The sequence below is a fragment of the Hyperolius riggenbachi genome, chromosome 10 (genome assembly GCF_040937935.1).
Source record: "Hyperolius riggenbachi isolate aHypRig1 chromosome 10, aHypRig1.pri, whole genome shotgun sequence".
NCBI lineage: Eukaryota > Metazoa > Chordata > Amphibia > Anura > Hyperoliidae > Hyperolius > Hyperolius riggenbachi.
In genome coordinates this window covers 229,195,558-229,339,736 of record NC_090655.1, presented here as the reverse complement: position 1 = coordinate 229,339,736, position 144,179 = coordinate 229,195,558, and the positions used below count along the sequence as shown (strand labels likewise).

The window sequence follows — 144,179 nt, the reverse complement described above, 5'->3', positions numbered from 1 at the left end:
CTCCAGGCAGAGGCGGCCTTTGGGGGTGGCAAGTGGGGCGATCGCCCCAGGCCCCGCACATGAAGAAGGCCCCGCATGTCATGCCCACCATACCATGCTCATTTTGGTGGTGGTGAAGGAAAGGTCTACAGAAGTCTAGCTGTTTGTGTTCTGAGCAGTGTGTCATTTACAAATACTCAGATTTTCCTATTTTGTTTTACACACCTTATATTTTGCACCAACCCCCTCTTTATTGCTCAGATTTTTCTCTTCAGCAAGCTGTACTGTACTATGCCGTTTGCATTTTTGTAATGACATGAAGCTTGCCAAATGTCAGATTAAGGTAACGTGCAAGAGCCTCAGCCTGAGGGCCCCAGGGGCATTTAGGTTAGTCAAGCATGGACTGGAGCTAGAGGGGGCTCAGGCTGGAGCTTCCAGACTGGCTGGGGATTAGTACTAGGTTTCCTGGGGAGCTAGGGATAGGTAAAGGCTTGCTGGGGAGCTAGGGGTAGGAACAGTTTGATTACATTACGCATTGTAATTGTTCCTATATTGGTTGGCTTAGTTTTTAAACAATAATAAGGCATACTGCTTTAGAGGTAGGACAAGCCCGTGACTGTGGTGGTACGGTACATGGCCTTCACTTATGGCTCTTGGCCCCGCATATGACACTCGCCCCAGGCCCCGCATACTCTAAGGCCGCCTCTGCCTCCAGGACTTCTCAAGAGCCACTCCAACACTATGGAACGCCCTACCTCCACCCATTAGGGCAGCCCCCTCCTTCAACACCTTCAAGAAGGTAGAGTGACCAGATTTTTGTAGGCTCAACCTGGGACGGGGTGAATTGGGGGGGGGGGAAATAAAATTTGTTGTCTGCAGCGCGCGCGAAAAATGGGCGTGGTCATGACATTCTATGGGCGGAGCTAACAGAATGATGCAACAGCGAGGCATAAGAAAGCAGTGTTTACGCCGTGATGTGGTCAAACGTGGATTCACATCATAGGTGTGCAGAAACTGTGTGATGCTATTTAATAGTATGCCATAACCCCAAAGCAGCAAACACAGCCAACTATGACCATTAAATAATAAATGCAGCAACAGTTACCCCAGACACCACAAAATAAACGCAATGGGCAACATTTCAGCACAAAATAATCGCATTGCGGGCAACATGTCAACATAAAATAAACGCAATGGGGGCAAACATGTCAGTACAAAATGAACGCACTGCGGGCAAACATGTCAGTACAAAATAAACGCACTGCAGGCAAACATGTCAGTACAAAATAAACACACTGCGGGCAAACATGTCAGTACAAGATAAACGCACTGCGGGCAAACATGTCAGTACAAGATAAACGCACTGCGGGCAAACATGTCAGTACAAGATAAACGCACTGCGGGCAAACATGTCAGTACAAGATAAACGCACTGCGGGCAAACATGTCAGTACAAAATACACGCAATGCGGCCAAACATGTCAGTACAAGATAAACGCACTGCGGGCAAACATGTCAGTACAAAATACACGCAATGCGGCCAAACATGTCAGTACAAGATAAACGCACTGCGGGCAAACATGTCAGTACAAAATACACGCAATGCGGCCAAACATGTCAGTACAAGATAAACGCACTGCGGGCAAACATGTCAGTACAAAATAAACGCACTGCGGGCAAACATGTCAGTACAAGATAAACGCACTGCGGGCCAACATGTCAGTACAAGATAAACGCACTGCGGGCAAACATGTCAGTACAAAATACACGCAATGCGGCCAAACACTTCACCTGCAAGAAAAGGCATTTACTCACCTGGCAGAAGACGTCCCCTCACGCAGCCGGCCTCTGGTGTGTGCAGATCCCCCTGGCCTGGACGATCTTCTTCAATCTCCCGCTCAGCCTCTCACAGGCAGAGCAGGGCTACGGCAAGATGGCGTCTGGAGGCGGAGCCCTGTACTGGAGACAAATAGTCTCCAATACAGGGCTCCGCCTCCAGACGCCATCTTCCCGTAGCCCTGCTCTGCCTGTGCCTGCCGGAGGAGAACATTGCAGGCTGGAGCGGGGCTGCGGGGAATGAACTAGCGCAGCGTCTAGTAGACGCTGCGGCCAGTTCATTGTACGGTGGCCAGAGTCCCGAGGCCGGGACGTCCCGCTGCTAAATGCGGGACGTTTCCCGGGACCTCATGCAGCCTGGGACAGCGCCCCCCGAAGGCGGGACGCGTCCCGGGTAAAGCGGGACGTATGGTCACCGTAAAGAAGGCCCTCAATACTCACCTTTTCACTCTGGCCTACCACCCCTCACAATTGCTCTAAACCCACAGCTGAACTCTGGTCCCCTACCCCTCGTGTCCCTACCTCTCCCTCTAGATTGTAAGCCTTTGGGCAGAGTCCTCCTCCTTTTGTGTCCTACCTGATCATGCACCCCCATTACTGTAAACTCATGCTATGCATTTGAGTGAACCTAACTTGCCTAATCTCCATGCTCCATCCAGTGACTGACTAAGCATTAACTTGTACTCATACTGTGCTGCGTGATCTGGTTTTCTTGTATTCCTGTATTGTCATATTGCTGTATGTCACCCCTAAATATTGTCTGTAACCTAAATTAATGTCCAGCGCTGCGTTATATGTTGGCGCTTTATAAATACAATAAATAATAATAATAATAATAATAATGCAGAGAGCAGGGTGAGTAATCTCTCATTTATACTCTGCTCAGCACTCTGCATAGGGAAGAGGGAGAAAGGTACTCGTGTACATGTGTAGGGGAGTGAGCCGCCTTTCCATCATCAGGCGCCTGTAGGCATGTGCCTACAGTGCCTTATGGTAAATCCAGCCCTGCATGCTAGTTTCTGGTGTGATTCAGACACTACTGCTGCCAAATAAACTAGCAGGGCTGCCAGGCAACTGGTAATATTTAGAAGGAAATAAATATGGCAGCCTCCATATCCCTCTCACTACAGTTGTCCTTTAAAGATAGCTTTAATGTAATATATTTCCATTTGGGGCTGTTTTGAAAGCAGGTCTGATAGTGACCACAAGATGGCGCTTCCGGTTTCCAGTTTCCACAAGATTGCGATCTGCTCTCTTATGAGTCTGGAACGCACAGGTTATAAGAGGTGGAACGCACAAACCGGATGCTGTATGAACTGTAGCAGGAGGAAGAGAAGAGACGTTAGCTGGGAATTGTGGTTGCGGTAAGATTTATTTTTTTTACCCCTTATTTTTTGAGTTTCAGCTGCAGATATTTGTGCTGGTGAGATAGTTTCATGCTGGCTGGATACAAATATAAGGGACTCTAGACAAGCATTAAGTCCATGAAGTACTCGTCCGAGAATTGTATATGCTCACTTAATGTTCGTTCAGAGTAACATATATTCAGGCAGCATTACTTTAGTCAGTTGATTTGCATAATATGATTATTTGGGTGGGTTTTATTTAATTCGTGGATTTGCATCTGCATGTATATAAAGGTTGCAGCCACTGCCGTCTCCTCCGTCTCCTGCCCATCTCTGCACCATCATGTACTCTGTCTGCCTTGCTCTGCTCCCAATCCTATCTGTCCTGTAGCACTTGATCATGCTCTCAGTCTCTAACATGCCTAATGCAACTGGTACCTGATCCATTGATCTGCAGACAGACAGGGAGGAGCCAGGAGGTGAGCCTGGGTTAGAGATGGCTCTGTGTATGCTCTGCTCCCCGCTCTACACTGTGCACCATCCTATAACTAGGCTAGCCTGCTGTCTGAGCCCTGTGTCCCCTGACACTCAATGCTTCACCCATCTAATTCCCAATCCCTTCTCACCTGCACAGGACTAGGCAGTACACAAGCAGGTGGGAGATGGGATGAGGGAGAGGCTGTGAGCAGATACAACCATAGAAGAATCTACTACACCTTGGAATAATACTGGAATACCTATTAATACATGTACATACAGTAGTAAAATGAATTCACAACATCTATAGCCTGTCCTGCGATCATAGACAATATCCAAAGGAGCCATTTTTAATTTCAACCATAACAAGAGGCCCAACAGCACTAGTCCTTTTTGGATCTCAAAGGACCCTTTGTTAAGCACTTGTACATCATTTAGGTGGGGAACAGTGGCCAGAAAGTGGGGAGCAAGAGGACTGGATAAAGTCCTCTATGCCATGTCCTCTTGCCCACCATTTCCTTACTTTGTATCTGGCCACTTTCTAGACTCAATTGTTATACAAGTGATTGAGAAAGGGACCTTAAGGAATCTGAAATCGACTAGTCCCATTTCATCTATTGCTCTAGTTGGATTTAAGTGCTTCCTTTGGATATTTCTGGTTATCATATAATAGGCTATAGATGTTGCAAGTATGATGCACCGTTACATAGAATAATCAAATAAGCATTTCCATACTCCTCCATAGTGTACCAGATTCTTCTAGGGTTTACTTTATTGGATGAGGAGTGAAAGGGTAAGTGCTTTGGCCAAGCAGCACCTGACTGGCTACAGGAAAGGCTTCACAGAAAACATACTGTGCTATAACTTCTGCAGCGCAAATACATTTAGGGGCCAGTTCACAAGGGCACTTGGCGGGTGTTTACAGTCAGCGTCCAGGACTTGTCGTTAAATGCTCCCATTCTGGTGAATGGTAGTGTTTGCATCGGGCGGCATGTAATGTTTAAAGGCGTTTGTGCGAATGTAGCGTTCCGATCCTGATTTTCCCCATCATTCCTGGGGACCCCTGGACGCTACATGCGATGTCCAGGGTCGATTACCACCATGTCTTCGCGTCCCCCTGTGGGGACGAAAAACGCTGACGCAACAAGAAGCTGCCGAAAGCCTGCGAAAGCTGCCGAATGGGTTGTTGCCAAACGGGACGCTGGGCAGAAGCCCATATGAACAGGCCCTTACTTGGCATGTTACTCACTAAAGATATGTACAGCTGTACAGATATGTATAGCTTGAAATCTACGCCCTGTTTGGAAGCTGTTATTCCTGCCAGGGCATAGATTTCAACTTTCCTGCCCCTACCGCTATAGTTCACTCCCCCTGCTGTCGGTATGACTGCAGAACTGCGTGAGCTGGTCAGGAGCCAATTTAATTCCTGACCCTGTGATCACTGTGAGCCTATCTCGGGCTCTGTTTTTGGTACCAGTGGTCTCTGGTCCTTAAAGGGCCAGAGACCGTTGGTACCAAAGTGGTTAATTAATGTGGATAGTTACTGTGTGTGCTTTAACTGTATTTGTATCTTAAATGGGATTGTGGGCTAAGTGTGCTGAGCTCACTAACCATACAGTATGTACTCATAAAGTATATTAACTGATTTGAGCATAAAATTAATCTATTGCACCACCAGTGTAGTCACTGAGCAGCAAAATGCTTCACTGCTCACTCTGCCCTGGCCCAACTACACAACTAGATTTGAAATAGTTTATACAGGATGTGATAGCTCAGAGAAAGACTGACTCTTAAGAAACAGTTAGGGTAAATGTGCTCAACATGGCATTCTGTGTCTGTGGGTTTAGTGTGAAGAGATGGATATAAAAGTTAAAGTAGAAGAAGAAGAGACGTATGTGAGGAGTGATCAGCAGTCTATGGAGGAAGGTGACATAATGAGGACAATTAAAGAGGAAGACAAGATGTATGTGAGACGTGATCAGCCGACTACGGAGGAGGGTGACATGATGAAGACCATAAAAGAGGAAGGAGAGACATCTGTGAAGGGTGATCCACAGTGTACAGAGAACAGTTACAACACAGTGACTATAAAAATGGAAAAAGAAGAGACAGATGAGGGTGAAGAGATGAGAATTGTTAAAATAGAAGAATCTTCTTTAGATATCAGTGCAGGTAAGTGAAGTGATGAAGCAGAAATGCTGGACACATTTATTTGTCTTCTATGAATGAGAGGTGTGTAGAATGAGCAGAGTTTCGGCATTTGTGGCGGTTGATGGTGAATGTGTAGCCGGAGATCGTCTCTGATCACCCCTAAATACCATGCACAGGCTGTGTATCAGCGGGCTGATGGACTAAACTGCTGTAAAACTGGCATGTGTAGGTGGCGCACAACAATTTTACATGTACTACCAGCAGGGGGCAGCACGTGTTACCCTGTTAGCTCAGCGTGCGGTACCTAGCTTACACATACATTGTTATTGTAACACACTCGTGGCATAGAGTTACCATGGCAACGTGCACGTAACCCCAGTAAAGCACAGTGCGCTAATAGGGTAGCACTGCCCCCTGCTGTTAGTACTGGTAAAGTTGGCGTTCGCTATGTGCACACGACAGTTTTACTACAGTTGGGTGCATCAGGCCACACGTCTGAAACAAGATTTGTAGTGGCAGGTAAAAGGTTAAATGCCTGCCTTGGTGAATGTGCACACTCCCCTTCAATAGCAACGCTCACGTGTACGATCATGGTCTCCCGTGCACTTGCACACGCATGATAATCTATGTCACATGTGCACACATCCTCTGCTACAATCATAAGACATTGGGCAGGATTGCACACACATAGGAGACGCAGCAGGTGGTAGAGTGTCCTGCTGGCCCAATAGATGGGTAAAATCACCCACACTAAAGAGAGCCTCCAGGTGCCCCAAGTCCTTTCTTCTTTGTATAAGCTCCAAGCTTGGGTTAGTCTGCTCTGATTCACTAAACAAAATAGCGCGAGTAACCTCCTGTTACTCGCGCTATTTGCACAGCGTGCCTTAAATGTAATTGGCTGCATGCTATGCACATGTAATCACAGGAGCACACACTATGTTGTGGGTAGTGCAGCATAGTGAGCGCTAGAAACTTACACCGACTCCTTGCAAATAACGAGCGCTCCACTCGTCTCGCCCTGAGCCCCTTCTGGTCCTAGTTACTTTAAAGCAGGGGTCCCCAACCTTTTTTGGCCCGGGGACCACTTTCCTGTCCAAACACTTGTCCAAAAACCACTGGGCCTCAAACACAATCTCACACAGGCACAGATGTTCCACCAGTATTAGGTAGCCCCCTCCCCTGTTTAAATGGTTAGATTTGCCCCCAGTGTTATGTAGTCCCCTCCCATTCTCACACAGGCACAGATGTTCCACCAGTATTGGGTAGCCCCCCCCCCCTCCCCGGTTTAGATGGCTAGATTTGCCCCCAGTGCTATGTAGTCCCCTCCCAAGTATTGACAGTTAAATTTACCTCCAGTGTTCTGTAGCCCCCTCTCCCTAATTAGCTAGATGTATCCCCAGGGTTCTGTATCCCCCCTCCCAGGTTAGCTAGCTAGATGTGCCTCCAGTGATCTGTAGCCCCCCCACTCAGGTTAGGCAGCTAGATGTGCCCCCAGTGATCTTCATCCCCCCCTTAGGGTAGGAAGCTAGATGTGTCCCCAGTGTTCTGTAGCCCTCCTCCCAGGTTAGGCAGCTAGATGTGCCCCCAGCGTTCTGTAGCCCCCCCCCCTTAGGTTAGGAAGCTAGATGTGCCCCCAGGGATCTGTAGCCCCCCCCTTAGGTTAGGAAGCTAGATGTGCCTCCAGCGTTCTGTAGCCCCCCTTTCAGGTTAGGCAGCTAAATGTGCCCCCAGTGATCTGTAGCCCCCCTTAGGGTAGGAAGCTAGATGTGCCCCTAGCATTCTGTAGCCCCCCCCTCCCAGGTTAGGTAGCTAGATGTGCCCCCCCCCCCCCCCAGTCAGCCTTACCACCGTGGGTCTGGCATCTTCTATTTCCTTTCAGTTGAGCAGCATGCAGCAGAGAGTTTTTCAGCATCGAGCTGTTCAGAGGAAGCACAGCTGATGTTGTAATGAGAACAGCGCCACCTACTGACACTCTGATGCATGCTGTCCTGCTGGGAAAAAAAAAAAAAGAGTACAGTCTGACCCGCTGGGGTTGGGGACCCCTGCTTTAAAGGACGTGATCCCTGCACTTTGATTGGCCCAATGGGCAGCCTGTCACTTGACAAGCAACCTATTGGGCCAATCAAAGTGCAGGGATCAAGTCCTTTAATGTTACTGGACCCAAAGGGGTTTAGGGTGGGAGGAGAGGAGTGCTTGTTATTTGCAGGTAGGTGGCGTAATTTAGTAGCGCTCGCTATGCTGCACTACACGCAGCATAGTGTGCGCTCCTGTGATTACGCGTGCTACGCGGCTACTAGCGCGCATAGCGTTCAGCCAATTACATTTAAAGCACACTGTGGAAATAGCGCAAGTAACAGGCGATTACTCACGCTGTTTTGATTAGTGAATCTACCCCATTGTAAGCTGGTTCTCAGGACTCCTCTTATGTGCCAGAGCCTTTCCTCTTTATGAAGCAATGAGGATGCCCAGCTAACCGCCTAGTGCAGTATTTCTCAAACCTGTCGTCCTGACTCCCCAATGGTGCATGTTTTGCAAGCAACCTCCCCTATGCCCAGGTGGGGTAATTAGTGTCTCAGCTACATGGAATCCACCTAGCGGAGACACTAATTACCCCACCTGTGCATAGGTGAGGTTACTTGCAGAACATGCACCATTGGGGAGTGACTAGGACAGGTTTGAGAAACACTGGCCTAGTACAATATATCCTATACCTCATTACTCCACTGCTGTCCACAATGACATGAGAAGGTGGAGAAGGCAACCTGCCAGGAAAGGGATCCAGAAGCACAGACTTCAGGCATGACTCATGGGACACAGGTTGCATTGTAAGGGATCTATGGGGTCTGAGCTTGCAGGCCACAGTGATAATTGCTTTCTAGTTAGGAAATAAACCCATGAATCTGACTCCTGGCCTTGCTGCAAAAATCACTGTCATTTATTCCTTTAAAAATTGTAGCTGTGACACAAGAATTCAGTGATCAAGAGCATAAGTACAAAACATGCATACCATTAACCGGGGAGAGGGTACAGTGGATGCGGGCACTGTGTCATTTCTGGGTACATCTAAATATTTTTGTGGCTACTCTGTTGGCCCCAAATCCCTTAAAATGGTTAAGTGGACTTTTTCTTGAATAATAAAAGCTGATACCAAAGTAGTAGTTTGCTTTGCTCATTTGCACAGGTCTTTTGTGTTCCATGATATTATTTTTCCATCCTTCAAAAGAATACCCTGTTCCTAACAAATGTGGATATTTGTACAGCAAATGAAAGGCCTATCTCCATTCCTCAGTATAACATCATAGTACCAAGAAATGAGGAGGAGATACTGTACACCATATGAAAGGTCCATCTCCATTCCCTAGTATAACATCATAGCACCAACAAATGAGGAGGAGATACTGTACACCATATGAAAGGTCCATCTCCATTCCTCAGTATAACATCATAGCACCAACAAATGAGGAGGAGATACTGTACACCATATGGAAGGTTCATCTCCATTCCTCAGTATAACATCATAGTACCAACAAATGAGGAGGAGATACTGTACACCATTTGAACGGTCCATCTCCATTCCTCAGTATAACATCATAGTACCAACAAATGAGGAGGAGCTACTGTACTCCATATGAAAGGCCCATCTCCATTCCTCAGTATAACATCATAGCACCAACAAATGAGGAGGAGATACTGTACACCATATGAAAGGCCCATCTCCATTCCTCAGTATAACAACATAGTACCAACAAATGAGGAGGAGGTGCTGTACACCATATGAAAGGCCCATCTCCATTCCTCAGTATAACATCATAGTACCAACAAATGAAGAGGAGATACTGTACTCCATATGAAAGGCCCATCTCCATTCCTCAGTATAACATCATAGCACCAACAAATGAGGAGGAGACACTGTACACCATATGAAAGGTCCATCTCCATTCCTCAGTATAACAACATAGTACCAACAAATGAGGAGGAGATACTGTACACCATATGAAAGGTCCATCTCCATTCCTCAGTATAACATCAGAGTACCAACAAATGAGGAGGAGGTGCTGTACACCATATGAAAGGCCCGTCTCTATTCCTCAGTATAACATCATAGTACCAAGAAATGAGGAGGAGATGCTCTACACCATATGAAAGACCCATCTCCATTCCTCAGTATAACATCATAGTACCAACAAATGAGGAGGGGATACTGTACACCATATGAAAGGCCCATCTCCATTCCTCTGTATAACATCATAGTACCAACAACTGAGGAGGAGATACTGTACACCATATGAAAGGCCCATCTCCATTCCTCAGTATAACAACATAGTACCAACAAATGAGGAGGGAATACTGTACACCATATGAAAGGTCCATCTCCATTCCTCAGTATAACATCATAGTACCAACAAATGAGGAGGGGATACTGTACACCATATGAAAGGCCCATCTCCATTCCTCTGTATAACATCATAGTACCAACAAATGAGGAGGGGATACTGTACACCATATGAAAGGCCCATCTCCATTCCTCTGTATAACATCATAGTACCAACAACTGAGGAGGAGATACTGTACACCATATGAAAGGTCCATCTCCATTCCTCAGTATAACATCATAGTACCAACAAATGAGGAGGGGATACTGTACACCATATGAAAGGTCCATCTCCATTCCTCAGTATAACATCATAGTACCAACAACTGAGGAGGAGATACTGTACACCATATGAAAGGCCCATCTCCATTCCTCAGTATAACATCATAGTACCAACACATGAGGAGATACTTGTCACCATATGAAAGGCCCATCTCCATTCCTCAGTATAACATCATAGCACCAACAAATGAGGAGGAGATACTGTACACCATATGAAAGGCCCATCTCCATTCCTCAGTATAACATCATAGTACCAACAAATGAGGAGGAGATACTGTACTCTATATGAAAGTCCCATCTCCATTCCTTTGCATAACATCATAAGAATACCATACATGACATGAGACTGCAAAATTACTGATTCGATGAATTTTTAATAATTTTTTCTCCCAACAGATGGACACGGTTTTGGGAACATGTCAGAGGGACACCTTCTGGTACCTCCACCTTATAATGGAGAAGATAATGGCGTCACACAGACTCCTCCAGGAATGAATATGCTTGACCCAGCAGAGAGCTCACTATATCTTGCTGATCCTGAGGAATCTTCTGTTAGATCACCTCCTGTTACCCCAAATATCCACCCAAGACTTTTCAGCGCTAACAGGTCACATGACTGGTGTAAGGCTCAGGCTCCTCCCTCTCATACTATAAGAGACGGAGGTGATAAACTATTTCCATGTTCAGATTGCGATAAATGTTTTACAACTTATAATGACCTCCTTGGGCACCAGAAAAGTCACACAGGAGTATGTCCTTTTTCATGTTCAGGGTGTGGGAAAGGATTTAAATCTAATGCTAAACTTCTTAATCACTTGAAGCATCACACAGGTGAACATCCTTTTTCATGTTCAGAGTGTGGGAAAAGTTTTGCTGAGAGAGAAAAATTTGTTAGGCACCAGAGAAGTCACACAGTAGGGCGTCCAATTTCATGTTCAGAGTGTGGGAAGGGATTTACATGTAACACTAATCTTGTTAATCACATGAGGTGTCACACAGGTGAGCGTCCTTTTTCATGTTCAGAGTGTGGGAAAAGTTTTGCTGAGAAAGGATCATTTGTTAGACATCAGAGAAGTCACACGGGGGAGCGCCCTTTTTCATGCTTAGAGTGTGGGAAAAGTTTTGCTGTTGGAAGTGATCTTGTTAAACACCAGATAAGGCACACAGGTGTGTACCCCCACCCTTGTTCAGAGTGTGGGAAAGGTTTCATTTTGAAAGGAGATCTTGTTAAGCACCAGAGAGTGCACACAGGTGAACGCCCTTATCCATGTTCTGTTTGTAGAAAATCTTTCATTGATAAAAGAAGACTAGTTAAACACCAGGAGAGCCATATAGATCAGTACTCATGTTTAGGGTCAGAGGGTGGGGACATTATGGTAAAAGAAGGATTTGTCAGTCAAACAAACTTTGCAGGCAAGCCATCTTTTTCATGTTCAAAGTGTGGGATGGCGTTCCGTCGGAAAGGGAAACTTCGCGCTCACCAGAAAAGTCACAGAAATGATCCCCGTATTCCATGTTCTGAGTGTGAGAAAGTTTTCATTTGGAGGGGAGGCGTTCCCAAACATCACTGTAGGCACACAGAAGAATATCAGTTTCATTGTTCAGAGTGTGGAAAGGGATTTACACGTAAGATTTATCTTGTTCTACACTCGAGAATTCATTCAGGTGAGCGGCCATTTTCATGCTCAGAGTGTGGGAAAAGCTTTGTACAAAAAGGAAACTTAGTTAGACACCAGAAAAGTCACACAGGAGAGCGGCCTTTTGCTTGCACTGAGTGTGGGAAATGTTTTGCTTTAAAGAAAGATCTACTTGATCACCAGATAAAACACACAGGAGTGTACCCCTATGTTTGTACAGAATGTGGGAAAGGTTTTACCCATATGAGAAATTTTGTTAGACACCAGAGAAGTCACACAGGAGAGCGTCCTTTTTCATGCTCTGAGTGTAGGAAATGTTTTGCTCTAAAAAGAGAGCTGCTTCGACACCAGATACAGCACACAGGAGAATACCCCTTTTCCTGCTCAGAGTGTGGGAAAGCCTTTATTTATAAAAATTCTCTTCTAATACACCAGAAAACCCACACACGTGAACCACGTAAACAGTCCTTTTCATGTTCAGTATGTGGGAAAATTTTTGTCTCTAAAAAGCCCTTTCTTAAGCACCAGAAAACTCACACACTTGAGTAGCCATTGTCATGTTCAGAGTGCGGAAGAAACTTACGTTATAGTAAGGCTTTCCATACATCAGAAAATTCACACAGAGGAGCATCAGTATTCTTGTTCAGAGTGTGGGAAATGTTTTATTTAGATGCATGATTGTCTTGTGCATCAGAAAACACACACACTGGTGAGTGGCCTTTTTCAAGCTCAGAGTGTGAGAAAACTTTTGCTTAGATAGGAAATTTCATTGTATACCAGAGAGGTCACACAGGAGAGCGTCCTTGTTCATGCTTAGGCCACATACACACATCAGACCATAGTCTTTTGAAAATGAAAGATCACAGACCAATCATACCACCCTTCATGTAGTATGAGAGCCATACTCTACACAGTCTTTTCTATGGAGCTGAACTCCACATCAGAAAAAAATCTTTGCAAGATACTGCACACACAGATGCTGTACAGACACAACAGATCAGTATCTGCAAAAGATCTGTTCCTGCCAAAAATCCATTCCTGAAAATTGCAATGATAGTCTATGAGATCTGCAGATCATCATACACACATGATTTAACTGACATTCATCTGCAGATCAGATCCACCAGGATGGATTTTTAGATCTGCGGATCTGCAGATGAATGTCAGTTAAATCATGTGTGTATGATGATCTGCAGATCTCATAGACTATCATATGAGCCTGTCCTCTCCTCTCCTGTTGCCCGCGGTGCTGCGCTGTCCCCGGGAGCAGTGTTTGACTAAAGTGGTCAAATACTGCACTTTCCGCCGGCGAAGGTGACTTCGGAAAGTCTTCGGGGGCCCGAGTCCTCCCGAAGACGGGCCGCTCCATACTGCGCAGGCGCAAGCGCCCTCTATCGCACAGGTGCAGTATGGATCCGCCTGTCTTCGGGAGGACTTGGCTCCCAAAGACTTCCGAAGTTCCCCGCAGCGGGGGATTTTAACGAGGGAGCCAGCGCTGCACCGAGGGCATCGGGAGAGGAGAGTGAAAGCTCATTCGGACCCAGAGCCTTCCCTCTCCTTAGGTAAGTATCTGCTTTCTTTATAAAAAAAGTGGATCCCAATGACTTTCATTCTACGATTACGTAGATTAAGACTATTTGGAAATAGGTACTACTTTTCCAATACAATCCTGACTTTGTTTTATGGTTTAAAGCGGACCCAAACCAACATTTTTTTAAATTCAAAATATTTAGTTGCACCCCTCTGACACATACAAAGATAAATAAACACATCTTCAAGCCTATGAGCATTTCAGTGCATGCTTTTCACCCTCCTCTTTGCATAACTAGGGTTATACAGGTGGCAGCCCTTAGCAATTCCTCCTTTGCTGGACACCATCTACTCCACCAGTTTGCCGGATTATTTGCTGGCAATATGAAAGGAAGGGAGGGGTTTCTCCAATAAATGTAAAATATTTTATATTTGTCATCATGCAGCTGAAAAAATGCTGCTATTATTATAATTTAGAAACTAGATTTTATTTCTGAAATCTTGTATTTTTAGTTTGGGTCCACTTTAAGTTAGCAATGATGCATCAAAATGTAGATTCTTCTTTACTGTATTTGTTTTGTATTGATTGACTTGACACTATTTGGGGTTGACATTAAGCTGCGCTGCTTTAGCATAGCAGCTTAATGAATCAAACCCTTTGTACCTTGAAGTAGATTTGATTGTACGTGTTATGACTTTTTCACTGAAACTTCTGCAACACTTTTTAAGTACAATTTTCAGTATGCAACAATAAACATATTAATAAATGAAATATACTTGCAGGGGCATTTCTCAGGCTGAATAGGGTGCTTTTTGCTAACCTGAAAGTGACTCCGCATCAAAAACTTGCCTTGGTAAAGGAATAGGTAAGCTTTCAGGAGATCAAACTCAGGGCTGTGGAGTCGGTCCAAAAATCCACCGACTCCGACTCCTCAGTTTAGGATTCCACCGACTCCGACTCCTCTAATTTGCATATTACAATTTTGTTGATTAAAAGTATGTAACATGAAATTCGTCTCTTAACTGCCAACGCTTAGGAATTTTACAAGACAACTGAAGTGAGAAGGATATGTAGACTACTATATTTATTCCCTTTAGACTAAAACTAGTCCTTGGTAAGAGTACTTGTAAAAGGTACAAACCGGAACAAAGAACATCTATCAGGCCCTAGGCAATGTAAGTGTGGGTACATGTAAGAATGATGTGCAGGTACTCTGCAGGGGAATGAGGAGATTGTAAACAGACAACACCTCTGTGTTCAATGTGCACAGCATTCTCAGTGGATTCCCTGAAGCTCTGTGGGGAGTACATATGTAGAGTATACTACTACTGTGTAACAAAGTAAACCTGAGACAGATGAAATTAAAGTTTTATACATACCTGGGGCTTCCTCCAGCCGCCTTCAGGATAATCAGTTCCTCGTTGTCCTCCTCCGCCACCTGGATCTTCTGCTATGAGTCCAGGTACTTGAGCCAGTCAGGCGTAGTGCGCATGCACACACTCCGCCGCCAGGAGCATACTACACCTGTGCAGCACTATTGCGCAGGTGCAGAATGTTCCTGGCTGTGGGAGCGGCATGCGGCCGGACAGCGCTGACTGGCTGAATTACCAGGACTCATAGCAGAAGATCCGGGTGGTGGAGGAGGACAGCGAGGGACTGATTAGCCTGAAGGGGGCTGGAGGAAGCTTTACTTTTCATCCGTCTCAGTTACCCTTTAATTTGTAGTCACCAAACCAAATTTTAACAACATATCAAATTATTTTATTTTATCAGCAAAGGGAGTGCATACATTTGCATAAATCAGCATCAATGCAGAATTATTTCCATCTCGTTGACCATCTCTATTAGTGACACAGCTACACATCAGGCTTTATTCTTCAGCATAGATGTTATTTAGTATATATGTTACGGTCAGAACCCGAAGTGTGGCCACTTCGCGTTCTGGCGAGCCACTTCGGGTTCTGGCCGGCCAATGTGCGAAGTGGCCGCAGCGCAGCGGCCAATGTTAGAAATGGCATGATGACATATAAGTTACAATGTATTTTATGGCCGTCACGCTGCGGCCAAATGTATTAGAAGTCTCGCACTGCCTCCCCTCCTCCTCCCCCCGCCTCTCTCATCTCCCTGCCTCTATACAATATACGGAGCAGCCGGCGGGGACACGCGTATCCCCGAGAGTCGTTCGTCGCGGCAGGGGAATCCTGCCATTCCTGCAGAGCGGGTGCTGGCAGAAGCAATGTCTGCAGCCACCCCGCTCTGCTTTCCCTGCTGCAACGAACGACTCTCCGGGACAAGCGTGTCCCCGCTGGCTGCTCCGTATGTGGTATAGGAGGCAGGGAGAGAGGAAATTGACCAACTTCCGCGTGTGTCCCCGCCGGCTGCTCCGTATGTGGTATAGGAGGCAGGGAGAAGAGAGAGGCGGGGGGAGGAGGAGAGGAGGCAGTGCGAGACTTCTAATACATTTGGCCGCAGCGAGACGGCCATAAAATACATTGTAACTTATGTGTCATCATGCCATTTCTAACAGTGGCCGCTGCGCTGCGGCCACTTCGCACATTGGCCGGCCAGAACCCGAAGTGGCTGGCCAGAACGCGAAGTGGCCACACTTCGGGTTCTGGCCGTAACATATGTAAGAGATTCCTGTGTACACATCATATATACAGTCACAATCAGATATGTATATCTGTCCTTAAAAATACGGGGACTGCTTTTTTTGAAGCAGCACAAGTAACTAATTTTGATTGGTTTATTTCATTTTTGTGGACTAAGCACAGCTATTACTGTATATATACTGTATATATACATTATTTTTAATGACTATTATCTGAGAAATAGAACATTTTATCATATTTTCTATTTTAATTACAGTTACAAATTCATTAGGAGTCGGAGTCGGTGCATTTTTTCCCGACTCCGACTCCAGGCACCCAAAATTGCCCGACTCCACGACTCCGACTCCACAGCCCTGATCAAACTACTGAAATGTGGCTTCCGGGTAGCTGAATGATTTGCACAAGCATTTCCAGAGTTGCATTCATGCTCTGCAGAAACTTGACCTCTCTTGGAAGCTAAACATTCCTACTTCTCCTCACTTATCTCCTCACAAATCACAATCCTAAACTGCTTTTGTCTACCTCCAACTCCCTTTCCATGCCTCCACACCCTCCTCCCACTCTCACATGTCGGACACAATTTGTGACATTAGAAACAGCTGCACTCAGCAACCTAGTCCTTACATGCAGACCACAAACCTCACCCCTTAGTTATTACTCTGCTTCCAAGTAACTGAACACAACCTCTTCTTTCTCATCTATCAATCATGTTTCACCTCCTGCTCCTTTCATCCTATCCTTTCTCACCTCATTACTCACCTGTCCTATCCAGTGTTCAACCTTAAAGTGGACCTGAACTCTTGCACAGGACAGAAGAAAAACAGAGAGAAATGCACCCTGTATGTATTTAGAGAGTTTAGCCTGGTTAATGCGCCCTCATCTGTGTCTAATCACAAATTGTAATTTGATCTCTCCCCTGTGTCACATGACTGCCATGGCAGATAAGCTCATTTGAAAGCACTGGCTGTTAACAATATATCTGCTTCCATGAATCAGGAAGTAGAAAAAGTGCAGATTTATTTTAGGATTTGTATGAGCTGTAACAAAGAAATGATTTTGTTTAAAGATTATGATGCTGTTACTTATCTTTTAGAGCAGAGAGGAAATTCTGAGTTCAGATCCGCTTTAACCTCTCAGCTGGTATTTTCCCATTCACTATCACATTAGCCCTTGTAAAAATCATACAAGCGATCCCCTATTCACAAACAAGTTCTGTTCCAGGCATGACTTGTACAGTCATGATAAATTACATACACATTACTATTAACCCTCTGCACTCAAAACGCTCTGAACAAGCTGGAACTCTAGTACAAACAACTACGTTACAAAATTGAACTCAGTTGCAAAAATGGAGGATATTAGTTTCCAAATGGATTGCATGTAACAAGATTCTGTACTGTAAGGGTACCTACTCTGCCTATACCAGTCAGCAAGCAAGCACACATTTCATGTTCATGAACCTGAGATTCACACCGAGGCCTGTCCAGTTCTACCTTTGAAGGGAACACGTACATGCACATAAATCAGTCTCAAATCTCCAGGGAGCAGCAAACTGCACGAAGTATTTATACCATTAAAGTATACCCGGGGCTTCCTCTAGCCCCTTTCAGGCTGCTAAGTCCCTTGGCGTCCTCCTTCGCCTCCTGGATACCCCACAATTCAGTTTGGTAATCCGGTTAGTCTGCTCCAGTCGGCGCAGTCTGGCCACACGCCCTCCTCCATCGCATTCCTGTGGCTGGGAGCGTTCTGCACCTGTGCAGTATTGAATTCCATAGTAATACCGCATTCATTACTACTGCACAGGCACAGAGGGTTCCCGGCCCCGAGAGCGCAACAGGGCGTGCGAATGTGCGGTATGCGCCGACTGAACGGATTACCGAACTGAATTGCGGGGAATCCAGGAGGTGGAGGACAACACCAGGGATGTAGCAGCCTGATAGGGGCTGGAGGAAGCCCCAGATATGTATAAAACTTTTGCCTTTGCTTGTCTCAGATTTACTCCAAATAAATGTGTTTATGTAAAAAATTAGGATACCCCATTAAATATTCAGTTCTTTATTCAGAAAATACTCCTCCATTGATCAACATCTTTCGCAGTGCTGTACAGAACATATTGGTTTGGAATACCGGTGTGTGTGAACATTTCTTTTTGCTGGGTAATGCAGTTTGATAGACATCTCTCGTTTGTATGTGCCTTAACTCTCCACTACAAAGCACTTTACTAGACTGCTCTTCCCTACTTAAAGGGGCACTATAGCAAAATGTAGTAAGAAGAAAGTGATGTCCTCCTCTGTCCAGTTAGGCTGTGCTAATAGCTGATATCTCTCCTCTTCATGCTTTGAGGACAAAGCATGTTCTGTAATGCAGGCTCAATCAGCAGCAAGTACTAATAGGTGATGTGTGTCACCCATCGGAGATCAGGACCCAATCCCCTTGGGCGACATCGCTGTGCTGGCCAGTACAGATTTATAGCTGAAGACACATACTGTTGCTATGTGGGGATGGTGGAGGGAGGACGGAGCACCCCATGCGTGACATCACTCAGTGGGTGGGCGAGCGGCTTATTTAGAGAAGCTGTCCGTCTCTGTGGAGGGAGTTGATCTGGTGGGTGGATCGCTCGCAGGTTGGAGAGCTGGCGTAAATATACTTGATTATCAGCTGAGGAAGTCATTAAGTGGACTCAGCGGACTTCAAGCCTCTGTGTGAGCCTTTAGATAAATAAACAGGCAGCTTCCTCTTTATTTACCTAAGATAACAGAACTTGCTGCTGACTGAACCTGCATTACCAGAAATCTGCTTTGTCCTCACAGTGAGTAGAGAAATCAGCTTATAGTACAGCCTAACTGAGCATAGGAGGGAGGACGTGACTTTTCTCTGACTGACACCGGGATCTGTACATGTGCTATAAATTATCCTAGCCATCCGACCTTTGTAAACAAAAACAATACCTAATATGTGTTGCTCTTCCTATTAGAAACATGCTACTAGGTAGTGGCGTAGCTAAGGATCTGTGTGCCCCCTATGCAAATTTTACACTGGGGCTCCCCATGCACTCTATACATAATTGATACTGAAACCTGACTATGACAACTACAGTGTCAGAGGGGCAAGAAGGGGATGGGAAACAGTTTGTTAATGATTACCACTATTTAAAGTATCTATTGAAGTGATTATTATGAGCACAGGACCAATAGAGAGCTAATACTGCAGTTGAGGGAAGGCCCCTCTGGCCCAAGGGCCCCGATGCGGTCGCTACCTCTGCACCCCCTATTGCTACGCCCCTGTTACTAGGGTTATCCCGGTAGCCTAAATTTTGCTATAACGCCCCTTTAAAGTGCACCTGAACTCTTGCACAGGACAGAAGGAAAACATGAAGAAATGCACCCTGTATGTATTTACAGAGTTTAGCCTGTCTAATTAACCCTCATCTGTGACTAATCACAAGTTGTAATTTGATTTCTCCCCTGTGTCACATGACTGCCAATGGCAGATAAGTCCATCTGAAAGCACAGGGTGTTAACAATATGTTTGCCTCCGTGAATCAGAAAGTAGAAACGGTGCAGATCTATAGATCTATTTTAGGATAAGTATCCACTGTAACAAATGCATGTTTTTTGTTTAAAGGTTATTAGGCTGCTGCGTATCTTTTAGAGCAGAGAGGAAGTTCTGAGTTCAGGTCTGCTTTAACAAGACTTTTCTTCAGATACTGTCCTGCATGTAATCTCCACTCTACTAACAAAATTCTCCTCTCCTCCTCTCTAGTTATCTCTGCTCATTCTCACATAAAATAGTCCTCTTGAATTTCTTCTCTGGAACTTCCTTCCACAATGTGTTTGTCGCTTACCTACACTAACTATCTTTAGGCACAACCTGAAAACTCACCTTTTTATCGAGAGATTATTTGGTGACCCCCACCCCTCGCTTGACCTCCTCCACAACTCCAGACTGCGCTCCGGAGCTTATTGATTGCCAGCAATTCACCACACCCTGGTCACCACTTCTTCAGTCAGTAGTTTGCACAAAGAGGAGTCACATATTTTTGCCTGCAAAGAGAAATAGTGCATACAGGCGTGCATGAAATAAAGACACAAGGAAAAAAGGGCATGGGTGAATAACAAAATCATAATAAACGATAAAGATCATTTTCAACTGGGCGTAAAATGAAGCCAGAAACATGGAAATGATAAGTGCCGTTGTAAAACAGAGGAGCAATGAAAATGACAAGATATTTACTTTAAACACTGTTTCATTATTCAATAATACAGCTTAACCAAACCTTCTCTTACACAGAACCCTCCGAGATGAAAAACTAACTATAACAAGTAACTTGTCTATATATCTTATCTAAAGTTTAGATAGTTTACACAGCAAATCTAGCTGCAAACAGCTTCAATAGAATATGATTATTTCTTCCTGTGATACAATGACAGCAGCCATGTTGTTTGTAAACATTACACACAGCACTCAGCCTCTGAAAAAAACCTAATCCCCCCCTCCTCCTCCTTCCTCCCTTCTGCCTCTGAAATCTCTGGCTAGTAATACCTCCCCCTCCTCCTGCCCAGACTGAGCCCCCATGAGCCTTTGCTACTGTCTGAAAATGCCAAGGCTCCCTGAAAACCTGTGGGCGAGGCTTGTTAAGTTTATAGGGAATTAGAGTATTAAAACAAAAACAAAAAAAGTATTTGGCTTGAGCAATGCCCTATAAATAATAGGAAAGGAATACAATTATGCAATGAGTAAAAGTTCATCTCGTATCCACTTTAACCCTAAGACCCCCCCTTTCCTGGTGGTGGCTAACCCTACAACGGTAAGACCCCCCCCCCCCCGCGGGATGCTCGGCAAATTCCGCGGAATTGTCAATTCCGATTCCGGCAGTCGGAACGGAATTACTAAACCTCTCAAACGGAATTCCGCTGAATTTTTATTATTTCCGCGGAATTTTCTGGAATAACACCCAAAAAAATCTCTCTCTCTCTCTTCCTCCTCCTCCCATCCATCTGTATCATCCTGTAGGGAATTGCAGTTTTTCAAAACAGCTTATATACCTTAGCCAGGATTTGAACCCAGGTCTCAGTGTGTAGTAGGTATCTGTCTTACCCCCTAAACCACCAACCACACTACATGCTAAAGCTGGCCTAGCATGTACCATTATGATCAATTCAATAGAAAAAGTAGCATGATTAAGGATTTGTACTTTTTTAAAAGCTAGCTTATATACCCTAGCCAGGATTTGAACCCAGGTCTCAGTGTGTTGTAGGTATCTGTCTTACCCCCTAGACCACCAACCACACTACTTGCTAAAGCTGGCCTAGCATGTACCATTATGATCAATTCAATAGAAAAAGTAGCATGATTAAGGATTTGTACTTTTTTAAAAGCTAGCTTATATACCCTAGCTAGGATTTGAACCCAGGTCTCAGTGTGTAGTAGGTATCTGTCTTACCCCCTAGACCACCAACCACACTACATGCTAAAGCTGGCCTAGCATGTACCATTATGATCAATTCAATAGAAAAAGTAGCATGATTAAGGATTTGTACTTTTTAAAAGCTAGCTTAAATACCTTAGCCAGGATTTGAACCCAGGTCTCAGTGTGGAGTAGGTATCTGTCTTACCCCCTAGACCACCAACCACACTACATGCAAAAGCTGGCCTAGCATGTACCATTATGACCAATCAAATAGAAAAAGTAGCATGAATGGACACTTTGCTAAGAGGTCGGTAAAGTCAGCTGTTTTGAGCATTACTGCATGCGGGAATGCTTTATGAATAGAGGCCAATGGGCTCAATTCACAGCTAAATTAGTTAGCAAGCCTAAAAGCTTTGGGCATGCTAACTACAGTGCTAAGTAGTTAGCACAGCCAAAGGTTTTAGTTAGCGTGCACAAAGTTTAGCGGTGCACGGTGCGCCAATAAGGTTGCACCAGGGGCAACATTATAGGCACACCCAATGTGACGTTTTAGACACATTCGGTGCGACATTATCTTACTTAGCAGTTAGCACGCGAAGTTTAGCGCACCATAAGTTACTATGGGCTTTTAGGGCGTGCTAATTAAGTTAGCACTGCTTTGTGAATTGAGCCCATTGCATGTTTTGCGGGCTTGCGGCAAACAGCAAAACACAGTTATACAGGCTATTAAAGTAAATACCCTTGCAGGGGAAATGTGTGCTTTGCGTTCATGTTTTTTTTGCAATTTACAAACTACTTTTTCTATTGAATTGATCATAATGGTACATGCTAGGCCAGCTTTAGCATGTAGTGTGGTTGGTGGTCTAGGGGGTAAGACAGATACCTACTACACACTGAGACCTGGGTTCAAATCCTGGCTAAGGTATATAAGCTGTTTTGAAAAACTCCAATTCCCCTCAGGATGATAGAGGGGGAGAGAGCGATTTAAAAATTTTTTCGACGGAATGCGGAATTCCGCGGAACAGCACCGGAATGAAAAGGAAGCGGAATTTCGGATCGGCGGGATGCGGAATTACCGCGGAACGGGAAATTGCAATTCCGAGCATGCCTAGTGGCTAACACTAAGACTCACCCCTGGGGGTGCCTAACCCTAAGACCCCCCCCCCGGTGGTGCCTAACCCTAAGACCCCCCCCCCCCCTGGTGGTGCCTAACCCTAAGACCCCCCCAGTGGTGGCTAACCCTAAAAACCCCCCTGGTGGTGCCTGACCCTAAGACTCCCCTCTGGGGGTGCCTAACCCTAAGACTCCCCTCTGGGGGTGCCTAGCCCCAAGACCCCCCCCCCCCCCCTTGGTGGTGCCTAACCCTAACACCCCCCCCCTTTCCCCTGGTGGTGCCTAACCCTAAGACCCCCCCCCCCCTTGTGGTTATTGTCCTTGCTTCATTTTTAAACCCAAACTGTAAAAACACTTGAAAATGCCACAAGAAAAAACATTTCAGGGGAAGCAGAAATGATTCTCCTGTACGCTGATGAAGACAAATGTGCATGTTCACTTCCTGTTACCAACCTCGGAAATGTGAAACGTTTAACATGAATTCTAAAGCATGTGGCTCACTAGATAAGAAAGCTGGAAGGTCCTATTATCAGTTGTCTTCAACATGTAAGCTGTAAAGGACAAGCTTTCCCTCCAGCTCTGCTGTGCTGTGTAATGTGTCTGTATCTCACACCTCTATGTACAGTCTCTATAGGATTATAGAGGAAGGGAAGTGGCACAGGCACAAAGGACCCAATCACACTAGAAATAGTGTTGGGCGAACATCTAGATGTTCGGGTTCGGGCCGAACAGGCCGAACATGGCCACGATGTTCGGGTGTTCGACCCGAACTCCGAACATAATGGAAGTCAATGGGGACCCGAACTTTTGTGCTTTGTAAAGCCTCCTTACATGCTACATACCCCAAATTTACATGGTATGTGCACCTTGGGAGTGGGTACAAGAGGAAAAAAAAATTTAGCAAAAAGAGCTTATTGTTTTTGAGAAAATCGATTTTAAAGTTTCAAAGGGAAAACTGTCTTTTAAATGCGGGAAATGTCTGTTTTCTTTGCACAGGTAACATGCTTTTTGTCGGCATGCAGTCATAAATGTAATACATATAAGAGGTTCCAGGAAAAGGGACCGGTAACGCTAACCCAGCAGCAGCACACGTGATGGAACAAGAGGAGGGTGGCGCAGGAGGAGAAGGCCACGCTTTGAGACACAACAACCCAGGCCTTGCATGAGGACAAGAAGCGTGCGGATAGCAATTTGCATTTTGTCGCCATGCAGTCATAAATGTAATACAGATGAGAGGTTCAATAAACAGGGACCGGAAACGCTAACCCATCACAGATGTTCATTGTTCATGTTACTTGGTTGGGGTCCGGGAGTGTTGCGTAGTCGTTTCCAATCCAGGATTGATTCATTTTAATTTGAGTCAGACAGTCTGCATTTTCTGTGGAGAGGCGGATACGCCGCCGATCTGTGACGATGCCTCCGGCAGCACTGAAACAGCGTTCCGACATAACGCTGGCTGCCGGGCAAGCCAGCACCTCTATTGCGTACATTGCCAGTTTGTGCCAGGTGTCTAGCTTTGATACCCAATAGTTGAAGGGTGCAGATGGATTGTTCAACACAGCTACGCCATCTGACATGTAGTCCTTGACCATCTTCTCCAGGCGATCGGTGTTGGAGGTGGATCTGCACGCTTGCTGTTCTGTGTGCTGCTGCATGGGTGTCAGAAAATTTTCCCACTCCAAGGACACTGCCGATACCATTCCCTTTTGGGCACTAGCTGCGGCTTGTGTTGTTTGCTGCCCTCCTGGTCGTCCTGGGTTTGCGGAAGTCAGTCTGTCGGTGTACAACTGGCTAGAGGAGGGGGAGGATGTCAATCTCCTCTCTAAAGTCTCCACAAGGGCCTGCTGGTATTCTTCCATTTTGACCTGTCTGGCTCTTTCTTCAAGCAGTTTTGGAACATTGTGTTTGTACCGTGGATCCAGAAGGGTATAAACCCAGTAATTGGTGTTGTCCAGAATGCGCACAATGCGTGGGTCACGTTCAATGCAGTCCTAGGCCGAAGAGGTCATAGCCTAGGGTCACAAAACCTGTTTATTGGGCAATTTCAATGGTGGCGAGTCTGACGTACATAAATCGCAGCAATGGCCGTTAGCAACGTCTGAATCTCATGAAATGTCTCATGCAGGTAGAAGACATATTGTTAGACTTGGGCTCCAAAGATGGGTTCCCTACATCTCTGCAAACCAGAGTTACAGGGCTCCAAATTTGGTAAAATCCCCCATAGGCTTTCATTGGGCCTCCTATTTACAGTTCCAAAATCTCACATCTTTTCAAAGGGCAATTACTCAGCAGTGGCAAATTTTCTAGCATTGTAGGGACCCTTAGGGGGAACATGACTGGTGAGTTTCGGGCCCCTAGGCCAAAGAGGTCATAGCCTAGGGTCACAAAAACCTGTTTATTGGGGCTATTTCAATGGTAGTGATGGTGACGTACATAAATCGCAGCAATGGCCGTTAGCAAAGTCTGAATCTCACGAAATGTCTCATGCAGGTAGAAGACATATTGTTAGACTTGGATTCCAAAGATGGGGTCCCTACATCTCTGCAAACCAGAGTTACAGGGGTCCAAAATTGGTAAAATCCCCCATAGGATTTCATTGGCTCCCTATTTCACTTTCCAAAATCTCACATCTTTTCAAAGGGCAATGGCTCAGCAGTACCAAATTTTCTAGCATTGTAGGGACCCTTAGGGGGAACATGACTGGTGAGTTTCGGGCCCCTAGGCCGAAGAGGTCATAGCCTAGGGTCACAAAAACCTGTTTATTGGGGCTATTTCAATGGTAGTGATGGTGACGTACATAAATCGCAGCAATGGCCGTTAGCAAAGTCTGAATCTCACGAAATGTCTCATGCAGGTAGAAGACATATTGTTAGACTTGGATTCCAAAGATGGGGTCCCTACATCTCTGCAAACCAGAGTTACAGGGGTCCAAAATTGGTAAAATCCCCCATAGGATTTCATTGGCTCCCTATTTCACTTTCCAAAATCTCACATCTTTTCAAAGGGCAATGGCTCAGCAGTACCAAATTTTCTAGCATTGTAGGGACCCTTAGGGGGAACATGACTGGTGAGTTTCGGGCCCCTAGGCCGAAGAGGTCATAGCCTAGGGTCACAAAAACCTGTTTATTGGGGCTATTTCAATGGTAGTGATGGTGACGTACATAAATCGCAGCAATGGCCGTTAGCAAAGTCTGAATCTCACGAAATGTCTCATGCAGGTAGAAGACATATTGTTAGACTTGGATTCCAAAGATGGGGTCCCTACATCTCTGCAAACCAGAGTTACAGGGGTCCAAAATTGGTAAAATCCCCCATAGGATTTCATTGGCTCCCTATTTCACTTTCCAAAATCTCACATCTTTTCAAAGGGCAATGGCTCAGCAGTACCAAATTTTCTAGCATTGTAGGGACCCTTAGGGGGATCATGACTGGTGAGTTTTGCCACTGCTGAGCCATTGCCCTTTGAAATGGTGTGAGATTTTGGAACGGTAAATAGGAGGCCCAATGAAAGCCTATGGGGGATTTTACCAATTTTGGACCCCTGTAACTCTGGTTTGCAGAGATGTAGGGACCCCATCTTTGGAATCTAAGTCTAACAATATGTCTTCTACCTGCATGAGACATTTCGTGAAATTCAGACGTTGCTAACGGCCATGGCTGAGGTTTATGTACGCCACCATCACTACCATTGAAATAGCCCAAATAAACAGGTTTTTGTGACCCTAGGCTATGACCTCTTCGGCCTAGGGGCCCGAAACTCACCAGTCATGTTCCCCCTAAGGGTCCCTACAATGCTAGAAAATTTGGTACTGCTGAGCCATTGCCCTTTGAAAAGATGTGAGATTTTGGAAAGTGAAATAGGGAGCCAATGAAATCCTATGGGGGATTTTACCAATTTTGGACCCCTGTAACTCTGGTTTGCAGAGATGTAGGGACCCCATCTTTGGAATCCAAGTCTAACAATATGTCTTCTACCTGCATGAGACATTTCGTGAGATTCAGACTTTGCTAACGGCCATTGCTGCGATTTATGTACGTCACCATCACTACCATTGAAATAGCCCCAATAAACAGGTTTTTGTGACCCTAGGCTATGACCTCTTCGGCCTAGGGGCCCGAAACTCACCAGTCATGTTCCCCCTAAGGGTCCCTACAATGCTAGAAAATTTGGTACTGCTGAGCCATTGCCCTTTGAAAAGATGTGAGATTTTGGAAAGTGAAATAGGGAGCCAATGAAATCCTATGGGGGTTTTACCAATTTTGGACCCCTGTAACTCTGGTTTGCATAGATGTAGGGACCCCATCTTTGGAATCCAAGTCTAACAATATGTCTTCTACCTGCATGAGACATTTCGTGAGATTCAGACTTTGCTAATGGCCATTGCTGCGATTTATGTACGTCACCATCACTACCATTGAAATAGCCCCAATAAACAGGTTTTTGTGACCCTAGGCTATGACCTCTTCGGCCTAGGGGCCCGAAACTCACCAGTCATGTTCCCCCTAAGGGTCCCTACAATGCTACAAAATTTGGTACTGCTGAGCCATTGCCCTTTGAAAAGATGTGAGATTTTGGAAAGTGAAATAGGGAGCCAATGAAATCCTATGGGGGATTTTACCAATTTTGGACCCCTGTAACTCTGGTTTGCAGAGATGTAGGAACCCCATCTTTGGAATCCAAGTCTAACAATATGTCTTCTACCTGCATGAGACATTTCGTGAGATTCAGACTTTGCTAACGGCCATTGCTGCGATTTATGTACGTCACCATCACTACCATTGAAATAGCCCCAATAAACAGGTTTTTGTGACCCTAGGCTATGACCTCTTTGGTCTAGGGGCCCGAAACTCACCAGTCATGTTCCCCCTAAGGGTCCCTACAATGCTAGAAAATTTGCCACTGCTGAGTAATTGCCCTTTGAAAAGATGTGAAATTTTGGAACTGTAAATAGGAGGCCCAATGAAAGCCTATGGGGGATTTTACCAAATTTGGAGCCCTGTAACTCTGGTTTGCAGAGATGTAGGGAACCCATCTTTGGAGCCCAAGTCTAACAATATGTCTTCTACCTGCATGAGACATTTCGTGAGATTCAGACGTTGCTAACGGCCATTGCTGCGATTTATGTACGTCAGACTCGCCACCATTGAAATTGCCCAATAAACAGGTTTTGTGACCCTAGGCTATGACCTCTTCGGCCTAGGACTGCATTGAACGCGACCCACGCATTGTGCGCATTCTGGACAACACCAATTACTGGGTTTATACCCTTCTGGATCCACGGTACAAACACAATGTTCCAAAACTGCTTGAAGAAAGAGCCAGACAGGTCAAAATGGAAGAATACCAGCAGGCCCTTGTGGAGACTTTAGAGAGGAGATTGACATCCTCCCCCTCCTCTAGCCAGTTGTACGCCGACAGACTGACTTCCGCAAACCCAGGACGACCAGGAGGGCAGCAAACAACACAAGCCGCAGCTAGTGCCCAAAAGGGAATGGTATCGGCAGTGTCCTTGGAGTGGGAAAATTTTCTGACACCCATGCAGCAGCACACAGAACAGCAAGCGTGCAGATCCACCTCCAACACCGATCGCCTGGAGAAGATGGTCAAGGACTACATGTCAGATGGCGTAGCTGTGTTGAACAATCCATCTGCACCCTTCAACTATTGGGTATCGAAGCTAGACACCTGGCACAAACTGGCAATGTACGCAATAGAGGTGCTGGCTTGCCCGGCAGCCAGCGTTATGTCGGAACGCTGTTTCAGTGCTGCCGGAGGCATCGTCACAGATCGGCGGCGTATCCGCCTCTCCACAGAAAATGCAGACCGTCTGACTCAAATTAAAATGAATCAATCCTGGATTGGAAACGACTACGCAACACTCCCGGACCCCAACCAAGTAACATGAACAATGAACATCTGTGATGGGTTAGCGTTTCCGGTCCCTGTTTATTGAACCTCTCATCTGTATTACATTTATGACTGCATGGCGACAAAATGCAAATTGCTATCCGCACGCTTCTTGTCCTCATGCAAGGCCTGGGTTGTTGTGTCTCAAAGCGTGGCCTTCTCCTCCTGCGCCACCCTCCTCTTGTTCCATCACGTGTGCTGGTGCTGGGTTAGCGTTACCGGTCCCTTTTCCTGGAACCTCTTATATGTATTACATTTATGACTGCATGCCGACAAAAAGCATGTTACCTGTGCAAAGAAAACAGACATTTCCCGCATTTAAAAGACAGTTTTCCCTTTGAAACTTTAAAATCGATTTTCTCAAAAACTATAAGCTCTTTTTGCTAAAAATTTTTTTCCTCTTGTACCCACTCCCAAGGTGCACATACCCTGTAAATTTGGGGTATGTAGCATGTAAGGAGGCTTTACAAAGCACGAAAGTTCGGGTCCCCATTGACTTCCATTATGTTCGGAGTTCGGCCATGTTCGGCCCGAACCCGAACATCTAGATGTTCGCCCAACACTACACGTGACCCGTTCGGCCAATCACAGCGCTAGCCGAACGTTCGGGTAACGTTCGGCCATGCACTCTTAGTTCGGCCATATGGCCGAACAGTTTGGCCGAACACCATCAGGTGTTCGGCCGAACCCGAACATCACCCGAACAGGGTGATGTTCTGCAGAACCCGAACAGTGGCGAACACTGTTCGCCCAACACTAACTAGAAATCGCTAAACGCAAATGCAAGCACTGAGATTTTCTGGCAGTTTTTCCTAGTGATTTCCCAGCGATTTTTCACTGTATAGAAAGCGTTTTTCCAGCGATTAGTATTTTGCGATTTCTAGTTCAATTAAGCCTTGCAGAATCGCTCAGAAAACGCTGCAGACAACAAGTTTACGTTTCAGCAAATCGCTTAGATGAGAACACTTCTCCAGACTAGTTCCAAGGTGCTGAGAACACGGCCCTCACACTCAGATTAGGGAACTGTATTATCATCTGTGTTATACTCCAGACTAGTTCCAGGGTGCTGAGAACACAGACCTCACACTCAGATTAGGGAACTGTATTATCATCTGTGTTATACTCCAGACTAGTTCCAGGGTGCTGAGACCACGGACCTCGCACCTAAAGACTAGGGAACTGGTGCAAATCACTTTGTTATACTTCAGACTAGTTCCAGGGTGTAGAGACCAAGGACCTCACACCCAGACTAGGCATTGTTTGATATCTGTTATGACTTATTGCTTTCCTGACTACTCTTCTGTCATCTGATTTGGTACCTCATATATCTGATACTCTGTTGCCAGACCCTGCTAACTTTGGATACCGAATCAGCCTTTCGTCTTTGTACTTTGTCAATGTGTTGCCGACCCGGCGTGCCCGACCTCAAGAGCTATCTCTCCCCTTAAGAGATAGTCTCCATATCAGATAGTGACATCCACCTTTAGGTGTCACTTACTCTTAGGCCCTTCCTGTCTCCAGCCTGACTCCTCCCCTTGGAGAGCCTCAGGCTGCTGGAAGGTTCCTGTGCTCCCGGAGCAGTGTTTCTTTACTGTATATCACCTGCTCAGCAGGTGCATCACTCAAAGTATTACTGTTACACCAAACACTCACATATCTATAGGTGTCCAGAGGTTAGCAATATATCTGATTATCGGTGATACTGCAGATCATCAATAATCGGGTATATATCTGCATTCTTGGTGATACTGCAGATCACCAATGATCAGATTCTCTCTGCGGGCTGACACCAATCGTTACAGAATGGCAGACCAAACTCAAATGGACGCACTCCGCAGCCGTCTCGATGCACTTACCACCTCGGTGGAAGATTTCATCTCGGTGCTGAACGATCATCAGACCCAGATCAACACCTTAAATGGGTCTGCGCAAGCACTACAGACAGCTGTGGGTACAGTGCGATCTCCTCCTAGCACAGACATACGTATGTCCGTACTTGAGTGTTGTCATACTTTGAGTTGAGACCTAGTTCCTCAGGAACTGTAGCCCAGAGAATTACGTTTATCAAGACACTATTATCAGGAGATTCCCAGACTTGGGCAAATAATCTCCAGCCAGATGATAGTGCGTTAGTATCAGTTGAGGCATTTTTTTGACGCTATAGCCATAATTTACGATGATCCAGATATTGCCTCTACCGCTGAGCGGAAGCTCAAGACGTTGCGGCAGGGCAGAGATCCGGTCGAAAATTACGCAGCTGAGTTCAGGAAGTGGGCAGTTTCAGCCAGATAGGGGCTCATTCGTTTATTAGACTGTTTTCTATCAGGGCTGTCAGATGCGGTCTCAGACTTGATGCTGAGTCATCCTGAGCCCAAGTCTCTCGATGAGGCCATTTCATTGGCCATCAGAATTGACCGTCGTGTACGATACCAAAGACAGACCCGGGGTAGGAACAATGTGAGATACTTGTCCTATGCAGCGTCTCCTTCTGCTCCATCTCCACCTGATTCATCTCCACCGGAACCAATGCAGATTGGCCGGTCGAAATTATCTCAGGTAGAACGGAGACGCAGGGAAACAGAGCAGCTCTGTCTTTACTGTGCAGAGGGGGGTCATAAGGTACAGAATTGTCCCAAGAAGTCGGGAAACGCTGCCGCCTAGGTGTAGTCGGAGGTAATACCCTAGGCGAGCAGTCGTTACCTCTCGATGATAAACGTTTTCTTCTCCCTTGCACTATATCTTGGCAAGATAAGACAGAGACTACTGAGGCCTTCATTGATTCTGGCTCAGCAGCTAATTTTATGGATTACGAATTTGCTAAGAAATTGGGGATCCCGATCTCCCCGTTAAAACAGATTCGGGTCACTGCGGTGGATGATTCCCCTCTGCAGAGTAATCACCCTCTTTCCCAGACCCCAGATTTGGGGGTCACAATAGGGGTTTTGCATAAAGAAAGTTTATCATTTTTTGTGTTAGGAATGGCAACCTCCACGATCTTTCTTGGCATGCCATGGTTACAGATTCACTCGCCTCCGATTAATTGGGCCACGGGTCAGCTAACCAGCTGGTCTGCCCACTGCTATCATCACTGTCTTGCGAAAGTAACCTTTGGTAAAACCAAGATTCACATAGAGGGATTGCCAGATCAATATTCAGAATTTGCAGACGTATTCTGCCCCAAGTCAGCAGATAAACTTCCTCCACACCGTCCCTTTCATTGCCCCATTGACCTTAGGTCTGGTTGTATGCCCCCTAGAGGTCATCTCTATAACTTATCTGGGCCAGAGAAATTGGCCATGCAGGAATACATCCGAGACAACTTAGCTAAAGGTTTTATTCGCCCTTCTCGATCCCTGGCCAGGGCAGGGTTCTTTTTTGTAAAAAAGAAGGATGGTGGACTACGCCCTTGCATTGACTATCAGGGCTTAAATAAGATCACAATAAAAAATCGCTATCCTTTGCCGTTAATAGACGATTTGTTTACTCAAGTCACCAATGCTAAGATTTTTTCGAAATTGGATCTGAGGAGTGCTTACAACCTTGTGCGAATCAGGGACGGTGATGAATGGAAGACGGCCTTTAACACACCCGACGGGCATTACGAGTACCTAGTGATGCCTTTCGGGTTGTGTACTGACCCGGTCGTCTTTCAAGAACTGATCAATGAGGTCTTTAGAGAGGTATTGGGCAAATTCTTCTTGGTTTACTTAAACGATATTCTAATTTTCTCGTCCAACCTCTCAGAGCACAGAGACCATGTTAAGTTTGTGTTACGGAAGTTGAGACAAAACATGCTGTTCGCTAAGTTGGAGAAATGCATATTTGAAGTGACTTCTGTCACCTTTCTAGGGTACATAATTTCAACCTCTGGCCTCTCTATGGACCCTGGGAAAGTTTCAGCTGTGTTGGATTGGCCTCAACCTGTGGGATTGAAGGCTCTCCAGAGGTTCCTGGGGTTCGCTAACTATTACAGAAGGTTCATAAAGGGGTACTCTACGGTGATCTCACCTCTCACCAGTCTCACAAAGAAAGGCGCAGATACTCACCACTGGTCCCCTGAGGCCCATGATGCTTTCTCCACTCTAAAGAAATTGTTCTGTACTGCACCCATTTTGAGACATGTTGACACCACCTTCCCCTTTATCGTGGAGGTAGATGCCTCAGAGGTAGGGGTAGGGGCTGTGCTGTCTTAGCGTTCTAGGTTGCAGGGAAAGTTACACCCCTGTGCCTATTTTTCACGTAGGTTTTCACCCGCTGAGAAAAACTACGATATAGGCAATAGGGAACTTCTAGCCATTAAGTTGGCCTTTGAGGAAAGCGACATTGGCTAGAGGGTGCAGAACATACCATTACTGTCTATACAGACCACAAGAATTTGGAGTACATTGAGGGCGCTAAGAGACTTAGCCCCCGACAGGCTCGGTGGTCATTGTTCTTCTCGAGATTCAGATTTGTAATCACGTATACCCCTGGTAGTAAAAACATCAAAGCTGATGCTTTGTCCAGATGTTTTGAGCCCGAGACAGCACAGCCCTCAGACCCAGAAACCATTCTGCCGCAGAAAGTGGTTCTGGCCGCCACTGAGACCTGGAGGAACTGGACTAAGATGTTGAGTCCGTTCCAACAGGATGTACCTGAGGGAAAGCCTGAAGGGGTCATGTTTGTACCACTGCCTTTTCGTCTACAAATACTGCAGTTGTTTCATTCTCACAAGAAAGGCTGGAGCCACCAGAACTCAGGACCTCGTAGTGAGATGTGCCTGGTGGCCTTCATTGGCAACTGACTGCAAAGAGTATGTAAGAGAATGTGCAGTGTGTGCAAGAAGCAAACCCTCCCGTCAGGCACCTGTTAGGACATTACAACCACTGCCAGTCCCGAGGGAACCATGGACCCATCTGTCCATGGATTTTGTGGGCGAACTCCCTAGGTCTGAAGGCATGACAGTCATTTGGGTGGTAGTCGATCGTTTCAGCAAGATGGCCCATTTTGTCCCTCTGAAAGTACTCCCCTCGGCCCAGGAGTTGGCCGAGCTCTTCGTCCAACATATTTTCCGGCTGCATGGTATTCCGGAAAATATAGTGTCAGATCGGGGAGTCCAATTTGTTTCTAAGTTTTGGAGGGCATTCTGCCATCAGTTAGACATGGAGCTATCTTTCTCATCAGGCTACCACCCACAGACCAATGGCCAGACCGAGAGAACCAATCAGTCTCTGGAACAGTTTTTGAGATGTTATATGGCAGATGTTCAAACTGACTGGGTCAAATTCCTGCCATTTGCAGAATTTGCACACAACAACTTGAGGAGCTCCTCCTCAGGTTTTTCTCCATTCCAGGTGGTGACTGGAAGATCACCTAAGTTCACCCCATTGCCAGTGGCTGCCACCCTGTTTCCAGCCCTGGAGGATTGGCAGAGGTCCTTGAAGCAGACGTGGGGAATGGTAGAAAGAAACTTGAGGAGGGCTTTTCAGAGTCAGAAGAAACAGGCTGATAAAAGACATTCCATAGAGTGGGAGTTTCTTCCAGGTGACTTGGTCTGGGTGTCCACACGACATTTGGCTCTGAAGCAACTGTCTCCCAAGTTAGGTCCCAGATCTGTGGGCCCGTTTCCTGTGATAAGGAAAATCAATGATGTCACTTACGCCATTGATCTCCCCGCCAGCATGCGGGGTGTGAGATCTTTCCATGTGTCCTTGCTCAAGCCAGCAGTGCACGTGGATTCCGCTCCCCCCCCCCCCCTGTGTTGATTGATGACCAACCTGAATATGAGATTGAGAAGATTCTTGACTCCCGACTTGTGCAGAACTCCGTGCAGTATTTGGTGCATTGGAAAGGGTATGGCATTGAGGAGAGAACTTGGGTGCCAGAATGTCGCATGCATGCAGAGGAGTTGAAAAGGGAGTTTCATAACTTGCATCCTGAGAAGCCGGGCAGGAGATGTCCGGGGTCCACTCCTCGGGGGGGGGGGGTGTACTATGAGAGATCGCGGAAAAGCCACCACAGGTGTTACTGAGCAGGCGGCTGATTCCGCGTCCAGTGCGGCGGTTTGCACGAGGAAGCGTGTGTCTGGTAGCAGGGCGGAATGCGGAAAAGCCGCCGCATGCAACAACAGTAAGGCGGCTGGTTCCGCGTCCAGCGCGGCGGTTTGCACGCGGCAGCGTGTGTCTGGTGTGGCTGAGTCTGTCAGTGCACATAGGCTTAGGAATACACGCGCGCGCGCTGAGAGGCAGAATTCTTATACTAAGCAGGAAGAGTCAGCTGACCACGCCGATCAGCTGACTCCTGAGCGGGATACTATTGGTTGAGCAATTAGGGGTGGTGCTGGAGAGCACTACTCCATATATAGTTCCTGCCGGTCACTTGCAAATTGTCTGCCATTGCGATCACTACGTGAAAGCTCTCAGACCTAGTCAGATCCTCAGTGTGTTTGAACCAGGTGGACCTGGGAATACACACTTAGCCAGATTATTTGAATTGTACTTTGTTTATGCTTTAGCTAGTTCCAGGGTGTAGAGACCAAGGACCTCACACCCAGCTTAGGGAACTGTGCTATCATCTGTGTTATACTCCAGACTAGTTCCAGGGTGCTGAGACTATGGACCTCGCACTCAGATTAGGGAACTGTGTTACCATCTGTGTTATTCTCCAGACTAGTTCCAAGGTGCTGAGAACACGGCCCTCACACTCAGATTAGGGAACTGTATTATCATCTGTGTTATACTCCAGACTAGTTCCAGGGTGCTGAGAACACAGACCTCACACTCAGATTAGGGAACTGTATTATCATCTGTGTTATACTCCAGACTAGTTCCAGGGTGCTGAGACCACGGACCTCGCACCTAAAGACTAGGGAACTGGTGCAAATCACTTTGTTATACTTCAGACTAGTTCCGGGGTGTAGAGATCAAGGACCTCACACCCAGACTAGGCATTGTTTGATATCTGTTATGACTTATTGCTTTCCTGACTACTCTTCTGTCATCTGATTCGGTACCTCGTATATCTGATACTCTGTTGCCAGACCCTGCTAGCCTTGGATACCGAATCAGCCTTTCGTCTTTGTACTTTATTTGTCAGTGTGTTGCCGACCCGGCGTGCCCGACCTCGAGAGCTATCTCTCCCCTTTAGAGATAGTCTCCAGATCAGATAGTGACATCCACCTTTAGGTGTCACTTACTCTTAGGCCCTTCCTGTCTCCAGCCTGACTCCTCCCCTTAGAGAGCCTCAGGCTGCTGGAAGGTTCCTGTGCTCCCGGAGCAGTGTTTCTTTACTGTATATCACCTGCTCAGCAGGTGCATCACTCAAAGTATTACTGTTACACCAAACACTCACATATCTATAGGTGTCCAGAGGTTAGCAATATATCTGATTATCGGTGATACTGCAGACAGGGCCGGCCTTAGGTTTCACAGCGCCCTGAGCGTAACCAGATTTTGGTGCCCCCCCCCCATATAGTCAGATCCCCTTTAGCGCTCGTTCACACCGGAGGCGCTTTTGGACTTTTTAAACGCTGGCGATTTTTTACAATCGCCCCCGGAAATCGCTTGGGCAATGATTCTCTATGAGACAGTTCGTTTCCAATCTGCTCAGAGAAACGCTGCATGGACCATTTTTGAGGTGGTTCCGCCTCTATGGAAGGTATAGGAAAAAGGCAAAACGCTCACAAAATCGCTTTATGCGGCGATTGTGTTTTTAAGAATAAATACATTGTATTTATTATTTTCCGGATCAAAGACAAATTGCCGGGAAGGGGGAAAAAAAGAGTACAAAAAAAACCCCAACGCAAACGCAATTGTAATCACAAGTTGTAATTTGATCTCACAGATGAGATAATCTCATTTGAAAACACAGGATATTACCATTATTACTGCTTCCATGAAAGCAGGAAGTACACATACTGCAGATTTATTGCAGGATTTGTGTATTAGCTGTAATAAAGAAATGTTTTTCTGTATAGGTGGTTATGCTTTTAGAGCAGAGAGGAAGTTCTGAGTTCAGGTCCGCTTTTAGGCCCGGTTCACACTTGCGGTGGCCCTCCGGAATCGCCGTGCCGGAGCCGCACCGCTTGCAGAACGGACGGAACGGACGCACGGCATAGCAATGAAAGCCTATGCGTCCGTTCACATGCGTCCGTTCTGCCGAACCGGAGCCGGACCGGATCCGGGCCGGATCCGGACTCCGGCCTCCGTTCCAACATGCGCTATTTTTTCATCCGGCTCCTCCGGCAGCCGTATCCGGGGCGGAGCCGGACTGCACCATCCGGCCAATACAAACCAATGGGAACCGGAGAGCGCACAACACACAGGCTGAGAAATCCGGATGTTCTACCCCACTTCCTATGGGGATTGTTGCGGCGATATTGGATGGGGACACATGGGCAAGCATTTTGGAGTGGAGCAGCACAGCTGGATCCGGATCCGGAGATGTTGGCAGCATGTCGGAGGTGGAGGTGAGTGCTAAACAGCAGAGGGCCTGATTCCACAGGTCCCCCTTCTGCTGACCTCCCAGACCCCCAACTTTTTTTTTGTTTTTAACGTTTTTTTGCCAAACGGATCCGGATCGCATCCTGATGGACACCTGATGCAACCTGACCGGATCCGGATCGGATCCGGATCAGAACCGTACGGTTCCGATCCGGATCCGGTCCGGTCATCCGGTCCGTTTGGCAAACAACCGCAAGTGTGAACCGGGCCTTAGGCAGATCTAAAGGCAAAAGCTAGAGAGTGGAGCAGGGAGGAGGAGAGAGCAAGAAAAGAAAGAAAGGATAGAGGGGTGGAAAGGAGAAAGAGTGCTAAAGAGAGGAATAAAGGAGAGAGTGCAAGAGAAGGAAGGGAAGGAGAGAAAGAGAGGGAGATTGTGGGAGGATTGAAAGGAGATGGTAGGCAAATAGAGATGGGAGGAAAGCAGAGAATGTAAAGGGAAGAGTGACTGTGTGGCAGAAAGGCAGAATAGAGAGTGAGGGAGGGAAAGAAAGGAGGAAGTAAACCATGAGATGAAAGAAGATAGAGACACACAGAGCTATGGAAAGGAGAGGACAGGGAAATAGGAAAGAGAAGGGAGGACAAAAAGAGAGAGAAGATTGGGAGAGAGAGGATTGTGGTGGGGAGGCAGGGGAGAGAAATTTAGCAACAGCAACATGAATTTAGTTTTAGTTAGCTGTACTTTGCAGGCACTGCAGGGGCAGCAGGGTCATGTCACACACAGCAGGCAGACAGCCTGCACTAGGGAAAAAAAAACAAGAGGAAGAGGAAGAAGGGAGAGGACAGAGATGGTTACAGCAATCACATGGGGTGTCCGCAGGGCAAGGAGAATCTAGCTGGCTGCAACTGTAGGAAATCAACTTATCTAAATAGGCATCAGGACTCCTGCTGTCACCTTCTCCAAGTATGGGCAGTCATCATCATTATCCGTGACAGGCTGCAATACAGATAGTATGGCTGCAGCAGTCACTGGACATGATGAAATCCGATGCTCTCTGCAGTGTCTGGAGATGACAAACTCTGCAGCAGGTCCCGATGCCTATATAGATAAAAACACTCACCAATCTGTAAACTCACCTTCTAGCAGCCTGACCTGGGAAATCGCAGAATGCTGCTACTTTCTAGTGTTGTCCGGATCATGAACGATTCCGATCTTTGATCCGAATCTCTTTTGTGAGTCGAATCATCCGAATCATCAAAATGAGTGATTTGGATCGCAAAAGGGGCAGGGCCAGGAGCGACACCCCCCCCCCCCCCCCCCCCCGCTCAGCGGGCAGCGGGGTCCTGGAAGCAGAGCAGAGATGGATCGCTCTGTTGGAGGGGAGCCAGGGACAGGTAGATGAGAGAGAGGGGACATGGGTGCCACTGCCAGATATGTGTAGAGCACACATACTGGCTATAATGTGCTGCTCATTATAGGCTGTCTGTTCGGTAGTTGTGCACAGTGAACAAATTGGAAGCTTTTGGCTCAGCTCAGCACAGCTCAGTAACTTTGCAGGCACTGTGATTGCAGGGCCTGCAAAGTTCTAAACATGATCCTCCTGCACTGCTCTAAACAGCTGCACTTCACTTCTGGGAATGCTTTGGGGAATGCTTTCTTTCACTGTGCGATGTTTGCATTCAGAGTATACAGATGAACATATAGGTGAAATATATGTAAAGCATGATTGCAGCATGTGGGTATTGTGTGCAAACAAACATTTCTGCTCTCTGCTCGTCCCTCTTCCCTTCTCTGTCCACTCCCTGCCCTCTGTCCATCTTCTCCCCTTCTCTGTGTGTCCACCCCCCTCCCCTTCTCCTGTCCTGCTAGTCATTTCACCTGCTAGTGTCACAATTCTCTTCCTGGTCTTCGCCCCCATCACCCCCAGCGGCACTAGGGGGTGGAGCTACCATGCGAGAAGGACCCAGCCGGAGCCTGGAGGCTGCAGCCAGCTCCATAATATGCGGCCAGGGCGGCAGGAGCGCCCCCCAGGAAGCCGGCGCCCTGAGCGATCGCTCCGGTCGCTCAGGTCAAAGGCCGGCCCTGACTGCAGATCATCAATAATCTGGTATATATCTGCATTCTTGGTGATACTGCAGATCACCAATGTTCAGATTCTCTCTGCGGGCTGACACCAATCGTTACACAATAGTGCTAAATTCCGTGGTTAATTGTGAAGCCCCCTTACATGCTATCATCACCAAATTTGGCATGTATATTAAGCAGATGAGTAGGAACATGGTAAAAAATAAAAATTTTGTGAAAAGACCTTATAGTTTTTGGATTAAACGATTTTAAAGTTTCATAGGAAAAATGGTTTTTAAACTGTGTAAAATGACACTGCTGCAGTACAGGGTACTGCATTCCGAGTTCTGTATACATATTGTATACATTTCATGAAAACAGACAGCGTGGGGTCCCCCCTCCCAAGCCTCCTTAACCCCTTGTCCCCCATGCAGGCTGGGATAGCCAGAATGCGGAGTCCCGGCCACGTGGGGCTTCGCACCCTGAGCTATACCAGCCCGCATGGTTCATGGTATGGGGGGGCTCTGGAGGTGAGGGGCGGCTAACCTCCCCCTCTCCCCCAGAGCCCTTGTCCAATCTATGGATAAGGGGCTCTTCCCCACCTCCGGTGCCCCAGGAGGAGGTGGGGGCCGCCGACGTACTGGGGGGTTCATGGTGCCATCCGGGGGTCCCCTTTAACAAGCAGACTCCGGAAGCCACCCCCTCCCCAGGAGAAATGAGTATAGGGGTACACAGTACCCCTTACCCATTTCAGCAGAGAGTTAAAAAACAAACAAAAAAAAAACACGACAACGAAAAAAGTCCTTTGTTGCTCTGGATTAACCAGGAATACTTGCCTTGCAATAATCCCACGCCAGTCTCATCAGGAGTGGTCCCACACCAGTATCCTCAGGAGTGGTCCCACGCACCCGCCCAACTCCTGGGGCTGAATGGCTATAGACAGCCTCTGCAATCTGTATTGCATAAGCTAGAAACACAAAAATTGTTTGCTAAAACAAGAATTTTCGGCAAACAGTGTCATAAACAAAATGGCTGCTGGGGAATTCCCGTTCCCCGGAGGCCACCTCAGAGTGTCAGACTGAGCGTTATTTCACATAAATAGGTGGGTCCAGGGGACCAGAGCACCTCCTGCTCTGGTCACCTGGACCCACCTGTCAAGAACCGGCCTGCGGCACGCCTGCGTATACGGTTCCCGACTGCGGGTTTGACCAGATTAAGCGGGGAACAGCCTTATTTAAACTACAAACAAGGCTGGGACCCCTCAAACACTTCCCACTGCCACCACTAGCGTTGCTAGACACGTTCACTCAGCTATCGAGTGCTCAATACGCAATCTGCGTTTTCGTATTTGGGTCAGCTCTGCGCTTAGGCCAAATACGAGAGCGCCACGCACACACACACCGTTGCAATCTTACACTATAGTGAAGCAAAACCACTAACAGTCGTTCCGAACGATACTGTTAGACTTCCCACTCGGCTGTCGAGTGCAGAAGTGCCCCATACACACAATGCAATTACACTCTCATACGGTAGCGTTGCTCAAACGTACAATCCAGCAAGGACTTATACACAGTTACACTTCCGTCTCTTCTAGGCTATGAGTGTTAGTTTAGTACGGCAGAAGTCAAGCTTATTAAATAACGATTTAATATTCCATAGAAAGAAATAGAACAATGCAGAACAGAATATATACAAAAGATTACAAAAAGCAAAAATAAAAAGTTACAAAATTAAAGTTACAAAGATACACACACGGATATTTGCGTAAAAATAAAAACGGGGATTAAAAACGTTACCAACTTGAAGGTCTCAACGTTGTCGGCAGGAGCATGCCGCTTGTTCGACCAGAAGTCGAGATCATCTCTAGCTATGCGCTATCTCCAAGAGAAGATCTTTATTAGGTATCTGCCTCTGCTTTTTATACTCTGAACTACGCCTGGAGGCTGCAACTTCCTTGGGGAGGGGAGGAACTAGGTTTTAATTAAATCTCAGACATATTCCATTTCCAGGTAAAAGTCTATACATCAAAGATTGTGAAGTGAGGCTTTCAACTCCAGGTGAAAACTTGATTAAGGCTTTTTCCTCTCTCTGTTTTTAAAGTCTGCAGAGATTCCAACCCCCTTCCAATAGCTGTAATTTACAGGGTATCGTTTGCACCTCCACTAATAATTTAATTTCCAGTAGCCTGTCATGTACATTTCCAACATTCCTGTGTTAGTCTCCAGACTCTGGTCCTCTTGCTTTGTGTATTGAGACAATGGGCTGTCTCCTGAGTTCAAAAAGCCAGGCAGATAATCCCATTAGCACTCTCAGAGGAACTGCATACAGAAACTCAAAGCACCTCATATGGTCAAGACAATCACCCATTTCCTTGCCCCAAGCAACTCAAGGTAACAGCTCCCTTCTGGCAGACCTACACGGAACACAGGCAGAAAAATGAAAGAATATGTTCCTTTATTCCTAACATCATCAGCAACCCAATATATCACCACACCACCATCTATGTGAAAAATCTCTGGTTTCGCCACTCTAGTGTGGCCTCCAGCGTTTCAGGATTTCCCAGTGGCCATTTTGATCGCATCACTGTTTGCCGAAATTTCTTGTTTCAATGACAACATTTTCGTGTTCATAGCCTCTGCTATACAGATGCAGAGGCTGACTGTGACCTTTCAGTGGCGGGAGTTCGTCGGTGTGGGAGAGTGGTGAGATGTCCTAAGAGGATATTGGCGTGGGACCACTTCTAAGGATACTGGTGTGGGATTTTTCACAAGGTAAGTATCCCTGCTTAATTTAGAACAATAAAGGACTTTTTTTCGTTGTCGTGTTTTTATTTCTTTTTTTAACTCTGCTGAAATGGGTAAGAGGTACCGTGTACCCCTATACTCATTTCTCCTGGGGAGGGGGTGGCTTCCGGGGTCCGCTTGTTAAAGGGGAACCCCGGATGGCACCATGAACCCCCCAGGACGTCGGCGGCCCCCACCTCCTCCTGGGGCACCGGAGGTGGGGAAGAGCCCCTTATCCATGGATTGGACAAGGGCTCTGGGGGAGAGGGGGAGGTTGACCGCCCCTCTCCTCCAGAGCCCCCCCATACCATGGACCATGCGGGCTGGTATAGCTCAGGGTGCGAAGACCCACGTGGCCGGGACTCCTCATTCTGGCTATCCCAGCCTGCATGGGAGACAAGGAGTTAAGGAGGCTTGGAAGGGGGGACCCCACGCTGTCTGTTTTCATGAAATGTACACAATATGTATACAGAACTCGGAATGCAGTAACCTGTACTGCAGCAGTGTCATTTTACACAGTTTAAAAACCATTTTTCCTATGAAACTTTGAAATCTATTTGCTCAAAAACTATAAGGTCTTTTCACAAATTTTTTTTGACCATGTTCCTACTCATCTGCTTATTATACATGCCAAATTTGGTGATGATAGCATGTACAGGGGCTTTACAATTAACCGCAGAAGTTGGCACTATTGACTTCAATAGAAATGCACTCGGAACACGAAAATTCGGAACACGAAATTCGGTTTTCGCATGCGGTACACGAAATTTCGACAAAATCGGAATTCAGCTGTTCCGATCAACCCTAGAAGCGATCACCTGCGCAGAAGCGTATTGCAAAAATACGCTTCCGCGCAATGCATAAAACTTGCGTGGCTTCCGGTCCTCCGCAGGAACCGCGTGAAGACAAACGTATGCAGTCACGTGAGGGATGCAACAAAAACGTCACTTCCGTCACATAAAGCTGCACTGCGTCAGTATAAAAAAAAAACTATGCGGGTGTAGTCCCGTTTTTTTTTTTTTTTTTATGGGACCCATTGGATGGGAGACATCCCTGTTACCAGCGACTCACCTCTCCCCTCACACCCACGTATCTACTTTTTATGACGAGTCAATTGCTATTTATACCCCCATATTTCTGCAGTTTTCACCTTATGGCGAGATATTTAGTTTTACAACCCACACGTAGTTTTACAACCCCCAGGCTACACAGACTCATTAAAGAAGTCTTGATCCTGAATATGTAGCCTAAATCTAATGAAAATTAGAAACGATGGCCCTTAACAGGCAAAACTGGCCAGAGCAATGCACCTGTGACTAATTTGCATAACCCCGCCTCCTCCTGATGCTACCCTTCTGTGGATCTATATCAATACATCATGTTTGTTTTTACATGTTGTGTTGCTTGTCAGGATCTGGACAAATACCGGGGCCTTGATTCACAAAAGAGTGCTAACTGTTAGCACTGCCGTTTTCACGCGAATTTTCACGTGTGTGCGCGATCACGAATTTTCACGCGCAATTAAACGTTTTCACGCACAGCGAAATCGTTATTGTTTTTGCACGCAAACTCGAATTTGTGTGCGAAAACAATAGCGATTTCACGCGAAAATTCGTGTTTGTGCGTGAAAACGTTTGCGCGCAAAAATTCGCGATCGCGTGCAAACGCGAAAAAATTGCGTGAAAACGGCCGTTCAAACAGTTAGCACTCTTTTGTGAATCAAGCCTATGGTGTATATAATCTATATAAAACAATAGCGATTTCACGCGAAAATTCACATTTGCGCTTGAAAATGTTTAATTGCACGTAAAAATTCACGATCGCGTGAAAACGTGAAAATTTGTGCGAAAACGGCCGTGCTAACAGCACTCTTGTGAATCAAGCCCATAGTGTATATAATCTATATATGAATGAAATAATGATGGAGAAGGTACTTTTGTATTACGCATCCAGCAGAGCAGCTGATGTAACTGAGCCTGTTACCGGGGCTCACCGCAGCTGAACGGCAGACTGCGGAAGGACGGTGTGGGACTTAGACGTGTTTATGGGGCGGGAGAAAGCCCCGGGTAAATATCAGAGTTTTAGTATTGTTCGTCTCTGAGTCTCTTTAAAGTCCTTCGACAGGAAGTTGCAAGGTCTCCTGGGATTTGACCTCGAAAAAATGCAATCTCCTTGCCTTTTTTGTATGCAATTTTCTAATGCAGTCACTGCGATTGCAAGTTTCTAAAATCGCATCATACTACTGTGTACAATTCATCACAATTTTCATTATTTTTAAAAAGGCTTTGCAATTGAAAAAAATGCATGATGTTATAAGAACACAGCGCAACGCAGTCTGTTTGTACAGGCCCTAATGCACTAATCCTTAATCTGCACTGACAGCACATGTAAGGCTGGGTTCACATAGGATATAGCGTGAAACGCTGCGTATTATGTCATGTTGTAAGTTAATGTTGTGTGCGGTGTTTGTGCGTTTGTGGTGCGTTTGCAATGCGTTTTCCATGTGTTTTAATGCGTTTGCATATACAAAATGCATATGCGTTTTGTATACGTTTTCCATGCATTGTTAGATTTCCATTCATGCAAATCACTTGGAAGACAGCAGGAAACCAAAATACAGCAAAAAAAATATTTTGGGGGAAAAAACGCATGAAAAACGCATACTATTGCGTTCCCATTGACTTTCATTTTGGGCGTTTTGTGGGTACGCATTCCACACAGGGAGTCAAGAAGCCGCTACTGCCACACATCTAACCGAGCCTTTTCGAGCACGCCAGATTGATGCCAGTCTGAACGTAAATCGATCGGGCTTCCAAAGTGCAGTATTAGTCTCTGGCAAATTCAGGCCAGTTTCACTCTGAATTTTGGCGGAAGCCTGGCGGCTGCACTGCCGACAGCATTCTTCGGGGATTACTGCGTTAGTACGCTTTAACTCCTATCTGGCAGCCGGCAAAGCAGGAAATGACACTAACTTCCTATGGCCGAAGAATCCCCAAGCCCCCAGCAGCCGTCCTGTCCCGCGTCGATCCTCGACGAGCCTCAGTTCTCCCGCCGCCAGCTACTTTCGGATTCGCTGCCGGGCCACTGCGCCTGCGTGGCTCTGGCCAGTGCTATTGCAGAGGGGAACGCAAAGAAAGGATACGCTTGGCAGGGCTGCGCTGGCCCCGACTTACAAGTCGAGGTACGGGACGGAGCGGCAGTGGGGGAACGGAGACTCATGGAGACTAGCCGTGGGACAGGACAACTGCTGCGGGCTTGGGGAAGCCACAGGTAAGTGAAACAATGTGTTTATTTTGTATCTTCAGCTCCGCTTTAAACAATACCAGTTGCCTGGTAGCTCTGCTGCTCTATTTGTCTGCAGTCATGTCTGAATTAGACTAGAAACAAGCATGCAGCTAATCTTTTCAGATCTGACAATAATGTCAGAAACACCTGATCTGCTGCATGCTCGTTCAGAGTATATGGCAAAAAGTAATAGAGGCAGATGGCCAGCAGGGAAGCCAGGCAACTAGTACTGAAGTAAATATGGCAGCCTCCATATCTTTCACTACAGTTGTCCTTTAAAATCCTGAGGCTTCCCCCTCTCCAGGTAAGTAGCCCATAGGGGTTGTTTTTTTTCCTCACAGGTTTACTTTAACAGTAATTGAGAATACACTACATATGCGCATGATGGGACGTAGCAGCAGTGGGGTGGCAAATAATGCCATTAGGGCCCTTTTCCACTAGAGCGATTGTGATTGCTGAATCGCAAAATCGCAGTTAGTTGTTACTTTATCATAGAAATCACGAGAAGTATTTTCCACTACAGTGATTCGATTTGGAAATCGCTAATCGCAAACGCTTGCTGGAGCGATTTTTACAATGATAATGCAATGCAAATGAAAATCACAAATCGCAATCGCATAACAGAATTAATGAAAAATCGCAATCGCAATCGCTGGCGTTTGTGATTTGTGATTGCGATTGCTAGTGGAAAAGGGCCCTACAGAGCCTTCACATCCGCGTTTATGTCCTGTACGCGTTCGAAGTTCGAACAAAGCTCATAATGGGCATGCGTGTGACTTGCAGCTCAATGACGAAGGCAGAAGCTCTAATACTGACCACAAGGTGGTGATCTGTTCACGTATAATAAGTGGAACGCACGGTTAATACGAGGTGGAACGCACAGACCGGAAGCTGTTTAGGCAGAGGCAGGATGTAGAGAAGAGAAGTCGCTGGAGCCTCGGACATCAGAAGCAGAAACCTTTACGGTGCGGTGTCGAGTTATCCTTCTCTGTGAGACGAGCGAATAGTAAGTTGCACTTTTGTTTAAATCCCTGAAGCTCCAGTTGCGGCTTTGAGCTGCAGGTAATTGTGCTGACAGTTTCATGCAAGGCCCGTGCTACAGCTTATGCACACCATGCAGTTTTCACATCAAATTGACCAATCAATAATTTCCACATGTCCAGTCTGCTTTGGATCGAGGAAAAAAATCTACGTTGAACAGTATTGGTTTCAAAATCATTCCCTTTCTTAAACCTCATCTACACAGCAAAATTTTCCATTAGATCGGTTCTATTAGATAATTTCCAACCGGTGCAATCAGATTGTGTTAAATTTTGCAATAGATTTTGGGTACTCATCAAAGCAAAATCGATCGCAAAATTGATATGAAACAATTTGCACGTCTACACACGATGAAATTTTATATTAGAACCATCTAATAGATCCGTCTATCTGATGGAAAATTGTACCGCTTAGATGAGGCTTAAATTGGAAGATCAGGCATGTTAAAAATGTATTAATTGATCAGTTGATGTGTGGTTAAAATGGTGTGTATAAGCCACTAGTGGCACTAATCTAGTTTAGGGGACCCAGTAAAAACCTCATAGGGAAGCGTGATCCAATTACAGCATCCGCTACAGCATAAAGCATTGTGATTGGCTAAACAGTGTGTGCGTAGTTTGGTACAACCTATTGGAAACCTAGCAGTTCAGGAGGGTGTCGTTAGCCAATCACGTTAGCAGAATTTCCCTATGAGGATTCACTCTTTGTCCCCTAAAGTAGTCTACGTTCTTTACACAGTATGCTGATTGCCATCCTTTCCATAGAAGGACATGCTGTATGGCTGTGGCGAAGCAGTGTACCTGTCTTCTGAAAATTGTGAACTTAATGATCACTTAACGGTCTTTCAGATTGAGTCTCTGTGTAACTTGAGTTAGTTGATTTTATTATTTTTATTGGAATGGACTTTTTATTTGCTGGTTCATGCATGGATTTGCATATAGATGTAATGTACAAAGATACCAGTCCCTGCTATCTCTTCGATCTTCTACACCATCATGCACCCCGGCTGACACGCTGTTCTCCACATCTCTCCTGTAGCCCCTAATCATGCTCTGTAAGGGTACATACATATGTCTAATTTTTCTCAACGACTTTTCATTCAAACCGGTCATTTGAACGAAAGTTTGATGTGTGTACGATCGATTGTTAGACTGATAGCAGCATTCTTGACTGATCCGCTTGGCGGATCCATTGGACTACGTACACACGCACTACCGCTGGCAACGACGGGTCCTGTCGACTGAATGTCCGCCCAGCGGGAGGGTCCGGCGGACCCGTTGTTGCCAGCGGTAGTGCGTTTGTACGCACCTTAACTGTCGTTCAAACGACAGCTCCATACATGTGTACAAACGACTGGGAGTCGTTTGTACAAGTAATTGCCATACAAACATAAAGTCTTTTGATCAGTTGTTTAATCTGGTCCATTGTTCTATCCAGTCTATTGACCAGTCAAATGACATGTAAATTAGCATATCAGTTTGTCTGTGCACAAGGTGTCTGAATGACTTTTTGTTTGAATGACAAGTCGTTCATACATTCGGTTTGAACGACAATCAGACGTGTGTACGCACCTTAAAGGACTTACGAGCCCCCCCCCAAAAGTTAAGTACCTGCCTGACATTTGAATGCACGGAGGATGCCATCTGTGCCCTCCATGCAGTTCCGCCGGGTCCCCACAGTTAAATTGTCCCCCCGGGCCGCTCCCGACCCCACAGCCCGGGTCGGGCTCTCCTGCCTCTAGCAAAATGGTCGCCTGAGCTAGCTGCGGCTGCGCATTCCGCACAGACGTGAGTGCGGCTGCGCAGCTCTAGGGCCTCCCCCCGATCCACGCTACAGGAAATAGACGTTTTAACTGCGGGGACCCGTTGGAACTGCATGGAGGGCACATATGGCGTCCCCCGTGCATTCAAATTTCAGGCATGTACTTAACTTTTTTTTTTCTATTTGGGCTCGTAAGTCCTTTAAAGTGGGATTTCACCATAAAAATCAAATTTCCACAGCAACTGGTCTGAGTGTATGAGGTGATAAAGATGCTAATCCTGCACTCAAAACTTTTTCTGCTGTTATGGTTTGGAGTTATGACATATCTTAGGAGCACTGGCCCTTTAATAGCCATTGCCATTCAGTTGCATGTTGGTTTTTTTTTTAATCTATAATATATTCCTCCTTTTCCCTTTATTTCCCTGTCTAACTACCTAGCTGAAACATGATCCTCTGCTCACTTGTGTTTACAAGCAAGGCTGAGGTGACTCAGCAATTGGAGGAGAAAAGAAAAAACAGTTAAGGGAAGAAATTACAACAGGATTTAGCCTCAAACTGTGGGAAAAAGACATGGTTCCCACCAGGAACAGAATTCTCTTCATTTACTATATAAAATTCACTGAAATCAAAATGTAGACAGTACAATACATGTGATATGTAATTAGATTACATTGTGGGCAGCACTGTGGCGTAGTGGTTAGCACTTTCGCCTTGCAGCGCTGGGTTCCTGGTTTGAATCCCAGCCAGGTCAACATCTGCAAGGAGTTTGTATGCTCTCCCTGTGTATGTGTGGGTTTCCTCTGGGCACTCCGGTTTCCTCCCACATCCCAAAAACATACAGATAAATTAAATTGTTTCCCCCTAAAATTGGTCCTAGACTACGATACATACACTGCATGACGCATAGACACATGACTATTGTAGGGATTAGATTGTGAGCCCCTCTGACAGACAGTTACTGACAAGACTATATACGCTGTAAAGAGCTGCGGAAGATGTTGGCGCTATATAAATACTTAATAATAATAATAATAATAGTGTTTGTTTTTCCCTGGCATAGTATGCCTATTCCTCCTGCTTTAACATCCCTGATGCACCTGGTACCTGATCCATCTGCAGACAGACAGGGAGGAGCCAGTAGGTGAGCCTGGGTTAGAGATGGCTCTGTGTATGCTCTGCTCCCCGCTCTACACTGTGCACCGTCCTATAACTAGGCTAGCCTGCTGTCTGAGCCCTGTGTCCCCTGACACTCAGTGCTTCACCCATCTACTTCCCAATCCCTTCTCACCTGCACAGGACTAGGCAGTACACAAGCATGTGGGAGATGGGATCAGGGAGAGGTTGTGTGCGGATAAAATTCATCCTATAAGAAGCTTCTACACCTTGGAGGAGTATAGGAATGCCTGTCAAGCCATGTAATTGTACATCAAAATAGCAAATAGCCTGTCCTGTGCTCAGAAACCATATACAAGGGATCCATTTTTGATTTCCAACAGAACAATGTGTGCACAGCCCAGTCTTTTTTGTTTATTTGTCACTTATCTCCAGTATGCAGTCAGTGATTACTGAGCACCAGGCATCTGATAAGGAGGCACCCTGTGATGGAATTTGGACTGTATTGTGTGTCAGACAGGCAGCTACAGAGTGACTCTGGGTAATCGCCCCCCCTCCCTGTGCTGTGACTGCTCCTCCCCTCTGTAGCTCTGTGCTGCTAGCTGAATTAACCCAATCCCTCCCTTCTGTCCACTGCTGGAGAGGATACACTAAGGACATTATCACAGGTCAGTGAAAAGTCTGATCCTCAGCATGCGGCTCCAGAGCCATGTGTGGCTTTCCAGTACTTGCGTGTGGCCAGGAAAGCTTTGCACTTTAGACCATGAATAAGGTAATGTCCAGCTGTTTGTTATAGCATCATGATTGCACTTCTATGGCACAATCGTATCTGCAGAGCTTTCTTTGTTAACCCTCAACCTTCAGGCAGCCACACATGGCCAGATGAAACATTGGGCTTGATTCACAAAGCTTTTTCACCTGTTTTCCTCTTATGTATGTTACATTTTTAAGCTTCCAAAGAGCAAAATGTATAATATAATTAAGGTAAAAAAAAGTAATATTGAAGTGACGTTAATCAGTAACAACTTACTTTGAGTGATTATTTTGCTTGTAAATGTGCTGAAAGGTTATTTTTATGAATTGGGCGATAAATAAGTAATTTATGAGAAGTATTGTGATTAGAGCCCAATGGATCATCTGATAGATCCCTCTCTGGTTGAATCTGATCAGAAAGAGGGATCTATTACCTGCCACACACTTTAAATGGCAACTGAAGTGAGAAGTCTATGGAGGCTGCCATGTTTATTTCCTGTTAAACAATACCAGTTGCCTGGCAGCCCTGTTGGTCTGTTTTGCTGTGGGAGTTTCAGAATAACACCAGAAGCAAGCATGCAGCTAATCTGTCAGATCTGACAATAATGTCAGAAATCCCTGATCTGCTGCATGCTTGTTCAGGGTCTATGGCTGAAAGTATTAGAGGCAGAGGGTCAGCAGGGCTGCCAGGCAACTGGTATTGCTTAAAAGGAAATAAATATGGCAGCCTCCATATACCTCTCTCTTCAGTTGTCCTTTATAGATTTCAGCATGAAATCTGAGGCGCTGTCTCCGTCTGCCAGCCCCCTAGGTCTCCCCCCAACTATGTGTAGTTTCTTGTCTGTGCACAAAGTTGCCGGTTCACCTATCTGCAGCTACGCCTTATCTTGTGTTCCGGGGTCTTCTCTTCATGGCGGGGGGGGGGGGGGGGGAGTGCCTGTGGTGCGTGTGTGTGACTGTACCCCATGACCTTGCCACATTTCCTGAATTCACATTTATGCAGTTGGTTCACAGGACAGCAATGGGGGAAAGACGATGTACCGGCAGACAGTTGTGAATCAGCGACACACTGCATAGCCTGGGGGTGGGGTACACGATTTGCATGTGGGAGTTCCTCTCCATTGCAATGTGCTCATGTAATACACACAGATGTTCTTCTCTAGAGCAGGATAAGAAAATAAAAATGATCTAGACTGTGGCTGCATTCACAGTGGGACGTTGCGGAACTGCTTTATAAAGTCTTATAACGCAGCTTGCCGCACTGCAATGCTAATCCTCTGGGAGGTTCACAGTGAGACATTAGCGTTGCATTGTAATGTGTAAAGTTATGGTAACGCATTGCTTGCAGTGCTTTACCTCTAAACGCACACGTTACCAGGTACAGGAAGGCATACTTTTCATTGCCTGTATACTTTACTGTACTTACTCCAACAGAAGAAAGGTCCGCACCAATTCACCACGAATCCTCTTTATTGTTAGGACATATCCTGTATTAAAACATGGAATCTCAAACTGACATGTTTCGGACCTACTGGTCCTTAATCATGAGCTATGATTAAGGACCAGTAGGTCCGAAACATGTCAGTTTGAGATTCCATGTTTTAATACAGGATATGTCCTAACAATAAAGAGGATTCGTGGTGAATTGGTGCGGACCTTTCTTCTGTTGGAGTGTTCCTGAGGTTTTGCTAACCCGGTCCAGCACAATTATCCACCGGTGGGGTCGAGCGGTGGTTCCTTCACTCATTACTGTACTTACTGTTGTGATGTAATGCTGCATCGTGACTTTAACATTGCATTACAATGCAACGTCCCACTGTGAATCCAGCCTGAATAAGGATAGCGGTATATTGTATTATTATTAAAGAGAGTCTGAAGCGAGAATAGATCTCGCTTCAGACCTCATAGCTAGCAGGGGCATGCGTGCCCCTGCTAAAACGCCGCTATAGCGCGGCTTAACGGGGGGGGTCCCTGTCCCCCCAAACCCCCTCCGTGCAGCAGGGGAGCGCTTCCTGGTTGGGGCAGGGCTAACCGCCGCAGCCCTGCCCCATGCGCGTCTGTCAGACGCGTATCTCCGCCTCTCCCCCGCCCCTCTGTCTTCCTTCACTGAGAGGGGCGGGGGAGAGGCGGCGATGCGCGTCTGATAGACGCGCTGGGAGGCAGGGCTGCAGCCGTTAGCCCTGCCTCCAGGAAGAGTTTTCCCTACGACCATTTTACGACCAACTTTTGCGGGGGTGGGTTGGGGGTTAAGGGACCCCCGTTAAGCCGCGGGATAGCGGCGTTTTAGCAGGGGCACACGTGCCCCTGCTATATATAAGACCTGAAGCGAGATTTAGTCTCGCTTCAGTGTCTCTTTAAGTATTTATATAGCGCCGACATCTTACGCAGCGCTGTACAGTATGTATGCGCGCACGCACGCACGCACACACACGCACGCACGCACGCACACACACACACACACACACCCCTCAAGGAGCTCACAATCTAATCCCTACCGTTCTCATATGCAGGGGCTTAACTAGGCCCCACCGGGCCCCCCTGTAGATTTTCAGAGCGCCCCCCCCCCCCCTCCCTGGGGCCCGCACAGTGCCGTTTTGTGGGGGGCTGGAGGGGTGGCAGCATGAGGGGAAAGCCGTGGCCACAGTCGGTGGGGAGAGGGGAAGTCCTCCCTCACCTCGGGGCTCCCCCCTCTGCGCTCCCCTCCAGCTTAAATGTGTGTCCGTGGGCAGGAAACGGATACATACCTTCCGTGCGCTCCAGCCTGCGTTCCTCTCGCTAGCCTCTGATGCGACTTCCTGTTATACCGGAAGTCGCATCAGAGGCTAGCGAGAGGAGCGCAGGCTGGTGGAGCGTACGGAAGGTATGTATCTGTTTCCTGCTCGCCGCTGCCCACGAAAATACATTTAAGCTGGAGGGGAGCGCAGAGGGGAGAGCCCCAAGGTGAGGGAGAGGGGGAGAACTTCCCCTCTCCCCGCCGACTGTGGCCACGGCTTTCCCCTCATGCTGCCAACCCTCCAGCCCCCACAAAACGGCCCCATGCGGGCCCTGGGGGGGGGGGGGGGGGGGCTCCACCGCGGGAGCAGTGGCTGCAGGCCCTATTGTTATGCCAGTGGTCATATGTCTATGCATGTATTATGTGGTGTAAGTACTGTAGTCTGGGGCCAATTTTAGGGGGGATCCAGTTAACTTATCTGCATGTTTTTGGGATGTGGGAGGAAACCCATGCAGACACGTGTAGTGCATAAAAACTCCATGCAGATAGTGCCCCGACTGGGATTTGAACCGGGGACCCAGCGCTGCAAGGCGAGAGCGCTAACCACTATTCCACCGTGCTGGTGAAACCTGAAAAATTAGAATATTATGCAAAACTCCATTTGGTTCAGTAATTCAACTTAATTCAACTGTGGTGAGAGTTATATGGAGGCTGCCATATTTATTTCCTTTTAAAGAGACACTGAAGCGGAAAAAAAAATATGATATAGTGAATTGGTTGTGTACTATGAATAATTACTAGAAGATTAGCAGCAAAGAAAATATTCTCATACTTTTATTTTCAGGTATATAGTGTTTTTTCTAACATTGCATGATTCTCCAATATGTGCACATTACACAACACTCAGCATTCAAAATCAGTCTTTCAGAGCAGTCTGTGAAGTAATGACCTCTCCTCTAGCAGAGGAAAAGTAAATAGTCCAGGAACAGTTGAGATAATAAAAGTCAGATAACAGCCCTCTCCATGACTAAAGGCAGCCATACACTGGTCGATGTGCCATCAGATCGACCAGCTGACAGATCCCTATCTGATCGAATCTGATCAGATAGGGATCGTATGGCTGCCTTTACTGCAAACAGATTGTGAATCGATTTCAGCCTGAAACCGATCACAATCTGTTCAGCTGCTCCTGCCAAATGTCCCCCCCCCCCGTATACATTACCTGATGCGGGCTCCCGGGCGTCTTCTCTTCTCAGCGCTGCACCCGCTCCATCCCGGCGCTTCCTGTGTCACTCCGTGACCAGGAAGTTCAAATAGAGCGCCCTCTATTTGAACTTCCTGGGTCACTGCAGTGACCCAGGAAGCGCCGGGATGGAGCTGGTGCAGCGCTGAGAAGATGCAGAGAAGACGTCCGGGAGCCCGCATCAGGTAATGTATTTTTCATCGGATCGGCCGCCGCTAGCGACGCGCACTTTACCCGCGGGCGATCGAGGGTAATTTCCCGCACGGCGCGATCGACGGACCGATCCGATTTCGGGAGGAAATCGGATCGTCGTCGGCGTTTACCGCGAACGATTGGCAGCAGATTCGATCCCAGGATCGAATCTGCTGTCGAAACGGCCGGGAATCGGGCCAGTGTATGGCCACCTTAACTTAGTCCAAGAGCTTAATGGCTTGTTTGCATAGAGATAACTGGAGTTTCTCAACTCTTCCTGTACTGGAAACAATTACACTGATGTATCTGATCTTAATGTTTTTTTTTTCTTAGCTGTGCTACACATACAAATCATAATATCATTTTTTTTTTTCGCTTCAGTGTCTCTTTAAGCAATACCAGTTACCTGGCTATCCTGCTGATCCTCTGCATGTAAGGCCTCTTTTCCACAGATACTTGATAGGCAGTGAAATGCCTCTCAAACTCTCACAACTGCTTGCTGTTGCCTGGAACTGTTTGCTGCTGCCTGGTAACTGCTCACTGCTGCCTGGTAACTGCTTGCTGAGCACGCAGTTCAACTGTCCATGGAAAAGAGGCCTTATACTTTTAGCCAAAGACCTTGAACAAGCACGCAGCAGATCCTGACATTATTGCCAGATCTGACTAGATTAGCTGCATGCTTGTTTGTGGTGTGATTCAGATACTACTGCAGCCAAATAGATCAACACGGCTACCAGGTAACTAGTATTGTTTAAAAAGGAAATAAATATGGCAGCAGGATTGTCACCATAAAAATCAAATTTCAACAGCAACTGGCCTGAGAATATTAAGTAATAAAGATGCTAATCCTGCATTCAAAACTTTTTCTGCTGGCATAGTTTGGCATTATCACATACCTTAGGAGCACTGGCCCTTTAATTGTCTTTGGCTGGCAAAACAGCTGCATGCTAGGGGGTCTTTTATCTATAATATATTTCTCCTCTTCCCTTTATTTCCCCCTCCTTCTAATGACATAAGAGAGTGCACTTCCTAGTATAGACCTCAGTGGGAGTGTCTGAAGACACTGGGAGGAGGGCGGGTAACGAATACACAATTAGAAAGAGTGAGTGGGGAGATTATGTCAGAATTAGTTTCATTCAAAGATAACCAAGATGGAAACTGTCTAGAATAGGATTCTCTGCTTTTCCTTTATAAAATTCACAGGAATCATAACGTTGACAGTGCAACACATCTGTTATGGAAGTAGAACTAGTATTTATCTACTTATGTTTTTTATTTCTAGATTAGCATGGGTGTCACTTCTTCTTTAACCACCCTGGCGTTCTATTAAGATCGCCAGGGCAGCTGCATGAGGGTTTTTTTTAAATAAAAAAAAAAATATTTCATGCAGCCAACTGAAAGTTGGCTGCATGAAAGCCCACTAGATGGCGCTCCGGAGGCGTTCTTCTGATCGCCTCCGGCGCCCAGAATAAACAAGGAAGGCCGCAATGAGCGGCCTTCCTTGTTTTGCTTAGATCGTCGCCATAGCGACGAGCGGAGTGACGTCATGGACGTCAGCCGACGTCCTGACGTCTGCCGCCTCCGATCCAGCCCTTAGCGCTGGCCGGAACTATTTGTTCCGGCTGCGCAGGGCTCAGGCGGCTGGGGGGACCCTCTTTCGCCGCTGCTCGCGGCGGATCGCCGCAAAGCGGCGGCGATCGGGCAGCACACGCGGCTGGCAAAGTGCCGGCTGCGTGTGCTGCTCTTTATTTCATGTAAATCGGCCCAGCAGGGCCTGAGCGGCACCCTCTGGCGGTAATGGACGAGCTGAGCTCGTCCATACCGCTAAGGTGGTTAAAGGACAACTAAAGCGAGAACATGGAGGATGCCATGTGTTTCCTTTTAAACAAAGCAGATTTCCTGGCAGCCCTGGTGATCTATTTGGCTGCAGTAGTGTCTGTATCACACCAGAAACAAGCATGCAGCTAATCTTGTCAGATCTGACAATGTCAGAAACACCTGATCTGCTGCATGCTTGTTCGGGGGCTATGGCTAAAAGCATTAGAGGCAGAGGATCAGCAGGATAGCCAGGCACATGGTATTGCTTAAAAGGAAATAAATATGGCAGCCTCCATATACCTCTGTTGTCTTTTAAGCAAATTGCCCACACACGAGTAGTGTTGCGCAAAGGGATTGGGACTTGATCTCTCAGGCGACAGTTCGGTGCCTAATGCTGTTCAGACGTGTTGCTGGGAGTGGGGGGGGGTTCGAGGGGTGTGATGAGACGTGATGATGCAGAAGACAATGGCCTCAATTCACTAAGATCATGCTGGAGATAAGGCAAGAGAAAACTTACCTCCACACAGTAAGAGAGTTATCTTATCTCTTCATTCCTTACGTTACCTCTTCTGTAGTTAATTTACCTCCTCTGTAGTTAATTTACCTCCTCTGTAGTTAATTTACCTCCTCTGTACTCCTCTGTAGTTAATTTACCTCCTCTGTAGTTAATTTACCTCCTCTGTAGTTAATTTACCTCCTCTGTAGTTAATTTACCTCCTCTGTAGTTAATTTACCTCCTCTGTAGTTAATTTACCTCCTCTGTAGTTAATTTACCTCCTCTGTAGTTAATTTACCTCCTCTGTAGTTAATTTACCTCCTCTGTAGTTAATTTACCTCCTCTGTAGTTAATTTACCTCCTCTGTAGTTAATTTACCTCCTCTGTAGTTAATTTACCTCCTCTGTAGTTAATTTACCTCCTCTGTAGTTAATTTACCTCCTCTGTAGTTAATTTACCTCCTCTGTAGTTAATTTACCTCCTCTGTAGTTAATTTACCTCCTCTGTAGTTAATTTACCTCCTCTGTAGTTAATTTACCTCCTCTGTAGTTAATTTACCTCCTCTGTAGTTAATTTACCTCCTCTGTAGTTAATTTACCTCCTCTGTAGTTAATTTACCTCCTCTGTAGTTAATTTACCTCCTCTGTAGTTAATTTACCTCCTCTGTAGTTAATTTACCTCCTCTGTAGTTAATTTACCTCCTCTGTAGTTAATTTACCTCCTCTGTAGTTAATTTACCTCCTCTGTAGTTAATTTACCTCCTCTGTAGTTATTTTCACACGCAGTTAATGAACTCTTTGGGCACGATTCACAAAGCTTTTTCACCGGTTTTCCTCCATTTTCACCCTTTCTATGTTATATTTTTAAGCTTCCAAAAAGCAAAAATATAATCTAATTAAGGTAAGAAAAGTAATAAGATTGAAATGAAGTTAATCAGGAACAACTTACTTTGAGGGCTGGTGCACACCAAAACCCGCTAGCAGATCCGCAAAATGCTAGCAGATTTTTAAACGCTTTTTTTTATTTTTATGAGGCGTTTTGCTAGCGTTTTGCGGATTGCTGCTGCGGTTTTCAGTATAGTAGATTTCATATATTGTTACAGTAAAGCTGTTACTGAACAGCTTCTGTAACAAAAACGCCTGCAAAACCGCTCTGAACTGCCGTTTTTCAGAGCGGTTTGCGTTTTTCCTATACTTAACATTGAGGCAGAAACGCACCCGCAATCCAAAAAATGCCTCACCCAGGCATTTTTCGTTTCTGCAAAACGCCTGCCGCTCTGGTGTGCACCACCCCATTGAGATACATTGACCAAGCAGATCCGCAGCCGCAAGCGGATCTGAAAACGCCCAAAAAGCCGCTCGGTGTGCACCAGCCCTGAGTGATTAGTTTGTAAATGTGCTGAAAGGTAATTTTTATCAGTTAGGTGATAAATAACTCGTGTGAGAAGTTTTGTGAATAGAGCCCTTTAAGTCTTTAACTCTGGAGTTATTTTAAGGATTAAAGAGTTAACTTAAAGACAGAAGAGTTAACTTTAGGTTTGCCTGAGGTAAAATGTTTCCTGAATACTACATGCCTTATCACCATGGTAACAACTCTGGAAGAGTTATTAAAGACAGGAGATTAAGCTTAGTGAATTGAGGCCAATGGAGCAGTGTGAAGAGTGCAGTCAGCCATCACTTGGGCATTGTTTTCACTGATCCAGCACACACTTTGCACACGTGCCAGAGACAGCCTTGAATAGCTGCCTTGCCATCTAGTGTATGTGCAACAATTAGGCTGATGCTGTGGCTTGATTGGAAAAACTTGCTTATCGCATGATATTAGTGAGTAATGCCCCAAAAAAGACAGGCCAGAAGGACTGCGCTCCACAACACTTGACAGAGTTAGAAGTATATAGAACCCAAAATGTCACCAGTATAGGGGATCCGCAAACTTTAACAGAGTACACACTCTCCAGTCACGATTTTAGTCCACAAGGAAAGTTGCGATCACAATCCTGACCTCTCAGCGTGGCATAGGATTTCCCTGAAAAGAATGAGAATATAGTGCAATATTGCTTCCAATGAACCACCCAGTGATTCACTTCATGCAATTGTGTGAAACTGCCTCCACCAGTATATCAAGGAAACACGGGGGGGTATATATTCACCCCCTTAGTGAGTTGCACTCACCAGATACTTTCTTGTTTTTCAAGCATATAAGCCCTCCAGCCTGGGCAATCACAATTCAGGACCTTTAAAACATATAGATCGAAGCTTCCATAGCATAAAACCGTTTTTCATTTATTGCTAAAAATGCATAAAACATGCGTACCGGATTCCAGTGCATAAGCGTTTCTATGAGCGTGTCAGCACCGCCGCGGTCGGATCCACGCTGCACACCACAGTCCCCGCTTAGCTTCCTCCTTCCGTCCCACGTGACTCCTTAGCTCCGCCCTACGCGTTTCGTCATTTGACTCATCAGGGGCATCCCCTGATGAGTCAAATGACGAAACGCGTAGGGCGGAGCTAAGGAGTCACGTGGGACGGAAGGAGGAAGCTAAGCGGGGACTGTGGTGTGCAGCGTGGATCCGACCGCGGCGGTGCTGACACGCTCATAGAAACGCTTATGCACTGGAATCCGGTACGCATGTTTTATGCATTTTTAGCAATAAATGAAAAACGGTTTTATGCTATGGAAGCTTCGATCTATATGTTTTAAAGGTCCTGAATTGTGATTGCCCAGGCTGGAGGGCTTATATGCTTGAAAAACAAGAAAGTATCTGGTGAGTGCAACTCACTAAGGGGGTGAATATATACCCCCCCCCCCCCCCCCCCGTGTTTCCTTGATATACTGGTGGAGGCAGTTTCACACAATTGCATGAAGTGAATCACTGGGTGGTTCATTGGAAGCAATATTGCACTATATTCTCATTCTTTTCAGGGAAATCCTATGCCACGCTGAGAGGTCAGGATTGTGATCGCAACTTTCCTTGTGGACTAATATCGCATGATATTACAGTGAAGAGACCTTGGTTTTGCTTTGCATGGATCAAGCTGACAGATTTTTTTACAGCTATAAAACCTGACAAGCCAGGTTAGCTGAATGAGCACTTTGTGGAATTCTTGCTCATTTTTGGCATGAGACATCCGGGAAGATGTGTTGGACTCTGAAGCCTGATACACACATTCAATTTTGATTGGCCAACCACTGATGAATTTTACCTCCTCCATGTAATGTGAGGGTCAATAGATATTGAATACTATGAGCAGATTGTGTAGGTAAACCTTCATACTACATGAATGTGGTAAAATCCATCACTGATTGGCCAACCATAATGGAAAGTGTGTAGAAGGCTTTAGTTTGACAGGTGCTTATAGCAGACCAATGTTCTCTTTTGAGACTGATATTCCAAACGATAGGCTTACAAGGGCTATTCTCGCACTGTGCCCCTTCTATTCTGTATTGACTGTAGTGGGTACCCAGTTTGCTCTCTTTTTTTTCTTTGTGTGTGTATTTGTATACTAATAAGTATTAAAGGACACCTGACGTGAGAGGGATATGGAGGCTGCCATATTTATTTCCTTCTAAAGTGGATCCGAGATAAACTTTTACTCATTGCATAATTGTGTTCCTTTCATGTAGTTTATAGGGTATTCCTCAAGCCAAATACTTTTTTGTTTTTGTTTTAATACCCTAATTCCCTATAAACTAATCAAGCCTCACCCACAGCTTTTCAGAGTGCCTTGACACTGTAACAAGGGCTTATGGGAGCTCAGTCTGGGGAGGAGGAGGAGGTTACGCTGTAAAATGCTGCAGAGTATGTCAGTGCTATATAAATGCATAGTAATAATAATATGGTAGGACATTACATTATGACAGTGGTTCCCAACCTTTTTGAAGTAGTGACAGCTCCGTCAAATCATACACATCACATATGTACAATAGAAAAATAGCGGCAACAACTGGCCTGCTGTGGCCGTATAGATGGAGGAGCGGCAGGGCCTGGCCTGCTATGGCCACATAGATGGAGGAGCGGCAGGGGCTTGCCTGCTGTGGCCGCATGGATGGAGGAGCGGCAGGGCCTGGCCTGCTGTGGCCGTATAGATGGAGGAGCGGCAGGGCCTGGCCTGCTATGGCCACATAGATGGAGGAGCGGCAGGGGCTTGCCTGCTGTGGCCGCATGGATGGAGGAGCGGCAGGGCCTGGCCTGCTGTGGCCGTATAGATGGAGGAGCGGCAGGGCCTGGCCTGCTATGGCCACATAGATGGAGGAGCGGCAGGGCCTGGCCTGCTATGGCCACATGGATGGAGGAGCGGCAGGGCCTGGCCTGCTATGGCCACATGGATGGAGGAGCGGCAGGGGCTGGCCTGCTGTGGCCGTATAGATGGAGGAGCGGCAGGGCCTGGCCTGCTATGGCCACATAGATGGTGGAGCGCCAGGGGCTGGCCTGCTGTGGCCGCATGGATGGAGGAGCGGCAGGGCCTGGCCTGCTGTGGCCGCATGGATGGAGGAGCGGCAGGGCCTGGCCTGCTGTGGCCACATAGATGGAGGAGCGGCAGGGGCTGGCCTGCTGTGGCCACATAGATGGAGGAGCGGCAGGGGCTTGCCTGCTGTGGCCGCATGGATGGTGGAGCGGCAGGGGCTGACCTGCTGTGGCCGCATGGATGGAGGAGCGTCAGGGGCTGGCCTGCTGTAGCCGCATGGATGGAGGAGCGTCAGGGGCTGGCCTGCTGTGGCCGCATGGATGGAGGAGCGTCAGGGGCTGGCCTGCTGTGGCCGCATGGATGGAGGAGCGGCAGGGGCTGGCCTGCTGTGGCCGCATAGATGGAGGAGCCGCAGGGGCTGGCCTGCTGTTGCCGCATGGATGGAGGAGCGGCAGGGGCTGGCCTGCTGTTGCCGCATGGATGGAGGAGCGGCAGGGGCTGGCCTGCTGTGGCCGCATGGATGGAGGAGCGGCAGGGGCTGGCCTGCTGTGGCCGCATAGATGGAGGAGCCGCAGGGGCTGGCCTGCTGTTGCCGCATGGATGGAGGAGCGGCAGGGGCTGGCCTACTGTGGCCGCATAGATGGAGGAGCGGCAGGGGCTTGCCTGCTGTGGCCACATAGATGGAGGAGCGGCAGGGGCTGGCCTGCTGTGGCCACATAGATGGAGGAGCGGCAGGGGCTTGCCTGCTGTCGCCGCATGGATGGTGGAGCGGCAGGGGCTGACCTGCTGTGGCCGCATGGATGGTGGAGCGGCAGGGGCTGACCTGCTGTGGCCGCATGGATGGAGGAGCGGCAGGGGCTGGCCTACTGTGGCCGCATAGATGGAGGAGCGGCAGGGGCTTGCCTGCTGTGGCCACATAGATGGAGGAGCGGCAGGGGCTGGCCTGCTGTGGCCACATAGATGGAGGAGCGGCAGGGGCTTGCCTGCTGTCGCCGCATGGATGGTGGAGCGGCAGGGGCTGACCTGCTGTGGCCGCATGGATGGTGGAGCGGCAGGGGCTGACCTGCTGTGGCCGCATGGATGGAGGAGCGGCAGGGGCTGGCCTACTGTGGCCGCATAGATGGAGGAGCGGCAGGGGCTTGCCTGCTGTGGCCACATAGATGGAGGAGCGGCAGGGGCTGGCCTGCTGTGGCCACATAGATGGAGGAGCGGCAGGGGCTTGCCTGCTGTCGCCGCATGGATGGTGGAGCGGCAGGGGCTTGCCTGCTGTGGCCGCATGGATGGTGGAGCGGCAGGGGCTGACCTGCTGTGGCCGCATGGATGGTGGAGCGGCAGGGGCTGACCTGCTGTTGCCGCATGGATGGAGGAGCGGCAGGGGCTGGCCTACTGTGGCCGCATAGATGGAGGAGCGGCAGGGGCTTGCCTGCTGTGGCCACATAGATGGAGGAGCGGCAGGGGCTGGCCTGCTGTGGCCACATAGATGGAGGAGCGGCAGGGGCTTGCCTGCTGTCGCCGCATGGATGGTGGAGCGGCAGGGGCTGACCTGCTGTGGCCGCATGGATGGTGGAGCGGCAGGGGCTGACCTGCTGTGGCCGCATGGATGGAGGAGCGGCAGGGGCTGGCCTACTGTGGCCGCATAGATGGAGGAGCGGCAGGGGCTTGCCTGCTGTGGCCACATAGATGGAGGAGCGGCAGGGGCTGGCCTGCTGTGGCCACATAGATGGAGGAGCGGCAGGGGCTTGCCTGCTGTCGCCGCATGGATGGTGGAGCGGCAGGGGCTTGCCTGCTGTGGCCGCATGGATGGTGGAGCGGCAGGGGCTGACCTGCTGTGGCCGCATGGATGGAGGAGCATCAGGGGCTGGCCTGCTGTGGCCGCATGGATGGAGGAGCGGCAGGGGCTGGCCTGCTGTGGCCGCATGGATGGAGGGTCGGCAGGGGCTGGCCTGCTGTGGCCGCATGGATGGAGGAGCGGCAGGGGCTGGCCTGCTGTGGCCGCATGGATGGAGGAGCGGCAGGGGCTGGCGGGCTGTGGCCGCATAGATGGAGGAGCTGCAGGGGCTTGCCTGCTGTGGCCGCATGGATGGTAGAGCGGCAGGGGCTGACCTGCTGTGGCCGTATGGATGGAGGAGCGGCAGGGGCTGGCCTGCTGTGGCCGCATGGATGGAGGAGCGGCAGGGGCTGGCCTGCTGTGGCCGCATGGATGGAGGAGCGGCAGGGGCTGGCCTGCTGTGGCCGCATGGATGGAGGAGCGGCAGGGGCTGGCCTGCTGTGGCCGCATGGATGGAGGAGCGGCAGGGGCTGGCCTGCTGTGGCCGCATGGATGGAGGAGCGGCAGGGGCTGGCCTGCTGTGGCCGCATGGATGGAGGAGCGGCAGGGGCTGGCCTGCTGTGGCCGCATGGATGGAGGAGCGGCAGGGGCTTGCCTGCTGTGGCCGCAGGGATGGAGAAGCGGCAGAATCTATCCTGCTGTGGCAAGACATGGAGCATGACGGGCAGCAGGGGGAGGGCAGCACATATACCAGCAGCGTGCTGTAATGTCCCCAGCAGCTGCTATGGTGTGTCCCCAGCAGTGGCGCTGTAGTCTCAGGCAGCTTCAGTGTCTCCAGCGGTGGCGTATCCCCGGGCAGCGGCGATATGTTATCCCCCCACGTGATGCGGAGTGGATGCTTACTTGTCCTTGGCAGCGTCTGCCAGGTAGCGCTGCAGTGTAGTGATGCCACATAGCAGATCTACAAGAAAATGGACGCCGATTTCCACTTTTGTCGGTATCGGTGGCCACTTTCTTTTAGTCCTGATCTAATCAGAGCGAGGTGGCAAGCGGTGACACATACCCAATGCTGCCGCAACACCAAATGTGTTGAAACACACGGGTTGGGAATCTGTGCATTATGACAATGATAGAGTGAACTCCTGAGGACAGCCAGTGACATGGTTATGTACTCTGTGAAGTGCTGCAGAAGATGTCAGTGCTATATAAATATAGAATAATAGTGAGACAAGAGAGTGCTCTAGACACCTCTCCCCTGCAGAACATGTACAGAGTGAAGAGCTTAGAGACACTGAAGCGAAAAAAAAAATATATTATGAATTGGTTGTGTAGTAGGGGTAATTACTAGAACATTGGTAGCAAAAAAAAAAAAAAATTATCATATTCAGTTATACAGCGTTTTTTTTTGTTTTGTTTTTTACATTGCATCATTCTTTAATATTTGCAGTTTACACAATACTCAGCATTCTACAGGCCAGGCATTAAACTTTTGACCTGTCCTGAACTGTTCTCTGCAAAAGAAAAACACAATACAGCTGAGAAAACCTAATCAGAAGTCAGGGCTCTTTGCCTAGCAATTAAGCATTGTTCTACTCAGCAGGAGATACCCAGAAGACAATCCACCAGAGATAATAACCAGTCTCTACAGGTCCGTACACACACCGGACTTTAGGCAACGACGGGTCCGTCGTTGCCTCCCGCTGGGTGGGCGTGCCAGCGACAGTCCGGCGTGTGTACGCTCTGTCGTCAGACTGATACGGCTGTTTCTGAGCGATCCGCCGGATCGCTCAGAAACAGCCGTATCAGTCTGACTACAGAGCGTACACACACCGGACTGTCGCTGGCACGCCCACCCAGCGGGAGGCAACGACGGACCCGTCGTTGCCTAAAGTCCGGCGTGTGTACGGACCTTACCAGTACTTTACAGAAAATAATCTAATTACAGAAAATCTTACAAAAAGTCTAATGCTGGGTACACACGTTAAGATTTCCCGCTCGATTCGCGGGATCGAACGGATCGATTAAATTATTTTAAACATGCTCAATTGGATTTCAATCGTTTTTTTTTTTTTTTTATGTTAAGTATGCAAAATTGACGGCAGGAACGATCAAAATCCGATCGAGCATGTTTGAAATAATCGAACCGCGAATCGAGCTGAAAATCTTAACGTGTGTACCCAGCATAAAGCTGGGTACACACTATGAGATTTTATGGTCGATTTACATTCAGATCGATTATTTCCAACATGTTTGATTTGCTTTCCGACCGATTTCCGAGCATTTTCCGATCGATTTCTGTTAACTTCAACAGGAAATCTATCGGAAAATGCTCGGAAATCGATCGGAAAGCAAATCGAACGTGTTGTAATCGATCTGACAGTAAATCGACCATAAAATCTCATAATGTGTACCCAGCATATAGGTGGCCATACACTGGTCGATTTGTCATCAGATTCGACCAACAGATAGATCCCTCTCTGATCGAATCTGATCAGAGAGGGATCGTATGGCTGCCTTTACTGCAAACAGATTGTGAATCGATTTCAGCATGAAACCGATCACAATCTGTGGTGGTGGTGCTGCCGCTGCCCCCGCCCGCATGCCTGCCCGCATACATTACCTGCTCTGGCCGGCGCGACTCCCCCTCTGTCCCCGCAGCTTCTTCTCCGCGCTGGGTTCCGGACCGGCTGCTGCTTCATTGATCTTCCTGTCGGGTAAGTTTAAACAGTAGAGGGCGCTCTACTGTTTAAGCTTCCTGCCGGGACAGGAAGTTCAATGAAGCAGCAGCCGGTCCGGAACCCAGCGCGGAGAAGAAGCTGCGGGGACAGAGGGGGAGTCGCGCCGGCCAGAGCAGGTAATGTATTACCGCTAGCGTCGGTCATCGGGCATTTGAACGCCGCTACCGACACTCACGACCCGCCGACGATCGAGGGAAATCTTCAGCACGGACGGATCGACGGGAACGATTGATTTCGGACGGAAATCGATTTTTCTGTCAGCGTTTGCGCAACGATTTCACAGCAGATTCGATCACAGTGATCGAATCTGCTGTATATCGGCGGCAAAATCGTTAGGTGTATGGGCAGCTTTATGCTGAGGATACACGGTACGTTTCTGTGCCGTGTATCGAGCAGCTGATGCCAGGAGCTGATAATATTCAGCAGGTCCGATGACCCCGCTCGATGCTCGATCCCCGCTGGCAAACAATGGCGGGGTATCGAGTGGCTGATAAGGAAGCGACGGCGGAGACGAGTGGGAATCGATCCGGGATGCGGCGGGAGTCGATCGCCGCCGGATCGCTCCGTGTATGCCAAGCATAAAGGTGGCCATACGCTGGTCGATTTGTCATCAGAACGACCAACAGATAGATGCTACTCTGATCGAATCTGATCAGAGAGGGATCGTATGGCTGCCTTTACTGCAAACAGATTGTGAGTCAACATCTGTGGAGCTGCCACCGCCCCTGGGCCCCCGCATACATTACCTGATCTGGCTGGCGCGAGTCCCCTGGTCTCCGCTGTCTTCTCGGCTCCAGCTTCACTCTACTTCCTGCCGAGGGACAGTTCGGTCAGCATTTGCGCAGCGATTTCACAGCTGATTCGATCACAGTGATCGAATCGGCTGTATATCGGCGGGAAAATCGGTAAGTGTATGGACCCCTTAACAGAAAAATCTAACAGAAAATTGTGTGGTGTATACTAGGCATAATATGGTTTCCAGTACAGGAAGAGTTAAGACACTCTAGTTATTATATATGCAAAACAAGCCATTCAGCTCCAGGAGAGCTCTGTTATCTGAAGTTTATTATCTCAGCTGTCAGGCTTTTTCTTCTGCAGAGAACAGTTCAGCACAGGTCAAAAGTTCAGTCTGCTCTGTACAAATCATTTAAAATGCTGAGTATAGGGGAAAATGCAAATATTAGAGAATGATGCAATGTTATAAAAACACTATATAACTAAAAAATAAAAATTTGATGGTATTTTCTTTGCTTCTAATCCAGCTGTGGCGGGATAGTGTAATGGTTAAGGGCTCTGCCTCTGACACCGGAGACCAGGGTTCGACTCTCAGCTCTGCCTGTTCAGTAAGCCAGCACCTATTCAGCAGGAGACCTTAGGCAAGTCTCCCTAAGCACCTCTACTGCCTATAGAGCGCGTCCTAGTGGCTGCAGCTCTGGCGCTTTGAGTCTGCCAGGAGAAAAGCGCTATATAAGTGTTTGTCTTTGTCTTTAATATTCTAGTAATTATCCGTACTACACAACCAATTCATTATATCATAATTTTTGTCCGCTTCAGTGTCTCTTTCACCATTTCCGCCGCCCGGACGTGAAGCTCACGTCCGGGCGGCAGCTCTGCAGCGCTCACACGCTTGGGCGCGTCCCCGCTGTGTCCCCCAGGAGCCCTGGGATCAGTGAAAGGGAACATGGTTCCCGATCACCGATCCCTTTCCTCCACAGAAAAACCGAAGCGCTCACCTGTGAGGCTTCGGCTCTTCTGCCCGGACAGATTTCCGCATCCCCTTGTACTTCCGCTTAGCGAGAAGTACAAGGAGGGAAACTAAAAACGAAGGTGGCCATCTTGTGGCCAAATAGTAAAACTACATCTGCACATTTTTTACATTACAATAAAGACATTTTACAACATTAAAAATTAACTGTTTATGTCCTACACCAAAATATTACCCAAATAAAATTTTTAATGGTAAAAAAATTACAATAAAAAAAAAACAAATAGTTACCTAAGGGTCTGAACTTTTAAAATATGCATTTGAAGGGGGTATACTACAAACCTTTTTAAAATTATAAGCTTGTAAATAGTGATGGACGCAAAACGGAAACCATGCACCTTTATTTCCAAATAAAATATTGGCGCCATACATTGTAATAGGGACATAATTTAAATGGTATAATTACCGAGACATACGGGCAAATAAAATACATAGGTTTTAATTATGGTAGCGTGGATTATTTTAAAGCTATAATGGCTGAAAACTGAGTAATGAATTTTTTCCATTTTTTTTCTTATTAATCCTGTTAAAATGCATTTACGGTAAAGTGGCTCTTAGCAAAATGTACCACCCACAGAAAACCTAATTAGTGGCGGAAAAAACAAGATATAGATCAATAAATTGTGATAAGTAGTGATAAAGTTATTAGCGAATGAATGGGAGGTGAAAATTGCTCCGATGCATAAGGTGAAAAATCCCCGCGGGCTGAAATGGTTAATGAGACACAGGCATTAGGCCTGGTTCACACACTGATCGCAAAATGCAATAGCAATTGCCTAGTGGCTGTGATTTTGTTAACTTATGATAATTTTTTGGGTGATTTTACTTTTGGTTCCAGTTCCAGAGAATGAGAATTGCACCACGATTGTCGCCAATTTATGCAAATCACAAGTACTGCAGTGAGAATGATGCCATAGAGATACATTTTCTGCAGTGCTTTGATGGTAGCCGCCGGTCAGCAAAACACTGAAAAACTCCCCGAACGTATCCGAGTGTGAACCAGCCTTACACAACCTCATATCCCCCCCTCTCTGTTACTCAGTGTGGCAGTTCCACTGACTTCATGGAAGTGATCCTGCAGCAACCACTTAGAGACACTGAAGCGAAAAAAAACTATGATATTATGATTTGTATGTGTAGTACAGCTAAGAAATAAAACATTAAAGGTGGCCATACACTGGTCGATTTGCCATCAGATTCGACCAACAGACAGATCGAATCTAATCAGAGAGGGATCGTATGGCTACCTTTACAGCAAACAGATTGTGAACCGATTTCAGCCTGAAACCGTTCACAATCTGTTGTGGTGGTGGTGCTGCTGCTGCCCCCGCCCGCCCGCATACATTACCTGCTCCGCCGGCGCGACTCCAGTCTCCCGGTCACCGCTGCTCTGTCTGCGCTCTGGTCTCCAGGTCCGGCATGCCTCACTTCTTCTAGCCCGGCAGGAAGTTTAAACAGTAGAGGGCGCTCTACTGTTTAAACTTCCTGCCGGGCTAGAAGAAGTGAGGCATGCCGGACCTGGAGACCAGAGCGCAGACAGAGCAGCGGTGACCGGGAGACTGGAGTCGCGCCGGCGGAGCAGGTAATGTATGCGGGCTCTATTGCGTCGGTCGTCGGGCACTCGAACGCCGCTAGCGATGCGCTCTTTACCCGCGGGCGATCGACGGTTATTTTCCGCACGGCGCGATCGACGGGATCGGACGAAATGGATCGAAATTCGGCGTGTAGCGTGAACGATTGGCAGCAGATTCGATCCCAGTGATCGAATCTGCTGTCGAAACGGGCGCAAATCGGGCCAGTGTATGGCCAGCTTAAGATCAGATACATCAGTCTAATTGTTTCCAGTGCAGGAAGAATTAAGAAACTCCAGTTGTTATCTCTATACAAAAAAGCCATTATCTCTATGACTTTCAAAGTCCTGGAGAGGGCTGTTTTCTGACTTTTGTTATCTCAACTGTTAGTTAACTATTTACTTTTCCTCTGGCACAGGAGAGGTCATTACTTCACAGACTGCTCTGAAAGAATCATTTTGAATGCTGAGTGTTGTGTAATCTGCACATATTAGAGAATGATGCAATGTTAGAAAAAACACTATATACCTGAAAATAAAAATGAGAATATTTTCTTTGCTGCTAATCCTCTAGTAATTATTCATAGTACACAACCAATTCATTATATCATATATTTTTTTTCGCTTCAGTGTCTCTTTAACCTCCTTGCCGGTTTTCCCGACCTGAGCTCGGGGTAAAAAAAAAAAGCTGTTAGCGGTGATCCCGAGCTCAGGTCTGGGTAGGCAGTGCAGCGCTTTACCTGTCGGTTTTGGAGTCCCGCGTGCGATTGCGCTGTGCAGCGGGACTCCAGACTCTCTCCCCGGTAGTGTTGGGTCTTTCCCTGGCTGCCGGGATCCCCATGTCCCCGCTATTCTTCCGGGGACCCGGCAACCAATCGGAGCGGCGGTGGCGGCGTGACGTCATCGGGGGCGGGGCTAATATTTAAAACGAACTTCTCTATATTAGAGAAATATAGAGAAGTTCGTTTATATTTATATTAGCGCCATCTTGTGGTCAAAATAACTGCGGCGCTGGAGCCCAGGAAGGTAAATTTTTTTCATTCTGCTGCAGATCTCCCTGCCAGAATGATTTTTTTTCAGGTTTTAGGGTCTGAATGAGTGGAAAAAAATTGCACCTCTTTTAGACCCTAAAATCTGGAAAGAATCAGACCGGCAAGGAGGTTAAAGGGGAACTGAAGTAAGAGGTATATGGAGGCTGCCATATTTATTTCCTTTTCATCAATACCAGTTGCCTGGCAGCCCTGCTGGTCTATTTCTCTGCAGTAGTATCTGAATAACACCAGAAACAAGCATGCAGTTAGTCTTGTCAGATCTGACTTTAAAGTCTGAAACACTTGATCTGCTGCATGCTTCTTGAGGGGCTAAGGCTAATAGTATTAGAGGCAGAGGATCAGCAGGGCTGCCAGGCAACTGGTATTGCTTTAAAAGGAAATAAACATGGCAGCCTCCATATACCGCTCTCTTCAGTTCCCCTTTAATGCTCTAATTCCATAAACTAAACAAGCCTCGCCCACAGCTCCTTTTGTGCCTTGGCACTCTTAGAGAAATGTAGCAAGAGCTCAGTCTGGACAGGAAGAGGAGGTGTTACTGGCCAGAGATTTCAGAGGCGAGGACTACATGGGAGTGGACTTTTCACAGGCTGAGGGCTGGAGATGCTATCAAGCTTGCCAGTGTAATGTGACAAGCTGAACATGGCTGCCCTCATTGTATCACAGGAAGAAATAATCAAACTGTTGAAGCTGTTTGCAGCTAGATTTGCTGTGTAAACTATCTAAACGTTCGATAAGGTAGATAGACAAGTTACTTGTTATAGTTAGTTTTTCATCTCGGATCCGCTTTAAAGAGACACTGAAGCGGAAAAAAACTATAGGATATAATGAATTGGTTGTGTACTATGAATAATTACTAGAAGATTAGCAGCAAAGAAAACATTCTCATATTTTTTATTTTCAGGTATATAGTGTTTTTTCTAACATTGCATCATTCTATAATATGTGCAGATTACACAACACTCAGCATTCAAAATGATTCTTTCAGAGCAGTCTGTGAAGTAATGACCTCTCCTCTGCCAGAAGAAAAGTAAAAGTATTGTAAAGAACCCTTTCCTAAATAAATGGCTAAAACGTTTTTCCTCCATGCGCAGATCATGTCCTCTAGTCCTTTGAGAAGGCCTAGGGACAAAAAGCTCATCCGCCAAGCTATTATATTGCCCTCTGATGTATTTATACATGTTCATTAGATCTCCTCTAAGGAGTCTTTTCTCTAGACTAAATAACTCTATCATTTAGTTTATAGGGCATTCCACAAGCCAAATACTTTTTTCGTTTGTTTTTGTTGTTGTTTTGTTTTAAAGAGACACTGAAGCGAAAAAAACTATATTATGATTTGTATGCGTAGCACAGGTAAGAAATAAAACATTAAGATCAAATACATCAGTCTAATTGTTTCCAGTACAGGAAGAGTTAAACTCCAGTTGTTATCTCTATACAAAAAAGCCATTATCTCTACGACTTTCAAAGTTGTGGAGAGGGCTGTTTTCTGACTTTAAAGTTCTATCTGAACTGTATTAGGTATTTTCTTGCTTGTTGGTGATTTTAAAAGGCATTTTATTGACAAGTTTAAAAATATCACTTTGGAGAAAACTCAGGAGGAAAAGTTAATTGCAAATGGGTCTCTGTGTATTTTAAACTATAAAATAAGCAGAGCTAATGAACCTTTCAACTTCCCTGCAGTAAATATCTTATCTAAGGCCTCTTGCACACTGCAACCAATTCAGATTCAGATTCCGCTTTTTAATCAGTTTTTACATCCGATTCAGATTCCGATTTGCATGCAGTGTGCAGGGAGCAAACTGAAAATCAGAATCTGAATCGGATGTAAAAACTGATTAAAAAGCGGAATCTGAATCTGAATTGGTTGCAGTGTGCAAGAGGCCTAAATCTGTTTCTGACTGTTTTTTTTCTTTGAAGTGCTCCAGAAAACAGCCACCCAGTTGGACAGCTCTTTTGCATAGATAACTCAAGTTTCTCTAAAGGCTCGTACACACGCCTGAATGCATTCCCGCAGCATAAAGAGGTCTTTATAACCCTCAAATTCCCGGAGCAAAAATTGGGGAGCGCTTACTGGTAGAGGCAGAGCTTTGCACTGTAGCTCTGCCTCTACTGGAGTCAATCTCCGCCGATCGCTACCTCTCCCCGCCCCTCTCAGTCTTCTTTCATTGAGAGCGGTGGGGAGAGGCGGAGATCCGTGGAGATTGACTCCTGTAGCGGCAGAGCTACAGCACAAAGCTCTGCCTTCCCGGGCAGCAAAATACGCGACCTGGAAAGTCGTGGAATTTTGCCCCAGGATTTGGGGGGGGTGGGGGGGTGTAAAGACCTTGTTCTGCCGCAGGAATGCAGAGTTTCAGCACTGGTCACATTGCTTAAGATAATTAGCAGGTAAAAATAAGTATTTCATTTGGCTTCAGACTCTCTTTAATGCTTCCTGTACTGGAAACAATGTTAGACTCATATCTGTGCTGCTAATGTTCTATTTCCTAGCTGTACTACACATACAAATCATTATCTAATAAGTTTATTTTCACTTCAGATTCCCTTTCAGTCTGCACACTGATGGCAGTGAGAGAGGAGAGGTGTGGTGTGATGGGAATTATGGAACATTATCCAGTAACAGCATGGGGTGTATCTGTATGATTGTATCGCTGTGCAGGGCTGTGGAGTTGGAGCAATTTTGGGTACCTGGAGTCAGAGTTGGATTCAGTGGTTTCATAAACTGAGTCGGATGATTTTGGTACCACATCCGCAGCCCTGGTAAGTATTAGACTAAGAAGTCGGAGCCATTTTGGGCATTTGGAGTCGGTTTTATAAACTGAGGAGTCAGAATTGGAGTCGTATGTTTTCTGCACCAACTTCATAACCCTGTCGCTGTGTGTGTCAGCTTCCTATGAGGTCTTAGGATGTACTGTCTATTTCTCCATGCAGGCGTTGCAGTACACAGGGATCTCTACAATAAACTTCATAATGGAGAACCAGCCGCATCTTATATCATTGGGTAAGAGAAGACTTTAATCCCTATCCCCCAACACCCACCAATCATCTGGCTCAATCTATTTAGTCAGTGTGTGTGCTTCCTGTAGATGGATCCAGTAACAGAAATCCACCAGAGAGATGTACAGGTCCTCTTTATTCCCAGGACTATACACAGGAAGATCACACCATCCCCCACCATTATCAGGTAGGTGGAACAGAGTCCAGAACTAAAACATTCTTACAAACTGAGCAGTATTTTATTATTGACATTACTGTATGCCGCTGTACTAAATTACTTTACCATCCTAAAATGAACCTGAAATGAGAGAGATAAGGATGCTGATATACAGTGGGTTGCAAAAGTATTCGGCCCCCTTGAAGTTTTCCACATTTTGTCATATTACTGCCACAAACATGAAACAATTTTATTGGAATTCCACATGAAAGACCAACACAAAGTGGTGTACACATGAGAAGTGGAACGAAAATCATACATGATTCCAAACATTTTTTACAAATAAATAACTGCTAAGTGGGGTGTGCATAATTATTCGGCCCCCTTTGATCTTAATGCAGTCAGTTGCCTGTAGACATTGCCTGATGAGTGCTAATGACTAAATAGAGTGCACCTGTGTGTAATCTAATGTCAGTACAAATACAGCTTCTCTGTGAGGGCCTCAGAGGTTGTCTAAGAGAATATTGGGAGCAACAACACCGTGAAGTCCAAAGAACACACAAGACAGGTCAGGGATCAAGTTATTGAGAAATTTAAAGCAGGCTTAGGCTACAAAAAGATTCCCAAAGCCTTGAACATCCCACGGAGCACTGTTCAAGTGATCATTCAGAAATGGAAGGAGTATGGCACAACTGTAAACCTACCAAGACAAGGCCATCCACCTAAACTCACAGGCATAACAAGGAGAGCGCTGATCAGAAATGCAGTCAAGAAGCCCATGGTGACTCTGGATGAGCTGCAGAGATCTACAGCTCAGGTGGGAGACTCTGTCCATAGGTCAACTATTAGCCATGCACTGTACAAAGTTGGCCTTTATGGAAGAGTGGCAAGAAGAAAGGCATTGTTAACAGAAAGCATAAGAAGTCCAGTTTGCAGTTTGCCACAAGCCATGTGGGGGACACAGCAACCATGTGGAAGAAGGTGCTCTGGTCAGATGAGACCAAAATGGAATTTGTTGGCCAAAATGCAAAATGCTATGTGTGGCGGAAAACTAACACTGTACATCACTCAGAACACACTATCCCCACTGTCAAATGTGGTGGCAGCATCATGCTCGGGGGGTGCATCTCTTCAGCAGGGACAGGGAAGCTGGTCAGAGTTGATGGGAAGATAGATGGAGCCAAATACAGGGCAAACTTGGAAGAAAACCTCTTGGAGACTGCAAAAGACTTGAGGCTGGGGCGGAGGTTCACCTTCCAGCAGGGCAATGACCCTAAACATAAAGCCAGGGCAACAATGGAATGGTTTAAAACAAAACCTATCTAAGTGTTAGAATGGCCCAGTTAAAGTCCAGATCTTAATCCAATCGAGAATCTGTGGCAAGATCTGAAAACTGCTATTCACAAACACTGTCCATCTAATCTGACTGAGCTGGAGCTGTTTTACAAAGAAGAATGGGCAAGGATTTCAGTCTCTAGATGTGCAAAGCTGGTAGAGACATACCCTAAAAGACTGGCAGCTGTAACTGCAGCAAAAGGTGATTCTACAAAGTATTGACTCATGGAGCCGAATAATTACGCACACCCCACTTTGCAGTTATTTAATTGTAAAAACATTTTGGAATCTTGTATAATTTTTGTTCCACTTCTCATATGTACACCACTTTGTACTGGTCTTTCACGTGGAATTCCAATAAAATTGATTCATGTTTGTGGCAGTAATATGACAAAATATTGTGGCTGAATACTTTTGCAAACCACTGTATGTAACTACACAAAAATTTTGAAAAAAGAGTGTGCTATAGACACCCCTCCCCTGCAGCCGATCATGCAGAGTGAAGAGCTTTAGGTCTGGCTAAAGGATACCCGAAGTGACATGTGACATAATGAGATGGACATGTGAATGTACAGTGCATAGCACACAAATAACTATGATGTGTTCCTTTTGTTTTTCTTTGTCTGCCTGAAAGAGTTAAATATCAGGTATGTAAGTGGCTGACTCAGTCCTGACTCAGACAGGAAATGACTACAGTGTGACCCTTATTGATAAGAAATTCCCCTTTTTATCTCTTTCTTGCTCTCAGAAGTTATTTTATGCTAGGAAAGTGTTTTATAGTTGGAATTTCTTATCAGTGAGGGTCACAGTGTAGTCACTTCCTGTCTGAGTCAGGACTGAGTCAGCCACTTACATACCTGATAATTCACTTTTTCAGAGAAAGAAAAAAAGGAACACAGCATAGTTATTTGTGTGCTAGGCACTGTACATACACATGTCCATCTCATCATGTCACATGTCACCTCGGGTATCCTTTAAAGGAATACTGGGGGGGGTCGGGGGAAAAAAAGAGTTGAATTTACCCGGGGCTTCTAATGGTCCCCGGCAGACCTCCTGCACCCGCGCAGCCACTCACTGATGCTCCGGCCCCGCCTCCGGTTCACTTCTGGAATTTCAGACTTTAAAGGAGTCATCAGGGGATATTTAAGAAAATGAGTGCTACTTCCCGGGGGCTTCCTCTAGCTCCAAGCTCCCAGGACGTCCCTCGCCGCAGCTCTGCCTTCAGCCGATCGCCGCAGGTCTGTCCCAGTCCCCGGCGATGACGTCAGAGCGACCTCCAGGTCGCTCTGTACTGCGCTTGCGTGAGTGGCGCTGTCAATTACCGCCACATGGGCCGGAGCGGATGCGCCTGAAGACTCCTTTAAAGTCTGAAAACCACTGTGCCTGCGTTGCCATGTCCTCGCTCCCGCTGATGTTACCAGGAGTCTACTGCTCAGGCACAGACTATACTGGGCCTGTGCAGTACGCTCCTGGTGACATCAGTGGGAGCGAGGACATGGCAACGCAGGCACAGTGGTTTTCAGACTTCAAAGTCTGAAATTCCAGAAGTGAACTGGAGGTGGGGCGGAGCATCGGAGAGTGGCTGCACAGGCACAGGATGTCTGCGGGGGACCATTAGAAGCCCCGGGTAAGTTCAACCCATCCCCCCCCCCCAACAGTATTGCTTTAACACTATTGCAATGGCATTTGCCTAGTGATTGTGGTTTTGTGGTGCAACATTTTGGTGATTTTTCTAGCACAAAATTCCAGTGGTTAATTTTTTTTTCTTTTTTTTTTTTTTTGGGTGTTTAGGCTTTTTGATTCCAGTTCAAGAGAATGAGAAAATCAGTGCCAAAATGTTGCATGCAGTGCGTTTGCAATTTATGCAATTCACAAATGCTGCAGTGAGAATGATTCCATCGGAATACATTTGTTGCAGTGCTTTGCTGATCACCGCCGATCAGCTAAGTGCTGAAAAGCGCCACAAAAGGGCCCGAGTGTGAACCAGCCTTACACAACCTCATTCCCCCCCTCTCTAGTACTCGGTGTGGCAGTTCCACTGACTTCATGGAAGTGATCCTGCAGCAACCACTTTGGTCTGCACACTGATTGCAGTAAGAGGAGAGGTGAGCAGTGCAGAGGATTATGAGACATTATTCAGTAACAAAAAGGGGTGTCTGTATGGTGACTGCATCCCCTTTTATGTGTCAGGTTCCTATAAGCTCTCAGGATGTGACTGTCTTATTTCTCCATACAGGAGTGGCAGTATATAGGACACAGGGATTTCTATGATAACTTCATGATGGAGAATCAGCCGCCTCTCATGTCACTGGGTAAGAGAACACTTACTCCCCTCCACCCCTCACCTCCACCAATCATCTGAGACAATATATTCAGTCAGTGTGTGTGTGTGTTTCCTACAGAGGGATCCAGTTACAGAAACCCACCAGAGAGATGTACAGGTCCTCTTTATTCCCTGGATTGTCCACAGGAAGATCACACCATCCCCCACCATTATCAGGTAGGTGGAACAGAGAGTCAGGAACTAAAACATTCTTCCAAACTGATCAGTATTTTAATATTGGTATGACTGTGTGTTCCTTTACTTTATTACTATTAACCTTCTAAAAGTAACCTGGAATGATAGAGCTGTAAAGTGTTGTAATGTTAAACAATACACAGTGCCTGGCTGTCCTGCTGATCCTCTGCATCTATTACTGTTATCCATAGACCATAAACAAGCATAGGCAGAACAGATGTTTCTGACAATGTTAGAGCCATGCTTGTTTCAGGTGTGTGATTTAACAACAAAACATTTGTAACCAACAAGACATTTGTAAAGCGATTTTCTCCCATAGCACCCAAAGCAGATAAGCTTGTCTCAGATCAGTATATAGTGATATGTGTACAACGGAACAAGCTATGTGATCTTAAATGCCAGACTAAACATAAACAGGTGACTTTTCAGTTTTGATTTAAATATTTCAATGTGTCCAGGGTTGGAGCTGTCTTGATTAAGTTTGGCAAGGCATTCCACAGGGTAGGGGCAACATGACAGAAAGCTCTGGCTTTAAGGGCTCGTTTCCACTGTTGCGGTGTGGAATCGCCTGGATTCCACCGCTGATAAAATAGCATGCGGATGCGATTCCCCATGCGTTTTTTGCCGCGAATTCGCATAGGTGAGGGTATATGCAATTTTAACCATGTCACTGCCTGTGTGAATTTACATCGTACCTATGCGAATTTGCGGCAAAAAACGCATGGGGAAAACGCATGCGATTTCCCTATTAAATACATTGCATGCGATTCGCATGCATTCCACTCTCAGGCGAAATCATTGGCTCTTTTGTGCTTATTTTCACCGCTGAAAAAAGCGCACATCACCAACGCAACAGTGGAAACAGGCCCATCCACTTGCATACCATGTGCGAATCCGCATGCGTTGGACGCATGCGGATTCGCGATAGTGGAAACGAGCCCTAATGGTTTTTAGTTGGACTCTGGGGGTTGTCAAGTTATTGGATCATTCTGGTCTGAGGTTGTAGGAGGTGTGATGCCGTTGCAACAAATTATTCAGGCATCCAAAGCCTAGGTCGTGTACCACACCCTGACGGAAGGCCAATTGGCTGAACCGCATAGGTGGGCGGAGCCTGGATGGTGTGGTTGGTATGTTCCTGATAACCCTGACTGATCCCCGCATGGTGTTCAGTGGCAGTGGGTAGATCTCGGGCCTGTTTGTGACACAAGCTGTAGTACACTATAGAAAGAGAAACACTCGGCACTCGGATCATAGATTATTGGGGGCAGGAGCTCGAACCTGCACTTCCAGTATATAGTGTGGAATTGTTCACCTCAAACACTTGTATGCGGCACTTGGAATATATTAAGAGACGTGCTGCTTGTTTACAGGACACTCGCACGTGAACAAGCGCCAGTCCGGCGCGAAACGGCTGTAGTGCCGTCCTCTTATCACTCCCCCCTTGGCACGCGAACACCTCCACACCACCTCTGAGTCAGGTTTGATGCAATTGTCTGAACAATGACTGTCATGTATGCATTGCTCATGGCATGAATTGAGGACTAAAACAGTGAAGCGACGGTGCCTGGTCTGCCTACATGTACTTTGATTTTGGAGAAAGAGCTGTGAGAGTGGTGAGACATTGAAACAAGAGTGGTGAGATCAACACGCAGGCTGCTGATGTAAGACTGTCTGCAAGTGTTAAAGTGGAACTCTTGCTCAGGGCAGAAGGAAAACAGAGAATGCACCCTGTATGTGTTTAGGCTGTCTAAAGCCCCCTCATTTGTGTATAATCACAAGTTGTAATGGGATATCTCCCGTGTCACCTGACTGCCACGGCAGATAAGCTCAATTGAAAGCACAGGATGTGTCTTAAAGTGGATCCGAGATAAACTTTTACTCATTGCATAATTGTGTTCCTTACATATAGTTTATAGGGCATTCCTCAAGCCAAATACTTTTGTTTTTGTTTTAGTACCCTAATTCCCTATAAACTAAACAAGCCACGCCCACAGCTTTTTAGAGTGCCTTGGCATTTTCAGACAGGAGCAAGGGCTTATGGGAGCTCAGTCCTGGCAGGAGGAGGGGATGGTGTTACTAGCTATAGATTTCAGGGGCAGAGGGGAGGAGGAGAAGGGATTGAGCTGAGGGATGAAGATGCTATCAGCTTTCCTGTGTGTAATGTTTACAAACAGAACATGGCCGCTGTCATTGTATCACAGGAAGAAATAATAATATTCTGTTGCTGCTGTTTGCAGCTAGATTTGCTGTCTAATCTATCTAAACTTTAGAAAAAAAATATAGACAAGTTACTTGTTCTAGTTAGTTTTTCATCTCGGATCCGCTATAAGGTGAACCTGAACTCTTGCACAGGACAGAGGGAAACATAGAGAAATGCACTCTGTATTTAGGGCATTTCCTCTCTAATTCCCCCTCAGTTGTGTCTAATCACAAGCTGTAATTTGATTACTCCGTTGTCACCTGACTGCCACAGCAGATAAGCTCAACTGAAAGCACAGGATGTCACCAATATGTCCGCTGCCATGAAAGCAGGAAGTAGGCACACTGCAGATTTATTTCTGGATTTGTATGAGCTGTAACAAATAAATAAATGTTTTTCTTTAAAGGTTATTATGCTGTTGCGTATATTTTAGAGCAGAGAGAAGTTCTATGTTCAGGTCCGCTTTAAGCTTCAGCATTTCTATCTGTATGCTTCTGCATTCATAGAGCCCAGCTGCCTGTGTTTTCATGTCTGCTCTGCTTAGCTGCCTTGTGCTAATAATTGGTCTGCTGGCTTATCTACACTCCTTTGAAGTGTCATTAAGCTGCTGTGATTCATCTTTCATGTCCCTTTGAAGACCTTGAGGCTGGATTTGCTGTTTAAACAGGGAACTAGTATTCTGTTGCCTTTGTGAGAAGAAGGCAGACTTTGTTGATGTAGCATAAATTACTTTTGATGTTGATTTTTTTTTTTCCTCCAAGCTCCGCAGTCTACTCCTAGATTTGAGGTGGCCACTGCAGTGTAAAGGCCCATACACATGTCGGATTTTTCCAAACGACGGGTCGTTTGAACGTCCTGTCGTTCAGTCGTCCGCACGCCAAATCGGGCGTGTGTACAGTCCGTCGTTCGGGTGATAAGACTGGTCCTGTCAAAATCAGTCTTATCACCCGAACGACGGACTGTACATGCCCGATTTGGCGTGCGGACGACTGAACTACGGGACGTTCAAACGACCCGTCCGGGACAATCCGACGTGTGTGTGGGCCTTTAGAGGGTGTATGGAGTGGTATGGGTTAGAGGTCGACCTCTGGCCAATCCAGTTCTGTTCCATGTTTTTTTTTTTTTTTGTTTGTTTTTGTTGTTTTTTTTACAATTTTTAATGGCTTTAACTGTGTGTAGAAAGCAATTCCTGGTGTCAACTATTTGTCAAGTAACCAAGCAGCTCAGGGTGAACCAAACTACTAGGAGTGTATAGGGGGATAAAAGAGACCTTAAAGCTATAAGCTTACTATACACCAGCGGTTCTGGATGCTAGCTTTGCTTACAGGGGCGAAAAGAGATTTATTTTATTCATTGTATCTATAAAGCGTCAACATTTTACGCAGCGCTGAATAATTTGCATATTCAGTAGTGGTGCATTGTGGGTAACAACAAATGTTCACGTATAGCTGAATTATTACAAATTTCCTTCCGCTTTAAAGAGAACCAGAGATGAAGCACCCTCTTGTATTTTACCTTATAAATCAGTGGGAACATGACAGTAAACACCTAATCTGCCCTTTGTTTCATTGTTCTCTGTGTAATCTGACTGTTATCACGTCTGATAAGAATCCCCGACTGAGAAGTCAGGCTGCTCCGTCTAGCTTTGCTACAGAAAGATTATAGCTAAGTCTGTCTTCTGTGGTGTTATTTCAAGCCCAAGCCTGCCCCCTTGTGGCTTTGCTATAATGACTCAGCTGTAATTATTCCCAGCAAAGCCAGATTTAATTGCTCAGTCTGGGATTCTTGTGACTGCTGTTAACAGACACTTTTAGCAGTGAGGAGGAAACAGAGAGCATGGTAAGTGTTTTCTCTAATGTTCTTACTGATATACATGGTAAAATACACAAGGGTGCTTCCTCTCTGGTTCCCTTTAAGAAGGCAAATTACATCAAGCATATTTCAATAAAGTGATTCTTGTTTTGTTCTTTTGCACTCTGAGTGGCCTGGTATACTCCTTTTCTCTAGCCTTTTCCTAGGTCGTGTAGGGATTTGAACGTTAGTATTGAAAAGTATTCTCCACAACATTATGGGTAGCCAGTGTGGTGAGCAACGGATTGGTGTTATGTGGCAATGGCAAGGTTGGTTTGTTAGCAGTCAGTGGCAGTATTCTGTACTAGCTGCAGGCAGTGCAGGTCTTTTTTTGGAAGGCCAGCATAGAAGGCATTGCAATAGTCCAGCCGTGATGTGATGAAGGCCTGGCCGTACATGTGCAGAAGAGCGCAACTGGCCAGATCACCGGGAGTGATATATAAAGAATGGAGAGGATGGCGTGGGACTCTACGCACCTCATGGGGCTGGGTGAAGCCCCAGGTAGAGTTGGGCCAAACCTCCGATTTTAGGTTCGCGGGTTGTTGTTTTTTTTCAAAGTTCGCATCCCCATTGAAGTCTATTGTGGTTCGCGAACTTTAACGCGAACCGCAATAGACTTCAATGGGGATGCGAACTTTGAAAAAAAAAAAAATTATGCTGGCCACAAAAGTGATGGAAAAGATGTTTCAAGGGGTCTAACACCTGGAGGGGGGCATGGCGGAGTGCGATACACGCCAAAAGTCCCCGGGAAAAATCTGGATTTGACGCAAAGCAGCGTTTTAAGGGCAGAAATCACATTGAATGCTAAATGACAGGCCTAAAGTGCTTTAAAACATCTTGCATGTGTATACATCAATTAGGTAGTGTAATTAAGGTACTGCTTCACACTGACACACCAAACTCACTGTGTAACGCACCGCAAACAGCTGTTTGTGTAGTGACGGCAGTGGCGGGTTCACTGAACAGGAACACAGTGGTGGGTTCACAGAACAGGTATGCAGTGGCGGGTTCACAGAACAGGTATGCAGTGGTGGGTTCACAGAACAGGTATGCAGTGGTGGGTTCACAGAACAGGTATGCAGTGGTGGGTTCACAGAACAGGTATGCAGTGGTGGGTTCACAGAACAGGTATGCAGTGGTGGGTTCACAGAACAGGTATGCAGTGGTGGGTTCACAGAACAGGTATGCAGTGGTGGGTTCACAGAACAGGTATGCAGTGGTGGGTTCACAGAACAGGTATGCAGTGGTGGGTTCACAGAACAGGTATGCAGTGGTGGGTTCACAGAACAGGTATGCAGTGGTGGGTTCACAGAACAGGTATGCAGTGGTGGGTTCACAGAACAGGTATGCAGTGGTGGGTTCACAGTACAGGTATGCAGTGGTGGGTTCACAGTACAGGTATGCAGTGGTGGGTTCACAGTACAGGTATGCAGTGGTGGGTTCACAGTACAGGTATGCAGTGGTGGGTTCACAGTACAGGTATGCAGTGGTGGGTTCACAGTACAGGTATGCAGTGGTAGGTTCACAGTACAGGTATGCAGTGGCGGGTTCTCAGAACAGGTATGCAGTGGCAGGTTCACAGAACAGGTATGCAGTGGCGGGTTCACAGAACAGGTATGCAGTGGTGGGTTCACAGAACAGGTATACAGTGGTGGGTTCACAGAACAGGTATGCAGTGGTGGGTTCACAGAACAGGTATGCAGTGGTGGGTTCACAGAACAGGTATGCAGTGGTGGGTTCACAGAACAGGTATGCAGTGGTGGGTTCACAGAACAGGTATGCAGTGGCAGGTTCACTTGACAGAACAGGTATGCAGCCAGGAACAAGCTAAGCCTAACTAATCTTTCCTTATGAGAGACAGTCTGCAGCAGCTCGCCCTACTCTCACTAACGCAGGCACACGAGTGAGCGTAATGGCCGCCGCTGCATGCCTTTTATAAGGGGGGGGGAGTGGCTCCAGGGGCTAGTGTAGCCTAATTGGCTACACTGGGCCTGCTGACTGTGATGTAGAGGGTCAAAGTTGACCCTCATGGTGCATTATGGGGCGAACCGAACTTCCGCAAAAGTTCGCCTGCGGGACGCGAACGCGAACCACTGAAGTTCGCATGGAACCGTTCGCAGGCGAACCGTTCAGCCCAACTCTAGCCCCAGGTAAGTATAAATCTAGCAAATACTTAGAGCTCAGGTTTCCTTTAAAGTGACACTGAAGCGAAACAGAAACTTATGATATAATGAATTGTATGTGTAGTACAGGTAATTTATAGAACATTAGTAGCAATGAAAGAAGTCTCATATTTTATTTTCATGGACGGGAAAACGTGTCTAATTCAAGCCTATGAGAAGGTACACTGTCTAGGCGCGACGCCCGTTTCAGCTGCATCCTGTAACCGTTGTGACATCATACTCACGTGTCCCGCCGTCCATCACCGCCGCTCGGTCCATTCTAAAGAGCCCGGAGGCTGACAGAAGCATGGGGATTCTCCATTGGGCTGCAATAGACCAATGGGAATCCTAAGCAACAGAGTGAATTCTCATTGGTTCATGTTGAACCAATGAAAATTCTCCCTGTTGCTATGCAGAATTGGCCTGTTGCAGCATTTGGAGAGCCATGATTCTGCTGGCCTCCAGGCTGTGGAATGGACCAAGCGGCTGGACGAGTGGTGGCGGCAGGACAGGTGAGCAATCGACGCGCAGACACGGAACGTGCCCTACATCCAGATCAGATTCGAGTCAAAGGGATCATTTTTTCAGGGAAATGGATCAATTTGACATGGATCCGTTCTGGAACCGGACAAGTGTGAAACGAGCCTTATGCTAGGTACACAAGATACAATTTTCTGGCAGATTTACCCACATGTCCAATCTGAATTTCGATCAATTTTCTGATTGATTTCCATTCACTTTTATGGAAATTGATCGGAAAATCAATCGGAATTCAGATCAGAGATGTTGGAAAGAAATCGATCTGGCAGGTTAATCTGCCAGAAAATTGTATCGTGTATACCTAGTATTATAGTTTAAAATACGGTGTATGGTTTGCAGAGCTAATGACCTTTTGAACTTTGAGCAGCAAAAACCTTATCTGAAGCTGTCTTTCACTGTTTCTTTGATGTACAAGTGCTCGGAAAACAGCCAAGTCCTAAACTGTGTTGCAGAGCTCAGACAAGCTCTTTTGCATAGATAACAAGTGAAGTTTCTTAAAGAGAAACCGTGACCAAGAATCGAACGTGATCCCAATCAGTATCTGATACCCCCTTTTACATGAGAAATCTATTCCTTTTCACAAACGTATCATCAGGGGGTTCTGTATGGCTAATATTGTGGTGACCCCCCCCCCCCCCCCCCCCCCACAAGAAACTCTGAGGACCTTGATACTCCTGGCAGTTTAATGTCTGTGAACCTTGTTGCATTGTGGTAAATAACTGTTTACAGCTGTTTACAACTGCCAAAAAAGCAAGCAGCATCTCCTTCCACTGACATCACGTGCTAGCAGTAAAAATGTCACCATGTGATAAATGTCAGAATGTATATCAGGGAGAAGAAAGCTTTTACAATGGGCAAACGCTGACTAAATCATTTATACATAATTATTGTAAAAATGAAGCACTTTTTTATTTATTTTCACTGGAGTTCCTCTTCAACTCTTCCTGTACTGGAAACAATATGACTTGTTTCTTAGCTATTAATGCCTACACAAAGAATTGAATGTGTGCATTAAACACCAAGTGAACACCTGACATATCTGGCTAAGCAAATTTGGCCTAATTGGCTATTCATGAGGCAATGCTCATGCAAATATGCATTCGCTTTCGCATGCCAACTTATACCAATGCCGCAAAGAGGTCGCCTGCGCCACCCAGCCTCCCCCTCCGGGGTGCCGCTGTGGTTCCCAGGCAGTGAGAGCGCCTGGGACCCAGCGGTCCCCCGCTTTTATGGGGGCATTGGGAAGCCTCCCCGTGGCGCTCCTGGATAGTGCTAATGTACTAATTCCCGCAGGGCGACCGCTTTGCGGCATTGGTTTTTGACCCTGCATAGGCTGGCATGCAAAAGCGAATACATATTTGCATGAGCATTGGCTCATGAATAGCCAATTAGGCCAAATTTGCTTAGCCAGATATGTCAGGTGTTCACTTGGTGTTTAATGCACACATTGAATTCTCTGTGTAGTTAGCTATTAATGCCTAGTGCACACCATATAATTTTCTGTTAGGTTTTTCTGTTATGCTGGACATACACGGCTCGTTTGATTAATGAATCTCATTAAGATGGCTCGATAGATAATTTCCGACATGTCCGATCTCCCGACCGATCGTTTCGCTGGTCAATTCCGGATTGCAGTGAATGGAAAATAACAAAAACAAGCGAAAGTGCATTGACTGTGGAATCGAGCGGCAAAACGATTGAGCTGGAGAATCGAGTGGTAAGAATGAACCGTGTATGCCCAGCATACGATTTTCTGTTGATTATTTTCTGTAAAGTACTGCTTTCTAGCAGTACTTTACAGAAAATAATTAAAAGAAAACCTAACAGAAAATCATTATCTCTGGTGCATTGTCTTCTGGTTATCTCCTGCTGAGTAGAACAATGCTTAATTGCTAGGCAGATAGATGGTTAGATAGATAATTTCCAACAGAAAATATAACAGAAAATTGTATGATGTGTACCTAGCATTATGTTCTATTTCTTAGTTATATTGCACATACAAATCATTATATCATACATATTTTTCACTTCCGTGTTACTTAAAGGGAACCAGAGACAATCTAAAGAAAAGATTTTATACATACCTGGGGCTTCCTCCAGCCCCATACGCACGGATCGCTCCCACACCACCATCCACTGCTGCCTGCAGCTACGAGAACCGGCTCCCTGCTCTTCCGTCAGTCGGAGCCAGTCTAGCGTAGGAGAAGTGCGCCCTCTATGTATCTCTGCAGCGGCTGCTGGAGAGATATGCAAAGAGCGCACTTCTCCTGCGCTAGACTGGCTCCGACTGACGGAAGAGCGGGGAGCCGGTTCTCATAGCTGCGGGCAGCAGTGGATGGTGGTGTGGGAGCGATCCGTGCGTATGGGGCTGGAGGAAGCCCCAGGTTTGTATAAAATCTTTTCTTTAGATTGTCTCTGGTTCTCTTCAAAGCCAGTTTTCACTTAATCACTCCTGAAGCCCAGCTAAGCATGTGTTTATTTTTGGAATGGGGTCTGTCATGTTGGGTTTGAGGCTTTGTTCAGAATCTGACACTTACCTGGGGCTTCTATCAGCCCCCTGTAGCTGTCATGTCCCGCGCCGTCCTCCTCAGATCACCCGTGTAGTGTGTAGCCACCTCTCCTGCATTCCAAGTCACCGGCTTCCTCTCTCCACCTCCCATCCTACCTCTATGCCGCGGTTTCTGTACTTAATGTACCCCAGCACTGAGGAGTGGCACCCTGAGGCAGAATGGCAGAGGGCGGCTGGAAGGGGGTTACACTCTGTGGGACTCTGCATTCCTAGATTTCTAGCCAGTGGCAGCAAAGAGGGTAGCGGTTTTCATCCTCTCTTTATCCAGACTTGGATATAATTCCAGCTATGTAGGCCACCTGTTGTTTGTATTGGATCACCAGCCTTCACCACATGACCTCATGCAGCCAAAGCTGCCTGAAATGGCACGCTCACCTGGCCCTAATGCTGCCCGACCGACAGACAGTACTTAAAGAGTCTCCCAGAACTGGGCACCACCACAGGCAGTGGGTTGGGGCAGCACAGGGGCAAGGTGAGTGTGCCATTTTGGGATCCTCTAGAGGTTTCTCGATCTTCTGCGACCCCGCTGCTGATAGCCGGGACCCTCTGCATCTTTGCGGCCACGCTCCCCTCCTTCTACGAGCGCAGCCACACTGTAAGGGTGCCCGTGGGTTTGTGCCTTTGCAAGAGCATGGAGATGCTCTTGCACTGAGAAAAAACCTTTGCACAAGTGGCTCCCTACTACAGGAGTGAGCAGTACTTTGCGCCTATGTAGTGCGGCCGCGCTCATACAGGAGGGAACGTGGCCACAAGCAATCTTCAACATTTAATGTTGAAGATTGTACAGAGGGTCACAGCGTAGGAGGGGCATAGGAAGATCGGAGAAGCCTCTGGACCATCTAGAGGACCTTCCAGATGCTTCTCCTACTGTGGTAACTTTTTTTTTTTTTTACTCCCTGACTACAGGTACCCTTTTAAGGTGGATGACTTTTAAGAAAAAATTTGATGTTTGCGATTACTTATTCATTAATATTAGTGTGCTAAAGATGGCATTCTTCATGTCTGTGGGTTTAGTGTGAAGAGGAGACTGATGTAAAAGAGGAAGAAGAAGAGACATATGTGAGGAGTGATCAGCAGTTTGTGGAGGAGGATTATATTATGAGGGCTATTAAAGAAGAAGAAGAAGAGACTTATGTGAGTGGTGATCAGCAGACTACCGAGGAGGGTGACATGAGGTCAATAAAAGAGGAAGAAGAGACATATGTGACGAGGGTTCCACAGTCTACAGTGAACAGTGACATCATGACTATAAAAGTGGACAAAGAAGAGACAGAAGATGAAGGGATTAGAATTGTTAAAGTAGAAGACGTTCCTGTAGATATCAACACAGGTAAGCAGGTGGGGACACTAGTGGCAGCAGATGGGGGAGGGGGGGGGGAGGCTGGAACAAAAGGAACATGCCACTGTGCTCTCAGCAGGTGGGGATACTAGTAGCAGCAGATGAAGGGGGGGAGCGGGCTAGAGGAAAGGAACACGCCACTGTTCTCTTTGCAGGTGGGGACACTAGTGGCAGCAGATGGCGGGGGAGCTGGAGGAAAGGAAACGCGCCACTGTGCTCTCTGCAGGTGGGGACACTAGTGGCAGCAGGTGGCGAGGTGGGTGGACTGGAGGAAAGGAACATTCCACTGCTCTCTCTGCAGGTGGGGACACTAGTGGCAGCAGAGGGGGGGGGGGGGGGGGGGCTGGAGGAAAGGAACACACCACTGTTCTCTCTGCAGGTGGGGACACTAGTGGCAGCAGGGGGGGGGGGGGGGGGCTGGAGGAGAGGAAACGCGCTACTGTGCTCTCTGCAGGTGGGGACACTAGTGGCAGCAGGTGGCGAGGTGGGTGGACTGGAGGAAAGGAACATGCCACTGCTCTCTCTGCAGGTGGGGACACTAGTGGCTGCAGAGTGGGGGAAGGAGGGGAACTGGAGGAAAGGAACACGCCACTGCGCTCTCTGTAGGTGGGGACATTAGTGGCAGCAGAGGGGGGGCTGGAGGAAAAGGAACACGTCGCTGTGCTCTCTGCAGATGGAAACACTAGTGGCAGCGGGGGGGGGGGTTGGGTTGGAGCAAAGGCACACACCACTGCGCTGGAGGAAAGGCACACACCACTGTGCTCTCTGTAGATGGGGACACTAGCGGCAGAGGGGGGGTGCTGGAGGAAAGGAACACACCACTGTGCTCTCTGCAGATGGGGACGTTAGTGGCAGCAGGGGGGGAGGGGGTCTGGAGGAAAGGAACACACTACTGTGCTCTCTGCAGATGGGGACATTAGTGGCAGCAGGGGGGGAGGGGGTCTGGAGGAAAGGAACACACTACTGTGCTCTCTGCAGATGGGGACATTAGTGGCAGCAGGGAGGGGGAGGGGTTTGGAGGAAAGGAACACACTACTGTGCTTTCTGCAGATGGGGACGTTAGTGGCAGTAGGGGGGGGAGGGGGTCTGGAGGAAAGGAACACACTACTGTGCTCTCTGCAGATGGGGACATTAGTGGCAGCAGGGGGGGGAGGGGGTCTGGAGGAAAGGAACACACTACTGTGCTCTCTGCAGATGGGGACATTAGTGGCAGCAGGGAGGGGGAGGGGTTTGGAGGAAAGGCACACACCACTGTGCTCTCTGCAGATGGAGACACTAGTGGCAGCAGAGGGGGGGGGGGGGGGGGGGGTTTGGAGGAAAGGCACACACCACTGCGCTCTCTGCAGGTTCAGACACTGGTGCCCATACATTAAAGCACTTTACCTGTCTCGCAACTCGCTTGTGTCTGCTTAGTGTCCGCTCTACCTCCGTATTTGTGTCCTACATGACTACCGACAGATAGCTTGTGGGGAGCATGTGTGATGTTACACACATGCCAATGTAAAAGTGCAGCAGACGGGTAAAGTATCTTAATGCATGGACACCGAAGGGGCACATAAAACATTTGGGGTGAGGCGGCGTCACAAGGCGAATCCCCGGAAGGTTTTATGCTGAAAGTGATCGGGAATTGGTGTGTGGTGTATGGGTAGCCAGCAGACTTCCATTTCATAAGCCGCCAAACCTCTTGATGTATGGGTCACATTTTAAAGCTGTCAGCAATACTAACTAAAAAAAAACCCACATATATAAGTAGATAAATACTTGCTCTATTTACATAACCTATGTATTGCACTGTCCACCTTTTTGATTTCAGTGAATATTATATAGTAAATGAAGAGCATTCTGTTTCAGGCATTTGCCATCTTAATTCCCTCTAACTGAAGCCAATACTGATGTCATTTCCTCCCTTACTATGGGAGGAGGGCGGCCAATGCAAACACACACATTCTTCGGACACTACCACCCAGCTCTGTAATAGAAAAGTGCATTGTCATTATGTGACTCTGTAGCTTGAGAAATATTCAGAGAGGAACAGTGGTGTGGGACAGGAAAACAGGAGGGAAAGAGTCTTCAACTAATCAGGCTGAATTAGTTAAGTCTGAGGGGGTAGTAAAGAAGCAAAAAAAAAAGACAACCCAGCATGCCTTGCAACTTCCTTTGTGCGGCAATGTACCAAATGAGTCAGGTAAACTGGGGCATTATCTTTTATCAACAACAAAGTAATAGCGATTTTTAATTTTTGGCTTGCCTGGTTAGCATCCGTATTACTTGTTTACCAGATTAAAAAATGAATTATTTTTTTATTTTATGTCTGACAGTTACCGTATATACTCTCATACAAGCCCCCCAAAAAGGGGGTCAAAAGTTGGGGGGTCGGCTTGTATGCGAGTCTTCCCTGGTGGTCTAGTGGTGTGTGGTCCGCGCCCCGCTCCCCCCCCCCCCCTCCCCGCTCCCCCCGCGCCCGCCGCTGCTATTACCTGCTTTGGCAGCGGCCGCTTCCTAATCCGCGTTCCCCTCTGAAGTTTCAGCGTGTATCACAGCAGCGCGCCCGGCGCTGCTGCTGTGACGATGCAGGGGGCAGGAAAGAGCGGTTCCTCTGGTAACGGCGATACAGATCGCCGCTATAGGGAGCCGCGCTCTTTCCTGCACTCTGCATCGTCACAGCAGCAGCGCCGGGCGCGCTGCTGTGATACACGCTGAAACTTCAGAGGGGGAACGCGGATTGGGAAGCGGCCGCTGCCTAAGGAGGTAATAGCAGCGGCGGCCGCGTGGGGAGCACTACCTACCTATGCTGGGCACTATACTGGCTAAACTGGGCACTTTACTAGCCATACTTGGGCACTATACTGGCTAAACTGGGCACTTTACTAGCCATGCTGGGGCACTATACTAGCCATACTGGGGCACTATACTAGCTAAACTGGGCTCTATACTAGCTATACTGAGGCACTACCTACCCATACTGGGTGCTATAATGGGCACTATACTAGCCATACTGGGGCACTATACTAGCCATACTGGGGCACTATACTAGCCATACTGGGGCACTATACTAGCCATACTGGGGCACTATACTAGCCATACTGGGGCACTATACTAGCCATACTGGGGCACTATACTAGCTATACTGAGGCACTACCTACCCATACTGGGCGCTATAATGGGCACTTTACTAGCCATACTGGGGCACTATACTAGCTAAACTGGGCACTATACTAGCTAAACTGGGCACTATATTAGCTAAACTGGGAACTATACTAGCTGTACTGAGGCACTACCTACCCATACTGGGCGCTATACTGGCTAAACTGGGCACTTTACTAGCCATACTGGGGCACTATACTAGCTAAACTGGGCACTATACTAGCTATACTGAGGCACTACCTACCCATACTGGGCGCTATACTGGCTAAACTGGGCACTTCACTAGCCATACTGGGGCACTATACTAGCCATACTGGGGCACTATACTAGCTAAACTGGGCACTATACTAGCTATACTGAGGCACTACCTACCCATACTGGGCGCTATACTGGGCACTATACTGGCTATACTGGGCACTATATTAGCTATACTGGACACTACCTACCTATACTGGGCACTATACTAGCTATACTGGGACACACTGGGGGGCTGCACCCATCCAGCATTTCCTACCCCCGGCTTATATGGGGGTCAATCATTTTTCCCTGGTTTTTCAGGGAAAGTTGGGGGGGTCGGCTTATATGCGGGTCGGCTTATATGCGAGTATATACGGTATGTTTTTTTAAGGTGGCCACTAATGATCCAATCTATTTATTTCTTCCAATCTTACCATTTCTATGTAATATAAGGGACTACCTAAAGTATCCACTCAATATATTCACTCCGTTTACTCAGCTACATAGATTTGGTAAGATTGGATGAAAAAGATTGGATCATTAGTGGCCACCATTAGATCAGAATTTTGAGCCAATTTTGAGATCCCTCTTATCTTCTGAGAAATGGTAGAAGGCGTTGGCACTGCAGTGTAAATCAGATGACGGGCATCAGCCTTGGACCTGGATTTCAGCCCCAGCATTCTCTGGTCATAACACGTCTATTAATTGTAAACAAGAACAGGAAGAACGGTCGGCACTCCTCCGTGGCTTTTTAATGTATAATAGTTGTGTGCATAAACCTCTCGCTTTATCACATTACAGGCATAATCCTAAATCTTATGCCTGGTACACACCATGCAATTTTACTTCAAATCGATAATTTCCGTCAGGTCAAATCTGTTTTCTGATTGTTTTCCTGATTGATTTTGTACAGAAGTAATATTAAAAAAAAAAAAAAAAATAAAAAAAAACCTGTATGAAAATCTATTTTACCCATCTATCTGACTGGTACATTGCATGGGGTGTACCAGGCATAAATGATGATTCTATGAGATCTATCTTCTTGGTCTGTTTTTGATTAATCCACTTAAATGACAACTGTAGCATGAGGGCTATGAAGGCTGCCATATTTTTTTTATCTTTTAACCACTTCCCCTCCCCCCCCCCCCTCCCCCCTGCATTTCCCCATATCTTCTTGCAGGGATGTAGCTACTACGTCCCTCCCTGCCGTGCACTCCTGCTCGCCCCCCTTTTCTGCCCCTCTGCTTCTGTGTTGCCCTTTTTGCTTTTGGACTGACCTTTTTGTGTGAACGGGTACTTAGTGCAGCCTGGGTATCCAGCTTGTTTGCAGCAGGCCTCATGGCGGAGGATACATAGCAGCAAATCAGAGCCACAAGGGGGGCAGACTTGGGCTTGAAAAGAAATCACAGAAGACTGACTCAAAACATTCCAGGGCAAAGCTAAGGTGGTCATACATTAGAAGATTATGGGCAGATTCGACCAAGAGACAAATTTTGTTTTTAATCGAATCTGATTCAAGATAAGTTTGTCTCTAATCGAATCTGCCCATACACTACAGGCCGATTCCCGTCCAATTTCAGTATGAAATCATCAGGAAATCGGCTGAGCCGCCGCGTCCACCCTGCCGCGGCCCCCAAAATGTATAAATGTATGTAATGTGTGTGCATTTATACATTACCTGTCCTGTAGCAGCTTCCGCATGGTGTCCATCCATATCGCCGGGTAACAGCCGCATACACGCTAGCGGCGCATAGCGTCTGATATCAGACGTTATGTGCCGCTGGTGTGTATGCGGAACCTGGAGAGATGGACGGAAACCGCGTGGAGGCTGACACCGGACAGATAATGTATAAATGCACACACACTACATACATTTATACATTGTGGGGGTTTCTTCGTCTCTTCGCTCTTTCGCAATTCGGCCATCGTACAGCCGCTCACCCGACCAACCAACCTGCTGCGCAGGTGTAGTACGCTCCCGGCGGAGTGTGTGCATGCGCACTACACCAGATGGCTCAAGTACCTGGACCCATAGCAGAAGATCCAGGTGGCGGAGGACAGCGAGGGATTGATTATCCTAAAGGGGGCTGGAGGAAGCCCCAGGTATGTATAAAACTTTAATTTCCTCTGTCTCAGGTTTACTTTGTTACACAGTAGTACTATACTCTACATATGCACTCCCTACAGAGCTGCAGGGAATCCACTGAGAATGTTGTGCACATTGAACACAGAGGTGTTGTCTATCACCCATAAACCTGGTTCAGATTGTGCATGAAGAATGCGTAATAGAGGAAGAATCTCCTTATTCCCCTGCAGAGTACCTGCACATCACCCTTACATGTACCCACAGTTACATTGCCTAGGGCCTGATAGATGTTCTTTGTTCTGGTCTGTACCTTTTACAAGTACTCTTACCAAGGACTAGTTTTAGTCAATGACTAAAGGGAATACATATGGCAGTCTCCATATCCTTCTCACTTCAGTTGTCTTTTTTTAAAATTCCTAAGCGTTGGCAGTTAGGATACGAATTTCATGTTACATACTTTCAATCAACAAGATTGTAATATGCAAATTAGAGGAGTTGAGGAGTCTGAGTCGGTGGATTCCTAAACAGCCCTGCTTGGCAGCACTAATTTTCATCCAATCGATTTATAATAATCGAATTGAATGGTCGATTGGTTAGTTGGTCGGCTAATGTATGGCCTACTTTAGACTGAATGCTCAGTAGGGGATTCTTATCAGGGCTGTTAACAGGCAGATTTAGCAGAGAAGGATGAAACAAAGAGCAGAGTAGGTGTTTACTGTCATGTTCCCGTTGAGATATATATATATATATATATATATGGTAAAATACATGAGGGTACTGCTTCTCTTTTTCTTTTTAAGTTTAAATTTCCATATTGCCAGCACCTTTTAATCTCTACAAGTGAGTTGAACTATTAATTAAAGGCGTATCGCATCCTTGAAATACAGTTATTTTGTTCAAAGTGATAAGTGGCAATAATTCTGTCATGACCATTCTTGATGTTTTGTGCAGAATGGTTATTCCTTTCTCTTTGCAAATCGCAACAGCTTTCTCGGAGAAGAGGTGTGTTTTCTGATATAAATGCAAGGGTGCCAATATATTTGGCCATGGCTGTAACCTTATGCTTCTTCAATTAATATACAGAGTGTGTATTCATAGGAGAGGAGGCGGACAATATACTTCGAATTGCAGCCACCTTGACCTGCCGAAATACAGCTGCCGGTAACTAACTGGGATTTTTTGTCTCCCAACAGGTGGACAACATTTTGGGAACATGTCAGATGGACACCTTCTGGTACCTCGAGGTAATGATGGAGAAGAGAATGGCATCACATGGACTCCTCCAAGAATGAATATACCTGGCCCAGCAGAGCTGACTCTGAGGAGTCTTCTGCTAGACGAATCTTTTGGTAGATCAGATCCTGTTACCCCAAATATCCATACTGGACTTCCCAGTGCTGACCAGTCACATGACTGGTGGAATGCTCAGGCTCCTCCCAGTACCTCTCATAATATAAGAGAAGGAGGTGATCAGATACTTCCAAAAACGTATGACTTTAATACACACCAGAAAAGTGGTGCAGGAGAGCATCCTTTTTCCTGTTTAGTATGTGGGAAAAGATTTGCATATAGAGCTGATTTTAATAGTCACTCTAGACTTCACAGAGGTCAGCAGCAACTTTCTTGTTCAGTGTGTGGGAAGGTATTCGCTCGGAAATGGAATCTACTAAAACACCAGAACAGTCATTTGGACGAGAAGCCTTTTTCATGTGCAGAGTGCGGGCAAGGATTTACATGTAAGGATAATCTTATTAATCACTCTAGACTTCACACAGGCGAGTGGCCATTTTCATGTTCAGAGTGTGGGAAGGGATTCTCTCGGAAGTGGAATTTACTAAAACACCAGAATAGTCATTCAGAGAGTCGGCCTTTTTCATGTGAAGAGTGTGGGAAGTCTTTCACTCAGAAAGACGTTCTGCTTGCACACCAGAGACTACACACAGGGGTGTACCCCTATTCATGTTCAGATTGTGGGAAGGGATTTATAACGAAATCCGTTCTTATTAATCACGCGAGGCTTCACACTGATGATCGTCCTTTTCCATGCACAGAATGTGGGAAAAGCTTTCGACGAAAAGTAACCTTGGAGAGTCATCAGAAAAGACACACAGGAGAGCGTCCTTTTTTATGTTCGGTGTGCGGGAAAGGTTTTACTACTAAAGGTGAACTTCTAAAACACCAGATAATACACACAGGGGCATACCCCTTTCATTGTTCAGAGTGTGGGAAAGGTTTCAGTCTTAAGAGATATTTGGCTACACACCAGAAAAGACATACAGGGGAGCGTCCATTTTCATGCTCAGAGTGTGGAGAAAGTTTTACTTGGAAAAGAGAGCTTAATCGACACCAGCGAGAGCACTCAGGAGAATGCCCTTATTCATGCTCAGAGTGTGGGGAAGCTTTCGTTTTTAAAAAAATGCTTCTTGCCCACCAGAAAACTCACACAAGTGAACAGTCCTTTCCCAGGATGTCATTTCCATGTTCAGTGTGTGGGGAAGTGTTTGTTTTCAAGAAGAGCCTTCATGAGCACCAGAAAACTCACACACCTGATCAGTCCTTTTCATGTTCAGTGTGTGGGAAATGTTTCACTCAAAAAATGGATCTTCTTACACACAAAGCAACTCACAGAGCTGAGCGTTGTTTCAGATGTTCAGTGTGCAACAGAAGCTTCACTCATAGTAAAAGTTTTTTCAAACATCAGAAAAGTCACACAGAGGGGCATTATTCTTGTTCAGAGTGTGGGAAAGCTTTTACTCGGATTAATTCTCTTCATTGGCACAAAAAAAGTCACACTGGTGAGAAGCCTTTTTCATGCTCTGAGTGTGAGAAAAGTTTCAGTTATAAAGTTTCACTTTGGCAACACATGAAAACCCACAATGGGCCTTATTCATGTCCGGAGTGTGAAAAAAGTTTTGCGGTGGAAATAGATTTATTGAATCATCAGATAACTCATACAGGAGTGTACCCGTATGTTTGTTCTGAGTGTGGAAAAGGTTTCATCCACAAGAAAAATTTTCTGAGACATCAGAGAAGTCACACTGGGGAGCGTCCGTTTTCCTGCTCAGAGTGTGGAGAAAGTTTTTCTATAAGAAGAGAACTTCTTAGACATCAGGTAAGCCACACAGGAGAATATCCCTATTCATGCGCAGAGTGTGGGAGAGGTTTTGTTTATAAAAATTCTTTTATTATACACCAGAAAACCCACACGCGTGAACCACGTAAACAGTCATTCCCATGTTCAGTGTGTGGGAAAGTTTTTGTTTATGCAAAGTCCTTTCTTGAACACCAGAAACTGCACACAAGTGAGCAGTCATTTTCATGTTCAGTGTGCAGGAAAGTTTTTGTTTATGAAAAGTCCTTTCTAGAACACCAAAAAACTCACACACAGGAGAAGTCATTTTCATGTTCATTTTGTGAGAAATGTTTCACGCTAAAAGAGGATCTTCGTACGCACAAAGCTATTCACCGAACAGAGCGTCCTTTCTCATGTTCAGAGTGTGGGAAAAGTTTCCGTTCTAGCAAATATCTTTCCAAACATCAGAAAACTCACACAGAGGACCGTCATTATTCTTGTACAGAGTGTGGGAAAGGTTTTGTTCGGAAGCACGCTCTTCTGTCGCACCAGAGAATTCACACGGGTGAGCGGCCTTTCTCATGCTCAGAGTGTGGGAAAAGTTTCAGGCAGCAACCGGCTCTTATTATGCACCGGAGAATTCACACAGCTGCACGCCGATTTTCATGTTTAGAGTGTGGGAACAAGTTTATTTCTAAACGTGACCTTCTTGTACACCAGAGAACTCACACTGGTGAGCGTCCGTTTTCATGTTCAGAATGTGGGAAAAGCTTCAATCGAAAAGTGTACCTTAGTCAACACCTGAGAATTCACACAGGAGAGCGCCCTTTTTCATGTTCAGAATGTGACAAAAGTTTCAGTTACCAACAGTCTTTAGTTATGCACACGAGAAGTCACACTGGTGTGCGCCCTTTTTCCTGTCCAGCATGTGGAAAGAGTTTCGGCAGTAGACCACGCCTTCGAGTACACCAAAAAACTCACACAGGAGAACGCCCTTTTTTATGCTCACAGTGTGGGAAATCTTTTATTCATAAGCAAAACCTTGATTTCCACCTGCAAACTCACACCGGTGAACGGCCTTATTCATGCTCACATTGTGGGAAAGCCTTTATGTTTAAGAAAGTACTTCTTGAACACCAGAGAACTCACACAGACGAGCGACCTTATTCATGTACAGAGTGTGGAAAACGGTTTAAATTCAGAGGAAATTTAATTACACATAAAAAAGGGCAACACCCAGACGTATATGCAGGATGTATAGAGGTGCCTAATGCTAACCTTAAAGTGAACTCTTGCACAGAACAAAAGGAAAACTGAGCGAAATACACCCTGTATATATTTAGAGAGTTTAGCTTCTCTAATTTCCCCTCATCTGTGACTAATCACGAGTGTTATTTGATCTCAGACGTGTCAGCTAGCTGCCTCAGTAAAGCAGCTAATTTGTAAACACAGGATGTTAACCCTATATGCTTCCACGAAAGCAAGAAGTAGACACGCAGCAGATTTATTGCAGGATTTGTATCCGCTGCAACAAAGAAATGTTTTTAAAGGTTATTATTCGGTTTCTTATCTTTTATAGCAGAAAAGAAGTTCAGGTCCGCTTTAAAGTGACACTGCGTCCAATAAGTGCTAGTTTTCGGAAAGTGGGAATAGTTAAGATGGATAATTACTCGTATGTCAGCAGTTGCATTCCTATTGTAAACCTTTGTAAATCACAGACTTGTGAATTTGGTTACAGTAAATGAAGGTGTGTTGCCTTCTGTGTTTGCCTCCACTAGTTTGTGGGAGAATACTTCTCAGTTATTTTTTTTTGTGTGTGTAATAAGTGGTGAGAGAACATTGTGGTCTGGAGATAGAGTTTTCACATATCACTGTTTTCAAACTTAAGGGCTGGTTAACATAAACGCGTGGCGGCGCTTACCGCCAAGCGTTCGGGACTCGTCGCGATTACTGTCGATTGCGCCGTTCTGAACTTGATTTAACGCGTCGTTTCAGCCGGCCCTAGAAGTCGCATGCGACATCCAGGGTCGGCTAGCTGCCGTGGCTTCATGTCCCCTTGCGAGGACGAGGAACACTGATCGCGACGGGAAGCCGACGACCGCCCCTGAACGAGACACCCCAGGACGACACGGCTTCCCGGCTGCCCCAATGCCGCCTGCCGTCCATGTGAACCAGCCCTAAATTGTGCATACAGAGCTTAGAATATCAGGCTGCTATTTGTCTACAAGTCACCCAGAACAGCTCTTGTTCAGAGAGACATAAAACTTCTCATTACCGCTAACCCAGGACTTGTAGTGTGGAAAGTATATGAGATGGTTGCCTCTAGCAATCAGTTATAGTCCTTGCTTCATTTTCAAACAAACACTGTAAAAAATTATACTTGGAAGCAGTAACAACACTCCATGGGAACCAGATATCAATCTCATTTACACTGAGGAAGGCAAATACAGAGACAACACACACTTCCACTTTCTGTGACCAAGTTCAGAAGTCGGAGATTTCCAACATGAATTATAAAGCTCAGAGCTCACAAGAATTGAAAGCTAGACTGTTATCAGCCGTCTTTAGCTGTAAGCTGAAAAGGACAAGGCTTTATCTCCTGATGTGTTCCAGTACTGCTGTGTAATGTGTGTCTGTATCTCACACCTCTATGTACACTCTCTGTAGGATTATAGAGGAAAGGAAGCTGCACTAAAAACTATTTTTTGCAGGAGGATAGGGAATATTGGCAAGCCTGTGCTCACAGTAAATAAACAGTTTACCTAATGCTGGGAACACGCAATGCAATTTCCTGTCCTATCGATGGGTAATCGGACAGGAAGTTGTAACGTGTACATGTCCAAACTGCTCCCGATCGATAGTGATTTTCCGATGATAACTTTAGCAGAGTCAGAGAAGATTTAAAGCATCTGATCTGCATTCTCATCCTAGGCCAGTGAGGAAAACGAGCTGCAGTGCAGTGGCAAGCACATTAGTCCCATGAAACCGGTCCTGCACTTTGCTCCCGCTATTAAAGGACACCTGAAGCGAATATAAACTAATGAAATAAACAATTGTATTTATCTTCCTTTTCCTAAAAATGATTTTATAAGATATTCCAGTTTTATTTTGTGTTTAAATCTACTTTTTAAGTCTTAACTATTTTATTGTTTTTGCTCAATGACACATTCGGTGAAGTATACCAGAGCTAAAATCTTTGAACTAATAACCCTTTATCTCTTTCCTGCTTTCAGAAGCCATTTTCTGCTAGGAAAGTGTTTTATAGTTAGAATTTCTTATCGGTGAGGGTCAGACTGTAGTCACTTCCTGTCTGTCAAAACTGAGTCAGCCACTTACATACCTGATATTTAACTCTTTTAGGCAGAGAAAGAAAAAAAAAGGAACACAGCATAGTTAATAGTGTGCTTGGCACTGTACATACCTATGTCCTCATGTCACACGTCACTTCGGGTATCCTTTTAATATACTGTACATTAAACATCCAGACTCATTCACTCTTCTCACCACTCCGCATCCACATTTTCCTCTATAAATCCCTACACTGACTTCCTAATTGATTCAGGATAAGTATCCAGATTCTATGCCCGACCTATAAATCTGTGCACAAAACCTGCCCTACTTACATCTTGGAGCTTGTTCACAGGTGGCCACCCACTCTGGTCCTCCAACATCCTTCACCTAACCCTAGTGTATTCTACATGATTGTGTGCTACTTTCCCATGACCGCCTCGTACTTGTATCCTGGACCTACCTAACCAGCCCCAAATTGCATATCTTGTACCCTGTTTGCCTTGTACAACTTTTTCCTCTGTTGTATAACCTTGTTACGTCTGTCATCTTTTGTATCAATGTATGTTATTGTCCAGTGCTGCATAATATGTGGGCACTTCTAGATCTTTAATGGTATTCAGCTCCCATAAAGATGAACATTTGAACTTATCTGTTTTTCTCTCGTACTTTAGCCAAGAGGGTCCTGTGGTATTTGAGGTGCATAATTATATCTGATGCCCTCAATGAACAGAGCAGCCTATTCCTTGTTTGCTGTACCTGATGATTCTATATCTTCTTTGTTGTCCTTTTTTTTTTATTATTATGGTAAGCTGTGTGTGTTGTTTCCTTTGGTATAATCTTGCTTTGTTGTTGTACTGCTGTAGAAAGATGAAATAATAATAAAAGTTCAGACGTGTGTTTTCCTTTTTGTGTCATAGCTCAGTGTCATGGTGTCACCCTCTCCTGCACACACATTCCAGTTGTCACCTGCAATGACTCTGACACAGTACCCATCTCTATCAGTCACTGCCACAGTCACACAGGAAGGTACCAGGTTAGACACACACACAGGGGAGTGCCTGGCAAGACACTAATAGTACTGGTCCTGATATGACTCTCCATAACTTACATGGTGCTCACTTCTACTTTGCAAGTCCTACAATAGAGCCATATTGCACCAAACCTAAAGGAATCTGTAAGTGTTCTGCTGATTGTCGAAGAGCAAACAAAGTGTCTCTTTTCAGGTACTTAGATCTGTGCAGCTACAAATGTTACCCTAGAAACACTCCTTCCTGGCCCTCTGGTTACAGAGTGATGGCACTTTTAGAAGTCTGGCCTCATGGACAGGGCCAGTGTTGAAGGCTTTGTGAATTTGTTCCCAGCAGAGCACTCCACTGGGGAAGCACAGAGCCTTGGGATTGATTCATGATTGATAGCGTAGCAGCAGGAGTAAGCTACTGTTACGTGTGCTAGTCAATCAACAGCGACTTAATGAGGGCTCCGGACATGCTATGCGAGGTGGTGGCAATGTAGCGTGCCCTCCTTAGCAATGGCCACTCCTTCCCATGTGCCACGCGATAGTGACCTAAGTGGCCGCGATTCTTCACTAGAATGACTGCGCTAGTGAAGTATGGCGGCCGATGTGTCATCACGTGGTATATGGGAAGGAGCGGCCATTGATAAGTAACTTACTCCCGCTGTTAATCTGTGCTATCAATCATAAATTAACCCTTTTATGAGATAAACAACCGGATATATAGAGCTACTCTTGTGTTTAATAGCTAAAATCATACGTTTAAAATTGTCCTAGGTGAATGATTAGTTTTTAAGGTTTTACAGTCCCCATGTTGAACTATTAACTCTTTTTATTTCATTATTTGCACACAGAAGTATTTGTTTGCATGCAATAGCTTTATGGCCTTTAATTAGTTATTTGTCAGTGATGCTGCTACACTAGTCAAGAGAAAATGTCATTTTTAGCTCTGGACTCTTAATCCTCAAAGTGAGAAAAAAAGTAATACACCCTAGTTCTACGTAGGCTTGGGACCATACATACACAATGCTTATCATAGGGTCTGTTCACCATAGATAGTGGGAAAATGTACTAGTGTAGTCAGCTGTTTGCATAGTGCATTTTACATAAGCAATGTTCAGATTGTGTGTATACGTGTTACACATAGGCCTCGATTCATAAACAGCAGTGCGATAAAAAAATCTTGTCGGGAAAATACCACACTCTGTATTTACCCGGTCTGTGTGCTAATTCATAAAGATTTCCCCAGCTGCCCTTGGAGGCTGGTAAATTACCGCAGCCCATTGAGCGGTAGAGTAGAGCAGTGTCTCAATTCTCTCTTTGCCCTGCAGAAATGACTCACACAGACTGCTCTCTGGCGCTCTCCACTGATGACTCAGACAGATGAGTCACACAGTCTTTCCCTGCCTGCTCAAATGATTCACACAGAGGGCTCTCTGGCTCTCTCCACTGATGACTCAAACAGACTTCGGCTCTCTGCACTTTTGCATTCATCAGAGCTGCCGGTAACTTATCGCCTCACTAGAGGTGTCGGTAACTACCGCCAGGCTTACCACTTGTTGAAGGCTTTATGAATTGACAATTTACTGACATGTGTTGTCGGTAACTACAGCCAAGTCAGTAATTTTTCTCCCTGGTCGGTAATGTCAGCTTTTCATGCGGTAACAGCCTTTATGAAATTACATTTTGCTAAGTGGTCGGTAAAGTCTGCTGTTTTCAGCATTACCGCATGAGGTAATGCTTTATGAATTGAGGCCATAGAAAGAGCATGTATATTTTATAGCTAATTAGTGAATACACCCCTATGTCACAGGCCAGCTTAGGCTCCCTTTAAGAAGCAGGCTGCACCTGCTAAAACGCGGACGGCCATGCGTGCGGAACGCAACGCATGCGAACGCACGCCATCCGCGTTTGTATGCGTTGAATAATGAATCCTTAGACTAGTAAGGATCATTTGCTGGTAGAACATTCAAGGCCATTAAAGGACCACAATTGTGAAAACATTTTAAATGCATACATATAACCATTCAAGGCAGGTGGAGATGAACAAACTCGACTCCACTTTGGTGTCCAGATGAACTGGACTTAGTCACTCTCTAAGTAAAAGACTCCAGATAGCTGGAGAAGTGGTTAACACGTAACCAAATAGAACACGTGTGGGGGGGGGGGGGGGGATGGGGCGAAATTCGGGGGAAGAAGCGTCCAATGGGTAATAAAATTGTGTTCAAAACAGCTAAAATAGAAAAGATGAGGTGATTTACCTCAAATGACAAATTTGTATAATAGATAGGAATCTTTTAATAAGCACTTTGCAACACGTTTCATGGGTACTTGCCCACTTCTTCAGGCTGAATACAGGATTACAGTGCCAAAGAGAAAAACAGCCCGGATACAGAGGTGCCTTGTGTCCGGGCTATTGTTCTGTTTGGCACTGTGTTCGGCCTGTGGAAGTGGGCAATTCCTTATTAAAAGTTTGCTATCTTTTATACAAATTTGTCGTCATTTGAGGTAAGCCGCCTCATCTTCTTAATTTGAGCTGTTTTTAACACAATTTCATTGCCCATTGGGGGTCTCAATCCCCTTTACATATAAGTTGTACATTTCTTTGAGTAAGCTGTACTACTATAAACTTATTTTTTATTTTGCTGCTGGCATTTACAGTAGTGCAAATCTGACAGGCTTTGGACTAACCCATCTCCTTATGGGGTGGTATTCTCATTGTTTCCTTCATTTTTTCCAAAAGCACCCCCTGGAAAAGATTTATACAAAGATGCCAGCTGGCCTTCCTATTCATTTGCACAGTATTATGCCAATTGAACTGAGAAACTGCCCTTCAGTAAGTGCTTTTGAAAATGAGGAAAGCCCTGAGCATCCCCCATGTAGAGACAGTTTTGTGCAAAACCTGATCTTTATTATCACATATAGGTGACAGTGATCTAGTCCAGTGTTTCTCAACATTTTATTGGTATGTACCCCTTTTAAAACCATATACTCACTAAGTACCCCCTAGCATAGTAAACATCACAAGTATCCCTTGACAAATATATATTTAATCGTAGTACATTATAATTGGTTTTAAACCATTTCCAAGCTTTTACTATTGCTTTTAATTAGCTAAAATACTAATTTGGTGGTGTTTAAATAAGATTTATCATTTTCTAAGGGCTCGTTTCCACTATCGCGAATCCGCATGTGTCCAACGCATGTGGATTCGCACATGGTATACAAGTGAATGGGCCTGTTTCCACTGTTGCGTTGGTGATGTGCGTTTTTTTGAGCGGTGAAAAAACGCACAAAAGAGCCAACGAATTTGCCTGAGAGTGGAATGCATGCGAATCGCATGCAATGTATTTAATGGGGAAATCGCATGCGTTTTTGCCGTGAATTCGCATGCGAATTCGCATAGGTACCGATGTAAATTCACACAGGCAGTGACATGATTAAAATCGCCTGGCTCCTTGCCATGCGAAATCGCGGCTAAATCCGCATGTGGAAACGCAGCCGCAGGCGATTTCTTCTGCGGTGGAATCCACGCGATTCTGCACTGCAACAGTGGAAACGAGCCCTCAAACTCTAAATGTGTTATTTTTGGTTAAGTATATCAAGCCTGAGTACCCCCTGGAACCCTCAGAAATACCCCATGGGGTACGCGTACCACAGGTTGAGAAACTATGATCTAGTAAACATGTAATTTATTGTGCACTTAATTCTGGGACAAATTGTACATCTATTTATCTTTTTTGACATTACAATTTTTAGCAATAATGGTCCTTTAAGCTCCAGACACCGCCTGCAGGTGAACACAAGAACTGCTTTCTCTCTAGGCTGGAGAAGGCCACCTGCTGGTGAGTTGGAGACACTGCACAATTCGTGCTCACTCTGCCACTGGTAGGTGCAATATAGTAATGTTTCTGTGTGACTCATTGGAGAGTCCCAAACCTATGTACAAATTCTGTCCCAAGGTACAGATCATCATTGCACTAAACTGGCCTATCTGTTTGTTCCTATGGATATGGAGTATTTTTTGGTCCAAAATAGACTTCTATACGTGTATATACAGCACTCCTCACAGCAAGCAAGACTCCGAGACAGAATGCAGCATTTCTAAAAGGTTTTGGCAGAAACTTCTTCACTGGGTTGTCTGGACATTGAGGTAAAGAAGTTCAGCGCTGCTATCGATGTACCAGACATGAGGGCAGCCAGCTGAAATCCACAGCATGCATAACCTGAAATTATATGTATGTGGCTGCAGCAATACCTGCTATGGAGCAGCAGATAAAAAGGGATGAATAAATGAGAACACTTAAAATGTAATTATGTCAGGAAAACGTTACAAACAAAAATCAAAACTTTCACTTATTTGTGCAAAACCTTTCCCATGCAGAAAGTGTTGTTATTCATCTTATAACAAATATACAGTTTCATAGTGTATCCCACTATTCGAGCACAGGATCCCTCTTCACCTTCTGGTTGTGCTCCTGGCCATGGAGAGGTGTATCTGGACTGGGCATGTGCGAATTTGGTCCTTAGTTGTGCATGCCCACTCCAGATTTACTTACAGTCGCGCTCATGGCCAGAAACAGATGAAACCTGTTTGAGTCAGCTACAGCAAGTGGAATAGCAATAGAGGGATCCTTCGCTGTAACGCTAAACTGTAGGAGGATTTGGAATCCGGGGAAAACTATCCAAAGGCTTTCGGCTACTGAGCCAAGTACCTATTTTTTATCCTCAGGATTACTTTTAAAGTGAACCTGAACTCTTGTACGAGAGACGAGGATAGCACAGAGAAATCCACCCTGTGTGTAATTTGAGCTGTCAGCTCTGTCGAATTCTGAGCTAATATTTAAACACAGAAGGTCAGGGTTGGACTGTCTGGGACACTGGGGGCCCACCAAAGAAATTTCAACCTGGGGCCCACACATCCCATGATTGCGGTGAAAAAAAGGGCGTGACCATGCACCGGAAGGTGGGCGTGGTCATGATGTATTATGGACAGGGCCAAATGTACATGATCTTAGCAGCATTGTAATTCAGAGACACTGCTGCCCAGCATAACTTTGCATAGAGTCCCCTCCTTCAACATAAAGTAATGTCCTACTTTGCAGAGGTTGCGACCGCATCGGGGCCCATGGGTCAGAGGGGCCCCCGAAGGGCCCTCCCTCAACTGCAGTATTAGCTCTCTATTGGTTCTGTGCTCATAATAATCACTTCTATAGATATTTTGAACAGTGGTAATCATTAACAAGCTATTTCCTATCCCCTTCTTGCATCTCTGACACTGTAGTTGCCATTGGCAGGTTTTGGTACGTCGTATCAATTGTTATGTATAGAGTGCTTGGGGGGCCCCATTGTAAAATTTGCATCGAGGCCTACAGCTCCTTAGCTACGCCACTGCTCTCAGCATGAGTGATTACAGCACTGAGAAGAGAATTTTTGTGCTGCAGGCAGCAATTGGAGCTCTGTCAGACAAGGAGGGAAGGGCCCACCAGAGACCTGGAGGCAGGGCCCACCGAGGGAAAAAACTGTACTACTGTGGCCCAGTCCGACCCTGCAGAAGGTTAACCTTTTTTGTACTCCCAGGAATCCAGGATAACAGGAAGTGACCACTCTGCAAAATCTGAGTTGGAGTTGTATAAATTTTAACAAGGAAATGTTTGTATTTAAAGGTTATTATGGTGCTGCTTATCTTTGAGAGCAGAGAGGAAGTTCTGAGTGTAGGTCTGCTTTATGGTGTGTAGGTAGCTGATAAACACTGAGACAATCAAGATTTTAGACCTAGAGAACAATAACGTGCTAATCTGGTCTATACACATACTGAATTAAAGTTGGTGCACAGAAACAAATGACATCACTCAAATGACATTACCTGTTCTACCTAGTTTGAATGATGTTTACAGACAGTACAAACAGTTATGTTGTTCAGATACTGCGAGTGCAAGCAGAAGGAACAGTTCACACAACATATGCACACATTATGGTCCAGAAAAATGTCACTTGACTGACATTGTATAAAATATAGGATATCTCTCCTCCTAGTAGTCTGAACTGATCTGCCTGTCAAATCGAGCATAATATGATATTGGTTGTTAAATATAATTTGGCAAAAAAAAAAAAAAATATATATATACTGATTGATACAGAGATGTTGATACAGTTGTTCGTTGGATGCTTCAAACACCTATTATCCATTATTACGCTTGTACAAGGCTTTAGGGCTTGTTCACATCTAGAGCATTTTCGGCCTACAAAACGCTTGTGCAATAAATCTCTAGGAGAAGAGCCATATCAATATCGGCACGTTACGCCTGCTTTGCACGTCGCAAAGCGGTGCTTGTACCATTTTTGGGGTGTTTTGGTCTAATAGAAGGTATAGGAAGTGCACAAAACCAGGGCCGGGCCGAGGCATAGGCTGGAGAGGCTCCAGCCTCAGGGCGCAGTGTAGGAGGGGGCGCACAATTCATTCAGCTGTCATTCCCAATTGTGTTTGAAGCAGAAAGAAAGAAAAAAAGAGGATACATGACAGTGACTGCAAGCCAGATAACTAGTCTAGAGATTAAGGTGTTGGGGGCCTTGGGGCACCTATTAGTCTAATAGCAATCAGTGTGTGACGGGAGGGGTGGGGGGGCGCACTTTGGTGTCTCAGCCTTGGGTGCTGAAGGACCTTGTCCCGCCTCTGCACAAAACACTCACAAAATCGCTTTGTGCGGCGAGTGCGTTCTCGATTTTAAGAATAAATACATTGTATTTATATTTTTCCGGGTCAAAGAGTTTATTTGATGACTTGCGTCAGGGAGTGAATTAAAAAATCGCTCTACAAAAGCACAAAATAGCAAAACGCTTGCATTTGTGATTTCAATTTTAGATGTGAACAAAGCCAGAGACAGTCACTCGCATAAATAAGATTCCTGACCCCAGACAGTATTTTTCAGTCACACACATGCACATCCCATTTGGGTCGGTGAGAGTGTGAGGCAGCAGATCGAATAGTGACCACACGATGGTGCTGCCGGTAGCCTCCACAAGGTGGCGATCTGCCACGTATAATAAGTGGAACGCAAAGATAAGAGCTGGAACGCAGACACCGGAAGCTGTATAGGAAGGGGCAGGGTGTAGAGAGAGGAGACATTGGTGGGACTTACGGTAAGATTTACATTTTCCCTCTTTTAGGTTGAGCTCATTATTTTTTTTTGCGTTACGGTTGTGAATTGCTGATGTTTCTGTTGATAGTTTCACGCTGACGGGATGAGAATGTTAGGAGACCAACAAATCTATTACTATGCCTGTTCTGTAAATATAGCTGGTGAGACAGAGGACGTGATGAATGCTATTGTTGCATAGTATTTACACAGATTGTCGAGTGTTACTGTCCATAGTGCAGACCAGTCAAACACTGTGTCTATAGAGTAGCTTTCCAAAAATCGTCCTAAAATGCAATTCAGAAGTGATGAAAATAAAAGTTATACATTCATACCTGACTAATGGGTGCTAGTCTGGTGGAGGGGATGCAGCGGTAAACCTTATAGACCAGTGATGGCTAACCTTGGCACTCCAACTGTGGTGGAACTACACGTCCCATGAGGCATTGCAATACTCTGACAGCTCTAAGCATAACTCAGGGAGGCATGATGCAGGGGCCCCAACCGTCCCGATTTCGTCGGGTCGGTCACGGGTTGGGGGAGGGGTCTCGCTGTCCCGGGATACCCCCCCTTGTGTCCCGGCAGGCAGCGGAGGTGAAGAAAGGATCGAGGCGCCAGCCGGCGGATGCGGTGTGTGGGATGCAGGTCTGGTATAAGCGTGTCCCTCCCTCCCTTCCTCCGCATGTGGCCCCCAGTGTCCCCCTGTATGCAGAGATAACAGCGCAGCGGAGCGGGCAGTCTTACCATTCTTCCTCGCGTACCAGGCATCTGGTCTTCTCCACTTCCTGCTTCCTGTGACGTCACAGGAAGTAGATTGAAGCAAGATAGATGCCCGGGATGCGAGAATGAATGGTAAGACTGCCCGCTCCGCTGCGCTGTTATCGCTGCATACAGGGGGACACTGGGGGCCACATGCGGAGGGAGGGACAATCTTATACCAGACCCGCATCCCACACACCGCATCCGCCGGCTGGCGCCTCGATCCTCTTTTTCCCCTCCACACCCATGGGCACCCTCACCCTTCTCTCCAACATTTTTTAAGTGTCCCGGTTTCTCATCTCAAAAAGTTGGGAAGTATGTGATGGGATTTGTAGTTTTGTCACAGCTGGAGTGCCAAGGTTATCCATTGCTGTTATAGACCAACGGCCACTTCCTGCTGCCTAACTTGAAAGAAATAGGGTACAGAGTGGGAAACACTGATGTTAAATTATAGCCTTCAGGCACGGCTCTCGCTTCGGCTAGCACCTCCTCTCGCACAACTTTACTAAACTAGTTTGCTTGGTGGCATAGATAGTGTTTCCTCCTGGTCCCCTATTTCTTACAAACTATTGGACATGACCATATTGATGTGAGCAGGAAGCAGTTGCAGCCCTCAAATAGACTAGCGCTCATTAGTGGGAATCCTCTGGATAGTCCAGAGACTTTCTGTACCTTCGCACACCATACCATGTCCCTTGTTGTCTTAAAAGTGTACCTGAGACGTTCTAATTAGCAGCATTTATACTTGGGGCCTTCTCCAGCCCCATGCATTCTGTGCACTCCCTCGTCATCCTCCTGGGCTGCTCTGTTCATCTACAATGTTCCCAGGTAATAGGGCTCAGTCACGTCAGTTGTACTGGGCATGCGTGGCCCCATCACTCTCCCATTGCCGGGAGCGTTCTGCACCTGCACAGGCCATGGATAAGCATGGCCGTACTGTGCATGCATGAATACGGCCGCGCAGGCCCAGTAGATCATGCCCTGCAACATGCCTGATGCAGCTGGTACCTTAGCCATCCATCTAGAGACAGACAGCAGAGTTCTCCCCAGAATTTTTTTTCCAGCCAGGTGTCAGGAAAAAGTAAGCGGATGGGGCAGAACGGGGCAATGCAGGTCCGTTTCTTTTCTGCGCATCTCTACTAACAGCACAGGTAGAGGAGAGCCGATGGCAGCTGGGTGCTCACCCAAATTAGCGAGGTGGAGCACCTGGCTAAAAGAGCCTGGGGAGAACACCGCACAGCAGAGGAGGTGAGACATTGCTGGTGCCCAAATTCCCCCTCATTGCTGGTATTTCTATGGGTACCTACGGCGCCCAAACCTCCACCAAATTTTGAGCCCAAATTTCCTGTTGCCATCCTAAAGGGATTAAGATAAAAAGATTGATACTTTCCTCATTAATGGGGAACCTCTGGAGAGTCTTCCTGCACCTTTGTAAACCGTACCATTTCAGTACAGACACACATGCCAAGTAGATCATGCTCTCTAACATGCCTAATGCAGTTGGTACCTGATCTATCCATCTGCAGACAGATAGGGTGGAGGTGAGCCTGGGTGTGACATGGCTCTGTATATGCTCTGCTCCCCGCTCTACACTGTACAGTGTCTTGTCGTGACCAGGCCTGCCTTTTTTCTGAGCCCTGTGTCCCCTGACACTCAATGCTTCACCCATCTAATTCCCAATCCCTTCTCACCTGCACAGAAGTAGGCAGTACACAATCAGGTGTGAGATGGGATCAGGGAGAGCTGTGTGCAGATATAATCCTATTAGAATCTACTACATCTTGGAGGAATATGGGGATGCCTATTATTCTATGTAATGGTACAGAAACCTCACAACATCAATAGCCTGTCCTACAATCATAAACCGTATCAAAAGAAACCACATTTTTTTTAACCAGAAAGATAGGTGCAACAACATTGGTCCTTTTGGGATCCCAAAGGCTATTACTGCATGGTAAACTAAAATTACCAACTAGTGAGGTAATTACCTCCATAAAGGTCAATTCACAAAGTGTTCATATATAGAAAAGGCTGTACTCATCATACACATGCCATATATAGAGGGAAGTATACATGTCACATCCCCCACCAGTCAGCACCCACAATTGTTTTCTATATTTTTTTCTGGTAATCCCCAGTGTCTGCTTCCTCTGCCTGACCTGTGCTGTATGCTACAGACACAACACTAATTGGAAGTCCTATTTATTTTGCACATATCTGTGGTAAGCAGCCAGAGATCACTGAGCACCAGGTAGCTGATAAGGTGGCCTCAGTGCTGGACTTTGGACTGTATTGTGTGTCAGGCAGCTTACAGAGTGGAGTGCAATCTTGCGCTAATCAAACAAGGCGTGGGAGGATATAAAATGCAACCACTAGCGGCTCCTTATTCCTGGCTGAAAGGATGACTGTATAGTAGACAAAGAAAAAACAAAAAGGAGCGCTCTGTAGTGCATTAAAGTTATTTAATCTTAGGACACGCAAGGTATTAAAAACACTTACTAAAAGTCAATAAAAATTGAGCATATCACGGGTTAAGACCCGATCAGACAACCATGGGTGGCAACCTGTTCCTCCTCTGTGGCCTGCAGTGGATGGGTGTCCCAGGTGGTGATGGACAACGGGCGCCTTCCTTCTGGTGATCGTGTGCAATGACTTCACGATGCGTTTCAGCGTATCCACGCCTTTGTCAAGTGAGTCATTGCTATTGCACACTAAAGGTTTATATACTACACTATACACTGGTCGATTTGCCATCAGATTCGACCAACATATAGATCCCTCTCTCATCGAATCTGATCAGAGAGGGATCGTATGCCTGCCTCTTAACTGCAAACAGATTGTGAACCGATTTCAGCCTGAAACCGTTCATAATCTGTGGTGGTGGTGCTGCTGCCACCGCTCCTTCCCCGCGCATACATTACCTGTTCCGGCCGGCGCGAGCTTCTTCTCCGCTCTGGTCTGGTCTCCGGGTCCGACATGCTTCACTTCTTCCTGCCCAGCAGGAAGTTTAAACAGTAGAGCACCCTCTACTGTTTAAACTTCCTGCCGGGCAGGAAGAAGTGAAGCATGCCGGAGACCAGAGCGGAGACGAAGCAGCGGTGACCGGGGATAGTCGCGCCGGCAGAGCAGGTAATGTATTGCCGCTCTATTGCGTCGGTCGTCGGGCACTCAAACGCAGCTAGCGACGCGCTCCCTACCCGCAGGCGATCGACGGTAATTTCCCACACGGAGCGATCGACGGGATCTATCTATTTCGGGACGAAATAGATCGAAATTTAGCGTGTAGCGTGAACGATGTGACAGCAGATTCGATCGGCGGGGAATCGGCCTAGTGTATGGCCAGCTTAACCCTGTTACTGAAAGGTTTTCTGTTGACTGTTTGTGATAGTTTAAAAAATGACGGGGTACACTGTGACTCTCTGATCCCTCTTCTATACCGCGTCTATGTTCACCGAACCTCTCCCTTAGGGGTCTTGTAGTTCTCCCAACGTAATATTTGGGGCAGTTGCAGGAGAGCAAATAAACAATGTGTGTAGATGAGCAGTTCATGAATTGTTTTAACATATTAAAGTATTGTGGGTGTTCACACATTTCCCTCCTGCACGCCCGATCGTATGTCCCACACCGCGATTCAGCCCTTGTGATATTAAAACTAAGGCTGCTGGGGACACAACTGTCCATTACGTGAGTACAATCAGATCACTTTGGTGCAATTAGCCACACATTGTATGGGGTTTCAAATGGAAATGCCACAAATGCCATGATGAAACTGGAAATGCTCTTTCCGATCTCCATGGCAATAGGGTCATATGACCATTTCCTTTAGGTATATAAGTGTAATAGCAATGACTCACTTGACAAAGGCGTGGATACGCCGAAACACGTCAGTCATTGCACACGATCACCAGAAGGAAGGCGCCCGTTGTCCATCACCACCTGGGACACCCATCCACTGCAGGCCACAGAGGAGGAACAGGTTGCCACCCATGGTTGTCTGATCGGGTCTTAACCCGTGATATGCTCAATTTTTATTGTCTTTTAGTAAGTGTTTTTAATACCTTGCGTGTCCTAAGATTAAATAACTTTGATGCACTACGGAGCGCTCCTTTTTGTTTTTTCTTTAGCTTACAGAGTGACTGGGTAACCACACCCCTGTGCTGTGACTGCTCCTCCCCCTCTACAACTCTGTGCTGCTAGCTGAATTACCCCCATATCTCCCTTCTGTCCACTGCGGGAGAGGATAAGTTGAGGAAGTTTTCACAAGTCTGTGGATTGCAGTGACATGTCTGATGCACAGCATGCTGCCCCAGAGCCATGTGTGGCCCTCCAGTATAGTGCTCTGTTGCCAGGAAGGCTTTGCACTACAGTCCATGAATAAGATAAAGTCCAGCTGTAATAGCATCATGATTTTTACATGCACTTCTATGGCACAATCTTATCTGCAGAGCTCCCTTTATTCAGCCTCTCAGTGCCCAGTTTTGTGATTTGCAGAATGGATTGGGTTACACAATATACAAGTCATTTCTGTTAAGGTGCGTACATACACATCCGATTGTCGTTCAAATCGGATGTTTAAACGATTTGTCATTCAACCAAAAAAAACCAAGAGCTACGCTAATACTGCTAAGTCTACCTGGCATGTTGTCTGTATAAGAATCTTCACCAGAGCCCATATCAGCTGGGCTCTAGCCACACCCCTTTGAAGAAAAGGGGGCTCATGGCCACACCCCCTTGAAGAAAAAGGGGCTCTTCTGAGGTATAGCTAGTGACATGGCTGTGTTCTCTGTAACATGCTATGAAGGATGACAGTGCTTCTGCATATAAATACATAACTGTAAGGAAAGAGACTGCTATAGACACTCCTCCACTGCAGACGATGCACAGACTGCAAAGCTTTATACCACTTCATCTCCCCCTCTGTGTCACTCGATGTGGCAGCTCCACTGTCTTCATGGAAAGGATCTTGCAGCAACCACTTCAGTCTGCACACTGATTGCAGTGAGAAAGCAGAGTTGAGCAGTGCTGAGGATTATGGGACATTATCCAGTAACCGCAAGGGGTGTGTCAGTATGGTGACTGTATCGCTGTGTGTGTCAGTTTCCTATAAGGTCTCAGACTGCCACTGTCTGTTTCTCCATACAGGGGTGGCAGTATATAGAAGGAGACAAGGACCTCTACGAGAACATCATTATGGAGAATCAGCCGCCTCTTACATCACCGGGTAAGAGGAGACTTACATCTCTTGGCAGTGTGGAGGGACCACCTAGATCCCCCCCCCCCCCCCCCAATAATCTGATAATCACATAGAGACAATGTAATTATTCATTGTGTGTGTTTCCTACAGATGGATCCAGTGAGAGAAACCCACCAGAGAGATGTACAGGTCCTCTTTATTCCCAGGATTATACACAGGAAGATCCCACCATCTCCCACCATTATCAGGTATGTGGAACAGAGTCCAGAACTAAAACACACTGTGCAAGATTTTATTAATTATGCTACTGTGTGTCCCTGTGCATTTAAGGTGCCCATACATCAGACAACGTATGGGCAGATTGACCAAGAGACAGCTCTCTCTCTGAATGCCTTCTGCTGCACTAGTGTCTCCCCCTGGAGAGACCGCAGGGTAGTGTTCCTTTCTCCCTCCCCCCCACCCCCCCCCCCACTCACCATCTGCTGCCCCTAGTGTCCACACCTGCACAGAGAAGAGAGCACTGGGGCATGTTCCTTTCCTACAGCCCTCGCTATCTTCTGCCATTAATGTCTCCACCTGCACTGCAATGTCTTCTGCCTTCCCCGATGGTTCTGCCAGAGATGCCCCATGTTGTTCGTCATAATACAGAGTTATTTTCAGGGATGTGTGCTGGGTAGATGGTGTGTAGTCACCTATCCTTCATTGCAAATCACTGTCCTCCTCTCTCCACCCCCCCCCCCCCAATGTGTCCTCCATCTGCCTCTGTTTCTGTAGTTAATGTAGTCCAGCACCGAGGAGTGTCACCCTGAGGCAGCAGGGCAGAGGGCGGCTGGGAGGGGGTTACGCTCTGCAGGACTCCGCTGCCACTGGTTAGAAAGTTAGAAATCCAAACAGGGAGAGGGTGATGGGGAGGGTATAAATCTTTGCTGCTCACTCTGCATGGAAAAAAAATTAAAATAGGACTTATTACAGTATTTGAAAGTGAATAACAACTGAAGGGTACTTTGCGACTCTTAATAAACAGTTTGATGTGTCCAATTATTTCATCATTTGTGTACATGTGCTAAAGATGGCATTCTCTGTGCCTGTGTGTTTAGTGTGAAGAGGAGATGGACATAAAACTGAAAGAGGAAGAAGAGAAGACATATGTGAGGTGTGATCAGCAGACTATCGAGGAGGGTGGAACAATGAGGACAAAAAAAGAGGAAGTGGAGACTGATGTGAGGATTAATCAGTGGCCTACAGAGGAGGGTGACATGATGAGGACAATAAAAGAGGAAGGAGAGACATCTGTGAAGGGTGATCCACAGTTTACAGAGAACAGTGACATCATGGTGACCATTAAAGAGGAAAAAGAAGAGTCAGAAGACGGTGAAGACATTAGAATTATTAAAGTAGAAGACTCTTCTATAGATATCCGTGCAGGCAAGTGATGTGATAAAGTATAAAAGTCTGTTGCATTCATTTGTCTTCTATGATTGCAAGGTGTGTAGAATGAGCAGAGTTTCTGCATTTGTGGCAGTTGATAGTGGTGATTGTGTAGCTGGAGAGTCGCCCTGAATACTCTGCACAGGTAACACATCAGGGGCCTGATGCACTAACCACTGGTATTGGAAATGCAAGGACAACATGTTTCATACTACTGACTCAGAGGCATCAACCTCTACAGCAGGTATGTTGAACTCCAGTCTTCAAGGCCTGAGGTCCTCACACATTTTTGGCACATCTCAGATTAACTGATGGGTCTAAATCGGCAAAGGTGTGGTAGGACACTTTTCTCCATTTCTCAGTCCATCTGAAACACTGGCAGGGATATGGCCCTTGAGGACCGGAGTTCCACACCTGTGCTCTACAGGGAAAGGCAAGGTTGGATCTGGGTGTTTCGACAATGGAGCTGTGATGAAGATTGTCTATAGTATATATGTTACGACCAGGACCTGAAGTCTGGCCACTTTGGGATTTGGCTGGTCAGTGTGAGAAGTGGCCGCCTACTGCAGCCAGTACGCAAACTACTTTTAAATGACAGTCAGTTATCGGGCTTTGGCCTGTCAGAAAGGGACCTGATCAGAGCTGGCCAGCCAAGTCCCAAAAAAGGAGCAAAGTAAGGCTTTGACGATATCTGCAATTTGAACACTAATCACAGAACCTGATTGCCATACATATTAAACAATTTTATCCTCATTGATAGGTCATATTAAAACATAACTTTTAATAAATTACATTTATAAAATAGAACAATGTACAGATAGACTGTCTGTCAATTATTAATAGATCTCCTTTTTACTCATGAACTCGGGGTCTTCAGTGAGCAATAATGGAGTATATCTCCACCCCTGAGTTCAATAATACATTAAAGTAATCACATATACCCGTTACCAAAACAATAACCCGACATGTTTCACTTCCTGGCGGAAGCTTTTTCAAAGGAACACAGTGAAATGCTAAGGTGCATAGTGCAGAGTACTAAAGTGCAATTGCATTCAATTGAAAAACAGAATTTTAGAGCATGTTTGCTCATGACAGGGCTGCTTGTTTAAGATATCTGCAATTTCCAGAGCACCATGGTCCTCTCTATGCAGCACCTGCATCCCATGTTTCTGGAGAATAGATGGGGCAGTTCGCCCTGCAGCAGCATGCCTGTGTGTGGCCTATCCGGCTTGTTATTGCAGTCCCTGTATTGACATTTATGGGCAACTTTTTTCATAAGGCAGCTAAAACGGGCAACACCTGGGCTGCAATGGGGGCTCTTTGACAGACATTTTTACATTCTTATCTTGTAGAAAGGGCAACAACAACATTGTAAAATATGGAATTTATTTTTTCCTGGGTTATAAATAAGATGAAATTATTATTTATTGTATTTATAAAGCGCCTACATATTGTGCAGCGCTACACAATAGATAAATAGGTTAACATACAAGGTAGGACATACAAGAAGCTCACAACAAAACAAGATCATGCAATGGATTTGAGAACAGTAGTTCAGTGTCTTTGTTCAAAATGGAGACTGTTCTAGTCTGCAAGCAAGGGTGTCAGAGAGAGAGAGATTGCATAATCAAACAGTACATAAAGAAGGGAGACTGCTGCACTCACATAATGTCCCAAATGGGAGCAGGGAGTTCCAAAGCCAAAAAGTCCAGAAGTAGTGATAAAAATCCCGCTGCACCAGATGGTAGGGCAAAGTGAAAAATTCCTTATTTTGTTAATCCATGTCAAACGTTACAAATAAAAGCTCACGCGTATCGGAGCAGTAGATGGCTCCTTAATCAGCTATGATTAAGGAGCCATCTACTGCTCCGATACGCGTGAGCTTTTATTTGTAACGTTTGACATGGATTAACAAAATAAAGAATTTTTCACTTTGCCCTACCATCTGGTGCAGCGGGATTTTTATCACTACATTGCATAATCAAGCTAGAAACACTAGGGCGGAGGGCCCTGCCAGAGGCTTACAGTCTGAAGGGTGGGAGTAGATACAATAGGTGCGTGTGTTGAGCAGGTGCCAAGCAGAAAATATTATGGTGCTGATGTGGGGGAAGGGGGGGGGGTTGGCGAGCATGTAAAGGTGAGTCTTGAAGGCTCATTTGAAGCTTTTAAAGGTAAGTTTGACAATATTTTTTTCTTTTTTGTTATAATTCTTGCAAGATGGCGTACAATTAGTTTTATAGGACTGCACCTTTTAGGGTTCAGTTGGCTGCGTTATCAGTTTTTTCTTCACAGACAACTGCCTAAAGAGTGTGGTGTAGAAGCTTGAACAGAGGTGCCAAAATATAATAAAACAGTGTTAAAAAATATTTAAAAGAGGAGGTAGTGGTGGGCTTACCTCCCCAGTAGACCAAACAGACACAATTCTGTTATTTCATAGAAAAAAAGCATTTAATAGGTACTCCAAATTGCAACGCGTTTCTCAGGCACAATCCTGCTTCAACAGGCAAATCGAGCAAAGCAAACTAGTAATGGTCTGGTATACAGAGGCGCTTGGCTGTATACCAAAACCACGAGGTTTGTCCTGTAATACTATGAGGACTTAGATCTGGAATTGAAGGCTGCCGGCACCATCCATATTAATTTTGCTCTTTTAATTATTAAAGGGTAACAGACATTTGTCAGCGATGTTTCGGAAGTGTTCCTTTTTCAAGCCTGTCAGTACCCTATAGGACACAAAATGATTCTCATCTATTTATACATATGGCGTAACCAATTTTCATCCAATCCTATCGCGGTATAACTGTGCTCTAGTGGAGCAGAGCCATGTCCTCAGGAGGACCTGATGGAAGACTTCAGTATCAGCACTTTGACTCTTCCTACCCACTGACACAAGCCCACCAAACTCTGTTATTCCCAGTACCTGGATACATCCGCATCACACCAGCGGCATCTGTGAGGGGCGGGGTGCACTGTGACTTACATCTTGTATCTCTGCCTACCAGTCCAGCTTTGAGACATATACACGTCATGCAGTAAAACCACACCGTGCTCGCCCCATCAGGATGGACCTGATGGGGAACTGTGAGCCTCTGAGTGTACGGGGCGTGGCCATCTCTTGGTAATCATTCTAGCGCTGCTTTCTGGGAAAGGTGTTTTTTTTTGTTTTGTTTGTTTTTTACATAAATGCCAGGGTGCCAATATTTTTGGCCGTGACTGTGCCATTATGCTTCCTCAATGAATTGACCAATTGTGTTTTCCATACGGTATACTTCAAAGTGTAGCCATCCTGGATGACCTGCTGAAATACAGCTACCAGTAAGTAACAGATTTTTTTAATTCTCCCAACAGATGGACAACATTTCGGGAACATGTCAGAGGGACGTCTTCTGGTACCTCCACGTTATAATGGAGAAGATAATGGCGTCACACAGACTCCTCCAGGAATTAATATGCTTGGCCCAGCAGAGAGCTCACTATATCATGCTGATCCCGAAGAATCTTCTGCTAGATCACATCCTCTTACCCCAAATATCCATCCTATTCCCAGTGCTGACAGGTCACATGACTGGTGTAATGCTCAGGCTCCTCCCCCTCATACTATAAAAGACGGAGGTGATCAGATATTTCCATGTTCAGATTGTGATAAATGTTTTACAACTTATAATGACTTCCTTACACACCAGAAAAGTCATGCAGGGGAGCGGCCTTTTCCATGTCCAGAATGTGGGAAGGGATTCTCTCGGAAATGGAATCTACTTAAACACCAGAAAAGTCATGTAGAGAGACGGCCTTTCTCTTGTTCTGAGTGTGGGAAAGGATTTACATGTAAGGCTAATCTTGTTAATCACGCTAGACTTCACACCGGTGAACGGCCATTTTCATGTTCAGAGTGTGGGAAGTCATTTTCACTGAAAGGAAGTCTACTTACACACCAGAAAAGTCATGCAGAGAGGCGGCCTTTTTCATGTGCAGAGTGTGGGAAGGCATTCACTCAGAAAGGAACCTTAGACAGACACCAGAGAATTCACACAGGGGTGTACCCTTTTTCATGTTCAGAGTGTGGGAAAGGATTTATGTATAACGCCGATCTTATTTATCACTCGAGGTGTCACACAGGCGATCATGCTTTTTCATGTTTAGAGTGTGGGAAAAGCTTTGTACAAAAAGGAAACTTAGACAGACATCAGAAAAGTCACACAGGAGAGCGTCCTTATTCATGCTCGGAGTGCGGAAAAAGTTTTGCTGCAAAAAGTGATCTTCTGAAACACCAGATAAGGCACACAGGCTTGTACCCTTATCATTGTTCAGAGTGTGGGAAAGGTTTCACCCATGAGAGAGATTTGGTTAGACACCAGAGAAGTCACACTGGGGAGCGTCCATTTTCTTGCTCAGAGTGTGGAGAAAGTTATGCTGGGAAAAGAGAACTTCTTAGACATCAGATTCAGCACACTGGAGAATACCCCTATTCATGCTCAGAGTGTGGGAAAGCTTTCATCCATAGATACTCTTTTCTTTTACACCAGAAAACACACACACGTGAACCACATAAGGAGTCATTTTCATGTTCAGTCTGTGGGAAAGTTTTTGTTTATAAAAAGTCCTTTCTTGAGCACCAGAAAACTCACACACCTGAGCAGTCATTTTCATGTTCAGAGTGTGGGAAATGTTTCAATCAAAAAGTGGATCTTCATACGCACAAAGCAACTCACAGAGCTGAGCGTCCTTTTTCATGTTCAGAGTGCGGCAGAAGCTTCACTCATAGTAAAGATCTTTCCAAACATCAGAAAATTCACACAGAGGGGTATCATTATTCTTGTTCAGAGTGTGGGAAAGGTTTTACTCGGAAGTATGCTCTTCATTTGCACCAGAGAATTCACACTGGTGAGCGTCCTTTTTCATGCTCAGAGTGTGGGAAAAGTTTCAGTCGAAAGGTTTACCTTAGTCAACACATAAGGACGCACACAGGAGAGCGTACTTAGCACCCATTTTCATGTTCAGAGTGTGGGAAGTCATTCCCTCAGAAAGGTAGTCTACTTTCTCACCAGAAAACTATGTGTATGGTAAGGCATTCACTTAGAAAGGTGGTCTACTTACACACCAGAGGATTCAAACGGGTCTGCCCTTGCTTTTGTGTTCAGCGTGTGGAAAGGGATTTACTTGTAAACTCTAGTCTTGTTATTCACTTGATATGTCATACAGGCGATCAGAGTGTGGGAAAACTTTTGTTGTAGACCTCAGAGAAGTCACATACATGGAGTGTCTTTATTCATGCGCAGAATGTGGGATGTATGGGCAAATTGACCAAGAGACAGATCTCTCTCTGATGAAATCTGATCCGCTGCCTCCATCTCTACAACCCCCCCGCCTGTGCTGTGTAAAAATGCTGCCTGTCCCACTGGCACAACATCCGGCATTTTCTGCTGTCACCACGGTTACTGAGTGCCTGTGGCGTGTGTACCAAGTGATGTGCACCTGTTACCACGTGAGACAGGCACTTGATAATGTGGAAGATGCCAGATGTCATGCCAGTGGGACAGGTGAGCATTTTCACATTGCACGGGGACTAGGGGCTCATTTAACACTTGGGGGACAGTGGCCGGGGTTCATCGATCGTCACAATATCGCATGCCGTTATCTCCACGCACCTGATCGGCCACACTGACCCGAGACCTTTCCCATATGCTTGATCGATAGATTGAAATAATTACGGCCGGAAATTGGTTAAAGCGGAATATAACCCTGCATTTCAACTTTGCTCTAAAACATTATTTACAGCAGGGGTCTCAAACTCAATTTACCCGGGGGCCGCAGGAGGCAAAGTCAGGATGAGGCTGGGCCGCATAAGGGAGTTCACGTGTCCCCGCCGCAAAACGAGGGCTGCAGAGCCCCCAAATCGCCCCGGGGGCAATCCGCCGGCATTTCCTGGAAGGGGCAGAGCTTTCAGCTTCAGCTCTGCCCCTCCTGACGTCAATCGCGGCGGATCGCCGCCTCTGCCCGCCCACTCTAAACATAAAAAAAAAAATTGGGAAAATAGGAAAAAATGCCCGGAATCTTCATACAGCCATATTACGGCTGTATAGCGATCCCTGGCCAAAGCGCTGCGGCTGCGTATGGACCCCCTGGAAACTCTGTCAGGAAATGTATTGCTCTTTCTTTTGATACATGTAAAATTACACTACCGTTAGGCTTGCTACTAAAAGTGACATTTACCGCATTTAAAAGTATACTATTTTCCTTCGAAACTTTAAAATCGATTTTCTCAAGAACTATAAGGTCTTTTTGAAAAATTGTTTTTTCCTCTTATTCCTAATGATCTCCTTAACATATCCTGCAAATTTAGGGTTTCTAGCATTTAAGGTGGATTTGCTATTAACCATTAAAGTCGGCGGGTTTTTAAATGTGTATTTTTTTCCTTTGCAACTTTAAAATCGATTTTCTCAAAAACTATAAGGCCGATTTGAAAAATTTTTTTTTCCTCTTGTAGCCACTGGGGGCCCCTACAAGCTCTGGGGCCCTGGGGCCACAAAATATTGTATCGCGGGCCGCAAATGGCCCGCGGGCCGCGAGTTTGAGACCCCTGATTTACAGCATATTATATGCAACCAGCATTTTTTTTTTTTACTAGACCAGCATTGGAAGGGTTACACACAGAGCTTTAAAGTTCCGTGGATAGAAATGCAGATAGATACATTTAAGTAAACACAATGTAACAAGTGGTGAATGTTACACACTCTCTGGCTGTCCTCCAGCTCCTACACAGTCAGAGAGTGTGTGTCACATTCCACACTTGTTACATTGTGTTTACTTAAATGTATCTATCTAAACTTCGGATGCGTCTGCATTTCTATCCATGGAACTTTAAAGCTCTGTGTGTAACCCTTCCAATGCTGGTCTAGTAAAAAAAAAATGCTGGTTGCATATAATATGCTGTAAATAATGTTTTAGAGCAAAGTTGAAATGCAGGGTTATATTCCGCTTTAAATCATCAATCGGGAATGTTTGTTGTGGCACCAATTTTGATCTGATTGGATAAAACTGTCAAATCAGATGGTCAATAGGGCCGCAACATTGCTAGATGTATGGCCAGCCTTTGTGTGCTCCCAGGAATGTGAAACCAAACTTCAGGTTTTTTCTTGGCATTCCAGGGTCTTGTGGTATCCGAGGTGCTTCATTATATCTGATCACTTCAGGGAATATTACAGCTTATTCCTTGTTTGTACAGGATGTTTCTATGTTCTTTGTTGTCCTTTCTTATTACAGACAGTAAGTTTAGCATGCTTTTTCTTCTGTATAATCTCGCTTTGTTGTTGTACTGTTGTAAAAAGATGGAATAATAAAGAGCAGACGTGTTTTACTTCTGTGTGACTTGTATCATTGCACACAGATTCCAGTAGCCACCTGCAGTAACTCTGACATTTTACTCATATAAATGGAACAGCAAGCACTAGAATAATACTGAGCAATCACCAAAAATCTAACTACTGTAACTGCACATGTACTGTATTTTGACAATATACTGTGTGTGAAAAGATACCAGTTTTGTACCAGAGGTACCAGAGCTCAAGATTCCACATACAAGCAACATGGGTAGTTGCAAGGTCTTCCTGGCCATCCCAGTATCACTCCACCACCCAATGTCAAGAAGGTGGGCCGAACAAGTTAAAAATGGGTGGGAGTCAACAGGTGTAACTGAAGTGAGTGGCTGTAGATCGGGCTGAAAGCCAGAGAAGGTCTTTTCAGGGGGAGGCTGGATTTAGCCTCACAAGGTTTGAGCAGACTGAATGTCAACAGACAAGGTCCTATTAGGGGGAAGTTGGATGCGCCACATGGTTTCAGCAGGGATATGTAAAATGGACTGGGCAGGAGGAGGTGCAGTATGTATCAGCTGAGCTGGAGCAGGTGCAGTATGCAGCAGCTGGGCTGGAGTGTGTGTAGTGTTTTCAGCTGTTGGGCTGGAGTGTGTGTAGTGTGTTCAGCTGTTGGGCTGGAGTGGGCGCAGTGTGCAGCAGCTGGGCAGGAGGAGGTGCAGTGTGTAGCTGCTGGGCAGGAGAAGGTGTAGTGTGTTCAGCTGTTGGGCTGGAGCGGCAGCTGGGCAGGAGGAGGTGCAGTATGTAGCTTCGGGGCAGGAGAAGGTGCAGTGTGCAGCAGCTGGGCAGGAGGAGGTGCAGTATGTAGCAGTTGGGCTGGAACAGATGTAGTGTGTAACAGCTCGGCTGTAGTGTGTACAGTATGCATCAGCGGGGCTGGAGTAGGTGCAGTGTGTAGCAGCTGGGTATGAGAAGGTGCAGTATGTAGCTCCAGGGCAAGAGACGGTGCAGTTTGCAGCAGCTGGGCAGGAGGAGGTGCAGTGTGCAGCAGCTAGGCTGGAGCAGGTGCAGTATGTAGCAGCTGGGCAGGAGAAGGTGCAGTGTGCAGCAGCTAGGCTGGAGCAGGTGCAGTATGTAGCAGCTGGGCAGGAGAAGGTGCAGTGTGCAGCAGCTAGGCTGGAGCAGGTGCAGTATGCAGCAGCTGGGCAGGAGAAGGTGCAGTGTGTAGCAGCTGGGCAGGAGAAGGTGCAGTGTGTAGCAGTTAGGCTGGAGCAGGTGCAGTATGTAGCAGCTAGGCTGGAGCAGGTGCAGTGTGCAGCAGCTGGGCAGGAGAAGGTGCAGTGTGCAGCAACTGGGCAGGAGAAGGTGCAGTGTGCAGCAGCTAGGCTGGAGCAGGTGCAGTATGTAGCAGCTGGGCAGGAGAAGGTGCAGTGTGCAGCAGTTAGGCTGGAGCAGGTGCAGTATGTAGCAGCTGGGCAGGAGAAGGTGCAGTGTGCAGCAGTTAGGCTGGAGCAGGTGCAGTATGTAGCAGCTGGGCAGGAGAAGGTGCAGTGTGCAGCAGCTAGGCTGGAGCAGGTGCAGTATGTAGCAGCTGGGCAGGAGAAGGTGCAGTGTGCAGCAGTTAGGCTGGAGCAGGTGCAGTATGTAGCAGCTGGGCAGGAGAAGGTGCAGTGTGCAGCAGTTAGGCTGGAGCAGGTGCAGTATGTAGCAGCTGGGCAGGAGAAGGTGCAGTATGTAGCAGCTGGGCAGGAGAAGGTGCAGTGTGCAGCAGTTAGGCTGGAGCAGGTGCAGTATGTAGCAGCTGGGCATGAGAAGGTGCAGTGTGCAGCAGCTGGGCAGGAGAAGGTGCAGTGTGCAGCAGCTGGGCAGGAGAAGGTGCAGTGTGCAGCAGTTAGGCTGGAGCAGGTGCAGTATGTAGCAGCTGGGCAGGAGAAGGTGCAGTGTGCAGCAGTTAGGCTGGAGCAGGTGCAGTATGTAGCAGCTGGGCATGAGAAGGTGCAGTGTGCAGCAGCTAGGCTGGAGCAGGTGCAGTATGTAGCAGCTGGGCAGGAGAAGGTGCAGTGTGTAGCAGTTAGGCTGGAGCAGGTGCAGTATGTAGCAGCTGGGCAGGAGAAGGTGCAGTGTGCAGCAGCTAGGCTGGAGCAGGTGCAGTATGTAGCAGCTGGGCAGGAGAAGGTGCAGTGTGCAGCAGCTGGGCAGGAGAAGGTGCAGTGTGCCGCAGCTAGGTTGGAGCAGGTGCAGTATGTAGCAGCTGGGCAGGAGAAGGTGCAGTGTGCAGCAGTTAGGCTGGAGCAGGTGCAGTATGTAGCAGCTGGGCAGGAGAAGGTGCAGTGTGCAGCAGCTAGGCTGGAGCAGGTGCAGTATGTAGCAGCTGGGCAGGAGAAGGTGCAGTGTGCAGCAGTTGGGCAGGAGCAGATGTAATGTGCAGCAGCTGGGGTGGAATCTTTGCTGGGTCATATGCCTTGTATAGGTGTACGAGACTTTATGCTTCAGCATTTGGTATTGGGACCGTTTTAAAAGTATGAGTGAGGCGGCAGGTCTGATAGTGACCACAAGATGGCGCTGCCGGTTTTGTTTTTTTTAACAACGTGCTGATCCAAATCTCAAATGGAACGCACATATAAGGAGGGGTGGAACGCACAAGCCGGAAGTTGTACAGGAAGAAGAGACATTGCTGGGACTTGCGGTAGTGGTTGCAGTAAGATTTTTTTTTTTGAGTAAGATTCATTTTTTTAATTGCGGTTGTGAGCTGCAGATATTTGTGCTGATAGTTTCGTGTTGGCTAGCTGAAAATGTCAGGAATTTAAGACCCACAAGTCTATTAATATGCCGATAAATTGAAGTGAGAGGTGTATGTAGGCAGCCATATTTATTTACTTTTTTTTTTTTTTTTTTTTTTTTAATAATACCAGTTGCCTGGCAGTCCTGCTGATCCTTCTGGCATCAGTAGTGTCTGAATCACACACCTGAAACAAGCATGCAGCTAATCCAGTCAGACTTCAGGCAAACAACTGGTCAGAGCACCTGAAATCCAGTGACCAAACCTCTCAGTTTACCTGGGACATGTCCCATAATCAGGCCCCCAGGCACAAAGATGTCCCAGCCAATGTCCTAGGTGGGCCACCGATGTCTCAAGTGGGTTGCAGGATCTATAGCTCCCAAATGTCCCGCTTTGGGAACCCTGTCCCTTTGTCCCTCTTTCTTCCTTATGTGTCCCTCTTTCAGGACTCATGTAGAGAAATATGTAAATATATGTATTTTTCTACTGAAAACTGTCCTTCATATACTCTAAATTGTATTTATATTCTTTAAATTGATATATTTCTTATTTTCAAGTGTTAATATGAAGGGAAATGAACCAGGATAGAAAGGACCAGTGTAGTTTGAAATATAAAACATATTTTTCTAATGAATTATTTACGGGGTGTGTCGGAAGGGGGGTTCTCTTTCTTCTCTCAAATGGGAGGTATGTGATATTCCAGCTGCCAGATTCCGTGGCCGTACAGTTGACTCCCGTGCTTGCCTCCTGGAAACAGTGGCCCTCCCACAGATTATAGATGTAGGGGGCGGGGTCAAGCGGCCACTCTAACTACAAGTCCCCAACTTAGCTGTTATTGGGCAGCATACCTAAATTAGTGATGTCGGACTTACACTGCTTAATTACATGTGGTGGGATTTTGCCTAATCTTATTTTGGGTGGACCTGTAAGGAGAAAAAAGGGAAGAGTTAAGAGGGCCCACCGATTCTGAGCAAGGGCATGCTTAACCTATCCTGTAAATGCTTGTCGTATTTGTTCTTGATGCCGCACTGCTGTCCGTATAAAGCATGGATGTATTATTTATTAGCGAATAGAGCTCATACCTATGCAGTAGCATGAAGCCGCTCATGTGTGAGCAGCTTGGTGATACTGTGTAAGAACGAACCATACTCCTGCATGCCTATAATGTCTCACAAAACTATTTGTGAAGCCAGTGTTCTCCCTAGAATTTTTTCCAGCCGGGTAACATGAAAAAATAGCTGGGTGGGGCGAGATGAGACAATGCAGGGCTGGCGCTTCGCTGCTTACAGCAGAGGAGGAGGTGAGCAGATAACAACCGGGTGCTCACCAAAACTAGCCACGTAGAGCACCTGGCTAAAAGAGCCTGGGGAGAACACTGTAAGCAATACTGAAAGCTTCCATGCAAAAGGGGCTCTGTGTATGCTCTGCTCCCCAGTGTACACTGTCCTGTGACCAGGCCGGCCTGCTGTCTGAGCCCTGTGTCCCCTGACACTTAATGCTTCACCCATGCTTTTCTGCATGGCACCTGTGCTTTTGTGAAGCCGCAGCCTAATGGCTATAGCCGTACCATACATGGATTTCGGGAATCAGATGTGTGCTATGGCAAAATGCAGCCTACCGTCAGGACCGCACCAGCATGAAATTCAGACGGCAAACCTATTGATTGTGAATAGGTAGTGGTTTCCAGTCCGCCTCGCATATGGGGAAATGCTGCGAAATTTGGGTCTAGTGTAAGCTTTAAAAGTCCTATATATTTTCCATGTATCTTAGGCAAGCAGCCACTAATTACTGAGCACCAGGCAGCTAGTGATGGACTTTGGACTGTATTGTGTGTCAGACAGACAGCTAGTTACTCTGAGTGACCCCCCCCTGTGCTGTGACTCCTCCCCCTCTGCAGCTCTGTGCTGATAGCTGAATTAGCCCCATCCCTCCCTTCTGTCCACTGCTGGAGAGGATAAGCTGAGGAAGGTATCACAGGTCTGTGGATTGCAGTGACAAGTCTGATGCTCAGCATGCGGCCCCAGAGCCATGTGTGGCCCTCCAGTACTTGCTGTGCGGCCCAGGAAGACCTTGCACTATAGTCCATGAATAAGGTAATGTTCAGCTGCTGTAGCATCATGATGGTTACATGCAATTCTAGGGCACAATCTTATCTATTCTGCAGTGCTCCCATTATTGATCCTCAGTCTCTCAAGCCGCATACACATGCCTGACTTAAAGGGGTTCTGTGGATAGTAAAAGGAAACAAAAACAGACACTGACCTGGGGCTTCTATCGGGCCCCTGTCCGGCGCCGTCCTCCTACAATCCTCCACTCTACGCCGCCGATCCCGGTCTGATTATTCCTCTAGTGAGACTGTGGCTATGCGACCTTGTCCGCGCACGTGCTCACTCCTGGATGCTTCTCTGGGAGCTTACTGCGCAGGTGCAGTACAAGAACAGTTCATACTCCTGGAGACGTGAGCGGGAGCGTGCACTCTTCGTCTTGTTAGATGAAGAATTGACCGGTGCCGGTGGCGGGGAACGGAGGGTCGTAGGAGGACGGCGCGGGGCATGACAGCTACAGGGGGCCGATAGAAGCCCCATGTAAGTGCCGTTTTTTTTAATTTTTTTTTTACTATCCACAGAACCCCTTTATGTCAGCTGAGGGGGCTGATGACGACTGCCTCAGCCATCAATTAGGCGTGTGTACGGCACCTGATGACCCCCGATGTCCAACCCGCAAGTGATCTACCAGTCAGATGTACCCAACCCCAGCACGCTGATTCCCCCCCCCCCCCCCACACAAATCTATTAGTCACGCTGCTCCCCTGCCTACCGTGTGACGTCACGCATGCGCAGCTCATTGTCCCTCTGTCTTCCCCCTGCCCCCTCCACATAGCAACACAGTGCATCGTCAGCTACACCGCTGACACGCGTGTGTGCAGCCCAGGCCAGTGATGTTGCCCAAGGGGATCCGGTGCTGATCCCTGACAGGGGACATAAGTAGACAGTGTGTTTTTGGCCTGACACACGTGTGTGTAGCAGGGCTGAGTGATGTCGCCCAAGGAGATCAGCCCCGATCTCCGACAGAGGACATGCGTTGAGCATGTATACGAGCCCTCAGACTAAAGCACGCCTCCTGTAAAGACACACCATTACAATATACACAGGCATAAACTGAAATATCATTATGAATGTGATTTATTTCAGTCATTAGATTCAAAAAGTAAATCGATTATATAGATTCATTACACACAGAAGGATGTGTTTTTGTTAACTTTTCTAATTTGGGCCTACAAGTCAGAAAAAAACACAATTTAGTATCTCAGAAAATTAGAATATTATAGAAGTCATCTGCAGTACACAAATGTTGGGGTATCTGCATACCCCACTCCTCATAGACAGAAACACGACTCTCTATGGAGGCAAAACTCCATCCGCGGGCCACCAGGATCATTAGAGAGCCTTGCCCAAAGACTCTTTACTGTTTTACGTTACTGTGTGTGCTTTCATTATATCAGTATTTACATCTTCAGTGGGCTTGTGGGTTTAGGCTGCTTTCACAGTGGGACGTTACAGGCACACGTTAGCGCAGCCTGTAACGCAGCCCAACTCACATTAATGAAAAATTAATGGGCTGTTCACAGTGCTCACGTTTCGTTACAGTGTAATGCTGCACGTTCAAAGAAAGTGCAGCATGCTGTGCGTTATATGTGGTTTTAGCTGCGTTAGACTGTTTGCACATGCTCAGTAAGGGGAGAGTCTGCTATTGTTCCTAGCCACATGGCTAATTAATATTCACTGCACTGTAGTGTTGTCCAGATCATGAACGATTCAGATCTTTGATCCGGATATTTTTTGTGAGTATAATCATCCGGATCATCACAATGAAGGATTCGGTTCACAGTGGATGTCTGGAAGAAACAGGAACTGCAGCTTCTGTGCACAAGCACAATCTTCCTGCTGCATCTCTCCCTTCCCCATTAGCACCCTCAATGTGCCTTCATTCTCCTGCACCTCTCACTCTGCTGCACCCCTGCTTCCTGCTTCCCTAGTAAAATGATTCAAAGATTTGGTTCAAAGATCCGGATCTTTTCAATGATCCGATTCGAATCATCCGAGTCATTGAAAAGATCTGGTGCTGGAGAGGCAGTGTGCAGCCATATTTAAAGTACAAGTCAGTGACTCACTGGCCTCCTCTCTTCACCCCCTGCCTTCCATCTGTCCTCCACCTGCTGCTGTGTACCCTAGCACTGAGGAGTGGCACCCTGAGGCAAAATGGCAGAGGGAGGCTAGGAGAGGGTTACACTGCATGGGGCTGAGCATTTCTACATTACTAACCAGTGGCAGCAGTTGGGGGAGGGTGACCGGGGAGGGGAGAATGCTTTGTTATAAACTGAGATTTTAAAGAGTTTATACAGTATTTGAAAGAAGAGAAGAGCTATTGAATGTAGTTTGATGTATCAGATTATTTATTTGTTAGTTTCAATTGGGTTAATGCACTAAACTGTGGTAATATTGTGTGTGCAGACAGCGCCACGGCCAATATTACCGTTACTACTGGCAGCGTGAACCTCGAGTTAGGCTAATAGCAGTACCTACGTGAAAAACAAAGCAGATCGAGAGCCCCAATAGTACAGTATGTCAAACCAATTGGTCAAAAGAATAAATTTATGAGAATACACTCACAAAGGTGGGTTACCTCTGGTAACCACTCAGTAGGCAGGTTGGGAGAACAAACCCGACCCCACCCGGGTCAAAAATGTCACTCTCCGTAGAAGTAGAAGAAAAGGGGGTAACACCCCTCCACCAAGGCGCCAGACAAGGACAAAATAGTTAAAAAAACATTTAAAAACGGGGAGGCAGTGGTGAACCTACCTCCCACAAATAGACACACAATCAATTATTCACTGAAAAATATCTTTATTCAAATAGACTCCAGAGTGATAGCAATGCATTTCACAGGTTACATCCCGCTTCATCAGGCAGCATATGGAGCGTGTAAAGATCCAGACCAGGTAAGAGCGCCTGAGTACCCATGTATTTGAGTAGCACAAAGGTTGCTAATATCAAGAGTCACACTAACCGGGAAACTTGCAGTAGATGATGCCACTAGTCGTAATGGTAATTCTGCTGGGGGCTGTCTGGGCACAGCAATATAACCGCAGCATAGTGCATCAACCTCAGTGTGCTAACAATGGCATTCTCTGTGTCTGGATTTAGTGTGAAGAGAAGATGGACATAAAAGTGAAAATGGAAGAAGATGAGACGTATGTGAGGGGTGATCAGCAGACTTTGGAGGAGGGTGACATGATGAAGACCATAAAAGAAGAAGGAGAGACATCTATGAAGGGTGATCCACAGTCTACAGAGAACAATGACATCATAGTGACTATAAAAGTGGAAAAAGAAGAGCTAGATGAGGTTGAAGAGATGAGAGTTATTAAAGCAGAAGACTCTTCTATAGATATCAGTGCAGGTAAGTGAAGTGATGAAGCAGAATTGTTGGACACCAATGCATCCATGAATGTAAGATGCCTGGAATGAGGTGGAGATACTGTACACCATATGAAAGGTTGATTTCCATTCCTCAGTATAACATCATAGCACTGACAAATGAGCGGGAGATACTGTACACCATATAAAAGGTTCATCTCCATTCCTCAGTATAACATCATGTTCCCAACAAATGAGGAGGAGATACTGTACACCATATGAAAGGCACATCTCCATTCCTTAGTATGCCATCTAAGTACCACCAAATGGGGAGGAGATGCTGTACACCATATGGAAGGCCCATCTCCATTTTTCAGTATAAGATTTTAGTATCAACAAATGAGGAGGAGATACTGTACACCATATGAAAGGTCCATTTTTATTCCTCAGTATAACATAATTGTACCAACAAATGAGGAGGAGATACTGTACACCATATGAAAGGCCCATCTTCATTCCTCAGTGTAACATCATCGTACCAACAAATGAGGAGGAAATACTGTACACCATATGAAAGGCCCATCTCCATTCCTCAGTATAACATCATAGTACCAACACATGAGGAGGAGATACTGTACACCATATGAAAGGCCCATCTCCAGTCCTCAGTATAACATCATAGTACCAACACATGAGGAGGAGATACTGTACACCATATGAAAGACCCATCCCTATTCCTCAGTATAACATCATAGTACCAACAAATGAGGAGGAGATACTGTACACCATATGAAAGGCCCATCTCCATTCCTCAGTATAACATCATAGTACCAACAAATGAGAGGAGGATATACTGTACACCATATGAAAGGTCCATCTCCATTCCTCAGTATAACATCATAGCACCAACAAATGAGATACTGTACACCATATGAAAGGCCTATCCTCATTCCTCATTATAGCATCATCGCACCAACAAATGAGATACTGTACACCATATGAAAGGCCCATCTCAATTCCTCAGTATAGCATCATCGCACCAACAAATGAGGAGGAGATACTGTACACCATATGAAAGGTCCATTTTTATTCCTCAGTTTAACCATCATTGTACCAACAAATGAGGAGGAGATACTGTACACCATATGAAAGGCCCATCTCCATTCCTAAGTATAACATCATAGCACCAACAAATGAGGAGGAGATACTGTACACCATATGAAAAGCCTATTTCTAGTCCTCAGTATAACATCATAGCACCAACAAATGAGGAGGAGATACTGTACACCATATGAAAGGTCCATCTCCATCCCTCAGTATAACATAATAGTACCAACAAATAAGGAGATACTGTACACCAGTGTTTCGCGGACCCCAGGGGGTACGCGAGACCCCAGCCGAGGGTACGCAGCCAGGAGGGGGACTCAGTGCAAAACGGGGGAACATGCCCACACATAGCGGCGGGGAGGGGGTCCACTCCCCCCTTCCTCACCTGGGCTCCCCCGTTAGCGCTTTCCCCCTCCGACACATTAACAGCGGCGGTAAAAGGAACGTGGACTTACTTCCGCGTTCCACGCCTGAGATTCTTCTCTGTTAGCGATGACGCTGCTTCCTGTTTATCAGGAAGTTGCGTCAGGCTCAAAGAAGATAGGACCTCCGGCGTGGAACGCAGAAGTTTGCGTTCCTTTTACCATGCCGCTGTAATGTGTCGGAGGGGGGAAAGCGCTGATGGGGGAGCCTAGGTGAGGGAGGGGGGAGTGGCCCCCCCTCCCCGCCGCTATGTGTGGGCATCACTCCCCTCTCATGCGTTGCGTCCCCCTCCTGGCTATACTTGGGGCACCCACACCTAGCTGTACTTGGGGGCACCTATACATATCTATACTGGAGGCACCCATGCCTGGCTATACTAGGGGCACCCATACCTAGCTGAACTGGGGGCACCTATACCTAGCTATACTTGGGGCTCCTATACTTAGCTATACTGAAGGCACCTATACCTGGGGGCACCTATATCTAGCTATACTGGGGCCACTAGGGCTGAGCTCTCGGATTCCGAATTTCGAGTTTGCCATCGGAATTTGGCAGTTCCGAGTACCGAATTCGCGTTTACATTGAAGTCAATAGTGCTAAATTCCGTGGTTAATTGTGAAGCCCCCTTACATGCTATCATCACCAAATTTGGCATGTATATTAAGCAGATGAGTAGGAACATGGTAAAAAAAAAATTGTGAAAACACCTTATAGTTTTTGAATTAAACGATTTTAAAGTTTCATAGGAAAAATGGTTTTTAAACTGTGTAAAATGACACTGCTGCAGTACAGGTTACTGCATTCCGAGTTCTGTATACATATTGTATACATTTCATGAAAACAGATAGCGTAGGGTCCCCCCTCCCAAGCCTCCTTAACCCCTTGTCCCCCATGCAGGCTGGGATAGCCAGGATGCAGAGTCCCAGCCACGTGGGGCTTCGCACCCTGAGCTATACCAGCCCGCATGGTCCATGGTATGGGGGGGCTCTGGAGGAGAGGGGCGGCCAACCTCCCCCTCTCCCCCAGAGCCCTTGTCTAATCCATGGACAAGGGGCTCTTCCCCACCTCCGGTGCCCCAGGAGGAGGTGGGGGCCTCCGACGTCCTGGGGGGTTCATGGTGCCATCCAGGGGTCCCCTTTAACAAGCAGATTCGGAAGCCGCCCCCTCCCCAGGAGAAATGAGTATAGGGGTACACAGTACCCCTTACCCATTTCAGCAGAGAGTTAAAAAAAGAAATAAAAACATGACAACGAAAAAAGTCCTTTATTGCTCTGGATCAACCAGGGATACTTACCTTGCAATAATCCCACACCAGTATCCTCAGGAGTGGTCCCACACCAGTATCCTCAGGAGTGGTCCCACGCCAGTATCCTCAGGAGTGGTCCCACGCCAGTATCCTCAGGAGTGGTCCCACGCCAGTATCCTCAGGAGTGGTCCCACGCCAGTATCCTCAGGAGTGGTCCCACGCACCCGCCCAACTCCCGGGGCTGAATGGCTATAGACAGCCTCTGCAATCTGTATTGCATAAGCTAGAAACACGAAAATTGATTGCTAAAACAAGAATTTTCAGCAAACAGTGTCATAAACAAAATGGCTGCTGGGAAATTCACGTTCCCCGGAGGCCACCTCAGAGAGTCAGACTGAGCGTTATTTCACATAAATAGGTGGGTCAAGGGGACCAGGGCACCTCCTGTTCTGGTCACCTGGACCCACCATCTATGTGAAAAATGGCTGGTTTCGCCACTCTAGTGTGGCCTCCAGCATTCCGGGTTTTCCCAGTGGCCATTTTGATTGCATCACGGTTTGCCGAAATTTCTTGTTTCAAAGGCAACATTTTTGTGTGCATAGCCTCTGCTATACAGATGCAGAGGCTGACTGTGACCATTCAGTGGAGGGAGTTCGTCGGTGTGGGAGGGTGGTGAGATGTCCTAAGAGGATACTGGCGTGGGACCACTTCTAAGGATACTGGCGTGGGATTTTCGCAAGGTAAGTATCCCTGGTTAATTTAGAACAATAAAGGACTTTTTTCGTTGTCGTGTTTTTATTTCTTTTTTTTAACTCTGCTGAAATGGGTAAGGGGTACCGTGTACCCCTATACTCTCCTGCGGTGGGGGCGGCTTCCGGGGTCCGCTTGTTAAAGGGGAACCCCGGATGGCACCATGAACCCCCCCCCCCAGGACGTCGGCGGCCCCCACCTCCTCCTGGGGCACCGGAGGTGGGGAAGAGCCCTGTCACAGGAGCCCTAGTCAGACCGCAAATGGCCTTCTAAACGGTGCTAGCGCACGGATCGTGCAAACTCTGGTCGCAGTCAATGCGCAGGAACCATTGGGAATTAGCCGCAGACAAACCAGAAGGCAGCCTGTGAGGTACGGTAATTACAAAATACACTCTAATTCAGGGTATAACTGCCACCACCTCGTTTACCATGGGCCCGAGGAGCACGCTGACTGCCTAGTCCTGCGAATAAAAACGGTTAAACACACTCTATTCTGTCTAGTTAACCACAATACGATAGTGTTGTGTGTGTTGTGACTGTGTGTGCTGAATAATAGGGTAGCTAGAACAACAACTGACGATAGCGTCGGTTTATTGAAAGCAATATAAATAATTCATATATATAGAAAATTATTAGAATCAACAATTATTAAAACAGTAATAGCCAGTATGAAAAATAAAAGAAGGGAGAAAAAATACTTAGTTCCTGTGGAAATATGTCTGTTCTGGGAAAACTTGTAAAGCTCCTTTGGTTCAGTTTCAGCAAAGTTCTTTGTTCCAGAGCTAAATTCAAAGTTCAGCAAGATGGCCACTCAAGATGGCCACTAGCCATGTGTCCTTTGTTTCAGTTAGACAAGATGGCCGCCAGCCATGTGTCTTCTGGCTGGCAATGTGCTTTCAGGAAGGTGGAATTGGAGGACTGAAGCCCGCCTGCTGGCTCTGTGCTTTTGATAAAGCTGGTTTGGGGGTGTGGCAATGCCGGCCCCCTCTGAGTTACCAACAAATGACAGTTCATTCCCTCTGAGAGATTTTAGGGCTAAACTTATGAAATGCTGTAACTCCTGAATCATACACGTTATATTTAGGGGGGTAAGAGATTCATATTTGTTGGAAAATACAGATTAATTACCCCCCTGTATACTGTATACATCTGTATACAGCTAACTTACCCCCTGATCCCCCTCTGATCACCTGTCTATCACCTGTCCATCACCCCTCAGCACCCCCACCCATCAGAGCAGACCCTAACTGCCCCGCGGGGGTAACCGATCACCTGCCCAGGCCCTCGATTGCCCTCATACCCCCCTTCTGATTACATCCCCTGCTCTTTGTTTACATCTGTCCTCCCCAGCGATCACTAACTGATCTTTGATCAGTAACCCCCTGTGTCTGCCTCTCATCAGATCAGGACTCAGTCTGCCCCGTGCGGGCTCCTGATCAACCCCCACCCCCTCAAATCGCCCTCAGACCCCCCCCCTAATCACCGTCCAAGTGCATTGTATTTGACTGTGCTGCGCTTGTATTTGATTGTGCTGCGCTTGTATTTGATTGTGCTGCGCTTGTATTTGATTGTCCCGTGATCTGCTTCGATTGTCCCGTGATTGTTTGATTGCCTGAGACCCCACTTCCCACCACACCCAACCCCCCCCTCCCCCCCCCACCACACCCAACCCCCCCCCCCACCACCACCTCCAACCACCACCTTCCGAGTGCATCAGATTTGCTTGTGCTGTGATTGGAGTCGATTGTGCTGTAATTGTATTTGATTGTCCCGTGATCGACTTCGATTGCCCCGTGATTGTTTGATTGCCTGAGACCCCACTTCCCGCCACACCCAATCCCACCCTCCCCCCCATCACCTTCCGAGTGCATCAGATTTGATTGGGCTGTGATTGGATTCGATTGTGCTGTAATTGTATTTGATTGTCCCGTGATCGGCTTCGATTGCCCCGTGATTGTTTGATTGCCTGAGACCCCACTTCCCGCCACACCCAATCCCACCCTCCCCCCATCACCTTCCGAGTGCATCAGATTTGATTGGGCTGTGATTGGAGTCGATTGTGCTGTAATTGTATTTGATTGTCCCGTGATCGGCTTCGATTGCCCCGTGATTGTTTGATTGCCTGAGACCCCACTTCCCGCCACACCCAATCCCACCCTCCCCCCATCACCTTCCGAGTGCATCAGATTTGATTGTGCTGTGATTGGAGTCGATTGTGCTGTAATTGTATTTGATTGTCCCGTGATTGTTTGATTGCCTCTGAGACCCCACTTCCCACCAACCCCAATACCTCTCAAATACTCCCTTTTTGCTAGGTAGGTGCTCTTTTTTTCTGGGTAGTCTCGGAGGAAAACCACATAAATTTAGCAATCCAAAATGGCAAGAAGGGGGCTTTCCGATGACGAGGTATACAGGTACATGGACCAGTCGGATGAGTTCTTTTGGGAAGAATCATCCGTCGAATCTTCCGGGTCCGAATTTGAACCTGTAGAAAGCAGTGGTTCCCTGACCGAAAGTGATGACGAGGCTATGGTCCCGGCTAGAGCCAGGCGTACCAGACCCCAAGTCGTTAGACCGCAGGTGGTGCAGGATCCGCCTCAAGGGCAGCAGGGTGGTGCTAGCGCTGTTGATAGTTTTCTTGGTGAGGCAGGCACCAGCAGCGCAGCATCTCCTGGACTTAGTGCCAGTGCTTCCGTAGACCCTGGCGAAGTGGTGAGCGTCAGCATGGAAGTTGAAGCTCGGAATGCAGTAACCTGTACTGCAGCAGTGTCATTTTACATAGTTTAAAAACCATTTTCCTATGAAACTTTGAAATCTATTTGCTCAAAAACTATAAGGTCTTTTCACAAAATGTTTCATCTGCTTATTATACATGCCAAATTTGGTGATGATAGCATGTACAGGGGCTTTACAATTAACCGCAGAAGTTGGCACTATTGACTTCAATAGAAATGCACTCAGAACACAAAAATTCGGAACACGAAATTTGGTTTTCGCATGCGGTACACGAAATTTCGACGAAATTGGAATTCAGCTGTTCCGATCAGCCCTAGGGGGCACCTATACCTTGCTATACTGAGGGCACCTATACTGGGGCCACCTATACCTTGCTATACTGAGGGCACCTATACCTAGTTGTACTGGGGGCACCTATTCCTAGCTATACTGGGGCCACCTATGCCTAGCTATACTGAGGGCACCTATCCCGGGGGACACTTATACCTAGCTATACTGGGGCCACCTATACCTAGCTATACTGAGGGCACCTATACTGGGGGGGGGGGGCACCCATACCTAGCTATACTGGAGGCACACATGCCTGGCTATACTGGGGGCACCCATACCTAGCTGTACTGGGTTCACCTATACCTAGCAATACTGGGGTCACCCATGGCTGGCTATACTGGGGGGCACCCATACCTAGATGTACTGGGGCACCCATGCCTGGCTATACTGGGGGCACCCATGCCTAGCTATACTGAGGACACCTATACCTAGATATACTGTGGGCACCCATGCCTGGCTATACTGGGGGCACCTATAACTAGCTATATTGCGGCCACCTATACCTAGCTATACTGAGGGCACCTATACCTCGCTATCTATCTATACTGGGGGCACCAATACCTGGGGTGTATACACACACACACACACACACACACACACACACACACACACACACACACACACACACGCGGTACTTGGTAGGAGGTACTTGGCTCAAACTGAATTGCGATAAGGGGTACTTGGCTCAAAAAAGTTGAGAAACACTGCTGTACACCATATGAAAGGTCCATCTCCATTCCTCAATATAACATCATAGCACCAACAAATGAGGAGGAGATACTGTACACCATATGAAAGGCCCCTCTCCATTCCTCAATATAACATCATAGCACCAACAAATGAGGAGGAGATACTGTACACCATATGAAAGGCCCCTCTCCATTCCTCAATATAACATCATAGTACCAACAAATGAGGAGGAGATACTGTACACCATATGAAAGGTCCATCTCCATTCCTCAGTATAACATCATAGTACCAACAAATGAGGAGGAGATACTGTACACCATATGAAAGGCCCATCTCCATTCCTCAGTATAACATCATAGTGCCAACAAATGAGGAGGAGATACTGTACACCATATGAAAGGCCCATCTCCATTCCTCATTATAATAACATCATAGTACCAACAAATGAGGAGGAGATACTGCGCACCATATGAAAGATCCATCTCCATTCCTCAGCATAACATCATAGTGCCAACAAATGAGGAGGAGATACTGTACACCATATGAAAGGCCCCTCTCCATTCCTCAATATAACATCATAGTACCAACAAATGAGGAGGAGATACTGTACACCATATGAAAGGTCCATCTCCATTCCTCAGTATAACATCATAGTACCAACAAATGAGGAGGAGATACTGTACACCATATGAAAGGTCCATCTCCATTCCTCAGTATAACATCATAGTGCCAACAAATGAGGAGGAGATACTGTACTCCATCAGCGCTGCGTAATATGTTGGCGCTTTATAAATACAATAAATAAATAAATATGAAAGGCCCATCTCCATTCCTCAGTATAACATCATATTACCAACAAATGAGGAGGAGATACTGTACACCATATGAAAGGCCCATCTCCATTCCTCAGTATAACATCATAGTACCAACAAATGAGGAGGAGATACTGTACACCATATGAAAGGTCCATCTCCATTCCTCAGTATAACATCATAGTACCAACAAATGAGGAGGAGATACTGCACACCATATGAAATGTCCATCTCCATTCCTCAGTATAACATCATATTACCAACAAATGAGGAGGAGATACTGTACACCATATGAAAGGCCCATCTCCATTCCTCAGTATAACATCATAGTACCAACAAATGAGGAGGAGATACTGTACACCATATGAAAGGCCCATCTCCATTCCTCAGCATAACATCATCATACCAACAAATGAGGAGGAGATACTGTACATCATATTAAAACTCGCTCTCTTTTTCTACCTGAGTTTGAGAGAAACAAACACATAAGGTGGTAGAACAGGTGTACTGGATTTATTGCTAATATTTTCTCTCCCAGTAGATGGACAACATTTCGGGAACATGTCAGAGGGACACCTTCTGGTACATCCACATTATAATGGAGAAGATAATGGCGTCACACAGACTCCTCCAGGAATGAATATGCTTGGCCCAGCAGAGAGATCAATATATCCTGCTGATCCCGAGGAATCTACTGGTAGATCACCTCCTGTTACTCCAAATATCCATCCAAGACTTCCCAGTGCTGACAGGTCACATGACTGGTGTAATGCTCAGGCTCCTCCCAGTAACTCTCATACTGTAAGAGACGGAGGTGATCAGATATTTCCATGTTCATTTTGCAAAAAATGTTTTACAACTTGTAATGACTTCCTTGCACACCAGAAAAGTCACAAAGGTGAGCGTCCTTTTTCATGTTCAGAGTGTGGGAAAAATTTTGCTCTGAAAGAAACCTTTCTTAGACACCTGAGAATTCACACAGGGGAGCGTCCTTTTTCTTGCTCAGAGTGTGGGAAAAGTTTTGCTCAGAAAGGAAACTTTCTTAGGCACCAGAGAGTTCACACCGGGGAGCGTCCTTTTTCATGTTCAGAGTGTGGGAAAGGTTTTGCTGTGAGAAATGAGCTTCTGAAACACCAGATAAGGCACACAGGAGTGTACCCTTATCTTTGTTCAGAGTGTGGGAAAGGTTTCATTCAGAAAGGAGATCTTGTTACTCACCAGAGAATTCATACAGGGGAATTCACCTGTTCATGTCCAGTCTGTGGAAAATCTTTCAGGTATAAAAGAACATTAGTTAAACACCAGAAATGCCATATTGATCAGTACCCATTTTTAGGTTCAGAGGGTGGGAACATTATGCAGAAAAAAGACTTAGTTACTCACCAGACAAGTTGCACAGACGAGCCCACTTTATCATGTGCAGAGTGTGGGAAAACCTTTATTCTAAAAGCAAACCTTCTTGTTCACCAGAAAACTCATACAAATGAGCGCCCTTTCCCCTGTTCTGAGTGTGAGAAACGTTTCATTCGAAGGGCAGACCTTCTTAAACATCAGACTAAACATACAGGGGAGTACCGATTTCATTGTGAAGAGTGTGGGAAGGGATTTACATGTAATGCTGATCTTATTAAACACTCAAGACTCCACACAGGGGAACGGCCATATTCATGCTCAGAGTGTGGGAAAAGATTTGCTCAGAAAACAAATTTAGTTACACACCGGAAAAGTCACACAGGAGTGCGTCCTTTTTCATGCTCTGAGTGTGGGAAAAATTTTGCTGTGAAAAGAGATCTTCTTCAGCATCAGGTAACACACAGTGGAGTGTACCCTTATGTTTGCTCAGTGTGTGAGAAAGGATTTACAAGTAATTCTGATCTTGATAAACATTCCAGAGTTCACACAGGTGAGCGGCCATTTTCATGTTCAGAGTGTGGGAAAGATTTTGCACACAAAGGAAATTTAGTTACACACCAGAGAAGTCACACAGGGGAGCGTCCTTTTTCATGCTCAGAGTGTGAGAAAAGGTTTGCGCTAAAGGAGGATCTGCTTGATCACAAGATAAGGCACACAGGGGTGTACCCCTATCTTTGCTCAGAGTGTGGGAAAGGTTTTACTAATAAGAGAGGTTTTGTTAGACACCAGAAAAGTCACACAGGTGAACATCCTTTTTCATGTTCTGAGTGTGGAAAAAGTTTTACTGTGAAAGCAAACCTTCTTAGGCACCAGGTAAGGCACTCAGGAGAATGACCTTTTTCATGCTCAGAATGTGGGAAAGCTTCCATTTACAATTGTTTCAATCATATACAGAAACCTCACACACATGACCCACACAGTAATTTCCATGTTCAGTACGCGGAATCGTTTTGTTTATAAAATGTCTCCGTTAAGCACCAGAAAACTCGAACACATGAACAGTCATGTTCAGAGTGTGGGAAATATTTCACATAAAAAGAGGATCTTCATAGACACAAAGTAATCCACAGAGCTGAGCGTCTTTTCTCATGTTCAGTGTTCATGTGGCAGAAGTTTCCATCATAGTTAAGATCTTTCCTGTGCACCAGAAATCGTCACACTATAAAGCACCCATATTATGTTTAGAGTTCGGGAAAGGTTTGACAGTATTAGTAAACAGTCTTATACACCAGAGCGCTCACACAGTAGAGTCCCTTTATTATTATGATTGATTGCACACTGCTGGAATCTAGTGAGGAGAGGAAACAAACTGCAATGCAGTGGCAATCACATCAGTGCCATGAAACTGGAATTCTGTGCAACACTTTGCTTCCATACACTATTAATATACATTAATCATGCAGATTCTTAAAATGTGCCTTTTTCAGCTTTGGGTTTAGTTGGTCCATTAAGTGTGTTGGATATGTGGTTCACTGGTTACTAGTGCAATATATTGACTATATTGATTGTATCTCCATTACATATATTTTTATTGATTTTCGTATATAGGGCAACCATCTTCTGTGGCTCTGATAATGCTTGTAATCCCATTATTGGTCACGTAAAAGTGGCTATACATGTGGAGATCGACCTGATCGACCATCCGATTCGATTATTATTATCAAACATGAGAATTGGTGCCGCAACAAGCATGCTGTTTAAGCTATTAGACTGTTTTCGGGCTGAAATCAGTTGAATGTTTTGATTGGGCATGCTGGGAAATCTTTTGCCGATGTGGTTGATTGGGTGCGCAAGGGTAACAGTGTGCAACATTGCAACCAATGCCACTGTCCCCCAAATGTTATATGTGCCCCCGGTGCCTGTATATCAGGCTGACGGCATATATCAGCTGATGGCATGAGTCAGCCTGATCTTTTTCTGCATATTCGGGCCCCATGTGGCTTCTGCATACAGCACTGGCACCTGTGATGTCACACTTGCGCCACATGCTATGCGTGGCAGTCATGTACGACAAACATGGGGAAAAAGTGGGAATGATGAAGGGAATATAATAGGAGGATCTAAGTGCAAACTTTTTTTATTATGAATTGAACGCTCTTCCGATGCAGCCCCACTGTGCCATTCTCTCCACTGGTTACCCATTACCCAGAGGATCCAGTTCAAACTCCTGACTCTAACATACAAAGCCCTCCACGAGTTGTCTCCTCCATACATCTCCTCACTAATCTCAAGATATTGTCCCTCCCGCAACCTTCGCTCCTCCCAAGAAATTATCCTGGCCTCTAAGCTGATCACCTCCTCTCATGCTCGCATCCAGGACTTTACATGAGCATCACCCCTTATCTGGAACTCTTCCACAGCCTGTACGTCATGCTCCAAACCTGGACATCTTCAAACGCACTCTTAAAACACATCTTTTCAGACAAGCTTATAACATTCTATAGCCCTTATTTACTTCTCTGTCACAATGTAATCAGAGGCAAAGAATCACTGCCTCATCCATCCTCCACCCCCTTACCTATTGTGTCCCCCACAACCCATTAGATTGTAAGCCCGCAAGGGCAGGGTCATCCTCCTAATGTTTACTGCTTTGTAACAATATTTGTGCTGCTTGGAACTCTGCTGTACATTTGTTAGTTGTATCTATGTTCCCCTTGTCATCTTATTGTGCTTTGTAAAGCGCTGCGGAATATGTTGGTGCTATATAAATAAATTAAAAAAAATAATAATAATTGTACATAAAATTTGGCTAAAACAAAGGAGACAATATTCAGGTATACTGCATTATTGGTCAAAGCCACATTTTAGACATTTTAACCACTATTAAGTGTAAGGTCAGTCTGTTAGATTTTCCTTGAGTACTGTGTGTAGAAGGCTGATAATGACTAGAGAGTCCTGCAGTGATGAACTGGGATGGGGGAGAAGTTATTTGTTACTATAGAACTCTAACAAGATGGAGTTCAGCCCAGAGGGTCTTGTGGTATCTGAGAGGCATTTTTATATCATATACCCTCACAGAATAGAGCAGCTTATTCCTTGCTTGGTGTACTGGATGTTTCTATATCCTCTTTGTTGTCATTATAGTAATCTGTGTGTGTTTTTCCTTCTGTATAATTTTGCTTTGTTGCTGTACTGTTGTAGAAAGATGAAATAATAATAAAAGATGAGACGTGTGTTTTCCTTTTGTGTCATTGCTCAGTGTGATGGTGTCACCCTCAGCCTCTCCTGCACACATATCCCCTCCTGATCACACACAGATTCCAGAGGCCTGCAATGACTTTAGCATGGTACTCATCCCTATCAGTCACTGCCACAGTCACACATGGAGGTACTGGGTTACACACGTTACTATACAAACACACCTCCCTTGCCTTCTGGTTACAGAGTAATGACACTTTTAGAAGGGTGGTCTCATGGACAGGGCCAGTGTGATGGCTTTGTGACTATCCCAAGCAGAGCATTCCTCCGGGGAAGCTAAGTACAGAGCCTATGTGGGTATCCTCTGGGCAATGCTTGTGGGGTGGCAAGTCCTAGCATCACTCACAGGGACACATTGTAGAATGTGACAAGAGGGAGGAGACTGTACTAGGTGCAAAACCCCCAAAGAGCAAGAACCAAAGTACCATAGGAGAGATTTCATGACCAATATTTGAACTTTGATTATGATAGCGGCTGCAACATTTCTATTCTAAATACAAAGTTCAGGTCGAGGTTTTTAGTGTCTCAGGTGAATGATCACAGTTTTAAGTGTTTTTGTTAAAAGCAGCACCAGAACAAGTTCTGTTGACGCAGTCATTGGTGGTAGGCATGGGCTCCCCCTAGGCGTGAAGTCCAAGTGGCCATGGGTCTGGACCAGAGTACCCCACAAGTGATGTAGGGCCACCACCCCTAGTGGGTGACAAACTACTTTGCTTCCTGGTGGCGACCAGGTCATGACCCTTGTGATTGCTCCATGGGTGACTGAGGAGAAGAGGAAGAATTGCAATGCGGAGTTAATTTGAAAATGCCAAGGTTCAGAGCAGGCAGAAAACAGATCATCCCTAACAGTGAGAAGAAAAGTAGCACACCCTAGCAGTGTGGTACTAAGCGGGGTAGGTGGATACCTCTAGCATAATTACACTTGACATGCAGAGATCATGCAGGCAGAGAGTGGGGCATGGATGCATCAGGAACAGGTGACATTCACTCACAAGCCACACCGCTGCACCCCACCCTATGACAACTAAACTGAGCAGCTGTCATTCAGTAGGTGCCACTACCATTCCCATAGTGGTCCTTTAAGCTCCTGACACCACCTGCAGGTGAGCCAAAGAAATGCGGCATTTATCCCTAGGCTGGAGAAGGACTGGTACTGTCCCAGGCCACAGATCTATAGGAAAGAAATCCAACTAAACTGGCCTTTCATTCCCTATGAACCCTGTGATATTTGTTGTAGCACCCCCATTACTAGGCCTGAACAAGAACACCTCTAGCCATTTTTTCACTCCAGGTGAGAAAACCTGTGGCGTCCCA

At 46.3% G+C, this 144,179-nt stretch overlaps 4 protein-coding genes across 5 annotated transcripts; all 4 read left to right on the top strand.

Annotated features, from left to right (window-relative positions):
• The first annotated feature begins 3,104 nt into the window (after positions 1–3,104).
• Positions 3,105–14,381, top strand: LOC137536403 (zinc finger protein 271-like). The gene is made up of 3 exons (XM_068258591.1): positions 3,105–3,178; positions 5,485–5,809; positions 10,839–14,381. The coding sequence occupies exons 2-3, from the start codon at positions 5,494–5,496 to the stop codon at positions 12,626–12,628; spliced, it is 2,106 nt and encodes a 701-aa protein (XP_068114692.1). The 5' UTR covers positions 3,105–3,178; positions 5,485–5,493; the 3' UTR covers positions 12,629–14,381.
• A 31,721-nt stretch (positions 14,382–46,102) lies between these two features.
• On the top strand, positions 46,103–100,030 carry LOC137534714 (zinc finger protein 585A-like). The gene is made up of 7 exons (XM_068256330.1): positions 46,103–46,209; positions 72,561–72,630; positions 72,716–72,813; positions 76,355–76,430; positions 76,521–76,618; positions 86,973–87,288; positions 93,958–100,030. The coding sequence occupies exons 2-7, from the start codon at positions 72,600–72,602 to the stop codon at positions 97,152–97,154; spliced, it is 3,816 nt and encodes a 1,271-aa protein (XP_068112431.1). The 5' UTR covers positions 46,103–46,209; positions 72,561–72,599; the 3' UTR covers positions 97,155–100,030.
• A 7,174-nt stretch (positions 100,031–107,204) lies between these two features.
• LOC137534715 (oocyte zinc finger protein XlCOF6-like) lies at positions 107,205–120,684 on the top strand. Of its 2 annotated transcripts, XM_068256331.1 has the most exons (5): positions 107,205–107,280; positions 113,178–113,256; positions 113,380–113,477; positions 114,327–114,654; positions 118,006–120,684. In XM_068256331.1, the coding sequence occupies exons 2-5, from the start codon at positions 113,226–113,228 to the stop codon at positions 119,634–119,636; spliced, it is 2,088 nt and encodes a 695-aa protein (XP_068112432.1). In that variant the 5' UTR covers positions 107,205–107,280; positions 113,178–113,225; the 3' UTR covers positions 119,637–120,684. The 2 variants fall into 2 exon arrangements, with proteins under 2 accessions (XP_068112432.1, XP_068112433.1); XM_068256332.1 differs by lacking the exons at positions 107,205–107,280; positions 113,380–113,477 and having other exon boundaries at positions 113,177–113,256.
• A 3,925-nt stretch (positions 120,685–124,609) lies between these two features.
• On the top strand, positions 124,610–142,847 carry LOC137536399 (zinc finger protein 271-like). The gene is made up of 3 exons (XM_068258586.1): positions 124,610–124,662; positions 129,948–130,203; positions 138,793–142,847. Exons 2-3 carry the CDS (start codon positions 129,960–129,962, stop codon positions 140,499–140,501), a joined length of 1,953 nt encoding a protein of 650 aa, XP_068114687.1. The 5' UTR covers positions 124,610–124,662; positions 129,948–129,959; the 3' UTR covers positions 140,502–142,847.
• Positions 142,848–144,179: the final 1,332 nt, after the last annotated feature.

Coding starts and splice junctions, on each gene's coding strand:
- LOC137534714 (XM_068256330.1), top strand. CDS start 72,600: ATGGAGAACCAGCCGCATCTTATATCATTGG. Junction 76,619..86,972: donor CCATCCCCCACCATTATCAG/GTAGGTGGAACA, acceptor CTGTGGGTTTAG/TGTGAAGAGGAGACTGATGT. Junction 87,289..93,957: donor TCCTGTAGATATCAACACAG/GTAAGCAGGTGG, acceptor GTCTCCCAACAG/GTGGACAACATTTTGGGAAC.
- LOC137536399 (XM_068258586.1), top strand. CDS start 129,960: ATGGACATAAAAGTGAAAATGGAAGAAGATGAGACGTATGTGAGGGGT. Junction 130,204..138,792: donor TTCTATAGATATCAGTGCAG/GTAAGTGAAGTG, acceptor TTTCTCTCCCAG/TAGATGGACAACATTTCGGG.
- LOC137534715 (XM_068256331.1), top strand. CDS start 113,226: ATGGAGAATCAGCCGCCTCTTACATCACCGG. Junction 113,257..113,379: donor GCCGCCTCTTACATCACCGG/GTAAGAGGAGAC, acceptor TGTTTCCTACAG/ATGGATCCAGTGAGAGAAAC. Junction 114,655..118,005: donor TTCTATAGATATCCGTGCAG/GCAAGTGATGTG, acceptor TTCTCCCAACAG/ATGGACAACATTTCGGGAAC.
- LOC137536403 (XM_068258591.1), top strand. CDS start 5,494: ATGGATATAAAAGTTAAAGTAGAAGAAGAAGAGACGTATGTGAGGAGT. Junction 5,810..10,838: donor TTCTTTAGATATCAGTGCAG/GTAAGTGAAGTG, acceptor TTCTCCCAACAG/ATGGACACGGTTTTGGGAAC.